Source organism: Carassius auratus, chromosome 23 (genome assembly GCF_003368295.1).
Source record: "Carassius auratus strain Wakin chromosome 23, ASM336829v1, whole genome shotgun sequence".
NCBI classification, from domain to species: Eukaryota; Metazoa; Chordata; class Actinopteri; order Cypriniformes; family Cyprinidae; genus Carassius; species Carassius auratus.
In genome coordinates, this window is record NC_039265.1 from 17,456,764 (window position 1) to 17,568,475 (window position 111,712).

Below are 111,712 nucleotides of genomic sequence, written 5' to 3' on the forward strand. Positions count from 1 at the left end.
TGAATTCCCCGGCCTGCCATCAGTAGTCGGTGACAGACATTCTTTTTGAGAACACATGGCAAAAAAAGAAAAAAAAAGACAAGCTGGTTAATTAATCTTCATCAATTCCAAGTAAGGCTGTATTTTGTTCTAACTCACTTGTTTTTGTAAGTATCTTCCATTAAAAAAACTATAAAAAATAATAAAAGTTGTCATTTCTATGACATAATAAAAAATACATAGAAAAATTAATTTGATGTTGATATATCATGTTTTCTTTGTCATATCAGCCATATTTGAGTCCAAAATGATTTAACTTGTAAATAAATCAATACTTTTAATAATTAAAATCAGCGTATCTGAATGATTTCTTAAGGTGACACGGAAGACTGGAGTAATGGTGCTGTAAATTCAGCTTTTCAGCACAGGAATAAATTACATTGTTAAATATATTAAAATAGGAAACAGTTTTTTTAAATTGCAGTAATATTTCACAATATTACAGATTTTACTGTATTTGTGATTAAATAAATGCAGTCTTCTTGAAGCTTCTTTTAAAAACATTAAACAACAACAAATACAATCTTCATGAGAACTATAATTGTGAGTGTTAACTCGAACAGAAGGAAATAAATGTAGGATATAACCAAATATTAAATACTGGAGGGAAACAAAAATTATTTTGGTTAACTGAAAAACCCATATTGATCATCCGAAAAGGCCTTTAATATCTATGCCGCTTACGGCCCTGTACTTACACAAATCCTAAAACATCTCAACAATAATAGTCCAAGATCCTTTTGAGGACAGTTTAAACCTATAATCTTACAGTTACCAGCCAATATGTTTAACCACAAGAAGACTAAAGAAGCCCCAACACTTTGTTTTAATCCCCATGTCTGCAGCGGTTTCAGAGAAGACTGAAATTTTAATGTCGCTGACGGGCACTGCGCACCTCTGCCTGGTTAAATATCATCGTTAATTAACACGTAAAGGTACGCTGTCAGCAGAATGACAGATGGCCGCAGCGGCGTATAAGAGAAGGTTGATTAATCTATGAATTAAACATTAAATACTGCTGTACATGCAATTTGACTTGAATTAGGCCCAACATTAAGGGTTTTGGGGAGGGTGCATGTGTAATAAGGCCATTCGGACTAATTGAATACAAATAGTAGTATACAAATGTGAGCATGTGCAACATTTGTGTGCTGAGAAGCTATTTTAGGACTTTCAGCGATGATTTGACGGTCTCGAATAATATGAACGTAGCACGGCCATGCATATCTAAGAATCTCATCTCGTCCGCCTTGGCTTAAAGAGCGAGTGTGTTAAGTGCTCTCAGCCCACGGGTGTTATAAATCAGGATCAGCAGTCAGGTTAGAGAGGAGAGGGCTATGGCCTCAGTGAAGCAACACAAAGCCAGACTCTTTGTCTAACTTGGTCTCCCTCGCTGGCAATGCGGTTTGAGCTGCCTTGAACGTTTCACTCCATTACATTTCTGCTGGAAATATCATTTCGTCTTGCCAGTATTAATCTGTTTTTTTTTCCAATACATACAAGTCATACACTTTATTAATAATATTTCCATACTGCAATGAAAGTTGCTTCTATTGTGGGTTAAAATCATACTTAAGTATATAATACTAGGCTAGTATTTTATAGAGTTATTGCCTGGAGTCAAAATAGAGGTAAGAAATAAGTACAACTTCACTAAATTGTAATACACACACACACACACACACACATTTACATGTCAAAGAACACATCGCCCTCTACTGGATCATATGAAAACAGCTGTGTAATGTATGCAGCATGTAGAGCATATATGAACATCTAGGCCCATATATGTTAGGCATGAAGGCATTGAATGATGACAGGTAAAATTAAACCCCACAACAACTATGCTAAATCATTTTTTAAGGACATTTAAATGCAAAATCTGTTTATATGCTTCGGCAGACGTGTTGAAAGTTGGTGGATAGCGCCACCTACTGGTAAGCATGTACATTAACATTCAACATTTTTGGATCAGTACGTTTTTTTTGTTGAAAGAAACTACTTTTATTTAGCGAGGATGCATTGAATTAATCTGAAATCCATAAATGTCTATTTCAAATAAATGCTGTTCTTTGAAAGATGTTGAAAGATGAGTTTCAAATTCTAATTATTTTTAAAATACAGACTTCATAAAAAAAAAAAGAATTTAAAATCTTACCAAACCTACATTTTTGAATGGTAATGTATTTCTAATGGTTTATATTTAATGCATCTGGCAAATGCTTCTATTCAAAAAAGTGTATTCAAGATACACATTTTATCAGCTTACTAGCTGGGTATCAAACCAATAACCTTTTTTAAAAAGTCAGAAAATAGTCTTAGTGTTGATGAAGATCACCATGCTATACCAGTTCATATACAATAAAAGTATAACTAAATACAATTAAGCTTGTTCGGAGTAAAACAGAACCCACTTTTTTTTTTTTTTTTTTTTTTTTATTGTCAACTCGAAGTCCTAGGACTCACTATATGGTGTCTAACAGGATAGAATAAAGCTGACCTGTAGTTCATGTTTGAGAGCAATAAAAAATACCAAACAAATGGATCAAAAATGTTTTTCATTATTTTAAACAATCACAATACAAGTCCTTTTTCTGTATATGCCTAACGGAAGGAACATGCAGGCGTACACGTAAAAATAAAAATACAGTGAATCTGCTCCATCAAGACAGTGGCAGCAGTCTAATCCTACTACGGTTTCTATTTAAATGATCTAAAATGCTGAAAAAATATATCAACTCAAACTTGACTATGTCAGAATCTGTGTTCAAGGACCGAGGTCTACGCGATAAGAAATGTAACGAGACCTCTGTGAAAAACTAGTGGTTTTATATAAACATCTGTCTCTCTATGAACTGTACAACCTGTTAAAAGGTTTTCCTTGTTATTCTGAAACAAGGAACTGAGATGCTTGTGACATACCACTTGACAAAATGTGTCATTCATACGCAAATACTCGATGAAAAGTCAGTGTTCAAGTTGACCGAAAGACCAACTTCCAAAGTTTGACACCATAATATAGATGAAAAAGAGCTCTTCTGTCAATGTAGAATGCATGTTATTCCAGATGTTTCTGCTAAAACTGTAAAGGCCTGTGTAAAGCTGTCGATGGCCATGAGCTGTTATCACAGTATTTAAATGAATAATTGACCCCAAAATGGAAATTTGCTAATAATTTGTTCACCTTCAGGTCATCGAAGATGTGGATGTGTTTCTTTCTTCATCATATAAGATTTGAGGAGATTAAGCATCCCATCACTTGCTCACCAATGGATCCTCTACAGTGAATGGGTGCCGTCAGAATGAGAGTGCAAACATCTGATAAAAACATCACAATAATCCACAAGATTTCAGTTCATGAGATACATTGTGAAGTATAAAAGAAAGAAATTAAGGCATTTTTAACTTTAACCTGGCGCTTTTGACCATAATACGTAACGTTTCCTCCCTCTCCTATTGTCCTCTCATATCAAAATCCACCGACATATTGGTGTTTTGAACTGTTTTGGCTTGTAAACGGTGTTTAATCATTGCATTTTACTCTCCTCATTCAGACAAGATGATTTTTTCACTGGAGAAACCAATATTATGGAAAAACAAGTATTTTAGCCAGAAGCAAAGGCTGTTTGATGTTTTAAAAAGTCTTAGTAATGGATTCATTTATAACAAAAATTCAGATTTTCATTTCACAAGATGTTAGATGATGGACTGGAGTCATATGGATTACTTGTGGATCATTGTGATTTTTTATCAGCTGTTTGGACTCTCATTCTGACGGCACCCATTCACTGCAGAGGATCCATTGGTGAGCAAGTGATGTAATGCTACATTTCTCTTTCTCAGCAAATTTTCTTTATTCAGTGAACTATTTTGGGTTAAGTATTTCTTGAACTTTTCACATAATTGGGAATGATGCATTACTATGCACACTGAGAAACTGTATTGTATCAGAATGTGTCTACAGTCACTACGGCTGACTTGTTTGTAATTCTGTAAATTCAGTGAAATTTTGTGGCGGAAAAGTCCCATTGGCTTTTGTCAACAGTGTAGTGATGCATGTAGCACACGTCACTTTAAAACCAAGCAGCTTTCTCTTGATCTAAGCTGTGAATTTGTGGAACCAACTTAAAAAGAAGCTAAATCTGCTTGTGAAACTTTTTCAGCTTCATGTGAAACTCCCGATTGTGCAGATCCCTAATGAAATGACTGGATTTTTTTTGCAACATTTCGCAGAGCAACAGTAACACTGAGAATCCCAACAATCTACAGTCCTGCATGGGAACTACAAAAGCAAGCATTTCTAAACTAGCAGAAGTCATTACTGACTGGGATGAATGCACAACTAACCCACCTGCTGATCACAGTACCGTCTAAAATACAAAATAAGCTATTTCCCAGAGTCTAAGCAGTATAAAACAGTCCACTGGGGTTGAGCCGACTGAATCAGAGCTGGACGTGTTGGACATCTTTAAACAGTTTTTACAGGCTCAGACCCCCGGTCAGGTCATGTTGGCAAGTCCATTGTGTTTGCTGGGAAGTGGTTTGAACACGATCGGACGGCTGTCACGCCGCCAGCCTGCTGTTGTTTGTCTGCAGTGGGCTCCAGGACGCCGAGTGCTGGGAGGGGTCCTGAGAATAAGACCGTCCCTCACAGCACGGATGGTTCTCCTCTTTAGGGATGCCCACGGCACACAAACGCCGATGTCGTAGTAACCGGTCAGTTCTGGAAAAGTTCTGTGTAATAGAAGACTGAGTTAGCCTCTTTTTTTGACAAGAGAAGATATGCGGTTTAAATGAATTGGCTGTTTTGGACATGCTTTAAATGAACTGATTCACTGATTCCCAGTGTCGAAAGAGTTTCCCAAAAAGCCCCTGCGTGCCATTTAAAGTGTTCTTTTGTAGGAACTATGGTTTTATTGTCTGGCTACACACTTTTGTTATCACTATGTTTTCGAGTATATGAATTACATTGTGTATTTAATGTAAAAATGCACCATTTTTAATGTTAATGTTCAAGGCTGCATTTATTTGATCAGAAATGCTAGCACTTTAAATTAAATTAAATTTATGCATTTAGCAGACGCTTTTATCCAAAGCGACTTACAGTGCATTCAGGCTATCAATTTTTACATATCATGTGTTCCCGGGGAATCGAACCCCCTTCCTTGCGCTTGCTTGCTTTCTAGCTCAGTGCTCTACCAGTTGAGCTATAGGAACACTAAATCTAACTACAAGCTGCCATTACTTTGGTCTTCAGTGTCACATGATCTTTCAGAAATCATTCTGGTATGCTGTTTTGGTGCTCAAGAAACATTTCTCATCTTTATCAATGTTTTAGAAAAACAGCTTAATATTTTTGTGGAAACTGATTTTTTTTTCAGGATTCTTTGATGAATATAAAGAACATTATTTATTTGAAACATTTTTTTTTTGTAATATTATAAATGTTTTTAATGTCAGTTCTGATCAAATAATGCATACTTGCATACACAATGCATGAATAAAAGTATTATTATTGTTTTAATCTGTAGTGAATAGGTCCAGTTTGATATTGCAGACCAAATCAGACTCGGATCATGATTTCTGCCAGCTAAATTGTCCTACCAGCTTAAAAACAATATTGTATACAGTTTTCTGGCATAATTCAGGCATAAGCACTCAAAAGTATATGCAAATATATGTATATGCATTAAAGGGGGGGTGAAATGCTATTTCATGCATACTGAGTTTTTTTACACTGTTAAAGAGTTGGATTCCCATGCTAAACATGGACAAAGTTTCAAAAATTAAGTTGTACGTTTGAAGGAGTATTTTTGTTCCAAAAAAAACTCTTCCGGTTTGTCACAAGTTTTGGAAAGTTTTTTTCGAGTATGGGTCTGTGTGACGTTAAATGGAGCGGAATTGGAGCGAAAAAAATGGGTCCTAAGGCACTTCTGCCGGAAGAGCGCGCGCTCCCGTATAGCACAGCACTGAGAGCACAACAGACATTCACTGATCAGAGCGAGAGCGTCGCGAAAAGTCACAAAAGAAGTGTGTTTTTGGTTGCCAGGTCAAGACAACCCTGCACAGATTACCAAAAGAGAAACAGCATTAAGGGACCAGTGGATGGAGTTTATTTTTACAGAGCATCAACGGAGTTGTGCAAGTGTTTTTGTTTGTTCCCTGCATTTCGAAGATGCTTGTTTTAAGAACAAGACCCAGTTTGACGTCGGATTTGCACATCGTTTATTTCTTAAGGATAATGCAGTCCCAACGAAAAAGGGTCACGATCGTGTGTTGGAACCGCATGCGGTGAGTAAAACTGCTTCAAATGTCTCTGTGTTGTTAACTTAGCTATCGGCGCGTAAGCACATCAAGTAAACAACATGCGATGTTGTCATCAAACTGCACTTTCCACATGTACAGCTTAAAAAAAAAAAAAAAAGACGACAAAGTGGAATTTAGTCATTTTCCAAAACCGCTAAGCAATATATACAGTTTCAGTACATACCACATAGAGACGTCGTTGCTGATGCTGCTCTTGTTAAATTTCAGCCTCTGGATCTGTGTCACAGCTTCCAAACGATCTCAACGCAAAAGCCTACTGGCGCTCGTGATTCTTTAGCTCCGCCCACACATCACGCCTCTAGGCGCTCGTGTTTTTCCGGGAAAAATCGGTACAGACTATCTTTCTCTTATAAATATAATAAAAATAAAGACTTTTTGGAGTTATGAAGGATGCAGTACTACTCTATAGGTACTCAAGATTAACAGGATATTGAGTGAAAACGAGCATTTCACCCCCCCTATAAGATTTTGTTAATAATCTGCTATCACAACGATAAAGGCAAAATCAAAATAAAAGGAAAACGTACCATATTTACTTTCTTAATACACATTTCTAGACTTATGGTGCACAATTTATTATTAATCAGTGTTACAGTCAGTTATTTTAAATAAGAAACTATCTCCAAACTGTCAATCATCTAAATATAATATACTGTTTTTAAGCTAGCATCACCAAGCGGTCTTATTTTTCAACTTCTTCACTTCATTCTAGCAAAATAAAAAATTTTTGTGATGAAATTGATTCCTGATGGATACAATGACACTTTTGCTACTTAGATATCCTGTTTGACTTTTTATAAAGCCACCATTATGTTGTCGGACACTAAAAAGTACTGTAATACTATCATACAGACACACATTTATGCACATAATGGGCAAACAGCAAGGTCCCTGTGTGTCATGTCTCACCTGTTGGCAGCGGTCACACTGATAAGGCTTCTCACCGCTGTGAACACGCTTATGTCTTTCCAGATGATAGCGCTGAATAAACCTCATGTCACACATATCACACGCAAATGGCTTTTCCCCTAGAACACACACAGATGTACACATATTTACTTCATGCATCTCTTTGTATGAATCAGAAGATGACGTGTGAGCAGAAAGGCTTATGGTGTACCTGTATGGGTGAGAATGTGCCGTTTGAGGTGGTAACTACTGCGGAAGGCACTGTAGCAGTGCTCACATATGAAGTTCTTCTGCACTTGAGAGCTGAGTGAGTTATCGTCATTAACGTCAGGAATCTCCACCTTCACGTCACATACAGAAAAAAACAACAGTGTTCAGTCAGGATACAAATACGAGAGGAAGTGTGTAAATGTGATAAACAGGCAAAATCACGGAGCAATACTGCAGACAGACTGAACGCATGCCTGGGGTTTTTCTCTCATTTTGGTGGGAAGTCCAGACTTCCTGTTCTTCTTCTTTGGCTGCACGTTCTGGCTGGCTTGCATGTCTTTTTCATCCAAGAGCCTGGAAGAGTGAAACTCTCCGTCCTTACGGATGAGCTGTTCAGAAACAGAGTATATAAGTCACCGAACTGAATGCAAATGATTTTATACCATATGAAGTTAGAGTAGAAAATAAAAAAGTAGAAAATAATTGCTTTTAATATATTTGTGGAAATAGTGTATTTTAGAATTCTTTGATGAATAGAAAATCTTCTGTAACATTATAAATGTCTTTGCTGTCACCTTTGTTCATTTTAATGCATCCTTGTTGAATTAAAGTGTTACATTTATATGAAGAGATCATCTGCAAAAACAGAAGACTCCATTTTTAAAAGTGTTCAAAATCCTGTTTATTTATTATCCTGCATTCCAATTAATATCATTCAAACTGCAGTTGGATTGTTTTGATTAAATAATAAAAAAAATACAGCTAACTAATACAATAAAAACATAACACAATTAAAAAAATGTTATTGTTTTTTGTGAATAAACTATATACATATACACACAACCTTTTGAATGGTACTGTATATTTATGCATTTGGTAGTTTTTATCCAAACAAAGCAATTCAAATTGCATTAAAATCACTTATTTTATCATTTCATGCATTGCCTGGGAATTGAACCCATGACCTTAGTGTAAGCTGCAGGATTCTGTGGAAGACTTTCAAAATTGAAATGAATAGTTCACCTCAAAAAGTCATTCCAGACCAATATGACTTTCTTTCCTAACACAAATCATGTCTTTTTCCCTTACCAGTGGTGGGCAGCTGACTCCTGAGGGAAGCACCATGTGGCCGTGTTGGCTGTGGGTGTCCTGGTTGTGATTGTTGCTGTGACTGTTTTCTCTCTGTCCCTGGCCCAGATGAGAGCCCATCTTCTTATGGCTGGGCATGGAGCCGGCCTGCATGAGTGCCATGCTGGACAGCACCGCTTCACAGCCAAGCAACCCAGCCTGTGTAGAAATACAACCACAAACATACTAACTAACAACGCTTACCAAGGTCACTAATCTGATGGGTTGGAAATTTAGCTTGAAATCTGACATATGTGACCCAGTTACCACATATTTTTGTTAACATTGTCATAATGATCCTAAAATACACATTTCATATTAGTAGTAGTAGTAATTATAAATTATGTTAAATTATTATTAAAACTATAATTAATATTTTTCCATAAATTATGTATTTTAATATCACTGAGAACAAAACTGTCAAATTAAATATTTATTTATTTATTTGAAATAAATGATGTTGTTATAAGAATTCCCCACAACTATATTATTCACAAAGGTCATTCTCATTATTGCAATATAGTAATTTGTCAGTGTAATGCAGTTAAATAAAATCTATAATCAGGTAAAATTATAGATATTTTAAACACTAAAACAATGTGAAATGTGCTTAATTGTAATTAAAATGTTTTTTAAAAAATCCTAAATGGTCCTAAAAAGGCTTAACTTAATGCAAAAAAATAATTTTGGGAGAAATTTGTCCCAGACATGTTCTTTTGTGAGATCTGCCCAATTACTGGTAAACAAATCTGTGTACGTTTTGTGTCAAGTCACGCTGTGAAAGTGAAGTACAAAGAGTTAATACACAGAAACGCCAAGCAAAAGGAAAATGAAGGCCTTCTTTTTCAAACAAATGTGGACAAATGCAGAAAATGCAAATGAAGAAGAGAAAAAAAACACACTGACCCATTTCATGTGATCTCGCACTGAGCTGTTGGAAAGGTGTGACATCGCAGTGATGAGAGTGGGTGTGTGTGTGTGTGTTGGATTACAGAGAACTTCGCTCGGGGCAGGGAGAGTGTTTAGAGACCACACAAGCCCCAACCATCAGGGGCCCAAGCCTAGAAACAGAAGGGGGGATATAAAGCCAGGGTAATATCCATCTCTGTCTATGATGTTGCCACACATCTAGCCCAACCGTGGACAAATCATGGCTTTTATTCGCTAGAATCAGACATTTTCCATGTCTGCATTGCCAAACCTTTGTTTATGTAGGCTTATAGGGCTGTGTTTTTAAGCCATGAGAGTTTGGCTTCAGATTAGCGTCAAGAGTCCCTAAATGACATCTGGAAACAAACCAGGTCAAAACTAAAACTAAGTGGAGTGGACTCTCATCGGTTCTGTCAAACTCAAATGGAAGGAATACATCCGAGGGTTTATGCCCTGTTGATTTTGGATTTGCTTGGTCGGATTCTGGAACTCACTGGAATAAAAAAACAGATTGATTTCAACCACCCTCTTTCCTTCCATCGCTTATCCCTGTGCAGCAGTCCGACTAACTCACCCTCAAAGATCCAGATAAACACAACTATAAATCATGAATGACCAGAATGAGGCACGGAAGCCACTGGACAATGACAGCAATTGCACAAGACAAAATTAACAAATTATGATTGCAATGACATATAGATCGAGGTGAGTGGGTGAATAATGTGATTTCCATTTATTCGGCTCGTGAAGGGATTTGGCAACCTGCAGGGTCCTGGAGGTTAAATTAATTCCAGGAGATAGAAAATAAAATTGCATCAGTCTAATCCCATGACAAACAGATTGCAATCTATAGCAAATCAAGCCAAAGATAACAAACTTTACAAGAACAACTCTACTGCGTCTATGTAACACACTCTATTATAACTCAATTAGCCTGAAATTATAGGTAATAAATCAAAACTTCTTTGCGGTTTGGTGTGCTTTTATTAGAAACCATGATATATGAATGCAAATTACAGCTTGTATTAAAAGTAACAAAATGCGCAAATTAGGATATTTACAATCTCAATTTCTGAGTGAAATTCATTTTTCTTCAGTCTGAAGTGTAAAGACATTTTTAATGTAAAGTCCTCCATTCATCCTGCAGCACAACAGGGCGCGAGTTTACCGTCTATTTAACTTCATATTTCAGTGGAATTAAAACGTGAATCTTTTTAAAATGTTACTGTAGGTTTAATAAAAGCAGCACCGCAGTCTGCGCGCATTTGTTTTACCTTACTCCTCTTCGTTTACAGTAGCCCAATGTTTTCTTGTCGGACAATCTTTTCAGTTTACAAACACAGAAAACGTTACCGGAAGTGCTCTCTGGGGAGAGCGTCTGTCACGTGATCCCCACACTGGCAACAAATAACAGGCTACTTCCGGTGTAAATAAAGTTCACGAGCGTCAATGAGGGAATTTATTTTATTAAAATGTCAAATGTTGTGGTGCTTGCAAAAAGTAACCTTTATTTGATATTTGGAAACGAGGAAATATAATTATACCCTTTCTAATATAAAGGTTTTAGTGACAAACATTGACGTTTTAATTTACAAATTTCAATAGAAAGTAAAACAAGTGACAACAAATTAAGCTTTCAGCTTCAAGGGACATGTTGAGCCTATGTATATTGACCTATTGTTTGGGTAATTCTCCTTTATAAAGGAGACTAAAGCAAAATTATGCAGACAATGCATTTAATACAATCAAGTCACTATACTATTAACTAACTTATACAATATCCTTATTAAATTATGGACACCAGAAAAAAAAAAATCTTGTGAGTACTTAAATTTAAAGCTATTTTTGAACAGTACACATAAAATCACCTTATTAACAGACATCACTGAAACAAGTGTGCTACAAAAAAATCACTCCTGTTTCTGTGAAAGCCCTTGACTCTGATAGAAAAGAGAGAGAGAAAGAGCGTGTGTGAGAGAGTGAGAGAGAGAGAGAGTAAGGGGAACAGCCCATGCTTTAGCCAATCAGAAACACTTTCCAACTGTGAATCAATCATTTTGCACATTCAGGTTTGCTGACATCACATGTACAGACACAGTGCGTCTCAATCCTGGTTCTGGAGGCCTCTACAGTGCAGATCTTGGATGTCGGCCTTATTTAATACACATGATTTATATAATCAGACTCATTAGTAAAGGCCCTAATAGGCTACCTAAAATTAGGTTTTCTAAATGAAATCAATACTTAGGTCGGCCAGAATCTATGAGATTCATTCACTTCATGACCTCTGTAGATGCATATATTTTTTTGCGAGCTTTCTCATTGAAGTCAGTATTATGTACCGCTTATAAGTCGACATTTTAGCAACCTTTAGAAAATTGCAACTTTAAACATGATAAGTTAAGGGGGGAAATAATGTGACATAGTCTATTGGTAGAGCATAGATATTGAAACAAACTACAGGTCCTTTCCTAGTTCCTCTATCTCATCAAGGAAGAAATCCATGTCCTTGGTGGTCAGCTGAGGAGAAACCACAACCATACGGAAGAAGTTGACGTGTTCATCCATGGGCTGGTATCCCACCATCATCGTGCCACGCTTCATCATTCTCTCTTTGATGACTGGCGCCACCTGATGGCGTACATTAGACATGACATTAGTAGCAATCATTCCGTGCTCAATAATGACATTTTCTGCCACATTATTTGTCATTCTACATTTAAACGAAGCTGACCTTTGATAACCTTTCCTGGTAGTCTGCACTGTTCTCCTTCCCTCTCAGACTGGGTGGAATGAACCAGAAACAAACGTTCACAAAAGGCCCCTATATTGGAAACCACAAACCATATATAAATATATAAACATGCATCATGTTTATGTAAACATTAGTATACTGCTTCGGGTTTGTATACAGTGCAACACTGTACCTTACAAACCAACTTGAAATTGTCCCTCTTCTCCATTTCTTCAACTAAATACCTAGTGCAGACATAAATAATAGATTATTAAAATATATATATATATATATATATATATATATATATATATATATATATATACGTATAAATAAATAAAACATACAGTAATGGTACATTTAGGTTTAAAATATTAAGCACCAAACTGTGTTCAACAATGACAATGATAATAACTGTTTGTGGAAATCAGCATATCTTAATGATATCTGAAGGATCGTGTGACAATGAAGACTGGAATAATGAGGCTGAAAATGCTACTTTGCATTACAGAAATAAATGTAATTTTAAATTATGTTCAAACAGAAAATCTAATAATATACTGCAATGCATTTAAGTAAATAGTGCATTAAGTCAATCGTGTTTAACAAAAAGACTGATGGTGTATTAATCAACAACAACATCTAACATATGCGTCAAATACCTTGCGAGGGCAAAGGCCTTCTCCACTCGCTCTGAAAGACCATGTGTTCCTATTGCCTTCCACATCAACCACAGCTTCAAACAATCCACCTTGCGGCCACACTGGATGGATTTGTCTCCCGTGTCTAGACTTGTATCGTAGAACTTGTCTTGCTGGAATAAGTAGGTTGCCTTGGCACTGTGACAGTGCATTAACAGATTCTACAGATTGAGTGAAGATAAAATTAGGAACAGTGAGTTGCACTTGTGTGCAAGTCAATATGAGTTCACTTCACAAATAAGCAAAAACATTGCATGAATTGACTTGCACGGGGTTAAAAGTAAAAGAAAAGAGAGATGGATTGCTACATAAGTGTTCATACCGTGGTATCTCTGAACAAAACCACAGAGCACTGCAATCCCGCCAGAAGCATTTTGTGAGGGTTCCAAGTCACAGAGTTTGCTCTGAGTGTTAAAAAAACAAACATTAAATGATATAGTCAAAAATGGACTACTTCTCTATCCGAATCACAGTGTTCAAACCTTTCTATTCCTGCAACCAGATGTTTATGTTTTTTGGAAAACAGCACGCTTCCTCCCCAAGCGGCCTGTAAAAAAGAGAGAACCAGACTGTATCAGTTAGAAATGGGTGAAATTCTGCAAACAAGGTGGGGGCCAAATGCATATAGACATGCTGCACAATAGTGTTACATAAGGTAAAAGTGCTGCACTTACATCAACGTGCATCCACATGCCGTTTCTTTCACTTATGTCAGCTATGCGGGTCAGAGGATCAAAGGCACCCTGCACTGTGGTACCCGCTGTGGCATTAACAAAAAATGGGACAGCATCCTAAAGGAGAAGCAGAGACAATGGTTAAACACCATTAACTTTTGACCATTGGACTTTTCATTAAAAAAAGTGATTTGTCACCCTTATGTCTTTCCAAATCTGTATGACCTTTTATTTCCATAGAACACAAAAGGAGATGTTTTGTCTAATGTTCACACACTGCTCTTTTCAATGCATGAAAGCAGACAATCAGATGTCTTTAGAACACTTTCTGGCTTATCTAATGTTGCTTTGTCCAAAAAACAGCTTGAACGTTCTGCAAAATACTTCCTTTTATGTTCCATGAAGGGAAGAAATTCAAATGCATTTGGAATGAGATAATAAATCATAATTTTTAGGTGAACTAAGTTCTCACTTACACAAACTGCTCTAAATTTACCATAAAGTTCATAATAAAATCATAATACTACCATTAAATATGAAACAGGGGTCAGCAGGGATGCCTTGAATTGATCACAAATGAAAGTAAATATTTATAATGTTTTACAACTTTCCTTTCTATTAATTCTGAAAAAACTGTTTTCAGCATGAATGATTTCTGAAACATCATGTGACACTGAAATTTCAGCTTTGCATCACATGAATAAACTTTTTAGTATATTAAAATATATATTTTTTTATTATAATAATATTTCACAATATTATCTTCAAAAATAAAATAAAATAAAATCTGTATTGGTGAGCATAAAAGAATATTTTCAAAAAAAAAAAAAAAAATCATCTTACTGATATAATTTCAATATTTACTTGTGATTTTGCCTGCACGATTTGTGCCTCCAGGTCCTCTGGTATCATGCTGCCACTGTAGGGGCACAAAAAAACATTTGAAACAATTTAAAGTGAAACACTGGTTTTCCAAAATGTGTTAAGAGATAAGTTCCTGTACCTTTCATCCACTTTTACAATGAAAATGTTGTCCGTTCCAATACCAAGGAAAGCAGCTGCTTTTTTCATTGAGTAATGACTCTAAAAAAAAAAAATGTATACAGTTTTAATAATACTGCTTTATTTGCTATTTTAAATCTAAAATTAGAACAAATGGGTCTTGTCTTTTTGCCTGTTGTGATGTAAATATAGCCATTCGTGGTGTGGCCCACAAGCCTTGTGTCTTCACTTGAGGGAAGGCCCAGTACCGTGCAGCGTTCATGGCATACATGTTGGACATTGAACCCCCAGGACAAAATATCCCGTCTCCTTCCGACCAGCCAACCAGAGAGCGAAGCTTGCAGAGCACCTCCTCCTCCATCAGGACAAACACCGGAGCCACTTCATAAGTGTATCTGTGAAAACTTCACACTGAGTATGTTGCAGATTGAGCAGTCATGATATGTATTCATAGTATTTATTAAAGAAATAGATTTGGGGAACTTATTGGAGAAATGTAGCAACATCACTTGCTCACCAGTAGATCCTCTGTTGTGAATGGGTGCCATCACAAAGAAAGTCTGAACATCTGATAAGTAATCCACAATAATCCGGTCCATCAGTGAATGTCTTGTGTAGTGAAAAGCTGCATTGGGTTTGTTTCTTACAAACATGCCGCTTTTCACAACACAAGACATTCATTGATGGACTGGATTCTTGTGATGTTTTTATCAGCTGTTTGGACTATCATTCTGACGGCACCCATTCACTGCAGAGGATCCATTGGTAAGCAAGTGATATAAAGCTACATTTATCTGATAAATAAATCTGTTCTGATGAAAAAATAAACTGACCTACATCTTTGATGGATGAGTAAATTTGAACTATTACTTTAAAAAATGTTATGATGTTTTATTTCTATATTTTCTGTTTTCATTTGTAGCAATTTTATCTCTTAGTTATCATTTATTTTTTAAAATTTATATTGTGCATGTACATTTTCAGTTAATGATAACAACATTCTTTGCATTATCTTAAAATTTCAGATCCTAATTTCATCAATCTCTAATCAACACAGTTTTTAGATAGTGAAACCAGCGGCTCCGTGCTGTTATCAAACGGTGTCATCTGATAGCTTCAAGTGCTCTGATAAGTTACTTATTACTATGACAACAAAGTTTAATGGAAAACTTCAGTGTAACAGCTTACAATTTACTTCAACACTTTTTAACCCCTCAGTTATTAAAACGGCATTCGTTTTTTTCAGCACTCATCTGAGATCTTTAAAAAGGCACATTCATTGTAACACATTAACATGAACAACTGAAAATGTCTATGTGGAAGTTCATTCACACATACTGGCTGGTGTTGAGGGATTCAGTGAGGAGCCGTCCTGTCAATGCATGGTAGTCCACACCAGCAAACAGCTGATTGAAGAACCGAGGATGACCTGTGAACGAAAAAAGGCTCTGGATCAGGATGTAACCGCATATTCAAGATTTAGGAGGAACAAATGTAATAATTTCAGAATATAGGATAACCGCTAATTTGAATAATTAGTGGGATTGGATCGAAGCACGTGCAACATACAGGTTTTAACACTGTATCTGGCCACATCTCGAACCCTCTGCAGTAACTGCTTGTGAGATTCTCCATGCTCTCTGAGATCAAGGTCCAGAAGAGCTCTCAGCTGATCGGGATCTTTCCACTCACACACCTGTGAACGCAAAGCCATGCAGTTGATCTCCCGAGATACAAGATAAGATAGGAAGATGCAGAAGTTGTTAAATGGGATGATAAATTCTTGAAAAACTTAACCTTCTCCTTCAAGTCAGTTCCTTTGTGAAGTATCTCCTCCATAATCACACTGAAAGCCTCAGTAAGAAACAGCTTGCCATCTGACTCATACATGTCCGATTCTTCCAGGTGGACATAGCCATTCATATATTCTGTGAGATACATATACAAGTACATATATTACTAAATAGGAGAATACAATATGATAAAATAAACCAATGTTCAATAAATAATTCATTTTAATTTAGGCTATTAACAGAAACAACTCTTCAGAAACTACTCCACATGATATAGGATTAAAACACAAATAAGCAACAAATATGCGGCTATGCAACACTACCGTTTTTCCCCTATTGTTTTGCATTTTATTTTTTTAGCAAAAAAAAAAAGAAAAAGAAAAAAAGTTTAAATAGGCTACTATTTTTTTTTTTTTTTTACAATTCTGTAAATTATGACAAAATTTACTGAAATACTACGAAAAAACTAAAATTTCTTACTTTTGATTAATTCTGTGAATTGTCTGTGTGTATGTGTCAGCCTCATATCATAATAATATCAACGTCATATCATCTTCACATGGTTTGTTACTGATCTGGTGATCAATGTTGTCCAGAAGCAGCCTGATCAAGATCTCAGAGACTGATCCTAACCCTACCAGCTGTTATTAAAGCTGATCCATCATGTGGACCAGACCGGACCAGCCTAAAACTACTGGACTAAATTATCTATTTCATTTAAAAGACATGGATTTTATGTATAAATTCCATTGCATACTGCATTATAATACATACATATAATTGATATAACTTTAAAAAGCAATCGACCATAAACGCATTCGTTCTACTTCCCCTGATGTCCCACTTTTGATGAACTCTAACTGGCTTTGGTTACCAAGCAGCGCCACTACTCCGTGCATAATACGGAATTCAGCAGATGTGCACATCCAATCAGAAATCATAGTCAGTTTTATAATAAACACTATAAATACCATTGCAACAATCGCGATATTTTATGATGGGAAAACGTCATCAACGCCCCATTTCTTTTTCTTTTTTTATGGAAATATGACACCAAAAAGCAAAATGGCTGTCAGAAAGAATCAAAACCAGAAAGATTTAACTGTAATATGCAACTTTTTGCTTTTGTTAAGAATCAAGCTAATATTTCGTGCAACCTTTTTCTGTTTACTGTTTTTTTTTCACACTTTATTTAGCATCCAAACTTGAGGTAGATGAAAGCTGTGAGGGGTGTCACGTTTCAAGTTCTGCGACTTAGTTTTTATACAATGCATCATTCATCAGCAACTCGAAAAATTGCCATTCCCAACCCCGTATACCTGCAGTTTTTCCTGCTTCTATAAGGCACACAGTTCTCGTACTGTTACAGTATTACATGATCAGACTGAAATGCACGATTTAGTAAAACTATTAAATGAGTGCATTTAAGGGAACTACATGCGTGCAATCAAAAACAAACTTCTCACCTTTAGATGAGCTCATTGTGATGTTTTATGTCCTTTCTGTACTCAGCACATGAAACTCCACTGTAGTATCTGGTGTGGTAAGGATGCCTCGAGACCCTCAGTGGTTCATCGCAAGATCCAGCCTTCATATACGTGGATGCACACGCCCGATTCGTCAAGTGACATCCTATAATTGGATTAGAGTGATATGGGTGTGTCAACAAAAAATCAATCTTTAACTTAAAAAAATACCTTTCTGAAGACCCAGTTGATATGAGGCTGCATGCAACTGTCAAGTACATATTTGAATAACAATATTTCCAGCATTATTTTCTTAAAATGCTGAGAATATCTTACCATTGGATGGTTTTATTTGCTGGGTCCTGCATCTTAGTTGATAAGAGGCAGGTATATTTACTGACTCACACACAAGCAACCAGTGAGAATGATCGATACAATAACTTAACATGTTATATAATGAGACACACACACACACACACACATTCATTTAGGTAATGCATGCTACAAAACTGAGGTACAACGTTCAACATCTTCCTAACTCCGCAGCGTTGTTCTAAGTTCACATTAGACTGTTAGAGTTTGCTGATGAAAGAAAGATATATCCTTCCACGTATGTTTGTCAGATTGCACAACGATCCCAGATCATCCCACACACACTCACAAGAGTGGAATGGAATGTCACAGGGTTCAAATAAAGCCTGGACCGATGCAGGTCAGTTATTTGCATGTTAAGGCATTTTGCTGTCATCCAAAAAAAAAAAAGGAAAAAAAATCATTTGGAACATCCCCCCCCAAAGATTTGGAAATTATATTTTATTCGCAGCTTCATTACAAATTTTTCTTCCTGGATTTTACAATTTCATCGATGTTTGTACATAATAAATCCTTTAGACATGTTCCAGCTTTTCGTTAACCAAAATCGATAAAATATAAAACTAAAAACTGAATCAATATAAAACAAAAAAATGTACATGGCCAACAAATGCAATTTAAAAATAAATTAATAAATAGAGTACAGAGATTCTGATTAACAGTTGATTTGTAGATTTTCCATTCTTCACTATCCCTAACCCTAAAAAAGTTATAAAAAACTCTGCAGGAGCCAGTTATTTATAACTTATACCTATAAAACAATAAAAACATATCTGATAAACATCTAAATTATACAATAAAACAAGCTATAACACAATAAAATATAACCTCAACCTTTTATAATAATGCCAGTAACGATTCATGTAGTTTTTTTTATTTATTTTTATGACTTTTTTTTTTTTTTTTTTTACAAATAACCCATCACCAGAAACATGATCAATTTGCAAAACAGTAATAAGACATAAAACTACATTAAGTAACAAAACAGTGCAAAAAGGTACAAAAAAAGGACAATAACAGGAAAAAAAGTAACATGAAATGCAATTCATGTAAGCATGATAACAAATTTGAAATCACCAGGTTGCAATCTATCAAATAAAACAAGTATTATAATCCCAAAGCAAAAGATTCCATGAAGTCTGGCAAGACTAGATGCTGTTTAATGACAAGCCTGTGCAGTGGAATAGTACAAAGCTCCGCCTTCAATCCTATCACCTGCTTGGCAGGCAAAACAAGGGTGAACAAGGGTGAACAAGGGTGAAACACCAGGGTGAAAAAGCATCAGGGTGAAACAACGTGATATTTGCCGAGAGAGCGAAGGTCGCCGTTATGTTGCCAGATAGCGTTCTCTATTGGAACATAAAACTTTTTAAACTTCCGTCATAAACATGAGTCTCCCTTATCCGTTCATGGAATCAGTTCAAGTTTTAAGACTTTGATAAAAGCTTTCACATTTATTTACTTGTAAAGGAAAACATTATTCTGTAGAATGCATTAAGATGGAATGCTACAATACAAATAATGCAATTTGTACCATCAGAAAGCAAACACAAGCTGAAGTGCAATCTAAAAAAGTAGGAATGGAACTTGATCTCTCAGGAAGAAATAAGCTTAAGAGAAAAACAATCAAGTAATAATGCCATAAAAAAATAAAACATTGGAATAAAACAATGACATGGACAGTTAACTCAGTCTAGAACCTTTTTTGAAAAAAAAAAAGCATTACAAATGTAAATGCATTACATTGTTTTTTAATCTTAGCTTATTTGACAATGATATTTGCAAAAAAAAAAAAAAAAAAAGTTTGCACAGTAAGTTTAAGAAAAATATTTGAAATGCCCACATTTTAGCTAGGTGCGTTTGAAAGTTGCCCTATTATTTCAAGCATGCATCTGACTTATACATAGCATTTACTAAAAGAAAAAAAAAACTATCAAAATATGAAAAAGGTTAATAGAACTGACAAGCAGTTATAGTTCCCTCTAGTGTTACATTTGCATGTCTGCAAGTGCTACATGTATAAAAAGTGCTGCAGCTGTCAACTTCAAAACCCAGAGGACTAATTCACCATGGGTTCCCTTGAGATTTTCATATGGGTTTTTATAACTGGATTTTTAAAGAGATAGTTCGCCTAAAATTCTGTCATAATTTACTCATAAAAGAAGATGTTTTGAAGAATGTTCCCAACCAAAGAGTCGACGGTAGCCATTGACTTCCATAGTATGCAAAAAAACATAATGGAAGTCAATGGCTACCGTCAACTGTCTGGTCACCAAGGTTTGGAACAAGTGGAGGGTGAGTGAATGATCACAGAATTTTCATTTTTTTCATGAATTAGTCTTCTGGGTTTTGATGGCTCCTCTTAGCAGCCTCAGCAGTTTTCCAACAGGAAGTTGAGTTTGAGAGTGTCCAGGCCGTTCTCTTCCTGGGTTAGCAGAGAATGGAGATGAGCTGCCGTGGCTTGTTCCCTCTCACGCATGCTCCATTTTCGCAGCATGGTGAAAACCCGCATTTTGTGTTGGCTGTTGTCCTCCTCGATCTGCTGAAGAGTGGTGGTGTTCATACCCAGTGCCATGATCCCCACCTCCCTCCAGCTGTTCCCGATGCAGCCGGCCACCATCATCATCTCCTTCTCGCTCACCATCCTGGAGTCTGAGAAAAAGCAAAGTTATGTAATGAACCAGCGCTGTCATAAAGCTGCTACTTAAGATGCAAAGCAGAGGTGTGTACTGTATGTGACTCACGCAACGGCTTGTTTTCCACTTCCTGACGTCGTTTTGCTGTCGTCTCTGATAAACCAAAATCATTTACAAATTACAAATAGATTACAGCATGTACTAGAAAGTTTGAAGGCAATGGAGTGAAATAAATAATATATACATATGCAAAGTATACTATTAGGATCTTTTTTTAATATAATAATAAAAAAAAAAAAAAAAGAACACTACAAAACAGTCAAAGAAGCTTTACATTAATAGAACAGGAAAATAACAGTGTTTATATTGCAAAATTCTTCAATTATAAAAACAAATTGCTTTTAAAACAAATTTAAATTAAATGAAAGCAGCTCTACAGATTTTCAGGACAATTAAGCTTGTTATGTCCCACAATTGTCTTTTATTTGAATTCTCATTACTGTAACAATAAAATTGATGTTATCTTTGTCTTCCAGTATTTATACATTATGGTAGCATTTATTGCATGTAATTATTTATAAGTTAAATAATTTGATATATATATATATTATATAATTAACTGTAAGACAGTAAAAAATAACTATTACTGTAATAAAAAAAACAACATTAAAAATTAAAACAAGTTTAAATAATGAGAATAATATTCAAAAGTGTCACAATGCCAAGATTCTAGGGGTGTTAATGGTAGATAATGGAGGATTTACAACGGCTGAGTGTAAGATCATACCTGTGTTTTTTGGTTTCTTGCGTTTGTTGATTTGCAGCTTTTGAAGGAAATGCAGTTTAGGAAATGTCTCTTGCATGTCTTGCGTTTTCAGCAACTTCAGGAAATTCAGAGCAGCCTTGTTGTCTTTGTGAATCACATAATCCAAGATTTCCCGTACCTGTTTTGAACGCATGTTCGTGTCCTTGATGTTGTTGTACTCATTGTTGGACAGTATGCCCCTGGCATGGCAGTGCTGAAGCAGAATATCTGGATCTCCTGTCAGAGCCTCCAGTAGCTCTGTCTTGAGTCTCCGAATGAGCTTGATGCCATCTACAGGCCCATCCATCGCCTCTTGTGCTTGATCAGTGATGTGAAAAACTCGATTTGACACTGGCTTTCAAACTGAAGATTAAGGCTCTAATAAAATCAGAAAATTAAATTGTTTTAAACGCTTGACGACTACAAAACAGCATATAGCATGTACTAAAATACTTCATATTTTGGCTAGAGGCAGCAATATAAAGAACAGATCAACAGATGAGATTGTAGCTGAAGCATCATGGGTGCAGCCGAGATGAAGGAAGTATCTTTTTCATGATCCCTCCCACTGAAGTTGTTTTTAAAAACTGCACATGCTCTTTGTTATCACTTTCGAATTATGAAATATATATAGCGGATAGATTTTAAGCCTATATGCGTATGCTGAGAATGCACAAATTAATTCGTGATTATTTTATTGTTGGTGTATACTAGCGCATCTTTCTTTGAATTATCTGCAAGGGACTTTCCAGTTTAGCGACCCACAACTAGAGATGCGTCATCTTTGTTTACTTTCAATAAACGGCTATGGCGCACATTTGAACACATTTGTACATTGGTTTAGTTTGCTCAGGAATCATAAAATATTCAGCGACAATTACTAGTAGCTATATATTGATTAAAAAACACTGGCATCATTAGAGAGAAGAGCGCGGGAAACTGAAGAGAACAAAGAGATAGTTATTTTCTCAAATGATGCACAACATTCAACACAGGCTTTCATTTCCGAGCCACTTCCGATTTAAAATAAACAGCGTTACTGTTACAAATTAGTAACAATGTTACGGTTCCAAATTCGCGCGCTCTCTTTCCTTTCAAAAATTATTTTTTAGAAACTGAAAGTTTAAAATGTTGAGTTTTTTTTCGCCTGCACAAAGATATAGAAAGTATCAAACGGAAGTACCCTACACACATGAATGAAATCATATTTAATTAAGCACGAAAGTAAATTTAGTTTACCTTAGTTTGGCGGAGAAACGTTTGATGGCTCGTTCACACTTCATCCGCATGTAATGTGATATTGATACAAAAAAACAACTGCTGCTACCGCCCCCTTCTGGACAGGGAGTGTTATTAATCTACCTACAACTGATGCTATTTTTAGTATGAACCTGTACACTTTCACTATCGACAACTCATTTCTAAATGCCACCATCTTTTTATACTAATTAATTCATGCTGAACTTAAAAGAGAGCCTTGATTTGTTATTCATAAGTTACTCTAAAATGAGTCGTGAATGGGAGTGTGATGATGAAACCATAATTCTGCTTTAGGGAAGTGATGAACTGCTGAGACAGAAATAATAAAGCCGCAAACTAGGAAGAAAGTAGCTCTGCGCTGGTCACATCTATCTCTGTCTCATTTTGTTTGTGTCCACCTTCTAACCTGCTTAACAATTGCTAGACATGTCTAAGAAAGAATGATCACCATTTACATTATTTATAATTGATAATAACCATCTTCTTGTCTGGCTCTGACAGGATAAGTATGGCCTGATTGTAGGGATGTGTCTTGCGAGAACGTGACGAGAATACTTTGCAATAACAATTTGCTGTTTACATAGCTGCTAGATTAATAGTTTAAAGATGGCGTTCTCAATTCAAACACCCACGCGATGTTATTCCTGAATGACAACGATTCAGCTAAGTCTATTATGAGTGTCAGTGGAGCGTGAGAAGCACGTTTTGTCACTGCCCATGTTAATTAATCATTCATGCTGCAGCTGATCCAGAAAGAGCAACACAAACAGTATTTTCAACCACACATCATTATTTTTGTGTTAAATACATTTAAGTGACAGAAGTACTGGGATAAAAGCAGTATGGGACAAAAACAATTCTCTTTACAGTAACAATCAAAACGAAAGTATCTTAACATGTGTATGTATTGTAACGCAATATCCTCTTCTGCCGCCAGATGGCGACAAACTGCCGGTTAAAAAAGTATTTGTAATTGAATGGTTGTTTCAAAATATTCCAACTGAGAAACAGGTCATGAATTGAGACACTGACTCCTTCATTCATTTATTTATTTTTTATTTTGTTCAAATGTGTGTGTATATATATATATATATATATATATATATATATATATATATATATATATATATATATATATATATATATATATATATATATATATATATATATATATACTTTTTGAACATTTTTTTTTTCAAAACCACTAGGACATTTTTAGTTATTTTGTTTAGTTTTCTAATCTTTTTTTTTTCTTTAGAATCGTGAGAGAATCGTGATCTCCAATTTATAGGCCTATATATTAAAACAAAACATGATTCTCAATTTATCCAGAATCCTGCAGCTCTAGTTTACATGTTGTTTATTGCTGCATATAATTCATTAAAATAGAAGTTTAGTTTTATAAACTACAAGCTGATTTTAAAACATTTTGCACCAAAGTATTTTGCATTTTGTGTTTTTCAGTTGAATAAAATACTATTTTTTTCTATATATTTGATAATTGAGGATTTCTTCAAAAAAAGTCTGAAAATCTTGTCTGGTCTCGATCTCATGAACACAGTCTCGTGTCTCATCTTGTCTCGTGGGAAAAGTGTATTGTCACACCCAGACCTGATTTTGATTATGAGGAAGTTTCATTTGTGATTAAGTTTGATAAAAAAAACTCCATTTAACAGTTTAGCTTTTTTTGTGTGTCCATTATGTATATTTGAAGAGTTCAGATACAAAAACCTGAAATTGTCCTCTAAAATGAGCATTTTTCTCAGGCTCCTATGCTTATGTTAAGTTATTTCACTTCAATGGCAGTGAAAATAACCTTTTCACTGTCATTTAAGTTAAATTACTGAACCTAAACATATATAGGAGCCTGAAAAAAATGCATAAGAAAATTCATAAGAAAATGTCAAAATTTCATGTATTTCTGTTTTATCGATATCTATTAAAACGTGAATAAATGTGCTCAGTAAAATAAATACAATAATATAGTGAGATAAAACAAATAAAGCATAGCATAATACAAATAATTAAACAACAAAATATTTAACATTATTTGACATTTGAATAGATTTTTTTACATTTATTTATGAAATTAATTAATTTATCCATTTGAAAACATTTTTCTGAAGAAACACACACACACACATATATATATAATGTTCTGTGAGTGGGATAAAAAAAATTTTTTTTTTATTTTATATCAGATGACAATTTAATAAGAATCTCCAATAAAAAAAGTAAATAATATGAAAAAAAATTGTTGCACACAACTTACAATCTGTATTGTCCTACTGAATTTTTCTTTTGATTTAGGAGTGAAATATGAGCCGGATGTGGAGGCGGGACTTTTGCTCACTTCCAGGAATCTTGTGGGATTCCCAGACTGAGTAGAGGCCTTGTTGACTCAGTCTGTCCTGCTGAGAGTCTGATGATGAACTGCTGAGCCCGGAAGTGGGAGGAGCCTTACCTGTTAGGTGCAAAGCAGCTCTCTTCCCATTGGCTGAGAGCAGTCAGTATATTTCCTCACTCACAAACAATGTGAGAGTGAACAGAGGCAGAGTGTTCAGAGCATTTAGAGGCCAAGAAGAAAACTCTCAGCACATCCACTGAAAGAGGAGGCTTGATCGACTGTAAGCTTAAAGTAAGTATGTTTAAATGTGTGTTTCATGGGCCTTTGTTTTGTTGATGAGTTCAGAGGGAACACAAGCTTGTCATGTTTTGATTTTTGAATGCATGCTTCATGGTTTTGTTTGATTGAGCTGCTTCTCACTTTTCAATTTGCTTTCAATAGTCTCACAATCATATGTTTCTTTAAGAGGCCCTGGAGTTGATTTATCTAACTTTCTAAGTGAATTTAAAAGAGATACAATGTACTGAAAAAAGACTTTTTCATAGAGACACTGCATTTTTGTGGAAAACGGGTTAATATGTAGTTTAATGCTAAATGTTATCAACATTATTTGTTATCCACGTTAAATGAGCACATACATTTCAGCATTATTTGTGCATTGCATCAATTGTCATGAAAATTTTGTTGTGTGAATTAAATAACTAAACAACAAAATATTTCAGAATTATTTATATTTATTTATTTAAAATAATCTCAGCAATTTAAAAGGAAATGTACATTAATTTGAAACAAGATTCTGAGGAAACAGAATTGCGTTTTGATACTTTTTGATTTTTTTTTTTAAACCATAATGACTTCTGAGATATTGGAACCCTTCTGATGATATGCTTAAAAGTAAGAGGAAGTCAAACCTCTGGGAATAAAAAAGTGAAGACTTGTCTAAGCATGCTGATGTGATGTGACCTGAGTGTGATATTTCTGCTTCACTGAATTCTTCTGAAGGTTCCCATGTCATTTAAGCAGAAGCCTGTTGTGTAGGCTGGATGGATGAGTGTCTACTTGAAGCAAATCGGCAATTTTGGAAAGCCCTCGACTGTAGTTTGTTGACTTTTAGAAAGTCCTGATTTATGAGCTGAGACGAGAGAGAGTGTCTCATCTGCTGAGTCACATCCTAATGTCTCAATTCAAGAGATCCTTGAGAAAACATAGATAATAAAACTCATTGCTGTGTTTCTTTGATTTGATATTTTCTCAGGCACCAGACTAAATGGCAGATTAAAAGTCTGTTTATGGTTTGATGTAATCTGAGGTAATGATGACTCAGTTGCTGTCAGCAGCGTCAGTGATGTTTTAACTGGGAATCTGCTTCTTCCCAAAAACGAAGCCATTTGCTCAACTGAGAACATGTTTGAACTGATATATTTCTAAAGCTAATGCTGGCTAATTTGAGGAATTAATATTAGCATTATTGAAACCTAATGATGGTTATTTACTGAGAAAATCACTGTGACGAGGGAAATTCCTTTCTGATCCTAATCTTTACATGGATAATTTCCAGCAGTCTCTGTCTATACATGTAAGACTCTCACCTGTGTGTACATGATGAACTCATGGGGAAAGAGAGGGTTGCTCACAGGTGATTGGTTTCCCGTGAATTTTATAAGTATCTTAACAAACATGAGCGCATGTGATAAGAGCATTGCTCCACTATTTCCCGTGACATCAGGCATGAGTCTGAGCATGTATGAATGATCAGGTGAGCAGCTGCAGGTGTTGTGCACTGATGCCGAATGATGACTCATTCAAGAGTGACATGAGAAAAGAGTCATTCATCCCGCTTTTGAATGTCCCGCAGGTGTTTTGGGGATATCATGATACATTTGATTTGTGCAATCACACGGTTGCATAGAATAATTGGATGCCTTTTTTTGCAATGCTTTTTTATTGTTTGATTGTACGGTTTTCAGTTTTCTAATAAAATAAAATTAACCACATTTCTATCTACACTCTGAAAAATATGGGTTTTCACTGTGATGCCGTAGAAGAACCTTTTTTGGTTCCCTAAGGAAACTTTTAACAGTTCTTACAATAACCAATTCTTTTATTCTATAGAACTTTTTTTTCATAGTCTATACTTTTAGAAATAAAAGTTCTTTATTGGCATTTATTATGTCATGAAGAACCTTTAACATCATGGAACCTTTTCAATGCATAAAAGATTCTTTAGGTTTTTTTAAATGCTCTTCACATAAAAAAAAAAAAAAAATAATACAAAAAAAGATTCTTCCAAGAAAGGTTCTTTGAGGAACCAAAATGTTTTTTTCTATGACTTTGCTGTCTTTTCTGAACTTTTTATTTTTAAGAGTTTAAAGAACCTTTTGTGGAAAAGAAAGGTTCATTGATTTTAAAAAGGTTCTTCATGGAACCATCAATGCCAATACATAACCTTTATTTTTAAGAGTGTATTGGAAAAATCATGACTTTATCATATGATATTGTAATAGATTTTAAAAGTTCAATAAGTGGTACTAAAAAATCTAGCTTTTCCATATATATATATACTTTTTTTTTTTTTTACTTTTTTTTTTTTGAGAGTCTATGATTATATAATCATCAAAGGAGCAAGTCATTTTGTCTTCATTTTAATATCTGAAATGCCTGTGTCCTAACAGAAATCCTACTGAAGACATCAGGAAACCAAGATGGCAGTCAGTTCTTTTCATCGTGGGCAATGGGCTTCACAGTCCTTGCGAGTTACGGCAAAGGAGCTCTCCATTGTTGGTGTGCGAGGCAAAAACACAGCCATTGCCGAGCGATTTTCCAAGTAAGCAAATTTCAGGATTTGCATATCTAAAACTAATCTCACTTGTCCTTTTAACCTCTCCAAATTGCTTTCACTTCAGCACTCTTTTAGTGCTCTTTATAGCTTGTTACTAAACCTTTTTACAAGGCACCACTGTTTTAAAAGAAAGCTGCTGTTTTGTTCTGAATTGGTTTATGATGTTCAGACCTCTGCTCCAACATTATCAGGTTCATCAGTAGAAAGTACTGTCAGATCTTCTAGTGATACTGTCAACACCCAGACACATAGTCAATGAGGAAATTGAATACAGTTGAACCTTATTACAAATGATATATTTTACATAATTTACTTGCATACCTATTAGAACTCCCAATACTTATTTATTTCTTGTTTTAAAAATGTTTAAAAAAACGCTTCGGATCGAAGTTCCAAACTGAATTCCTCATTTTCAGTCTGGTCTCAGATATCGGTCTGCTAGCGTATATGTTATCTGCTGAGCGACTCATTAGAAGCAGCTCGGTCAGTGTATTTCCTGTGTGGAGGAATTTCTCAAAGCATCTGGAGTTGTTCCAGTGCATCTCCTGCTAGATTTTCTAATGTCTTTTTCAGCGATCTGCTTTTGGCTTCCTCTCTACACCTACATCAATGACTTCACCATCCCAAGTACTGTAGATTTGCCAGCTGGCTTAGTGAGCATTAAAGTATTCAAAGTGAAGGAGTAAATAGCTTAGAATCTGATTACTGACCCGTGATAGGTGTGGGCACACATAAATCATTTATTTGGTATTCGGCTGTTTTAAACTGTCGCGTTTGTTCAAGCCTGCAGGACTGTGATTATAATCATTTTTTTTCACTCATGTCTTTATCAATGTTTTTCTTTCCAGCGAAATTACATTTAAAACCAAGGGTTAGTTTGAATGGATTTCCTTTGAAAATCAGATGAACTTCCTGCTTTCGGTGCTTGGGAATTTTTTTCAATCCTTCCAACAGATGGTTAGTGTATCTGAAACCTCTTTAGTGCTAGATTTCAAGTTTTGCCATAAAAATAAAACTGGAAGCAAAATCAAGACATTCCAGTTCATCGGTTTGCACTGCCACATGTGACCACTAGGGGCCACCAATGATCAAAAGTGATTTTTATTACTAGGCAGATAAAAGATACATCTCAGAACAGAGAAGGCAAGCTTCTGAGGATTGCTTTATTAACTTCTTCATAGAAACCAGCTATCCTTCATGAGTTTGTGAGTGAACACCGCTTCATTTCTTCTCAGGTACCAGAAGGCAGCAGAAGAAACAAGTTCAGACAAGAAAAAAGTAAGTTCTCACCACTTTGCTATTCATTATCTAGCTCTCTATCTGGAAACTGCACTACTATACTGCTGCTGCTGCTGTTTACACACACATGCATTCAGTGTCCAGTCATCACAATCCCTATTTAGACGTCTTAATCTGGAGGTAATTCCTATGCGCTTTACATAACTGCCCCAGTCAATCTGTGTCTTCTGAATGGTAGTTTCTTCATAAATAAAACACTGCTAGGAGCTTCATTGAGGGGTGTAAGAGTTTGTCAGGAGCTGGAGAAATGAGGAAGAACAGGATGATACCCTTGTGGATGTAGGTATGAACTATGTTATTGTATTTGGAAGAGAATGCAGCTGTTTTGGTATAGGTTAAGGTTTTGTCAAACCTTTTTTTTATTATTATTATTTAAGGTTTTGCTTTCTGTCCAGTGGTTAAACTGAACCTTAAATGTTAACCCCTTACACAACCTGGACATGTGACGAAGCTTGTAATATCTTTCACAAACTTTCTTTTTTTCCCTGTTTCCTGTCACTACTTCCTCTCTTTATGTTCTTCCTGGTTCGTCTGTCCTGTTGTAAGGGGCTTGGCCTAGTTCCCTCATGCAGATAGTTTCGAAAGACTAGCATCTGGTGCTGCATTTTTTTTCTCCCCCTCATTTCCACCAGCACAGTCTGAGGGAGCCACTCCTTCCATTTGCCGGGTTTCTAAAGGTTTTGTAGTCAACCTTTTTTCTAACAAACTAACAATGATTTAGTTTATCCAATCTCTACTAATCTAATATATTGACAAGATCCTCTCAATCATTTTTATCTGCTTACTGCTTTTCCTTAGTCTTTTTCTGTGTCAAAATTGTCATTAAAGCCCTGGAGACTTTCAGATAGTAATGTTTTTTTTTATTATTTTTATCATGAGTGGTGTTTATATAAGTATTTTTAATTTGATCAAAATTTAAGATTGAGATATCTAAATCTGTATATACTGTAACTTTATTTCTTTTTTTTATTATTGTTTAAATTTCAGTTTAGATAGTAATAGAGCAGTTCAGTCAGACTCCATTGTCTTCTGTCGAGATTGGTTTAAAAGTTGAGAAACCCCAGAAGTGAACGCTGTCCTGACAGTCTCTTTGTTCTTTTACAGTCTTTAGAGAAGTCGACTCCTTCCTTGCGCAACGGCAATCTGAGTGTCCTAAAGCAGCTCTGGGAACAACCAGCCGAAACGCCTACATCTCCAGAACCCCAAACACACTCCAGACAGCAGGAGAACCATCAGCGACAGCCTTTAGATCGCAGTCTTAACACCTCACTGGAGTCCACGGACGGCCAACTTGTTGACGGCACAGAGACCCAGTTGTTCAGCGACAGTGACCAGGCGATGGAGAAGTGGACGCAAAGAGATGTGCCCATCGAAAGGCCCACAGTGCCTCTCAACAGTCTGAAGATGATGTTTGAGAAAGGCGAGACCTCTCACAACAATGTAAGTACAAATAATGATCTAAACTGGACTTCTAGGCAGTTTAGTAGATAACAGTACGTGTGTGTGTGTGTGTGTGTGTGTGTGTGTGTGTGTGCGTATGTGTGCAGTTTAAAAGGGCGTGTGCAATTTAAAAGCCTGACCCCTTAACTTTTTTCCTCTATTTTTAACTCTATTTTTTCCATCGCACAAATGTTAACTGAGACATCTTATAATAAATAATCAGTATATTAGAATGATCAGCTTTGATAACAGGAATAAATGAGACTTTAAAATTTAGAAAACTGTTTATAATATTTCAAAATATTACGTTTTTTGATCAATTAATGGCAGCTTTGGTGAGCGTAAGAAACTTGTTTTAAAAATATTACCAACTCCGAACTTCATTTTGAAGGGTTGTATAATTTATGAATGGCCTGTTATTGCAGATTGTTTCACGTTTATAAATGTTCAGGTCGGACTTGGAGGATGTTTTGCATTGTGACTCATGTAGTACAATACAGTAGTATGTCTACACATATGTCCCCTTAAAGGGTTAGTTCACCCAAAAATGAAAATTATGTCATTAAAAACTCACCCTCATGTCGTTCCAAACCACTAAGACCTCCGTTCATCTTCGGAACACAGTTTAAGATATTTTAGGTTTAGTCCAAGAGCTTTCTCTTCCTCCATTGAAAATGTATGTACGGTCTACTGTACTGGTTTGCATCGGTTTTCGGATCACCAGTAGTGATGGGAAGTTCAATTATTTTCTGCGAACCAGTTCTTCTGGAAAACTGTTCACCGGTTCTTATGCGCTCGATGTAATGACGTCATTGGCGATGATTGCCCTTGATTCAAGCCTTTGGTTTACCCACGCTCATAACATTAGCAACAGAATCAGTTCAGAATCAATCACCAAAAGAATCAGTTTGGTTCAGACGCTCTGTTTGTCAGTCTGCTTCACACTGAATCACGCATGCGCAGTATCATCAGCTCCTCGATTCTCGAATCGGACACATTTGACAGAAACGGTTGTCAGTTCAGTGTACTGGTGATCTGAAAACCAATGCAACCGGTTCTTGACTTGAGAACGAGTCAATCTTTCTTTCGTTATCTGGCTCGGCTCGGTGTTCATCTTCAGTTCTCTCTTCACAGCAGTTCAGTCAGTGTACTGTTTGAGTACATGAATTACTCCGGGATATTGGTTTGTTTGAACTCAGAGGAAGTGTCAGCCACATTTAAAAAGTTAACAGCTTAAGTCATTCGTGGATTAATGCGTATTGGAGACGCGAACCGTTTAAAATGATTCAGTTGAACTGGTTCAAGAAGAACCAGTTAAATCGATTGATACGTTCGAGAACCGGACATCATTACACTGCATTGTTGTAAATGCCATCATAACAGACCCGGAAGAGAAGACTATGCTGAATAAAGTTGTAGTTTTTGTTATTTTTTTGACCAAAATTTATTTTCAATTCTTCAACAAACTCTAACTGACCCTGTGATGTCACATGGACTACTTTGATGATGTTTTTCTTACCTTTCTGGACATGGACAGTACACCGTACACACAGCTTCAATGGAGGGACTGAGAGCTCTCGGACTAAATCTAAAATATCTTAAACTGTGTTCCAAAGATAAACTGAGGTCTTACGGGTTTGGAACGACATGAGGGCGAGTCATTAATGCCATAATTTTCACTTTTGGGTGAACTAACCCTTTAAAGTATAGCTGGATATCTGCTTGTATTCAAACCATTCAAGAGACTGGTCATGCTGCGAGTCACATGGTCTGTGATCATGAAGACACCAGTGTGCTTCTCCAGTCTCCCTCTGAGCTCTAAGCTTGTTTCTGTAGGTTCACTGCTCTGAAACAGTCTGTAGGATGACTATTGTTAACTTGTGTTCTGTATCCTTGCATTAAATGTAAGCGCTGCTTGCTAATTCTAGCATTACTTCTCCTATTGTTCATACTTGGAGTTAGAAAACCAAAAAACAAAAGCGTTCTAACGTTGTTGTATTAAATTTTGTCAGAAGATGTGGAAGCCTAGTTATACTAAAGCTACTTTTGAAACAAGATCCACTGATTTGAATTTCTGATCTATTGCTCTCTGCTAGTCTGTGCGCTTGAAGGTGACAGGAACATTCTTGTGGCGTCCTTTTAGTCGTGCCTCGTCATTTTTCTCAAAGGTTATGTGTTCAAAATGTACTGGGATTTCACCGTACACAATGGTGTCTCTTGTTTGTTCCATGGACTGCAAAGGGAGTCATGCCCAACATTTTATCTGCAAAAGAGTTAGCGTGGGTGGAGGGGAGGTTAAGACTGAAACCAAAAGCATTTTTTCCCATTGTAGCATCACCACTGCATCACTACTGGTTCAAAACATCCCAGCAAGCAATGAACTTAGAACTACACCATAGTTAGTGGTTCTTGCAAAGGCAAATATCAATGTGGGTTAGAGACTTTTTCCTTTCCCTAATCCAAAATTTCATTTAGTTATGAAAAGTTGAGTCCAACCCGACATTTCATGGAAACAAAATGACTCAATAGAACACTAGACGCTCATTTGGTTTCGATTTCACTTCAGCTCACACAATGACCTGGAGTTAATTTGCTGTGCTTTTTTTCCCCGACATTTTCAACTTGGTAGTGACACTGATGAATATTTAAAATTCATTCTTTAAGCTAAGCTCCAACTCCTCACCCTCTCAAAAGACATTTCCATCATTAAACAGGGTTGAGGTTGCTGGGGGCTGATGTCCACAAGCTCTCTGCTCCCGTCAAAGCCAAAGCTCTCTCCTCTAACCTGAGGGATGGTCAAGAGGGAGAGACAATGACTGAAATCATTTGAATTCATCATCCAGCTCCTCCAGCAGTTTTTATTTCTTTTTAAATCTGCTGCAGAGATTTTCTTAATGAATGTCGCTGGATATTGAATTTGGGTTACTTTGAGAGCTGAACGGAGTAATGAACCGCTGAGAAACGCAGCTTATTAAAGAGAAGTTCCAGAAATGACTATGTAATGATGTGCAGAGTCTGAAGGGTGGACGCATTTCATAAGAATCTAGACTTTGGCAAATGTTTTACCATCCAGTGTGCATCACTGTACAGTTTTTAATTTCATTATTTTCCTATTTTGTGGGAATAATAATAATGATAATAATAATAAATTAATAATAAATGTGTGTGTGTGTGTGTGTGTGTAATATATATATATATATATATATATATATATATGAGTATTTTTATATACACACACACACACACAGGTGTATATATTAGTTAACTAAACTACATGAACTAAATTAATACTGAAATAAAAACTAGACTAGACTAAAAATGACTAAACCAAAAATGACACAACAAATTAAAAAAACTGAAAATTAGAAATAATTTTTTTTATATATGTATGTATGTATGTGTTTTGTCAATAATAATTATAGATGATGATGATAATAATAATAATACAAAATAACACTAACTAAAACTGAAATTGTATAAAAACTTGACAATAATAAAATTAGTAAAACTTTATCTAAAATTTAAATTGACAATTTTAAATTATATATTTTATACTGATTTTAAATTTATAAAATAAAATAGTATCTTAATTATGCTAGAATAGTAGAATAATAATAATAAAGTAATAATAAAAATCAGTATCTAAATATTGATAAAATATTGCATATTCCTAAAATATTTAAAAATATCTTCCTTTTGCCACTTTATTTCAAGTATTAAATGAAATGAAAGTGTACTGATTTTTTTTTTATTTTTATAATAGATATAGTATGTGCACTGTATATATTTTATCTTGTCAGATTTTATCCTCTGATAACACAAGGACACCCTTCATGTCTGGCAGGCCGCGGCTCAGATGTTCCCATCTTTTGTGTGCTTTGGATTAATAGAGGGTCTTTTGTCTGGGCTGATGCCCCCTATGTCTGCGCTGCCTTTGCCTTTTGTATTGTGTTTATGTCCCGCTCCCCTGGTGTCTGCACACCAGCCTGGAGACGCTGCACTGATGCCTGGCCGGCTGGTTCCCCCACAGCCGTGCTGATGGCTAATCCACAATTGGGGGGTGGGCTGGTCTCAGCCCCCTTGTTGGATTTAGAGGTTGAAGCAGCTGCCTAACCCACCCCACCCTCTCAGCCCTCCCCCTTTCCATCCCTCCCGCTGCTGCCAGCAAAACACTGGCATGCTCACCGTCTCTAATCTGCTCTCAGAGCACTGCCGGGCTTTAGGCAGACAGACTCGGCTCTGGAAATCTTCAGGAATCACGGCGTAGCGTCCGTTGTTGTCTGTCAGATCTTAAAAAGGTAAGAGACGTGGCTTTCAGATCGATACAGTTGTTGTTACATGTGGAAACTCTCTGTTGGGTGGGATGATGTCAGTTTTAGTTCCTGCCGTGCTGCTTTCCTGAGAACAATGACAATGGATCCAGCAGACTTTTTGGAGGATGTGTTTTGTCCTGGGATTGACTGCACTGTTGTAGGACTATATTTGCTAGGCACTTGAAAAGTACATGTTTTTGTGTCATTTTCTGAAACAAAACCTGTAATATCACTATATAAAGAAATACATTTTCCTTCCAATTTAATTGATAGTTTTATTATATAAAATTATTGTAAGCAAGCAGGAACAGATGTCGAACTTTAGAAATGTTGCCTGTGATTTGAATGAATCATTTATGGAAAAGTTTACGGATCAAACATTGTGACAAGCATTTCACCTCGTACAATTCAGCCACATCAACAGGGTCTCAAACTGGGGTTTATGTTGAGGGTTTAGTAACAGGGTCTGTTCTGGTCTCCATGTGTCTCAGTCCGTGGGTGTAGAATTGCATGAGAGCCGTTGTGTGTGTGTGTGTGTGTGTGTGTGTGCTGGTGGTGAAGCCAGACGCTGGTGTCTGTCCACGGCGCTCTCGGAGCTCATTAGAGGATTATTGATGCCAGTGGAGGAGCTGGCCGGCCAGAGGAGGAGACGTGTTTAAACACTGCTGTCATGGCTTTAAATGTCTCTTATCACTTTGCTAATTAGTGCTGTTTGCTAAAGAATTACTTTACCTCACGGGTCGGGGGTTTTCAACAAACCCCTTAAAATGAATGTTAAACTTTGGGGTGTAATTTCATCCTGCACTGAATAATGGGTAGCACTTTATTTTACAGTCCTGTTCCCCATGTAAATACTATGTACTTATTATAGTAATTACAATAACTATGTAATAACTAGGTACTAACCCTGAACCTACCCCTAAACCTAACCCTACCCCGTGTAGTTACTTTGTATTACCAGAACTTTCTTAGATAAATACACTAAGTACATGTAAGTACAATAAAGTGCAACCGAATATTGTCTAATATGAAGATATTTGTATCCATTTATTTTTTGCTGGCCAACATGAAAAAAAAAATCCTAGAGACTTAACTGGAAGGAAGAACTCTGGTGTTGCCAAATCCTCTGTTTCCCTGCAGAACTGGGATACTTTCATAGTGTTGCTCCAGGGCTTTTTTCTGAGTTAAAGTGAAATCATCAACCCGGGGGGTGAATTTCCCAAAAGCATCGTTAGATAAATATAGTTATAAGTTCCTTTGACCTTTATTGGTAACGATGGAGCTTGTGACCGTAAGTGCTTTTGAGAAACGCACACCAGAACATCATTTCTTACGGAGAGGAACCCCCGGCCAGAACACAATTTTGCTAGTCCGTTTTTCCTGAAACAATCATAATGCTGAATCTGCTATATTTGTCTTACAAACAAACTGGACTGGAGAGTAGATTAACATTGGTGGATTTGAACTTGAAAAATGATGTGTATTGACGTCTTTCTGTGGTTTAAACAAGATATCTTCTGATGTTCATTCATGTTTATTTCATGCTATAGTATAAAGGAAGAGATGATCGGCTCACATGCCGCTGGAACTGAGGAGCTACAGCTATCTATTACAATTAAAACATTTAAAAGCCACAATTTTATTTATTGTTTGAATATCTTAAAAAAAATGCAACGTTTGAAAGCCGAGACTTGGTTTCATACCCACAGTACTGTGAGAGTGGCATGGCTTGTCAGACTTTGCAACAGTAATGAAGGGGGGCAGGTCTTTACAAAGGATAAAATGGGTTGGTTTTGTTACACAGACCTGGCAATCCTGAAGGACTCGAGCCATATCTAGATACCAGAATGTCATAGAGATTTAAATGTGGGGTAAAAAAAAAACACCCAGCAACTCTTTACCTTAGCAGCCACTCAGTGACGCCTTTGCAACCATCTGGAAGACCTTAGCAGCCACATACCAACATTCTAAAATCCATTCAGAACACCTTAACCACCACATAAGAAATACCCTAGCAACCATTTTTAGCAAACACCCAGATCACTTAATGAAGTCCTAGCAACTGCAACATGCAACACCTTAGCAACTGCACATTAACATCATGGCAACCACCCAGAATACTCTAACTACCATCTAGCAATGCTTTAGCAACTCTCCAGTCCCTAGCAGCCACGAGGACGTGATAGTAAGAGAAACTGGATATTTGTGAGGAGAGAATGGAAATGAAATCAAATTTGCATCGGGTCTGACTTTAAAGTCTATGAAATGACATTTCATTCTGAACTGCTTCACATTCTAGTTGTAAAATGGGTGTCAAATGGCTAGTCAGATTTACTTGAAGGACTTCTTAATGCTCTCTTTGTCTTTTGTTCTGTGCTTAGCACTCTTCATTAACACAGGTTTCTTTGTCTGTTTAGGTGTCCAGAGAGCCTGGGAAAACAGAAGAGCGTGGATCCGAGAACATGGAAGATAAAGGTACAGAATCAAATGTGGCACTAAATGCACACACCAGTCTTGCACAATATGTTTTCAGTTACATGATCTCACATCTTGAACTTCCCGCTTCCTTTTCGCAATACCATGGAAAATGCTGATGGCAGTTCTGTGGAAATTCCTGTTTCCCATTCCCACTTTGACCTTGTGGCACACATACTTTTTTTACCATTGTATTTCATCGAGTTATCAGAGACCTTACTGACTAATCTGACTCTCTTTCTTCCGTTTTTCACAGAAAGCCTTGACTCTGGAGTCAAAACAGAGTCCACCCCTCTCAGGGACCGCATGGCCATGTACCACGCAGCTGTGACTAAGCACGATTTCCCTTCCTCCCCCACTGTGAGTGACAACCCCTCCACCCCCTTCACCATAAACACTGCCTCCGTTACTATCACTCCGTATGATTTCATCACATGCAAATATTGTCTTTCTGCTGACTTGATACTATTTGCATCTGGTTTGAAGGGATAGTTCCTCCCAAATTGAGAAGTCTGTCATCATTTAATCGTGTTGTTCCAAACCCGTGCTTTTTCCAATTAAAAATGAAACTTTTAAGTCGCTGAAAATCCCCAAGAATCTTGCCCGAGGCCTTAGATCTTTTCGAGTTATCTCCAATTTGTGAATGAAAAGAATGAATCCATTCATAAAACCCACCTTAATGATTAATGCATTGAATCTGGTTTATTCAGACTTCAGGATCATCGAAGAATAATGAAATACATTTTGGCCAGCTGAGTCATATAAGACCATTTTCTAAAGTTTTATGTCTTCGGGCCTCATCCATTGCATTTGCATGAGAAAACAGCAAAAAGCAATCAGTTGAAAAAGTTATTTTGTGTTGCATCTTACAGTTTCGGATTGGAATGCCTTCCGGATCATAAAATGATAATAGAATGGTCATTTTTGTGTGAATTGTTTCTTTAAGGGAGCACATGAACAAAGATAACCTTTTCACTTTTTGTGTTCCTGTTTCAAGCAGAGTGAGCCAGCAGACAATGAAGTCCGCAGTCACAGTGGGAAGCAGAAGGAAAATGTGCCGCCACTGTCTCCTGATGTGGTAAAAACTGATAAAAAGAAATTCTCTGACTGAACAGACCCTGATTGTTTTTGTTAATGTACTGTATGATACTGGCATTAGAGTGTACATGCACATTGTTTGGCTTCTTATTCATTCATCGAACAACTCGCCCCACATCTGACTTTCTTTTTTGGGCTGACATCATGAATCCCTTTGATTTTTTTTCAAAATGACTCCAATCTTCCTCCTGCTTTTCATGATGCAGTCAATTCCGATGCGTTTTATTTTTGTAGAATATCTGGTTTTAGTCAGATGTCACATTATGAAAGCAGAATGGGTTACAAATGAGGTTAACTAATTTTACACAACTGATTATTATTTTTATTATTATTGATTAGTAATGTTTCTGGCACTGTAGACTTACTAGGTCTCTTTCTATCTGCAGGGCTCTGAATCCAACACTTTGAAAAGTCCCAGTTCAGACAGGAATGGTGAGTCTCTTGCAACCATACTAACATACAAATCATGAGCAAATCTACTTATTATTAATCTAAGTTGAACTGTATTGCAAGTATTTTGACACATAGTGAGACTGATAATTTTATGACTAAACTCAGTGTTTTATCAAATAGATGCACTGTTAGTCACTTGGAAGTCAGCGCCCTCTAGAGATAGTTTTGCTGAACCTCTAACTCTCGTCTCTAATTTTACAGGCACCGTTATGAGTCCTGAACAAAACCAACCTAAAACTGTTAGGGTGAGTATTCAAACAATATTAGCTTTTATTTGTATCTTTTAGTTCAGTGACACAGTTTTATCTCTGTATTTTTCCTAAAACATTTGTATGTGTTGTTGTAGATGTTCCGTTTGCCTGTCCGTGAAACCTGCATCATGTGCCTTAAGACTGTGTACCCGCTAGAGAAACTTGTAGCGAATCAGCAGATTTACCACAACAGCTGCTTCCGCTGTGCCTATTGCAACACTAAACTCAGGTGAGGACGAGACTCCACCATGGCCTGGTCCTGTACTGAAACACTTGATGTGGGCAGAAGCAGGCACAAGACTGTAGGGTGTCCTATTCGTCAGTTTATGATCATACGTTTGCTCACCCCATGCATAGCCAGTGTTACTTGTGAAGTTTTTGTCCACTGACAAAAATATTTGCTTAGTCAATATTTTTTTATATATTAGTCATTTTTTAGTTTTTTATTGACATCTAATTTTACTGTTAAGACTTTTATTTTTTTTAAACTACCGCACATAATGTCTTTTGAAATAACAGAGTATACTACTGAGGTTCAATCCATAAAGAATTCACAAGGAATAAGGAAAACTTTTGGAACTATATACTTATATTGGCCACGTCCACCGCAGCAGAATACTTGTCAGTTCTGTATTTGAGTGCTTTATAATAAGTTCACACGTGTCGATTATTTACAATAATACAAACCGTCAATAGTAAAAAAAATAAATAATAATAATAATTCAGTAAAATAGTTTCGCAGCTGAAAAGCTAGATGTATGGAAAATGCAGTGGAAGGTTTATGATGTTTATGAGGAAGAAATGAGTTCAACAAAAGATTTCGGGATGAAAACATGACAAAAAACAATCATTTTAAATGTGGTTTATTGACTGAATAATTATTACGACAGAAAACACTGTAAATGTTTTCACTGATTATGAAATGTGTGTTTGCTGGGGTGGTAACGTTTTATAGGCCTATCAATAAAGAAAGTATTGTTTTGGCTATATCATGATAAGGGGTCACGTTAGGCTAAATCTGGCCCTGGATATAGGCTAAGCCTTTTATCATTTGAAGGTTTCAAATCCATTCAATGTCGACGTCCACAGGAACGGCTCCTGCAAGTTTTGTGATGTGTGTTATATTTATATGATGAATTGAATAGCCAGCTAGAAAAGCGATTCAGTTTATCGCGAGCTGCTCGTGCCAGTTTTTTGTTCTGTGAGTGCGCGGGACTCAACGCTCCGTTTCTTCAGTCAGAACAACAAAACAACAGTCTGTTAATTTAAATTTGACTAAATTCTCATTATGCCAACTGTGATAAACTTTAACAAATAGGCCTACTTATTGATTCTTAGATATTTCATATGGTTACACAGGTGACATTCATGGTTTGCGCAAGAGAATAAAAAGGTTTGGGTTGTTTTGTCACACATTTAGCCAGTATGAATAGATTATTATTATTTTTTTTCTGTTGGAAAATGAGTGCATGTCATGTGGCATTTTTCCTGTTATATTTTCGTACTACCGTCTTGTTTAAAAAAAAATGATCTGGGGTGCTATTTACGACGTGTGTATTTAAATGATGTTAAAGTTAGTTTGTTTCTAATCCCTCATTATGTTTTGCTGCCCTCTTTTGGTCAGTCTGGTGAACTACGCCTCTTTGCACAACAACGTCTACTGCAAGCCGCACTTCTGCCAGCTGTTTAAGGCCAAGGGCAACTATGATGAGGGTTTCGGCCACCGACCCCACAAAGAGCTTTGGGAGGTGCGAGGAGAAGGAGCTGAGGAGCAAATTAAGCTGTCACCCCAAGAAACCACCTCCAGCCCAACTGTAGAGCAGTCTCCGCTGGTAAAAGTTAATGTGCTTGCAGCCACTTTAGAGACCCGAACCCAGGCCAACTCTGAGAGGATGGAGAAGCCAGTGGAGACAGGACGACTCAAGATCTCCTGGCCTCCACAGTCTGAAGGGGATGAGAGCGCAACCCAAGTGTGTGGATCTGCAGACAGCAGTGGCATCAAACCCATCCGCCCGAAATGGCCTCCAGAGGGCGACGCAGTATCAAGCAACTCAGACCAATCTGATCTCCCAAAGATTCGCAGGAGCGTCTCACTCAAGGAGAGAAGCAAGCCGTTTTCCATCTTCAGCTCCCCGCCGGTCACCCAACCCAGCAAGATTAGCCAAAGATCTCCTTCAACTGAGAAGCCAAGCTCGGAGGAGGAAATGTCACCCGTTTCCTCCACCACCGACACGGTGATCTCTTCCGAGGACTTGACCGAACACAACCTATCAGAAGAGGAGGAACAAGGTGAAACCGAAGCCAAGGAGGAACACGATGAGGAAAAGATGGAACAGGAGGAGAACGTGGAAGCACAAGAAGAGGAGCTGTCCTCTCTAAAATGCAGCTCACTAGACAACAGTCCTTCATCGTCGCCCGAGAGCGAGTCTGGGCTGGATCCCGAGGAGAACCAGGCCTCACAAGATGTGGGTTTTTGGGATGGAGAAGAACCCGGAGAAGACAGAGCTGATGTCTCTGTGGAGGACCTCATTAAGAGGAACCGTCATTATTATGATGAGGAAGAGGATGATGTGGTCTGAGTTCTAGATTAGATGTCCATGAACTTTCATTTCCCAGAAGCACCAGCATATTTTCATGTAGTCTCCTGTTCGTGGGTCTTTATCTGTCTTTTGTGCAATTTCATGTTTTCAGCTTCTACATGTGCCTATAAACATAAATGAACTAAACACCCAGTAGTTGGCAGGTTACTCACAAGGTTTCTCTAGTCTAGAAGATACACTAGAGCTCTTACTGTCTCTTCAAGCCTAGTTTTATGACATTTTAATTAGGACTTTTTCTGTTTTATATATCAAAAGGCTGGAATATTTTATTCCGCTGCTGTTCGTTTTCAGAAAAGTTGCATCTTTAAATGAAAAAAAAGAAACTAATAAGGCCAATCTTACGGTTCAATTTAAGCACCCATCTTTTTTTTTTCTCACACAAGTGGTCTATCACTACTGTAATGCACTTGGATGTACTTTAAAGGTTAAACACCCCTGGCTGTATCACATTAAATAGCATTGGCAACCTTTGAATGTTTTAGTTTACTGCAAAATTGTATTATTTAACTATTTTAAATGTCACCTTTTTATCATAGGACCAAAATATCTTGGAATACTTTTGTTTCAAATAAATTTACTATTACAAAATCTGGAGTGAGAGTATCATTTTTCTGCAGATGCACTTATTATATTACACAGAGTGTTTTCCCACTGGACACAATTTGACATCTCAAAATTTTCAGTGATTTGCTATCATTATTAGTATGAACCAAAGCGATCTCATTAACACATAATAATAACAGACGGTCTAAATATTATTTGTATGAATATGGTAGCTGTATCTATTTTGAGCTGAGACAGACATCATCAGTGGGGAAAACCTCAATTTAAATGTCTCTGGTCATGTTTCTTTACACCAAGTAAAAGTGTGCACACAAAGCCAAAACAGTCTCTAATTCATTTCTAGTTGACAATTATGCATAAAATACATCAACTTCTTTATACCCTTCAATCAGCAAGCCTAATTTCAATTACTCATGTAACTGGGAGGATTCAAAGGGTTAATGCTTTTTTTTTTTTTTTTTTTTAAATCGCATCCCTGGAGGTATAAAATGTATGAAAAGGAATTTGACTGCAAGCCCAAGTACAGTTTGTGTGGAAACAACCGTTTCTTTATTATGTACACATTAGCAAAAGAGTGCATGCTACAATTAGAGCAGCACATCAACATCTTCAACACAAGTCTCCATTTAGTAAGACTGTGTGAAAGCAAAACGATCATCGCCCATTTATACGCCAAGCAACCACATTCCAGTGGAGGAATTCAGATGATCTTGGAGAGGACAACCGCTTGGCTTTTTGCATAAGCTTAACTGATAGAGGTATTTGGTTTTGGCTTCCCTGTTCTGTCAATTTATGTCTGGAACACAAGCAATTCTTTATGTTAAATGATCTGATCTGGAATATTCATTTTACCACTAAATGGAAAGGCTTTAGTAGACGGTCCACCCATTCTTCTCTTTATATTGAAAAATGTATTTTCATTTAATGTAGCAAGAAAATAGTCTATGTTAAACAAGAAGGGTGTAATAAATCATTGAGGAACTTTCAGATGAATAAATCGAAGCTCCTTTTTCATTGATGCAGGTGCTTTGAAACCCCATGCATCCTGTCAAATATGACTATGGCTATATTCAGAACAGCATTCTATTCTTACTATTTCTGCAGTATACTGTTCATAGCATTAACATTTATGCATAGAAATGGCAAAATGTGCATAATGCACTAGGATTTCCCACAATGCATTGCACTTAACATAAGAACGGCCAGAATGGCCACCCTAACTTTATACAATTGCACTGCAATTTTAAAACAAGTTATATTTTGATCCAATTTTGTGTAAGAAATAAAAACATAAAAAAACTGAATTTCACTCTCTGCATTCAAGATGTTGAGATAATATAAATTACCATTGCATTTAATATGAAAGTCCGATTCTGCCAAGTGATAAAAAAATAGGATAAAAAAAAATAGTGACTTTTTGTCTCAATATTAGGGAAAAAAAACTTTTCAATGCTGACTTTCTCTTTCAAAAATATTCTGACTTCTCTTAATTATATTTTCCACCATGGAATTAAAATTTGAGGAAGGTAATTGAGATTTTCAATTTCTTTTTTGCTCCTTCCAAAGAATAAAAAATGAATGAGGTCATTTTTTTATCTCACTATTTTTTTTTTTTTTTTTTTTTTAATGTGAGTTTCTATATCGCAACTGACCTGCTATTCTTAAAAAAAAAAAAATCCCAAGTTTTTTTAATCCCATTGTCAAAACAAGCTTCCAATATTTTGGACAATAATTTTTTTTAGACATACAGTATACACTGTGCAGTTTGCAGTAAGCTAGTATCTCATTCTGAACATAACCAACAGATTTAACTTAAGAAACTAAATGATGGCAATATAGAGTAACATTTAATATCATTAAAAGTCTTTGTTTATAAGACATGTTGGAGGAGAAATATTCAACATTTAATTTGGCAAAGTACGTCATATGAAACGGTTTTGTTCCATATGTGATATGTAACAGGACAGAAGAGGAAGTGCATTATTGCATCAGCGAGGTGTTGAGAAGTCTAGAGCGCAGCATCAGTGCCGCTCTCCCGTCGGACTATCCTCTTAAGTTGATACGTCTCTAAAGTGCTTGTAGCATTTGTGAACCAGACCAGCTCACATTACAGTGAACAATTCCTGAATAAACAGCGCTAGGTTTTCTGACTCCCCCTGAAATATCTGAGAAAATGTCCACAAACTGTTGTCAAACTCTACATTTACAGAAAAGACTGAACTAAATAAACATAACTGATTTAAAATGCATTCATCAATTACTCCATGCTATCCACTGACAAACACTTCAACCGCTCAGTTTCAGACAGAAATAATAACAATAAAAAAAATGGCACTTTTTAAATGAAATTCAAAATGAATCACAATAAGAAAAATAACCGTAATATGCTTTCAACACCTTCACAAGTCATTTGTGAGAGGGAGTGCTTGTGGAAAACTGTGAAGTTATTTTTAACATTATTATATGTATTTGTCATTTATTTATAATCATTGACACCCTCATGCCATCTCTTTAAGTTTCTCTAGGGTGTCAAGTTATTAATTAATATCATGATTGATTTTTGCTAAATAAATGTTTGTATAGCAGCCAATACATCAATTTACATATATACATTAAAAATATATAATTTAATATTTCCATACATTATTTTGACGCCCAATATTAACCATTTTCATGCCACAAGCCCCTCTACATGTGGTCTCACAGTACACCGATTGAAGCTGAGGTGATCGCTGTCGAAGAAACATGCACTGGAGTGTTAGACGTGTTAAACTTGCATTTTGAAGTGCCTTGAAATGTACAAAAGATAACTGAAATCTCAGCAGAATTTTTTGGTCTTTCCCATCTGCCCGTAGCTTTATCCGCTGAGAGGATGGAGGTCCACCTTGACCTTTTCTCCGCTGCTGAGCATCCCGATACTGGGGTAAAATCCTCCGTCCGGGACAACCACTTCCCTCCTGCCGATAATCTTGCCGTTCCGGGTGAAGAACACCTAGATGAGCACAGAGGGGCGACAGTGAGTCAGCATTTCCACAGCTGGAGAGGGAAGAGAGTGAGTCAGCATTTCCAAAGCTACAGGGCTGAGACTGGGCGTCTGACGGTCCTGCTACACGCTAGTTCCAAAACTCTTCGGGACACATGATGAGCACAAGAAAACACTTGGCAAACATCTTGTTTTTCTTTTATATTTCAAATTCATCTTGACTGCATCTGGGATATCCTGTACCCTCAAGAAGACGGCTCTTATGAGATATGGAGCTTATTCATATTGTTCATAAGTGTGGAAGCGAGCATCTTAACTCTCGCCCAGTGTGCGAAAACAAACAGCACTGTGGTTAAGCCATCGTGTCGAGTCGACAGTCAGAAACTCGCTGATTACAGAGTCGCGCTTTGCGATTTTTGGCATGGAAGGCTCTTGATAGTATAACATCCCGCTGGGAGACCTCAATGCATTAATCTTCTGCAAGCTTAAAACATTTGACTTGATGAATGACCGACTCCAACCGGCTTAAAAACAACAAATAAGGATGATTCATTTGTTTAGCTGTCAGAACTGAGGCTTTTAGCACTTCAGTAGAAGTAACAAGTCTCCATATTTATTTGATTAAAAACCCAGTGAAAGTAATATAATAACATTTCATGATATATTATTACAATCGAGTGGTTTTCGGTTTCAAAATATTTAAATGTAATTTATTCCTATTATGTTAAATCTGAATCTGCCATTACAATAAATCTAATCGTTTATATAATGAAAACATTTCCAAAAACACTCACCATAACCTTTAGGCCCTCGTGTTCTTGTTCTGGATCATCTCCCTCTTCCTCGTCTTCATCGTTCAAATACAGTAAATTTTCGACACGCCCCTGCTTTGGTTGGACATCAGCAGCATCCCAGTCGTCCATCTCATCTGACAGAGAAACCAGACTGAGCTGGATGCACATCTAAAAACTTGGCCTACAGTCCTGACAAGTATGCTAAATTGATCAAAGTATGTATCTTCAAGTATGCATAGGCAGTTATGTTGTTACCTTCACCGTCCAGCACATAGTCCCGAGGAAACATTATTCCACAGCCCATGATGTCCCCTTCAAAACAGCGAGGGCCAAACTGGTCTCCTACTCCACTTCCATGGAAGATCTTCCCATCATCTATGAGCAGATATGATGGACAGTTCAAATGCAGCTACTTTCATTAATAAACCATGATTTTACATAATAACAGAAAAAAACTGGACTAGTATGTATATTTATTTACACTACCATCCAAAAGTTCGGAGTTGGTAGATTTTTTAAGAAATAAATACTTGTATTCAGGAAAAATGCATTAAATTGCATTAAAGTCCTGGAAAAAAAGTATTATGATTTCTAAAAAAATATGAAGCAGCGCAAACAAAGGTTTTCTGAGCCGCAAATCATAATATTAGAATGATTTTTGAAGGATCGTGTGACACTGAAGACTGGAGTAATGATGCTGAAACTTCAGCTTTGCATTACAGGAATAATCAATGTGCTAAAATATAATAAAATAGAAAACAGTTATTTTAAGTTGTTGTTTCTGTTCTGTTTTCGCTGAGCATAAGTGACTTCTTTAAAAAACATTTCCAAAAATTCTTACCAACCCCAAACCTTTGACAGGTAGTGTACCATGTGTAAAATACAGTTATATTTATCATATTTGGAAAGTATGATAAAAAAGAAACCTATTTTTTCAAATGTAACACATATTAATGAAACAAAAGACATGGCAACAAAAAAACACCATGGTATTACTATTTCTTTTTTTATCTTTTCGTACCTTTCATACAGAAAAGCCCTGGTAAACAGGTATCATTATGGTCACACGTATGTATGGAGGTGCTCTATTAATTTAGGTGCTACCTCCACCTGAGACGTCATCTGCTGGTGTCGCTGTTGGACAGTATCACCACAGGCAAAATGGCTGATTTACTCAGTGTTTGATTTCAGATTTCAGAATATTTGTTTCTGTATATCGTCTCATTATCTTTTTAAAGGCTGGCCCATTTACACTAAATGATGGAGGTGAAAACTAATCATCTGGAGGAATTTTAGGACATAAAGCAGAAATGCTAAAGTTAGCGCTGTCAAGACCTGACGTGAACCTAAGCACTAATGCTGCATTCCTCACACATTTGCTCTTAATGATCCAGAGAAGTCTCGTACTCTTCATCCAGAAACTGACAGGATGAAAGGAGATGTGCTTTCATGCCTCTGTACGACTCTTTCTCCTAAATCGAAGTTCTCCTTATATAAGGAGATAACAAAACCAAGAGAAAACAACAATCAAGAGCAAGTGAAAGAAAAACACGGAAAGGTAGCCTGCAGACAAAAAACCCTCTTGCAGTGTGTGGCTGGTAAATATTTGTGGAGTTGTCATGGGACCCGTTCCCAGCTCAGGATACTGTTTAAACAATCCCTATCTGAACATGCGGAGGGAGACGAAGACACTGTATCATTATGATTCCCATGTGGGCCTCTGTCCCAACACCACACTCTGCAAAACCACGACCGCTGTGGGAGAGGAAGGCGACTAAAAATAAGGTTCGGGCACGCGCTCTCTGAGCCTGCTGGAGAGCTTTTAGGCCCTCTGGCACCCGAACCGACAGGAAACGGTACACCGGAGTGCAGAGAGGGCTTTCCTCGAATGTCAGAGCCGTTCTCTGGAAAAGATTGGGAACGTAGACTCGCTTCCGCAAACAAGAAGGGCACTTTAAGAGCCTGGCGGCTAAGAACGGAAAAGCGATTTGCTCGTTCGTGTCATCAACATTTTCAAGTAAGAGTCACGTACCCCGCTAAAACTAACAAGACTGAAAATAGTGATTTGGGGAGAAGAGACTCCCTGCCAACTATTTCGACCCACTTGGCACGGTCAGCGGATGAATTAAAGCAAGACTGGGGATTTTATGCTTCTTTCAAACTCCAAATAAATTCATCACCCCGACTTCCAGCGTTATTTCTTCATCAACATGAGATACAAATAGCCTGGCTGTCTTTGGCTGTGATGTGTGTGAGGACGCCGACCCCCAGAGCGACAGATCAGTGGCTGTAACGTGTCTCTACGTGATGACTAACAGGATTATGAGTCATAGATGTGGGCCTCTTATAGATCAGGGCAGGACAATGAGTCATGCCCCCCTGATCTGACCCGCTTCTGTGCCAATGCCAGACCTCCATCAGCGGGTGCCGCAATGAGGCGCGGAAAAGACATGCCCCATAAATGCAGCTCCGCAAAATCTGACAAGAGAGCCTGACACTCCTCGAGGTGCCAAAGACAAACTGCATCGCCCTGATGAGAGTGATGATGTGACGGAATTTTTCACACTCGAGAAGAACACAAGGCCTGGGTGAATTCACTAGCAAATAAACAAACTTCCATCACTTCTGGTGGTACACTGGTACGAAAATTTGCTTCAATGCAATAATTACTGTCTTGTTATTATCAGTAACATAATATAAATATATATATTTTGAAATATATAAATTAATAAATTAAAGGCAAAACAAATAGAAATACATACATGAAGAAATGTTAAAATGTTTTATTTACTATGACTAGATATACAATATTATATTTTCTCAATTTACCCATCTAAAAAAATTAAACATATATTTTGAAATACATATAAACTTGTAAAACAAGAGAGAAATGGAATTTTAGTATGAATTAGAATTTGTATACATTTTAAAACAGCAAAGATAAAGATTTAACATGTAACAAACAATAATTAATCAATATTTATTTTTCTCTATATATTTCAATATTTATATGTAATATAGAATAAGCTTTGAAATGTGTATATTTAATTGAAATGTAATATTTATTTTTTCATTCATACACGTACACACACACACACACACTAGGGGTGTAACGGTACGCAAAAATCACGGTTCGGTACGTACCTCAGTTTTAAAATCACGGTTCGGTTCATTTTTGGTACAGTAAGGGAAAGAAATGCAAACATTAAACTGCAGGTTGTTTATTACTATACACTTTTTGTTTTAAATACTTTTTAAGAAAATATATCTAAAATAAAAAAAAAGAATAAGAAATAAAATACTGCTGCAAAGTTCTCCACTAAATAAAATACTCTCAGTCTCAAACCAATATCATATAATAAAATATAATGAAAAATATAAATAAATAACTATGATTAGAGTGCAGCATTACCAATCCCAGCTTGTAGGCCTGCTTCACCAGAATCGTGCCTGACGCACTGCTGCTGCTGTAGGTGACATAGAGGGAGACCGCCGACAGACCAGGCTCTTGTCTTCATGAAAACAACATCTATACTTCATGTTGAACATAAATATAAAGCCTACTGATAAAGGACACCGTCAACAGTATTGACGGCAAAATAGACTATGTTTGACAGGTGCAATATTTGAAAATCGATAGCTCTAACCTGTTAACATGGGAGCCGAATTAAAAACAGACACACCACGCAGCTGAGGCGCTTGCGCCATGCATCCAGTGTGTCGCCGGCAGGCGGCAAGGAAGTCGAACGGAAGTTGAAGTCGGTCATGTGCCGCCATCTTGTAGCAGAACTTCACTTGCGTTAGCATCCCATTGACCTCCCATTAATTTTGGCGTCACTTTGACAGCGAATAACTTTACATCTGAGGCGTTTAAAGACTCTATTTGTCCATTATTTATTTCTAAAGATACACGACAATGTATAAAGGGCTCCATTACCTTCTATGTTACAATATGGACCCGTAGAAACAGTTTTTGTAAAAATAGGCTAACGATTGCGTTTGTTAGCCTTCCAATCAAGCTCGCCGTCTCTGCAAGATTAACGATGGCAGTTTTCACGCACAGCTACTAGAAGATTTACATCTGTCAGACAGGTTGCTGACGTCATCAAGCTTAGTTTGAGTCTGCGCGTAAGAAACGGAAGTGCTAAAAATAGCTAAAAATGGGCTTCAATTGTCTCAATTGAGTTCCAATGGGGTCGCTGTGTCCATTTATTTTACTGTCTATGGTCGCCGGCCGAATCAGCTGCAGGGCGGGATTTGCGCTGAACGAGGAGACTTCCGCCACTTAATATGTTCTTTTGGAAACACGAAAATTTACTTATATTCCGCGCACAAAATATTGAATTCCGTCATTCGGTACACACATGCACCGTACCGAAAGCCCTGTACCGAAACGGTCCGGTACGAATACACGTACCGTTACACCCTCTAACACAAATATTACTTTTTAAATAATTAATTCATTTTAAATGCTAATTTAGGCATCATGACAATGTACACTATAAGAATTATATATCGAGATTTCCAAAAGATTATATTTCACGCTGTTATTAAATTAGTGTTTATAAGATTAAGTATAAAGTGAGTCTTAACACTTGTGCGGTCTTCGGTCATTTCTGACCGGAATATTTTACGTTTTGAAATGTTAAAAAAATCACAGCTTCATCGGAATGATATGAAATACGGTGACCTTCACGCCATTTGGGGTGTGAACACACAAAAAAATTGAGGTCATGATTTGAACAGTCTAAGTGGGCATAAAAAAAAATAGTAACACTCAGGGTCTTCGGTCAAAAATGACCGTCCATAGGAAATGAATGGGAAATAGACAAAAATACAACAATTGAGAGAATATTTGTGTACACAATCTACAAATCGATCACAAAACTGAAAAAAAGGGCAAAGCAGTGAAGGGATGACACTATAAAACATCAAGAGTGTGATATTGACACATCCAATCACACACAGATGCACACACACACACACACACATACTTACACATAGACACCTATGAACTACTGTGTCTGTAACACAGAGCAAAGTTTTGAGAATGTGAAATCCATTCAATAATTCAGTCATAATGCAGAGAAAATCTAACAGCAGTGAAGGTATGACATAATAATCACAAATAATCACATACACACACACACGCGCACACACACACCTATGACCTGCTGTCTGTAAAACAGCGATGAGAAGCAAGCGCTGCCTCTTGGGTTTGTCAGTGCACTTAGAAACTCAGACTCGGTCCTTTGCACCATTCTGAGGATTCTTATTTTTTATTTTTTTGCAGGAGCTCTGTGCCACTGAACAATATGTTCAGGTTTGATTGCAATCATAATGCAAAAACTTGAATGCAAATAATGCATGAAATCATTATTTATAACAGAAGAAATATAAAAAAATATATACAAAAAGTACTCTTTAGAATGTATTAATATATATTCAAGTACACTACTTAATATGAGTAAGCAATTATGTCTAAAAACAATAAGGGAATTCACAAGCCTCTCTATAGATTCCTATACTGGTAATAAGTGGTTGCACCATGCACTTACATGTTTTTCTTTCTTTGCTCTGACCAGGTGGCGCTAAAAAATCTTCAAAAAAATGTATTTGAAAGGCCTAATCTCTGGCCTAGTTTCCTAATTGAAAAATTAGAAAAAAAAATTATGTACTATTTTCTATGAGAAAAATTGTTCATAATTATTGCATAAATATGAATTAATACCTTAAAATTTTCTCAAAATACAAAAGAAAAAATATTATTGAATAAAAATACATTCCACTGATTTTACTGGGGGGCAAAAAAGTTACATTTCAGGTGTCCGGTCACTTTTGACCGTGAAGACCCTGAGTGTGACTCCCAAATGAGGGCCGCACAAGGGTTAAACGACAACAAATGTAATCTAAATGTAAAATTAATAAAGAGATAATAATGTTAGGGTTTCCCCACACATTGATTTATTTGTGGCGGACTGCCACAATGTCAAAACTGACCATCACAAATAGACCAAAATGTCAAAACTGACCACCACAAAAAGGCTTTGACTTAATTGAATAAACATGAGCAGTGCACGTTTCAAAATCAAAAACTGGTGAAAGTGTTTTTATATCACTGTATTTCAGAAGGTAACCTGTCATTTTCCTTTCATCTTGCATGCAATGCCCAATAAAGCAGCGTTTGTGAGCTCAGCGCTGCTTTACAGCCGTTACCGGAGAAACCTCTATCTCTCCCGCTGGCAAAAAATTAATTAAAAAAAAAAAAAAAAAAAAAGGGAAGCAAATACATATACTTTGCAAATACATATACTGTATATGGAGGTGGGGGAGTGCTGCCATAAATAGAGTGCAAGGCTGTGGAAAACACTGAATGTGCAATTACTGAATATAGGTTGATTTAAATAACTAATATGGTACAGGTGTTTATCATGCATATGGTATTATGATGTCCAATTAATGCTCACTTTGAATTGTGCAGTGCTTAAAGTCTGGTAGTCTTTTAGTGGAGTTGGACACTCAGGCCTGCAGATGCATCAAGAAGCATCATGGAAAACACTAATCTATCAATGTCTGGGCTATCAAACAAGATTATTGACAGGACATTTTTATAGCATCTCCACTATTGCAGCTAAAACCCAAATAACCCACTTAAAGTAGTAACAGATGTGTGTGTATATATATATATATATATATATATATATATATATATATATATATATATATATATATATATATATATATATAAAAAATTCACCATCACTGTTTATCTGGCTCACAGGCAAAATCCCTCACCCTTAAACAATAGGCTGTGAGTCACAAAAGGAGCACATTGTTTCATTCAGGATGATACTCAGTGACTAATCTGTTATGTGAAGTGGCATGAAGGCATGACAGGGTTGAGTATAAAGATTGCCATCTTTACATTGAGCAGCAATCTTATCCGATATCAACTTCCTTTGAGCTGCTTTGGAAGATGGAACCTGTGGAGTGAGATAGGGCTATTTATCCTTCTGCCATTTTCAAGAGGATTTGCTTCTAATCAACACACTCATCTCATCTCCACAATCCTCTTATCAGCACCCAGGACCTCCACACACTGTAGAGATGGTGCCCATAGATGTGTAGGCTTGAAAAGAGTAGAGGAGTCAAATAATAAAGCTTAGGAAAAAAAATCACCACCTGCAGGAATTCTGGGTAATCCATGCATGAACTGTGATAGGAATACAACCAGAGATGACAAAACGGAGTAAACAAAACTAACTTTGTGTAAACAGGATCTGAATGTGTGGATATTTAGTATCTGTGTGAATGACACTGTGCACCTTCTATATATTAGTATTTTATTTCACTTGTTTTTTGATGGTGGTAGGTACATCAGTAGGTTGGTATATAATTAAAGTGCAGTGTGTGAATGAAATCATCCTGGAAAGTTTTACATTTGAAACTGCACCGCGTATAAAGTTATAGTCTCTCGAAAGAAAAAGCTGACTCTGAATAATTGAAACGAGTTGTTTTTAAAACAAATCCCAAGCCCTTTCATGTTTACAAAAAAATTAAAACATTTGCATAATGCCCGCCCACTTGTTGGTCTTTTCCATTGGTCTGAATGAAGATGCATATTCATTCTTTGCCACTAGGTGCCGCTCTTGGAGTGGTGAAAATATTCCCCGTTAACGCTGTACACAACAGCGCTCATCAGGCATTACAGGCATGATGAAATTAAAATGAGAATTGGACCAATCACTGCCAATTAGCATCACGCAAAGGAGGTGTTTGGAAAAATGAATCATTGAGCGAATCGTTTGAGAGTCGTAGAGCATTTGAGGTAAAAATAAATGCATATTATGAGTAAATGAATTTTTTTTTTTTTTTTTTTTTTTTTTTACCTTGGATGCATGTCAACCTGTTATTGGGGACTCCCAAAACCAAAATATTAACCTTTCATAACCCATAGTAAGGGCACTTCAAAGGAACACTCCACTTTTTTTTTTTTTGAAAATAGGGTTATTTTCCAACTCTCAAACTAGTTGAGTTTTACCATTTTCGAATCCATTCAGCCGATCTCCAGGTCTGGCAGTAGCACTTTTAGCTTAGCTTGGCACAGACAATTGATTCTGATTAGACCGTTAGCATCTCACTCAAAAGTGACCAAAGAGTTTTCTATGTTTTTCCTATTTAAAACTTGACTCTTCTGTAGTTACATCATGTTCTAAGACAGATGGAAAATGAAAAGATGCAATTTTTTATATGGCTAGGAACTATACTCTCATTCTGGCGTAATAATCAAGGAACTGTGCTGCCGTACCATGGTTGCAGCAGGTGCAATGTTATTACGCAGCACCGGAAAATAGTCCCAGCTAGGCAACTTCCAATAAGCCAATTTTCAGAGTTGGAAAATGTTGGCCTATTTTTTTTTTTTTAAAAGTGGAGTATTCTTTTAACTTTATATATTTTTTCCTGTAAATTTCTGTTCAAACCAGCATCCTGCTACCTAAATTTTACAGTAAAATTCGGAAAAACCACAGCTGTAGAGTATACAAAAGCCTGCTGTAGTTCAAAAAATGATGCATGTAAACATACTGGCTGTTAAAATGACCTATAACAGCTCACCTGCGTGATATGCAACAGAACCTCGACTCCATCCTGGATGCCTGTTCTTTGGGTAATCCTGAAAAAAGAGAGGAAGAATGAATAAACATAAGATACATATTCTAACAATTAGACAAGAAAAACAGTCTGGTTTTACAGATACCGATGGAGGTGATGGATTTACTCTAAACCCAGGGCTCTGAACCGGTTCAAGGAACGAAAGCATAAGTTCGTTTTTTTACAATGCAGCAAACATTTTCAAATATCTTAAAAAAATACTTGATTGTCTTTAAAGCGTTAAAATATTTTTTTCTTTTGTTTAGTAGCCTATAATTTGGCCAGATGGTGATGCTGTATTGGCTATGACTAAGCACAATGGGTTAAGATACCAGATCTCTTCCTGATCTCTTTTTTTTCCCTTTCTTTTTTTGAGTAGAAAATTAGGCTATTGTTATTATTGTCATTATTTGTTTTATTATTATAGGCTATGAAAAAGTATATACAAAAAAAAAAAAAAAAAAAAAAAAAAAAAAAAAAAAAAAAACGCTATTTACCTGTATTTTTTCCTAGGCAAACCGATTTCGGAACGATAATAATACAGAGGTACGCAGGAACAGAAACATTAAAATATCGATTCTGCTCTGAGTGAACCAATTCAATTTTTTGTTTTGTTTTCAAGCCTTGCTCTAAACATGAACTTGCCACACTTTCACTTTTAACAACCTCACTCAACACTTCCATATTAATGTGGTGGAGAGACGACTGAGTTCTATAGCCAGAAAACAATTACAGCATCTCAGCTCATTGTTTTAGGTTTAAGTGCTGCTGTCACATAGCTGCAAAGGTTATGTTTTTTCATATACAGACACACCATGCCAGCAGAAACACAGGGTGCTGCCAATATTTTGATTTTGATTTAGATCTGAGAATGACTAGAGCAAATCAACATGGAAAGATATTTTTGTATTTCTCTGTTGTCATTTAAAGAGACTATGGAAGCCTGTTTACACCAAAATTGTAGCAACAGTTCTCTTGAATCCTGTTTATTTACTACAAAAACACATTCATAACGCATTCATTACACACCATTTTTCTTCAAAAAAATTGTTAACATTTTTAAATGCATTGGGTATCAAATACATAAATGCTTTAAAATGTTAATGCTAATTCATATTTGATAATACATTAATTTAATTAATTTTCACAGCTCAAAATGTATATGTTAAAATGAAAATTAATAAAGATACAATATAGACAAATATATTGTAACAGTATTTTAAATGCTAGTTTATACCCAAGACGTTATATAAACTGAACCTTATTATAAAGTTACAGAAACATATTTTAATTGAATTTTAAGCAAATGTTGCATACAGTAAGTGTTCATTTTGTAACAATTAAACTGTTAGTTGCTGTTAAAATAAAGATCCCATATACATTAGATCAAAAATGTGAGGTTGATAAGATTTTACAAATGTTTTTTTTAAACTAAGTATCTTATGATTACCCAGGGTGAATTTATTTTAGAAAAAAAAAAAAGTAAAATTCTGAAATATTATTAGTTTAAAATAACTGTTTTCCATTTTAATATATATTAAAATGTAATTTATTTGTGTGTTAAAATGTGGAATTTATTAGCATTTAGTATTATCAATGTTGAAAACAGATGTGCTGGTTAATATGTTTTTAGAAACTGTGCTACATCTTTCTGTTTTTCTTTTTATTCTTGGATGAATAGGGTTCACACGAACAGCATTTATTTGAACTGAAATAACTTCACAGTTTACACTCTCACTTTAGAGCAATTAATCAATTCATCCTTGTAGAGAAAGTACTAATTTTTTTTTAAATAAAAGTTATTTCTTTAAAATAAAAAAGAAAGTCTTAATTACATTTTTAAAATAAAAAAATTCTTACTGAGCCCAAAATTTTAAACAGAAGTGTTGGTTGAAAACTAATTGTAGCCATAAAAGTAATTACCAATTTCTAAAATAATTTCTTTCCAAAGATGACAATAAAATAAGTGGAACACAGGTGAAAAGAATGCTAGAATTCCATGTGCTGGCATTCTGTAATCTCGTCTAGAGGATTACAAGGGGATCTGTTTTGGTTAAGGCTGATAGAGGGTTGTGTTATGGTTCAAGTTGAGATCTTTTCATCTGTTTATCTAATGAGGAAACCAGGGGACCAAAAAACCTGTCCTAAAACAGACAGATAATTTAAATGAGTCACAAAGTCCCTTTTTAAGAAAGTAAGATGACTCGTTTAACATCCTTCGGTCCACCGGTGTAGGTGAAGCATGGGACTAGATGATGAAGTTGTGCAACGAAAGCACGGGGGTGATGATGATACCTTAGGCGAATCTGACAAACAGCTCTAAACATGCAGAGACAATGGAGTGGCGTTCTCTGGAACGACACATGACAAAGTAAACTGTTTGCAAACATTACTTAATTTCGAATGAGTTTACATCTGTGCGCCAACACCAGGATAAATGATGGCGCATTCCGTGCATTCGTACGATTACATCTCTATTCCATATCATGTACAGCGTATGAACACACAAGCAAACAGACACTTCAGCATGCCATGCAATGCATACAGCCCATCAATCACCCCGCTCGGCCCTGCAACCCACATAACAGTTTTGTTTTGAATTCGTCAAATGAAATTATATACCGCATTCTCTTGTTTGAGAAGAGGAGCTGTTCATGCATATAGCGTTTTGGCCCCCTGAGGAGACTGCAAAAGCCATTAGAGAGAAGCGTCGAGCTTCCAAGAAACACAAACAGTAGCATGTGTGTCCACGGCAGAGCGCTATAAGATCCACCCGGGGCTTTTATGTGCGATACTCGAGCTGCCTGCATTTCCACACTGTGGCAAAGACAACAAGTAGCGGAGAGGCTGCCGGTGGAGGCAGATGCACATCTCTACATGACATGTAGTGCAGAGATTAGGCCAAGAGGGTACCTGCCCTTAACCACCACAATACGGGTGCTGGGAATGGCATTTGTGCTAGATGCTGTCATCGTGAAACAATAAACTATGAGCACTTTTAGAAAGAGTAAAAGTAAAAGCCTAACCAGGGATACGAGCTATATACTATCTGCTGCTTTTAATTTCACCCCTGACAATGTCCAACAGTGTATGTGTATATAAATCAAAGGAGAATTCTTGTCCATGTTTGTCCAACACTTCAGTTTATGTATTTAATATTGTATGATATATTGTATGATAGAAAGGATGGTGGTGGAAATGATAAAGTATTTTTTGTAATGAAACAACTCCCTTTTCTGTCTTGCTAGCAAGTTTTTATTGCTTCCTAAGTACATAAGATGTCCACAGATTTTACATAATTAGAAAATTATAGCTTGACTGGAAATAAAATGTTCTGTTTACAAATTATATTAATTTGTTTTCTTCTCATCACTAACTTTTGAAAAAACTTAATCAGTGGCAAAATTATACTACAGTTGTGGGACAGTCTCATTTCCAAAAAATAAATAAAATAAAACCAATAACATTTGTAAATATTATTGAGCAGCAAATCAGAATATTAGAATGATTTCTGAAGGATCATGTGACACTGAAGACTGCAGGTAATGATACTGAAAATTCAGCTTTGATCACAGAAATAAATAGAAAATTTAACATATATTCAAATATTAAATTGTAACACGATTTCATAATATTACTGATTTTTATGAAAAAAAATTTTAGCCTTGGGGGGAATAAGAGAATAACTTTCAAAAACTAATTATTTAAAACTGTAATTTATACATAATATGTATACATAATACATAATGAAATGGTTTATTTTTCTATCAGAATTTTTATTTTTATTTTTCTGTTTTAATGGTGGATTTCCACGGTTAAGAGTTAAATACAAGGTTAAAATAATAAAATGTACCCATACTAGACATCTGGAAAGCAGCAAAAATATTTTATAAAAGGAAAAATCTTTCCAAGGCAGTTGTTAATATCTTAAAAGTGGCCAAAGTTGAAGAAACACCCAAAAATACAAATGGCGTGCCAGACGAGGTCAGATGGATTGGTGACAGATGGACTATTGTGTTTCGTGCCGAACACTTCAAAAGTTGATCTGCACTTTGAAATGTGAATGTTTCCAAAATAAATGAGGACACCAGGAACACACACTCCCTCGATTGCTCCATGGGAAGTGCTAGAAAGCTGGTTGAAACCAAAGTCCCACGGAGCCGGATGAGAGCAAAGGAAAGGGTTGGTGCAAGAGGGGAAGGTCAGGAGGTGATATGGGTCCAACCCATTCACGCAGACGTGGCCACCGAGGCTCTGATACGCACCTCCGCCCCTCGTTAGAACCAAGAAAATCTTTGTCTTGCATCCTAGCAACCCAGTGTATATTCCGGATGCATGTGTACGAGCTCGTACGGCTAGCTAAAGTCCCCGTTCACAGGGGGTGAGGGTTCACTGATCGCTGATAAGAGCTCGGCTCTTCCTCCCCACATCCGCCATCATACTCCGACTGAAACTGGGACTGGCAGAGAGCAGACTTGCAATTCGGCCCATCTGATGTTCTCACCGCAGCTGAGATCCTGCCATTACCTAGGCTGGTTGCCATTCCGCGGCTGTTCCTCAAACGGCAGAGGTGATACGTGCACTTGATGTTGTAACAATTAACAACCACATTGTTTGTAAACGTCTCTCCAGACACAGGATGCAGGGAACACGGTACACGTCCAAAGGGAGTAAACAGTAATTAGGCAGCAATGCTTTAACTGATATTTGATACTTAATGAAACGCAGATGCAAAGTTCCAGAAAACGTCAAAATTCGAAAAAACAATAACAAATTGCTCTCCGTTTCTCTGAGCAACCAGCGGCCTCGCACGACTCAACATGACAGTCTTGTTTTCCGTCTGCCGTTTCCAACCTGAGACTAATTACCCTCCCCTTTCCTTATGGTCTTGTACAGGATGTCAGGAAGAGAGAAGAACACAGTGGTCACGTTCCTGTCCCTACCTTAACTATTCCAGATACAACTGAAACCATTAAAAACCTTTGTTAATTGAAATAAAGCTAAACTAAAATATAGATATTAGATGAAATACTATAAACCAAACATTTAAAACATTGCACTAAAATTACAAAATGGAAATAAAGACAAACTAAAACTAGAGCTGAAATTAAAATATATTCAACCTAATTAATAATACAAAAAAACTATACAGAAAATAAAGCTCATAAAAATATATATATTTTTATTTTGGAATAAATGTAAAATGCCAAAAATGTCAATGTAGAAAAATCTTCAGTTGAGGGTAGCCCTAGTAAAAATATAAAAACATTTTTTTTTCATAGTCTAAGTAATGATGAAAGAAAATGTGACTGGGACAAGAATTTACATTTCATTTAAAAATAAAAATAAAGAAAAAATAGAGGACATTGCTTCAGTTTAGAGCACCACTGCACATGTACTTACAATGCATTTAAATAACACTAAACTAAAAAAAGTTCACACTACTCTTTTAAATACAACAAAACGCAATGGCAAAAACTACCATAAATAGTAAATACATTAAAAAGTAGTTGAAGGGCATTATATTCTAAACAGATTTGAAATGTGAGATTTGAAAGCTATGCCCAAGGCAAGGTTTAGTAAATAATTGGCCTTCTTGTACAATGACTGTGTAAGGTAGGGGATGCGAAAACTTTGGCCGATACGATAACCGATAATTATTTATATATGTGAACCTGGACCACAAAACAAGTCTTAAGTCGCTGGGGTATATTTGAGGTAATAGCCAAAAATACACTGTATGGGTCAAAATTATAAATTTTTCTTTTATAACAAAATTAATTAGGACATTGAGTAAAGATCATGTTCCATGAAGATAATGATTCCATGAACTCTCTCTCTCTCTCTCTCTAAAAGCAAGCACATTTAACCTCTGTGGAGAGAGCGTGCGTGCACATGGTTGCCAGGTTGACAAAAACAAGTAACACATTTAGCAGATATTTCCGTATTGGGCAAGTGGGAAGCTGTTTCGGGGATTACATCTCTTTATATCAGGCAACCCCGGTTGTGTTCCTCTGCAGCAAGATTAAACCTTGTTGTAGCTTATATATTTTGCTCTCTTCATAATTTTTTTTTTTTTTTTTTAAACTTGCCTTAGCCTCAACTCCTGAAGTGCTCAATTAACCATCAATTAGCTTAACCAAATGCATTCTATATGCGATAAATCAGAGCTATATGCATAAACATTATTACAACGTACAATTGCACAAAAGGCTACATATGCACAAGCGAACTTAACTGTGCTGGTCATAAAGGTGCAGCTCCATTGTGAATGCGTTCTTCCAATAACAACATGCTTAAACACGGGCGTACAAAGATTCCATAACATCATTTAACAGTGATGTTCTCATTATATTATGACAGACTTGCCCTGCACGTTGCACTTCACTGTATTTTCCTTTTTGAAGGGACTCCAGTAATATTTCAAACAATTAAAAAACATCAAGGCAAACAGTGCACATCTGAAGTATCTCTCCAGGAAATAATGCATTTTTTATTGGCTTTAATATAATATAATAATCAGTTCGATAACGATAACATTAAAATTAACATTTATCGGCCGATATCGATATGGTGGCCGATATATTGTGAATCCATAGTGTAAGGTAAAAAAAAAAAAAAAAAAGCCTTGTAATATTGCATGAGTCATTTTGAACTACTTTTATGAATCTTTTATGATGCATTTTGGAGACTGACAGCCTCTGTACACCATTTGACAGAAGAAATGAAGTCATAGGGGATCGACTTGAAGATGAGTAAATCATGACAGACGAGTGAACTATTTGTTTGAGGTGATTTGCCCAAACCACTGTTCTATTTGCATTCTGCACCTCAGGACATTTTATAATGTCAGACTCTTGAAACTGTTATGAGGACACAGTGTTGTGAAGCCACATTTGCGATCTTGGTGTATATCCAGAGCTTCCTGTACACTTCTCTTCCTGTTCATTCCTTGACCAAAAAACCACTGGGAATTTTTTAATCAAAAGACTACGCTACTGCCAAAAATAAAAAACTAAACTAAATAGCATTTGTAAAGCATTTAACCTCCATAGTGTGACACTGTGGTTCTTTTTATCCATATGTGCATGCACTTCCCTACATTCACTGATTTAGCAGATGCTTTTAAACCAAGTAGCTCATTTATAAATGTGGAAGAATACAGTAAATGACTTACTCTTCTTGCCAGGCCCAGGGCAATGTAGCACTTCTCTCCAGGATCCACAATCTCCACTTCAAAGTAGTGACTTCGTGTCGTGAGGGGCTGCCGGGCCTGAGCCAGACCAACGTCCATGATGCTCTTCCCTTTCCCGACATATTCCAGAAGCTACGGCAGAAAATATCAGACTTAATTTAGATACATTATAGAGCATTACACATCATTATACATGTTTTAATGTTGTGTTTTAACTGTTTGCTCATGTGGAAGGAAACAGGATCTTGTCAGGGGGATTATTTGGTCAGTTTAAGGTTAACTTGGCATAAACCAGATGTATCTATAAAAATAGTCAGCCTGGCTGTGAGCAGGTTTGGGAAATTGGATAGGTTGCACTGCAAACATACCTGGCCAAGCCTCAGTTTTTCAAGGAAAGGAAGATCTTGATTTATGCCAAGCCATCTTGAAACTGGTTTCAGGTTTTGTGTTCAGACACACTACTGCTAAGGTTTTGTTTTTAAAGAAATTAAAACTTTCATTTAATTCGGTAAGGAATGCGTTAAATTCATCAAAAAGTGATAGCAAAGACTTTACATAGTTAAAAAAAAAAGGCTTCTTGAGCAGCGAACCAACATATTTAAAAGATTTCTACATTAGCATGTAACCCTGAAGACATGGGGAAACCGTGGCCTAATGGTTGGAGAGTCGGACTCACAATCGAAAGGTTGTGGGTTCGAGTCTCGGGTCGGCAGGAATGTAGGTGTGGGGAGTGCATGTACAGTTCTCTCTCCACCTTCAATACCATGACTTAGGTGCCCTTAAGCAAGGCACCGAACCCCTAACTGCTCCCCGGGTGCCGCATAAATGGCTGCCCACTGCTCCGGGTGTGTGTTCACAGTGTGTGTGTGTGTGGACTTTGGATGGGTTAAAAGCAGAGCACGAATTCCGAGTATGGGTAACCATACTTGGCTGTAGGTCACGTCACTTTCACTACTGAAAATTCAGTTTTACTATCTCAAGAATACATTCAAATTTAATTTAAAAAATACATGTTTTCTACATTTTATTAATATTTCACTACACAACTGTACTTTTGATCAAATATACACAGCCTTGTTGATCTTAAAGGGTTAGTTTACCCAAAAATGAAAATTAGGCTGTGTTTTACTCACCTCCAAGGCATAAAATGTAATAATCACATGGGGCGCTTTTTATTTCACGTCTTTTGGACTGAAGCAATGCAACACCCGCTGACTACAACGACAGAGCTTGAAAGATCAAAGACAATTTTTAATATAATAGAAGAAAGTCATAATAAACACCTAGGATGCCTCAGGGGTGAGTAAAACGTAGCATTATTGTCATTTTTGGAGGAACTAACCCTTTAAGTCTTACAGAACCTACATTTTTGAACAGCAGTGTGTACATATAAAGAAAAAAATAAGTGCTTAAGGCACTTAGATAAAAATATTTAGAATAATAATCTACATGAAATGAGAGCAAGTATGGGCAAACCCAAGCACACAGAGGTTATGACACATCTTCAGATGGATATTTTCCATCAGGTGTGTTAGCAAAGATGTAATAAGAATATTAGAGAAGACAAAAAAGGTTGACCTGTCTTCAATACGTTCACAGGATAATGAGGGTGGGGCACGGCCTTTCAAATACAGACATGTGAGTGGTATCAACAGCCCCACCTAGCCTTACAAATGAAAAGAAAAAATAACCAATGGAACAATTTTGACATGGCATAAGGTCAAATGTTTCATTCAACAGTGTTGCAAAAAAAGGCATTCATGCAAGTGTGAGCCATCTCCCAAGGACCGTCTTCAATTCATAGGCCAAGTCAACACGTTAGATTAAACTTTGAAATCTGCCCACCTAAGTGACATTTTTACGCATCCTACGTCTGTTCAAGTGAACTAAGGTGAGAAATGTAACCTAATGGACTGCCTTGTATGTACTTTTGAACTGTCAGTTTAAATACCAATACTGAATTGCATATTTGGTTATCATATGCATATTTGAAAAGCATTTTTGGGCATTAAATAAGTGGAAAAAAAAAAAATGCTAAAACTTAATTTCAATTTGAAACCTAGTGAGCTGCCTACCTAGACATCATTAACCTTCAGATCCAATGCTATTTTATGTACTTTCAGGTGCTCAATTTAAACTTAACACCTCGGTTCCCATTCTAGACTGCATTTTTTGTCACGTGTCAATGGTCAAAAAGGAAAAAACTTCTGTATTTCAATTGAGAGTATCTAGTACCTTACAGCATTTCTGGGTATCATAAGCACTTTCAAATGTTTTAAATTTGAACATCAGATTAAAATATTTTTGGCCTTCATTTGACCCTTGAATTATCAAAAAAGACCTTCAAGTTAAAACGTAGTAAGCTGCCTATACAGACAACACTTTTGGGTATCACATGAAACAGTCTTTCTCTCACGTTCTGTTTCTGGCCCAGCACAGTCTCTAAACTCACAACACAGCATGGTGATTACTTTCAGATTTCAACTGGTTGTCATTAATTACTTAGAAATTTCCGTTTGCAACGTCAGAATCAGCACTTTATTGGGGCAGTGGAAAGATTTCGCCAATGCCATCTACAACAACCTTCGGTATCCTTGTTTACGCCGCGAGTCAACTGCGGGTCAGACGGAGAATCTGACAGGGGGCCTTCTACAACCACATGCTGGTAACGACCAGACATTTTGAAAAACACGAAAACGTGCGTGCAAACGGAGCCTTTAAACGGCCATGAACAGATTGCTGTCATTTGTCCAAGAATATCCCCCGCTGACATCAAAACCACTGATCAACTACAGAAAATTAGATGTAAAATCCTGCAAACAATCAGCCGATGCTTTGATCAAAGCAGACTTGATCAATCCAACTAAACATATTGGTGTTCAATATGGAAGAATGCTTGTTTCTGGAACGGAAGGCATTCTCTTCTCATCTCCTGAGGCTCATTGGAGGATGCACCAACAGAGGAACTGATATCCATTTATTGGAATTAAACAGGTTGCTTTTTATAGACGCAAAAGTTTTTTTTTCCTGCCTCTGCCCGATTCTTCTTTTCAACATCAACCTCTTCAAGTTTTCGTGCCAGGACAGTTGCCTGCTCATTTGAGGATGCAGGCAAAATTGCACCTAGTCACACCTTCCTGCCTCCTTGATGCTGAGTAATGGGGAGGTTGTCTAGCTTTATACCAATCATAACGGCTCTCAACAGCTCCCAGCATGCTCGGATGACAGTGCTGACAGACAGTCACCATCCCCAGACCTACGTGGGGGCGGCAGCTTGTTTTGTTGACCCGCTGCCCCGGCAACAGGTGCAACATTGCGAGCAATTCCCACAACTTCCTGTCACAGTGTGGAGAATGTGGAAAAGGTGGAGGACACAAAGAGGGAGACGCCCACAAGTGGAGCTGCTGAGATGTTTGTCTCGCTCATCTTCAGTCTTTAGAACAGGGTCTATGTTTTGACAGCCTCAAACCAAATCTCTGAAGATGATGTTGTTATAAGTCATCTGTTGGCTAGCGGTTACTCGAAAAGTCTGTCTAAATGCAATTTATCCTTGATTCACCTTGTTCTTTAGAGTGTTAAGTACTTGACATTCAGCTGCTCATTTAATTGACAAAATATATTAAAAGCTTCAACATGCAGAATCATCTTGTGAAGCGCTAGGAATTCCTGTCATTCTCCAAGATGGTCCTAAATAAGCAAAACAAAAGGATTTCAAATTATCTATGATAGAAAAGTACTTATGTATGTTTACTTCATGGTATCCCAGTAAAACTTCTAATTGTTTTTAGACAAGATGTGGCAGGAATATCCCCATCCAATAATTTATTTTTTACGAACAATGGGTCATGAGATAATTTTCTAGTTCATTGCACTGTAACAAAACGTAATGATGCGTTCACATTTATCGCTGTTCAGCTAATTTCAAGGCACAAAATTCTGTCATTTCAGGAATCCAAGCGATCAGAAATTTAGTTTCCACAGATTTCCTCAAAGATTTCCACATGAAGACTTGGCAGTGGTTTCAACGGAGTGGCTTGGTTTGAAAGTTACTTCTATGTGCTTCATACATTGCTACACTATTGACAATGGATCTTTTTACCTATAAAATTTTGTTGAAGGAGCCAAAACTATATAAAGCTATTAAAAACTAGTCTTTTCTGCAACATTGCAACACTGAACACATTTCACTGAACACATCAGCACATAATTGCCTCCACCGAAGCACTACTTTCTACTTTTAGATTATCACTTGCCCAGTAGGTGAGGTAATAAAAATGGTGCGGAACAGTCAATGTTCCTGCACACAAAAAGGTACTGCTTGATGTCGTTCACATATGACATGATCATTCATCTCTGTGCCTTGTTTTTAATTTAAAAAAAGTTTCACGTCACGTCCACACTGCTGCATCTAGCAGGAAAAAAAAAAACATCTAAAACTACAGTGTTTTTAATTGTTTTCAGCTAAATGTACACTTGACGGACGTCTTTGACCATTACGGTGAGTCTCGCTTTAAGACCCTGAGACAAGTTAAAAAGATTAAGATAACTGTGCTGCTCCTTACTGTGGAAACTGGCATGACTTTCCGAAGGAGCCCAGCATTAGGAAAAAGAAGCTTAAATGGATACCCAAAAATGAATTTGGAACAGCATGAGGGTGAGCAAATAATGACTGAATTTGGGTAAACTATCACCTTTAATATTATTTAATAAAACGCCTAACTACATTAATGTGGGACTATAAATTAGCTTGACATTGCATCTTAGATTATTTGTGAATCAGGTACATTTGGTGAAGGCATTGCCAAAAAGCTGTTAATCAAAGATGGAGCGGTTTAAAACTATACCCTGCAGCCAAGCCATGAGTAATGTAATGTATCTGTTGATGGCTATTTAATACTTTCGACTAGGGTGCGGTATTAACCTACCTGGGCTAGATCAAACAGCTGGATACAGATTTATAATACCCTTCAAGGTTATTCTGGATTATTATTTTCTCCGTTGTCAGCTTTCATACTGATTTCCTATGCACAGATATTAGCCAATCATAACAGTGTTTGAGAAACTACATGTATAATTCAGTGTAGATAGAGAGAGGGTGAAACATGAATTAATAACAGTGAAAAGTTCAATTTTTATGCACATTCAGGGTGAAGAAGGTGCACTTGAAGCAACATGGAGTCGCAGCGCTAATGCACATCTAGGGTGCAAAATGATGTGCTTGAAGTAACATAAGTGACACAGGGGAAATGAGAGACCAATGAACTTGAGCAAGATGTCATTTTATGCAAATCCCCAGACCTTTATCTACACATCAAGTATTATAATGGGAATATATAATCTTGGAGAGAGAGTTTTACAGTGCTAACTAGTGGTCGACCTATATATTGCCAAGGCCGTCAAAATAAAAGTTGCCTCGAATACATCGGCCAAGCAGAAAAACTTATCGGCCGATGCTGAGGTGACTTTTATTTTGACGGCGCTGAGAGCGGCAGCCCCTGAGCGCACATAGTGCACACACTCTCTTTCTTGTTTGTTGTCGTCATTAACAATTCTGTTTAATACGGATAGAAGTCTGTCTTATAATTAGATAGAATTGTTAAACAAAGGAATTAATGTATACAGAAAGTATTATAATGATTGTCATAACCGAACGTGATGAGCTGTTTGAATGCTGAGTGGAGATTAACTGACAACTGCAGCACATTTCTGTAAAATTAAATTTAACAATGTAAATATAATTCTGTCCCTCACATCAAGATATGGGATGGTTTCAGATGATATAGGCTTTATAGCGCATGAAATGCAAACTGTTACTCTTCTGTGTCTTTCCGTGTATGACTCCCCCTTCTTGCTGTATAAAAAGCACAGTAATCATTGTTTCAGACAACCGTAGTTAGATCAAATAAATCGCGATTAGATGGTTATTTTATTAATCGCAACAGGCCTATTCATGACATTCGTGGTATGCGTCATGCTACTCTCATGAATGGCAGGGGAGACTGACATGAAAGAGAATAATTGTGGAGTAAGGAATATTTTTGTATTCTTTGCGTACAAAAATTATTCTCGTAGCTTCATAAAATTACCAGTGTTAGCCATACACTGATTTATTGGTGGCATATCAAAACTGACCTCCACATATAGATTTTCCAAAAGGCTTTGACTTTGTTGAATAAACATGAGCACTTCATGTTTCAAAATCGAAACCCAGTGAAGGTGTTTTTATATCACTATTTGTGAAGGAAACCGACTGTCTTCATAAAAGATTTTCATTTCCTCTTGCATTTAATGTCTGATAAAGGAGCGTTTGTGAGCAAAGGGCTACTTTACAGCAGTTACCAGGGAAACCTCGAACTCTACCACAAACAAAAGCGCCTCCTGCTGGCAGAGAATGAATTTGCATGTATATGCCACCACAAATAGAGTGCAAGTCTGTGGGAAACATGGAACCACTGATGTCACATGGACAATTTTAACAATGTCCTTACTACCTTTCTGGGCCTTGAATGTGGTAGTTCTGTTAATGTCTATGCAGGGTCAGAAAGCTCACAGATTTCATCAAAAAATATCTTCATTTGTGTTCTGAAGACGAACAAAGTCTAATTGGGTTTGGAAAGACATGAGGGTGAGTTATTAATGACAGATTTTTCAGAATTTTTCTCCAAACTAAGCAAAATATTTTCACCTCATGTATTAATGTATTAACTACAACAAATAAGTCCTTGTTGTAAAACAATATAAAGAGATCATGACTTTTTTTTCTTATCAAAACAAAGATATATACAAATATCTGCAAATATCTATTGATACTTTTTCTATGAAGTGTGATAGAGTTGTGTGACTCTAGTGTAGGTATCTGGCTTATAATCAAAACCGAGACTAATGTATTTCTTCTTCTTCTTCAAAAAAAAAAAAAAAAAAAATAGTGTTCAGCTGGAAAAGAACACTCAATGGTGGCCTGATCTGTGGAGTCTTTCACCACCTTTCAATAGATCCAACTATCACTACCAGTTATTGCTGTAGGAATGACGTTGCCCTATCATAATCACCCACTCCTGCCAAAGGACTGCTGCAACTGATGCTGTCGGACATAGTGTGATAAAAGACATTTGCATATTTAGAGGGCTCTGCAAAAAAGCAGCTGTTATGTTGAAGAACATCAACCACAAACTTTTTTCGTTTTCCCTTTGATTAGTTCATGATGAAATGACAGAGGAGCTAAAAATAATCCACCACATACTTGACCTTTCTGTCAATACCCAAAAACAATGGCTCACTGAAGAAAATTAAAACAAAAAAAAAAAAGGAAAAATTCTCCAGAGCATGTTATTCACTGTTAACCAGATGGTGAGAAACATTCCTAAAAACAAACACAAAAAAAACACTAAAGCTAAACAAGGGACACTGAGGTAAAAAATTATTTCTTTCATTTGAGTTGGTAATACTTTTTCATTAGTTAACATGCATTTACTAATATTACAATATTAATAAGGAGGCTTTGTGTTTTTTTTTCCGGGTATTTGTTTTTGCAACTTTTATGTGATTTCACAACAGAATGGAGCTGAGAACTTTGGGCTAACCTGAGGTTAAATGCCTTGGTTTAAAAAAACAGTGATAATGGATCTCTTGGGTATCAAACCAGCAGGCCTCCGGTTACTAGCCCCGAATGCTAAACGTTCCTGAAGCTGGTTAAAAGACCATAATTGCCAAAAACAGCAAGCTTACAGCTTAACTTCTACCAGATATGCTTAAAAAAACAACCTGAACCAATCAAGGGTCTCTGAAGAGACTTAGCTTGAACTTTAAGCAAAGTTCATAGAGGTGACATGTGTATTACCAAGTAAGTTCACTCTATCTTGGTTACTCCTTGGTAAGCAGCCTTTTTCTAAGATGACATATATATATATATATATAGCTCTTCTCTACTCTAAAATCTCCAAAATATTTAGGCTTCAATAACATTAAATCAAGTGAGAAATAAAGTGATAACAAATGGTACAATAAATAGTGTTTTTTCAGCTCAAATCTGATGCTAAACTGAGGGTCAGGTCATCTCCTTTTTGCCTTACATGTCATTCGACTGCCATATTTTGATTTGATCAAAAAGGACGCAAACGCAAAGGAAGTTACAAGTTAAAGCAGGTTAGCAGCCTCTCCCTGCCACAGATAAGTCATAATTTCCTTTTTCTCACACTCTCAAGTTCCCTTTGAGGGGTGAAGCGATGTTCCAGAGCCCTCACACACACCAAGTTTCAAATGAAAACGTTCTGTTGTGGGAAACAGATGAACTCAGGCTAACCAAAAGTGATATGGACACAAAAGGTTCATCAGATGAACTAGTGCTCCAAACCAAATGGAAATACCGAAAATCATCCAGTTGCGCTGTAGGGATGTTACACAAAAAAGAAGAGCAGAGCAGGAACAGATGTCCCTGGTAGCTTATTCAAGATGAAACTATGAAGACCGTCTGACAGTGGTTAGTGTTACAGTAATACAGTTAAACATGCCATAATGATAATGAATAACGAATTCCCGTCCAGGCTTAATTGTACGAGTGCGGCTCTAAAAGCCTAACCAGGCCAAAAGTCACATCTACAGCGCCAGAAGGCTGAGGATTGTCATCGTTTTCTTGAGTACAGCATTAAGGCTAAATCATTTCTCTGACTGGGATGGGGGAATGTACAGTAATAGGCTGAACCCTTTGAGTCACCCCGTCAGTTTCAGACACTCAGCAACATTGCCAGGCCTGACGAAACCACAAACACTCTGAGCTGAAGTGTTTTAAAAAAAAATCCCTGTTTCTTCACAGACAATGGGCCAAAGAGTTTATGACCATAAATCTTCACTCTAAAGCCAGCATTCTCAGACGTTATCACTCCCAACCAGCTCATAAGCATGCATGTGAGTCAGGGTGAGTGCATGCATGAGTATGAAGCAGTATGTAAGGCTGTGGAAGTGAGTATGTGCATGCCAGCATTGGTGTGGATGTGTGTGAATGGAAGTCCAGGTTGCTGTCTGGCGGCCGCAGAGCCGTAGGGAGATTAGTCGGTGGGCAGAGGCTCTGCTGTAGTAACAGCTAAACTGATCTCTGCCGTGCGCTCGCATAAAACCGCACGTACACAGCAGAGCCAGCCAAATGCCTTCTCAAAACACAAACACACACACACACACACACACACACACACACAAAGACAGGGGTGACCTATGTGTGACAATTCATTGCTCAATTTTGCTCATGCTGTAGATGTTGGCTACATTTATCAGGGTTAGCCTAAAGATTTATGGATCTGAGTAAACCATGCTAATCCACCATTTTCCATATCATTTGATTGCAATTTTCTCTGGCTGATGATGTGACTGCACTTAAGTGATGTTATTTTCATGCATTAATTTTAACCAGAAATGGCGGCAGACATCATACTGTTTAAAGTTGCCAGATCCAGTAAGACTAATGCTAAATATAAAACAGAATTTCCAGAATAACCCAGAAAGACCACTTAAATGAGATGGGAATGGGCTAATTAGTGGCTTTATAACGGGCTAACTGGAAAGAGAAGTGAAGGAGTCAGCAAAGCTTCAGTTTCCCAGAGTTCATCTGTGTAAGGGATCTTCCACCGAAAGTAATAATCTCATCCGGACAGCTGTGATCTACATGATAGCCATGGTTGTACAAAGAATTTTTTTTTTAAATACATAACACAAAATGTGTCTAATATATATATATATATATATATATATATATATATATATATATATATATATATACACATACATACACACACACACACACACACACACAGATATATATATAGTACAGACCAAAAGTGTGGACACACCTTCTCATTCAAAGAGTTTTCTTTATTTTCATAGAGTCACACTGAAGGCATCAAAACTATGAATTAATGTGGAATTTTATATGGAATTATATACATAACAAAAAGTGTGAAACAACTGAAAATATGTCATATTCTAGATTCTTCAAAGTAGCCACCTTTTGCTTTGATTACTGCTTTGCACACTCTTGGCTTTCTCTTGATGAGCTTCAAGAGGTAGTGACCTGAAATGGTCTTCTAACCGTCTTGAAAGAGTTCCCCGAGAGATGCTTAGCACTTGTTGGACCTTTTGCCTTCTGTCTGCGGTCCAGCTCACCCCTAAACCATCTCGATTGGGTTCAGGTCAGGTGACTGTGGAGGCCAGGTCATCTGGCGCAGCACCCCATCACTCTCCTTCTTGATGCCTTCAGTGTGACTCTACAATTTTCATAGTCATGAAAATAAAGAAAACTCTTTGAATGAGAAGGTGTGTCCAAACTTTTGGTCTGTACTGTATATATATAATGCAAAACATTGCTGCATGCGGTGTCAAAGACACATGTGCACTCTATAGGTGGAAACCCTGGTGGGGTCGGGGTTGGGCCCCCCCCATAGAAATATGATGAAAAAAAAAAAATGTGTATTTTAAATAACAGTTTTTACTTTAAATAATTGTGTAAGTAGTAAAAATGCAAACGGACCAAAAATGCATTTTTAAGTTTAGAAACATTGAGTCTCCTCGTCCCTTGCCTCACATTGCTTTGGCCCAAATGCCTGCTTTCTTCTTTTATTACCTACACCAGTCCAGTAAGAGAAACAAAGTCAATAGTTGTGGAACTCAGAGGCTGTCAAGGCTATTTTATTCATTTAAACATCGAATGAAGTGATTATTTTCTCTTTAATACAGAAGATGCCAATGTATTTTTCGATACATTATTTCAATAATAACATTGCCTGCTTGATGGACAGGGTTGCCAGGTTTTCACAACAAAACCCGCCCAAATTGCTATTCAAAACTAGCCCAAACTAACTGTATTTTGAGGGGTCCCCCAGTAAAAATTGCATTCCGGGGGCTGAAATAGACATTATTGGGGTTGCTTTAACCTATTTGAACATGAAAAACAACCCACAGCAACAAAAATGAAGTAGCCCAATTCCACGGGAAAACTCCAGACTTGGCAACACTGTGATGGATATTAATGTCTACAACAGACACGAGTGCTGTAGCCACAACAGCTTGAAGTTGTGCTGCACTAATAGTAGTAAGGCTTTCTTCCGTGTATACATATCCTTACAAGAACAATTTGCACTGTATATTTGTGTCTCCTTCAAAAACTCCTCGAGAAATGTTGTTTATTGCCCCCCACGAACCGTTTTCCTTTTTTTTTTTTTTTTACACCCCTGGTGCACTCTGATGTAAACAAGCAAGGATGAGAAGCACATGGCAGAATGCGTGAGAGACATTCTGGATAAAAGCGCATGTTCACTCAGTGACAGCAGATGGCACTAAACAGCAGGAATGTAGCCGTTACCCCAGAAACCTCATAAACAAAACAGCTGTGCTACTTTCGGTTTCTGAAACGTGTTTAAATGATTTAAACAGCATTCAGATTTGTGTATTCGCTATGGTCTTCATCACTATGCCAAATATGTAAATATTTAAAACCTTTAATTTTCGAAATGTTTTCCATTTTAATCTGGACTACAACATGCCCTAGATATTGTTTGAAAGTGTTTTGATTCTTTATTGTTCGGTCACATTTTTACATTAGGGCTTCATTAGTTGACATTAGTTAGTTAAACTGCCAATGAACATTTTTTTTTAAACATTCATTAGGCCATCTGAGGCAATTCCAATATTTAATAACAAGTTATTCAAATCAAAAGTTGCAAACGGAGTTATGTAATGAGCTAACATAAACTAAGAGTTGTATTTTTTAAACAAACATTAATAACTTCTGTAGCAAATGTAGCTTTCTTGTGAAAAAAGTTATTAACCCTTATGCATAGTTGGGGACGTTTTCGTCCACTAGGGGGTAAAATTGAGTCTTATTTTGGCCACAACTTTCTCTGTGTTTCAGCTAATGGAATGATTTTTAGTGAAATTTTTCAAAAACTCAACGGTACATTGTGGGCAAATTCACTACCCTTTCGGTATACTCGTAGATGAAAACATCCACTAAATTAAACTGCTGTAAAAATGTATCAGATAAATTTTTTTCTTTTTTTTTTTTTGCATAAATCCATTAATCATCCTCAGTCCTGATCAAAACTACCAAATGTTTAAAAAAATTCCAAGATTTTAACTCTTTAATTACCAAGTTCACAAATGATGTCACTGATTTGGGGGAAAAACACATACAATATGACTTCTTTTCAATATAAAAGTAATTGTGGCTGGATTTTTTTTTACCTTTTATCAAAGTCTTGGGCATGTCAAAGATTAGTAACAAGATTGGCTTTGATGCATTGTTAGTTTTTGTGCAGCATTAGATTTAAATTTTTTCTCCCTAATTTTGTTGGTGTTGTTGGTGGCTGTTTTTGCCCCATTGACTTCAATTATAACAACATTTTTTGATTGCAAAGCCATGACACCATATAATCATGCATTCTTGATTGTTTGTGGTTTTCCCTTTTGGGAAGAGGTCAAAAAAAATGCTTCAAAGCCAATGTTGCTACTTATCTTTGACATGCCCAAAACGGTTATAAAAACTAATAAAAAAATCCAGCCACAATTACTTTTATATTGAAAATAAGTCATTTCCCCCAAATCAGTGACATCCTTTATGAAATTGGTAATTAAAGAGTTAAAATATTGTATTTTTAAAAAACATTTGGTAGTTTTGAACAGGACTGAAGTTGATTAACAGATTTATGCAACAACAAAAAAAATGAAAAAAATATTAATCTGATACATTTTTACAGCAGTTTAATTGAGTGGATGTTTTCATCCCGAACATACCGAAAGGGTAGTGAATTTGAACAATCCACAAGGGTTAAACCTGTTATACTGTATTATGAGAAACCTTTTCTCAACTTAATTCCACTATCGTGATAATACCGCATACAATAAATCACAATATCCCTAGTACAGAATTAGAATTTAAATTGAAAAGGAATTCTCAAATAAATTCTCAATAGCACAGCTCTTTGGTTCTAGAATTACTAATTCTGTATACTGTTTAACTTCCATAGTTGTTCTTAGTTCATGGTAATATTACTAAATTAAGAACATTCTTGTATTAATTCCACTTTAATAAATCAACAATATGCTAAATGGTTACTTAGAATTCTGAAACCAATTAGATTTTTTCCATTTTTGATTTCCAAATGGAACTTCACAAGAATCAACATACACACATACATGATGGACAGGGATAGGCCATGGTGAGCTGTTCTAAGTATTGCATAAAAAACATCCATCTCACGCTATCTATTAAAACAGTGAACTGCACTATTAAGCATATCAAAATATTTCCATGTTATCGCACGCATGAACACGGATGACAAAGCATGTGGACAATAAAAAAATAAATAAAACCAAGGAGTATTTGCGATTTCTATGATGACAGCAGTGTGCCAGAATGTTATACTCTCTTTTCTAAACAGGAGTGGATCTCTTATCATGAAGAATGTAAACCTGAACTGAAGTAGAACTGCGTTACAGGGCAAATTTGCTCTATCGTAATCGGATCTGCCAGCACTCCTTCAAGAGCAAGGCACTTAAAGGGATGCTTCACCCATAAATGAAAACACTTTCAGCATTTACTCATACTTGTGCTATTTCAAACCTGTATGAACATTTTTTTCTTCAGGAGAGGTTTCCAGTTTTGCATGTTAAATCTTTTCAAGATTTTCTTTTCAAGGACCAATAGGGTTTGGTGTTACTGACGTCGATCCTACAATGACACGCGAAGTCATCGGACATTGTCACTTTGTCATCACATGTAAGGAGTCTTATGAAAAAAATAATCTTATTTACGTGGTTTACATGGTTTAAGGTAAAAAAAAAACACATTATTTGCCACATACTGTATATATTATTGTTGCACTTCTCTGCCCTGCCTTTCAGTAGAGTTGGGGTACTCGAACTTGGACTCGGACTCGAGTCCGGACTCGAGTCCAATTTTGAATGAACTCGGACTTGTCACGCACTCGGGTGAATTTGTACTCGGACTTGACACGGACTTGAACATTTTGGACTCGGAAAATATTCCGAGTACAGTCGAGTCCACGTCATGTGTAACAATAAAACCAGCATAAAATTGAAATTATAAATTAATGAATGTCTCCCCTTCTGTCATTTTACTGCACAACACCGGCAGGCAGAAGTCTCATGCTTGCAGACGAAACACACGCACCACTCACTGGATATCAGTGTGGATTAGTGATGGGAAGTTCGATTCTTTTCCGCGAACCGGTTCTTTCGGACGGTTTGATTCAATAAACCGCTTGAAAAAAAAAAACAGTTCACCGGATACATAATCCATTGCGATGTATTTGTTATTAAATGAACTTACGTTTCGTCAGATTGCCCTTCATTCAAGCCCTCGGTTTACCCGCACTCATTACATTAGCACAAAATCAGTTCAGAATCAATCACCAAAAGAATCAGTTCGGTTCAGACGCGCTGTGAGTCATTCGGCTTCATGCTGAATCACGAATGCGCAGTATCATCAGCTCCTCGGTTCTCGAATCGGACGCGTCCGGAAGAAACGGTTTTCGGTTCAGTTTACTGATGATCTGAAAACTGATACAACCGGTTCTTGACTCGAGAACGAGAATCGCTCAAAACCCGGGTAGGAAAATCTGATGGTAGGATAAAATGTCAGGACACCGGCACGTGCTGCAGTTCAGTATCATCAGCTGCTCTACTCCTGTTCATGTTCTGTTTACTACAAACTCAGTTTGTGAATCTGTCATCATTAACTATAAATACAGTACAGATATTTCATAAATCATCCCTTATTCATATTAAACATGGAGTCTTTAGAAGTCTTAATTATTGTCCAACTTCCCTGAAAACCCCTTTGGCCCATACATAATCTACAATATACAGATTAGAAACATGTAGCCCCTATCTTAAAAAAAACGTATATATAAAAATATATACATATTTTTTTTAATAGTTTTATCACACTTTCCGATGTTTAACAAAATACTTGAAAAATTACACGCATTCGCAGTATCATCAGTTCATCGGTTCTCAAATCGGACGCCTCCGAAAGAAACGGTTTTCGGTTCAGTGTACTGGTGATCCGAAAACCGATGCAACCGAGTACCAAAGACAGCAGCAGCAGCCAACAAATGCTGCACAGCTCAGCAAGACCAGAACTGACCAAACAAGCAATGCAACTTTATGATGCAAGTTCTCCAAGACAACAAGAAATTCATAATGTCATCATTAAGGATCTCCTCATTGGCTGCACTTTACCTCTGTCAAATGTGGGGGAGAGGCATTAAATAACTGAAATGTCATCTTTAACTGGAGGACAATATAGTGTGATACAATAATAAAATAGGTTCATTTGTATTTTCATGCACTTGTAATACAATAAAACCTTTGAAAACTTTTTTGATAGGAAACTAGTTCTGTTGACATAAAATAAAAATGTTCAATGGAAATGACTAGATGTAACAGTGGTATTTTTTTTATTACATTTTATATTGCCATTGGTTTAAAGGATTGAAAGGTTAAAATATTAATAGAATGTAAAAATGTACAATACCAATTTATAATCTTTTTTAATTTAATTACTTTCTGGACTCGGACGGACTCGACTCGGACTCGGCCTTTAAGAACTCGGACTTGAGTCCAACTCGGCCCCTTTTGGACTCGGACTCGGACTTGGACTCGATGTTTGTGGACTTGGTCTTGACTCGTACTCGACAAAGGTGGACTCGGACCCAACTCTACCTTTCAGCCTTTCATCTTTCTGAAAAGCGCTGTTTTTTATGTGTTTTGATTGGCCAGCTATCCAGTGTGTTATGATTGGCCAAATATCTCAAACATGTGATGGAGATGTTACGCCCCTTTACATATATCGAAACGCACAGCATCTCCACATCATGTCGGTGGCAAAAACACTACAACAAGAATAAAATTTACACCTTCTTGCGCTTGAAGAGCATCAGGAAGAGATAACTCAGGTACGGAACAGAACATCAGAAAGTCATCTTTTAGCTCAAGGTCAAAATGCTGCACTTAGTGATTATTTATGTATACCTTCATCAGTCATGTAATAAATGAACGTAAAAAGTTGAGAATCAAAATACACGTGTACAGTAATTTGGATCCTAGCGGCTCTTAAGGTGACAGCGGGTTATGTTTTATTTTATGTTTGAGGAAGGCGTCATATGCCCCTTTTAAATATGTACATGTGCTTAATTCTTCTTTTGTATTCTACCTTCTCTGTTTCTGCCATGGTATTGGCATCCTGTGGTAACTAGGAATTACACAAACTTCAGTCTGGATCCGACCCTTATAAAGACTTGAGAAGAGAATGCCAACCCCCCAGAGGACCTCAAATGATGCCAACCCTCAGATAACACACAAAACTACCACATTTTGCTATAATGGACATCAACTTGAGATTATCCCCACTGATAAGCTACTACTAAATATAATTTAGAATCTTTAATTTTTTTGGTAAAGCTGCTTTGCAATGATTTGCATCATGAATAGCGCTATACAAATAAACTTTAAATTTAATTGAACTCCAAAATGATTCAATGATGACAGAATGCCTGAGGTTCATCCCCATTAAATTCATTGCGCTGTTCTATGGTGACATCACATAAATGTTGCATAAATCTTCTTTGGCTTGATAAACAAAGATTATTTAAGACCCTGATGTTGATATCTGTATTAATACTGTAATACACTTGTTTTTGCAAGTTACTTACAGAAAGACAGACATTTCTAAATCATTTTACCACAAAATGGAAATGTGTTCCAACCAGCTATCACTAAAAGACTAGAGCTACTCCATAAATGGAGGGAATGACTGCTGGTGTTCTGAAAGCTGCAGACGGTATATTGGATCCATCGGAGACAGGGAACAAAATGGACAGACTGTAAAAGAACACTCTAAGTCTTGGTTTACATTAGATGGTGTCTGAAGAGTAGGAGATAATAATCTTCAAAAGCTGACTGAAGAACCTCACCTATTAAACATACGAAAGAATCATTTTATTATTGGCATGCCGTTGACGGCGTGTGCTTTGCACAAAATCCATCTTCTGGTGAGATTGCTAATTCTGAAAATAAAGAAGCTCAGTGGAAAATAAACCACGGTGCATTCGCAATTGGTTCCATCTAGCAAAGTTTTTGGGTTCTCGTTAAACATGCCCTTATCAGCAGAGTCTTTAAGTCTCGGGACACCCTCTTGCCAAGCCAACGGGACTCACAGAGAAGGCACAGAACTGAGAAAACCACATTTTAGAAAGGCAAAAAGATTCCTTGGCACCTCGTAAGTCCTCTTATTGAGTTTTTACAAGATGATCTGGTGTAATTTCTGGCCTGTGCTGCCCAGTTCATGCCATCAGCCCAGTGAAGCATAACAACTGTGCGGCACATTATGCTGAATGCTTTCATGACCTCAGTAAAGCATTCATAGACCAAAGAAGGTCCAGGGCATCAGATGGGAAGGTGAGCACGATGGGTGCAGATTCTTTTCCCAGAAGAACATCTGCACATATTACACCGAGTCTCACTCTATTGGGAGGTCTCTGCTCTATAACCTATCCAAACACACGACTGCTTGTTCCTTTTAACTTTATCTAAACACTACTCTGAGGAATTATGGTTGAAAAAAACGTTGCCTCCAGCAAGCAATTCCCTCCACTCATTCACAACCACACACGCATTTGGATTCGGCAGACACTACTCTATCACTGTGTTCCTCCAGGTGTTGTTTTTTTTCTTTCTAGGAATGATGATCATTTCAACTTGGTAAATGGCTGACAGGAAGTAAAGCAATGCGTGGTTTTTGGATTTACATCATTCCTGTCATAATTTATTGGGGAAAACCCGTGAGATATGATGGTTCAAAATATTTTAAGCAGGGATTACATCAAAGTAACACTAACAGACTTGGATGTTGGGAACACAGACCTTATTTATTGCAATTATGTTAGAAGGTCTGGGTAAAGCAAGATTTTATTTTTAAAAGGATGCATTATACTGCTCAAAAGTGAGAGTAAAGACAATAAGAATGTTAGAAAAAGCTTCCATCCCCCCCCCCCCCCCCCCCCCCAAAAAAAAACTGCTGTTCTTTTGAACTTTATATTCAAAGAATCCTTAAAAATGTATGATGGTTTCCAAAAAAAAAAAAATTAAGTAGAACGGTTTTCAACATTGATAATGATAAGTACTGTTTTTTTTTAGGCATCAAATCAGCATATCAGTATGAGTTTTGAAGGATCATGTGACTAAATCTGGAGTAATGATGCCGTTAAATTGTAATAACATTTCACTTTTTGACTATTTTTACTCTAGTGATCAAATATAAACTTAAACACAAGAGCCTTCTTTTCAAATTATTACAAATCTTACTGACCCCATACTTTTGAATGGTTTGAATAAAAATAGCAGGATTTGATTTTACAAGTAAAAACAAATGTGGGTGGCAATCAGAATTCTACAGCTATGAAAAACAACCATGATCCTCTCTTACCAGGAAAACATGGTCATGACGCTCTGGTTGACAGCATTGCCATGTAAATATGTGGTTGAGTACAATGCCATGTAACTGGCGCCAAGAAATTCTGAGACATTCTATTAGGAATCGTAAATAGTGTGCAATACCATGGTACTTCCCTGTGCAAAACTGACCACAAAGTGTCTATACATAGCTCATGTTCCTCTTTTAGTACAAACCTCTGAGCCAGTATTCTCATCCACCAGGCAAAAATTGTGCATTCAACTGCTCAGAAATGAGCCGCGAAACGTCATCATTCATGTCCGCCAAGGTTCGTTACAATCCTTATGACTAATAAGGCAACTGGAATATTGATTCTCACCTTAGCAAGCACCAATAATTCCTAAAAAAATATGACTTCTAATTAACCCAGTGTAAAATATGGTTTACTTTACAGTCCTTCACCATGCTGGCACTCAACCCATCACATTTTCCACAGACCTACAGAGGCAAACATGATTATGAAACTCATTGGTTTCACATTTGGTTTGGTTTTCGATGGCCATCCCCCACTCACCGTGCCACTGACTCTGACATCATACAGGCGTGCCCATTCATCCTCATGGCTGTCCACCATCATGACGCTGTCCTCCTCCTCCAAACCCCATTCCGCCTGCAGGTCCAACCGTACCTCCTCGCCGAGGGAGTGCATGCCAATGGCAGGAAAAAGCCCATCTGGAGCCACCGGCACCACCACTGACCCCACCTTCCATTCACACATACACATAAAGAGAGCTCTGTTAAAGCATTCCATAAAGTTAACCACTATTTTACAGCACATTATAACTGAGAATAAAGACTGCTCTTTGAAATTATGTCTGTATCACTCCTGACCCTACTATCTGGCCTGCAGGAAAACCAGTCATCAGAAAACAACCCTCAATTTGAAGACTAGACTATTGTGTGTTCAAAGACTTCATCTCTAGAGATTCTTGTAACCACTGTAATGGAGTAATAAACAAAACCCTTACACACCTTAGACTACAGAACTCATAGTTTGATGCAGATGTTACATGATTAGCTAAAGAATGCTTAAATATATAGCGTCTAATTATTTTACACAAGGTTGGCAAAGTTAACACTTGCAATTAATTAAATGTTTAACACGTTTTTACTTTGCAATTTGGTGTTTTTCTTAATTCTGTAAACACAGAATTTTAGAAGCTTTAAACTTAAGTTTAAGATAAGTCTTCAATTTCTTTTTACCCAAATCATCTATAAATCCCAGTTCATTGGTATATTTTACACAGTCAACATAACTACCATTCAAAAGTTCGGGGTCAGTAAGATTTTTTTTAAAAGAGGTCTCTTTTGCTTACCATGGCTGCATTTATTTGGTCAGTAAAAACATATTGTGAAGTATCATTAACATTTCAAATAACATTTAAAACTGCAATTTTATTAATGCAATGCAAAGCTGAATTTCCAGCTTCATTGCTCCAGTTGATTTGGTCCAAAAGCAACATATCTTCTTCTTATTGTTATTACTGATGTCGAAAACAGTTGTGGTGATACATTTTTTGTTGGAAACTCTGATACTTTTTTTTCCAAGATTCTTTGATGAATAACATTTATCAGCATGACTCCATAATTTTCAACAGCAGTGTTCATCAACAATACACTAAGAAATTGCGTTAGTAAATTGGTGACATGTGCTATGACTTTGGTACCACGGCATGGACTCACTTCTTTGCCATTCTTTGTAAAAAACACAGTGACGAGTCCGGCATCGAAAGTGTCTGCATAAATACCGCAACCGATTCGGTCACCACGGTTACATTTAGGACCAAACTGCTGACCGACGGGGTTGCCGTTGTACAGCCTGTGAACAGGAGAGATAGAGTCATCAATGACTTACAACTGGAAAGGTTCATGGAAAGAAATAGTGATCCTGAATAAAATAAAAAATAAAAAAATACTAGGCAACCAACAAAACAAAGTTGACAAAAAACACATTTTGTTTAAAAGAAATGTTTTATCAATTATCTATTAACATACTGTACCTTTAAGGACAGTTCACCTTCAGTTGCTGGTCCCCATTGACTTGCATAGTGTTTTTTTCAATGGGGACCAGCAACTGAAGGTGAACTTTCCCTTTAAAAATTTAAAGACTAGAAAAAATCTCAAAGAAAACTTACTTTCCATCATCGGCATGGTAAGCTATTGAATGTGGAAGCGAGCCAGGCTGATGGTCAAGTTTATAAAACTGGGGAACCAGCCCGACAGCAATTGTCCCTCTCACTCCAGTATCCATAATGGTCACCTTGACGAAGCATAAAAACCATTAAAAACACATGGCCATCAGTATATGTGTAGCACAACAGTTTTTTTTATGACAGCTTGTTTTGAAATGACTGAAGTGCAAAAGATGGCTTTCAAGGACTTCTAAGCAAATGTCACCGGTAATATACGTCACGAGCGGCACTGATTCCAAAATAACAGACGGTGTTGGAATCAACAGTTAACAAGAAGCATTAGGCTGAGTCACAGGGTGGAAATGTCAGGTAACCTGCTATTAAGAATTTTAACATCTCGGCTACTACTTATCTCTCCCTTTGTATGCAAAGCATCTCGGAACAACTTCCACACCCTCTTAACGGCAACCTCCTCAAAGCTAGTAAATTTCCAACATACTGCTAAGAAATTTGGAAAGTACTGCCAAAGTTAAATTTTCTCATGCTCATAAATCAAGTACTCAGACATACAGAGCGATTAGTTTCATTGAAAATTCAACATGGAATAGGATTTGTTGATCTCGAGAGACCATCATCCAAAAGAGAAAGATTAATCCCACTGCATGTGACTCAATAATTGCAGCCGTACCCTCGGAGGGGGCAAGCATAGACAAATTTACCCAGTTATTGCCCCACAAACTAAACTTAACTCTGCGCCCTCAGCCAAAACCACACACGGGTGTAGAAAAGGGACCCCAATGATTCCCACAGGTTTAAGTCCAAGTCTTCCTTGTTGTCTCTTTCGAGGATTTGCTTTCCAAGCTTTGAGAAGCGACTGTAAATTCTGATAACCTCCATATGAAAGCTTGCTGCTGGTTTTAAAGCCTTTCCTGCTGCGAATACAGCGCACAATGATTAATTTAAGGGCACTCAATTATTTTACCACAGGTCTGACAAAGAACCATGCCATGAACCTTGTGGCTACAAAATTCCACGCCGGAGCTCCAGGGAAAATAATCAATTACACTAATAGAGATATTTCCACTTGACTAAGGACAAAATTGATTTGCACAAGCACACGTGAGCACCCTGAGAAAACAGAGCAGAGGTTAATCACTGTATGGCACTTCAATGTTGAAACAGGCGCTGAAGGTGCAGCAACACAGTCCAATTTTGATGGAGCGTTGACTTCCCTGACCACAGGGGCTGAAATGAAACCCCTGTGAAAACGTAATGAGGAAACATGAGGACGACGCTGACGCATATCCCGACTGGCAGATGACCTTTATGGAGAAGGAAAAAAGTTCCCAGACTTTGCCAATCTGAAGGATTCTGCGTCACCATCAGGTGATGTAGAGTGTATAAGGCAAGAGCGAGCTCTTTATTGATTACTCATAGCTCACTGCTGAAGATGTCACATTCATTGCTACTGGCTGCAGATATTCCCAGGGTGCACAATCATGCACTGAGTTATGCTATTGGTCAACAAGATTGCGATACAGTCCGGAGACATTTGCTTTGAGAAATTTTTACAAGCCTCAGATGATTATTAAATTAGAATAAATGTTAGTGTCTCAGTAATTCCTTAAAAAATGCGCAGAACCAAAACACAGAATCAGATTTTACAGAACACTCCTCAATTTAAGAGACAAGGATGGGCATGCAAAAAAAAAAAATTCTATCATGACAGAATTAATTAATTTAACAAACACTAATGTTCAAAGGTGGGATTGATAAGATAAAAAAAAAATAATTAACACTTTTAAAATGTATGACTATACTAACTAGTCCCTCCAAGATTTTCAAAACTTTTTTCAGATTTTTGTGGCCTAAAATGACTGATTTTGCTGTGGCTTTTCTCAAAATTTGCGGCATTTCTTATTATTTTGCAGTGAAATGTATACCACAGACTTTATTCTTCTAACACTATTATGACTTTTCTGATTTTGAGGAACATTGTAGGTCTCCAGACTAACATTTGAGGAAAACCAGCACAAGTGCCATTAAGATGTATTTTTAAGAGTGCTTGCTCATCTGCAATACATCTCTAAGATGTTTCCTATCAGATGTCTCATAGACATTAATAAACGGAGTACAAAGCATATGTTTCCAAGTTATTTAGCAGATGTCTTACAGATGTACTTGTGCTGTCTAGGTAGTTGAGATTCAGATGAAATGAACTTTTATTACTGTCATTCATAATGTCTAAATATAATTTAATAAAAACACACACACACACACACACACACACACACACACACACACACACACACACATATATATATATATATATATATATTAGGGAGTGGAAATGGCCTATAAGTACATGTCTGCAGTTAACTACTAGTGATAATTTAATATATATATTTATTTATTTTTAAATAAGTGTTTGCTTTTCTACATAATGAAACATTTAGCTTTATAAATGTCGAAGGCAGCCCTAATTATCACAACCTTAGTGATGCAACGACTACAAAAATACGTCGACGTGTGTGAAATGCGTCGACGAGTCACACTGTTTGTTTACATCTCGCGTGATGGCATACTGGGAATAGAGAAAGTTGCATTCTAGCACAAAAACAGAGACCACTGTTATCAAAAATATGGGAATACTTTAAACAGAGGACAAATAAAATGGCCCTTTGTTCCCTTTGCAAAACCGATATGGTGTACCACGGCAGCACAACTGCGATGCGCGAGCACCTCAGAGGAAAACATCTTGGCGCTCTCCGGTGTTACGGTTTAACTGGTTACCGTGTGATCTGGTGACCAACTTCCTGGTTCAGGTCTGATATTCTTGCGCTTGCGGCATTCTGAAAAGTTAAGATCCGGTGCGGACGCGCCTGGAAAAAATGAGCGCGTCGCGACCGAGTCGCTTTCATTATGAACGCGCTTGTCGCACACCTACATTGGAAATAACGAACTTGAGCGCGCAAAAGTCGTGATATGTGAACGGCCCCTTAAAAGACAGCGCGCCGCGAGACAACAATCACAAACCACCGAGCTACCCCGAATCAGCTTTTTTATGGCTACTGTGGTTTAATTATAAACGCTACCATAAGCTCATATTTACCATAGTAAAATAATTTTCTTACAATAAGACAATAAGATTTTACAGAACACTAATAATAACAATAAGAAAAACATGCGGCTTTCAGTCACTACCACAAAACTGCATGCTAAAAATAATGCAACGGTCTCCTAAATGGTCCCAAAAACACAGAAAGGTAATAATCAACTCTGTGGAAGAATACATATGACAGTAACTTCTAAAAAGTAGCTAATACTTTATGTTGATTAAAGTATATTTGGTAGAAGTTTAAATGAATACATGTATCATTAGCTTTTATCATTTAGAATTATATGCATTTAAATTGACTAAAAATGACAAAATACTGACTAAATGTAAAAAAAAAAATTCATCAAAGTACAAAGACGACAAAACCTATGTTTGAAAAACAAAAAACAAAAACCAAACACTGGCTGTCTGTAGGACTTATCCAAGTAACATACAGGGTGTTACTTTCCAGCTCCAATCCCCCAGAGAGGAAGTTCATCACACCAGCTCAATCTGCCAGCAGCAGAAAACCCATCAGAGCTGTCTCCTGCCTCAGATACACATCCAGGCAGAGTCTGCTGCGCTCCATAAATTAAATAACGCTTGCCCTCTCCCAAAGACTAATTTATAGCCCAATCCCTGCGAGTTTTCCGGTACTAAATCACCTGGGAGCGTTTTTCCAAACTGCATTTTATGGCAAAGTTACTAGAGAGGTAACGGTGCTATCTGAGCAGATTAACTCAAAGGGCAGTGTCTACTGTGATGTGCACGGACGCAGGAAGCATTACACATTTTAAAAACAGATTACTAGTAGCTCTTGGAAGTGGTTCCTGACAGCCATAAATTTGCTAGTTATTTCAGCTCAGAATGATTTCAGGACCTGATTTGGACAGAATCAGTCGTTAAAAATGATCAAAACTGTCGTAAAAGATCTTGATTACTATGTTTTTCAAACAGCATTCATTTCTGAAAGCTCATTTTCTTTCCAAAAACATGACATGGTATGTTGATTAATTCAAACTGCTGCGAAATGAATGATAGTCACAGGCAAGACGAAAGTCAAACATTTGCAAAATTAAAAACATTTTTAAAAAAAAGTGTGACTGAAGCACTCAATACAGGAAACCCACAAAATCACACCAAGTTAAAAAAAGTTTAAATCACCTGACTTGATATCTGTGTGCATACAATTACATAAAGTTATTAGTACTTAGGTGACTGGATTTCTTAACAAAGGCAATAGAAAGGGTTTTGAAATGATTCTAATGTTTTTAGCAACCTGAGAACATAGGTGCACTGCTTACCTCGAAGTAACAGTTTCCCTTTGACAAGGGGCGTGGAGCCACGTAGCAGCCAACATCATCAGAGTTCCCTTGGTAACTACAGCAGGGAAGTAATAAAGAGCTTAATCTCTAATAACCAGATCACTGTTGCTATAGGTACATTATTAAAATGTCCAGTGATGTGTGGATTGGCTGTTCAGTTGTGTTTCTACATGTTTCACAATGATACGGCTGAGAGCTACTTTTGGAGCCCTGCGTTTGGAACAGCAGTTTATTTTCTAAGGATTCAAGTCGGAAGTAATCCAGAAAAGATCAAATTGTCAATGCTACTGATCTTCAATAATACTACTTGAACTAAAGACATCATAAAATGTAGAGCAAATGGTATGTAAAGGAAAATCTCAGCCAAATATACTGTTCCCAATTGAATTAAATAATAATAAAAATATCTACACAAACACACACATATACATATATATATATATATATATATATATATTATATATATATATATATATATATATGTGGGTGTGTGTGTGTGTGTGTGTTAGGGGTCAGTAATTTTAGTTTTGAAATAATACTTTTATTCAGCACAGATTTTCATCAAAGTTCTATTAAATGTTCTATACATCAAAGAATCCTGGAAAATGTATCACTGTTTCCTTAGAAATATTCAGATTGTTTCATATTGTTTCTTGAGCAGCAAATTAGCATATTACAAAAAAATTCTGAAGGATCATTTGACTCTAAAGACTGGAGTAATGATGCTGAAAATTTAGCTATGCATCACAGAAATATTAATAATCTTGACATATATTAAAACAAAAACATTTCTTTGAAACTGCAATGATATTTCACAATGTCACTGTTTTACTGACTTTTTGGTCACATTACTGCAGCCTTGGTGAGTATAAGAATCTTCCAAAGCATTAAAAAAAAAATCAATATACATATACAATATTTTTGAGTGAACTATTAATTTGAAGTCAGCAAACACATTTGTTACACTCATTGAATTCTCAAACTGGACAAACAAACTGATACAAATTAATTCTGAAAATGCTGGAGACTTCGCATTTTTAAAAAAAGATGAATTACAACACCACATGTGCAAGGCCTGTTTATTTTTCCAATGGATGGAGTTAGCTTTTCATCCTTATTCTGATCAAATAAAAACAAGTAGCCACTAATGTTCTCTGAAATTATAATTGTTTCAATCAGTGAGGTCAAGTGAGTCAAGGCTGATTACGTCTTTAGGGGCTCAAATACACGCACGAACAATGCTTTATGCTCGCAAGCCCTGCTCACTGATATTGATGGGGGTGGACGGGTGTGCAATTCAAAATATACAAATAAATAAGGATAAATGAAAAGCAGTGCAGAAATTTTCCATAAAAACTAGGGGGGTCAACACAGGCCAGGTGCGGATTTCCAAACACATTGGAAAAAGAACAGAGTGAGGGTCAGTCACTGGGCAAACCTACGTACCTTAGCGTGTCTCCATTCTTCAACATTCGTTTGTATCGCTCTTGATAACGAACAGCACGGACTTCCCTGATTTCTCTGATCCTGCGCCTCCAGTTCAGGAATCTGTAGTGTAAATTGATATCATCCATCTCATAGGTCTGTGAAGTGGAAAACAGATGCACAATTAATTGAAATGAAACTGAAATTGCAACATACATATCTTGACAATTTGCGTTATCAAAATAGGTTCATGTTCAATTCTGATCCTCACAAATCTCTGTATATGCTGTGAGCTTGACATGCGTTTTGTAATGCAATGTGTGCTAGATTAAAGTTATTCACATATTCACATAAATTGCAGCATTTTTGGATCAAAGTTTAAAACCGTTCACCAGTATTTTCCCAAAATAAAAGCTTGAGGTTTTGAAATGTTACAAACTTAATGTTCTAAATGCTTGAAAAGCAAAACATAAATATTAGTATTGTCACTTTTAGTGTAAAAAAAAAAAGTTTGCATAACTGTAAATTCAAGTTTTACTTTACTTTATTTGTTATAATTACAGTTACAACTAATAATAGTACTTGGTAAAACACCAGTGTGAATGTAATTAACAAAAAAGGTTTGAGTTTATTTAAAGTTCAGCTTACTGTTGAAATGTATCAATTGAAATCATCACAATGTATAACAAAAATTATTACAATACCATTTCTGTCGTAAAGCCCAAATCATAAGTAATTTATACATATATATACACACACACATTATATGTCTATATATATATATATATATATATATATATATATATATATATATATATATATATATATATATATATAAACACATCATAAAAAATAAAAATAGCATTAAGTCAAGTTGACCACTAACTTTGGTAAAGAGAAACCATGTACATGTGAATGTGACATTAAATTATAGAAATATTAAAATCTCAGTGAATGGTAAGCAAATATTTAACATCTTAGGTTCTCGGCTGACATAATAAAAAAGTTTGAGATCCGCTGCTCTATAGTGTGCAATGGTTCAGAAATGGGATGCATATCTGTCTCCCCACCTACACCTAAGATTAACATCACTCGGCACTAAATACCTCATTATCTCGAGTTAACTATATAAAGCTCCCTAGCATTTCTCGTTTGCAAAACATTTTACTTCATCACAGAGGCTTAATGTCATATTTGGGCTATACACACATGCAATAAATGAGATGACAAGGAGTTATCTTCGAGTCTAAAAGGCCTCAACAGATGTAAAGTGTCAGCTGTCTGACATATATCCAGGACATGTCAGAAGATTTTTCTAGATTGTCATAATTATCATGTCAATTACATGGTGGCACCTACTACAGCATTTAACAACAGATTTGTTTCTCATACAAAAAATATTGGACGGACAGAAGTCCAGACAAAAGCATCTGGCTATGTAAATACTGACTACATCAATGCTATAACGTTATAGTGTCAACAATAAACTATTATCTCTAACTTCTGTTATAACAGCGTATCGTCAATATTTAAATAATTATTGTATGTTTAAAGAAAAGCTTGTATCACATTTGCCAGAAGGTAAATAATTATTACGTAACAGATGCGATAGCTCGTGCTAGCAGGTTAGTTTCAATCACTGCTAATCACCTTGCATAGCTAACACATCATTAGCTTTTAGGCCTAACTTTACACGAAATAAATACAAAAACTACAGAACCGCTAAATGTCTCCAGTCATTACAATGTTACGTGTCTAAATATTATGTCGTTACGTACGTACCTTATGTACATCAGCGGGTAAGACGTTATAACATTCTAAGGCCACTTATGTTTACTTCCAGCTATCGACTCCATTAGCTAAGCTACCTGACAAACTTCGCAGAAGTGAGCGGCTCTTCCTGGATTGCGTCAGTCGAGGAATGAATGCAGCGCACCAATGAAAAGCGTCATAGAGTTGATTGACAGGCGTTTGACCAATGAGAAACTTCGCAGCGAGTCGGGCTTCAAGCGCTGTGCAGGAGAATGAGCTTTTGGCCAATTTTACAAACAGTACTAAATATAATTTTATAAGCAAAACGTAAATAAATATTTATACACTATACACACACACAGTTGGGTCCTATTTTATAGATTAAAAATATATGTTATTATTGTATAATAATGCGGTTTATTTTTATTAATAAAAATACGATTGTGTCTATATTTAAGTGACAATATGCAGTGAGCTAGTCATCATCGCAAAAATAAATCCAACAGGGTAAATAGGGTTTATTTCGCAGTAATGGCCATCTGACTGCGTATTATCGCTTGAATACTGCCACAATCACATTTTTTAAAGTAAAAACACAATGTACATGATCTCACAGCTAATTAATTAAATAAATGATTTTAAAAAATGATATAAAATATTGATTTTAATTTTTTTTTTTTTACACTTGTAAAGATTAAAGAGAGACATCCACCCAAGAGTTGTCAGATGTACATCATTTTCCTGGTCAACTGTTATTATTCTGAACTATCTGGCCAGTGAATGCCAACAAAGACTTCATTTAATGAACTTCATTTAATGAAGTGACACGAATACTTACATTATTAACAGAAGTGTTGACACAACTATTTCCATTTTTCATTCACTGTGAGAACATATTTTCAAGTCTATTAAAACGGTCTGGCACTCTATTACCTCACACAGCTGAAAAGTGAGTTACAGAACATTTGGCACAATCTCCAGGCCCCTTATAACAGTGACTCATAAAGACTGCAGGAGTTAAATGTACTGTAAGTGTATGGGCCGTAACATCTGAAAGACAGGATGATGCATGCATCTTATTTTTGGTGTAGCTGCACTGAGAAACTGCTGACAAATGGAAGCAGAAAAGTTTAAAAAGAAGCATAAGAGCAATCGAACTCTAGTCAGAGATGAGGAGGTACACCGTGTAATCTGGTGAATCTGGAAACAGAGAGACCCCATCAGTTTGGCATGCTTCTTGGAACATTCTCCAGCCAGAACATGTGGAAACAGAGAACGGGGTCGTGCTGTGGCATGGAGGGGAATGTCAGACGGCAGGTGATTTTTGCCTTCTTTGCCAAGACTAATCAACTCTAATAAGAGAACCTCAGCCAGCCGACTTCTCCCCAAACAAGGAACACTCCAACGTTTTGTGGTTTCAAGAAGTTAAATCACTATAGTAGGCCTGGCCAATCAAATTGGGATTGTTCAATGGTATTCATAATCGATAAACAGATCCATTCTGTGGCACAAACCGAGATTCAAAAGGAAAACATGTTTGTGTAAAAGAGAGCTATGACCACACATGTCAATATCATAAGATAATCATCTAAATCCTGTTTGCCTTCTGCACTCATACCAGCCCACCTTTGACATCTTAACTTCCATCCCGCTTCACGACAACAACAAATAAACACCACTCTGTCCTTATGGGACCCCTTCAGCTGGGTGTGAGACACATCTGCTTGGTGCATCCTGATGGTAAAAATAGTTGGTATAAACCCCTTGGCCACTGTATGGAATTTTCATCGTCTTCAACAAAAGCACTCTGAGACTTCTCGGCACTAAAAGACAACTCATAAACCCTTGATTAATGATATCTGGGCCAATGGACAACTCTGAACTTTATGAAGTCCTCCAAAGAGATCAGATTTATCTGGATGACTAGGCTGATGGATTGCATTATTAGCTGCTGGCATATATCGTCTTGTGTACATTCCAGCGAAAACACTGCCCCAATTATCCACACGGTCCCTTGTCCAAAATAATCTATCAACTGGCAGAATAATCCTTGGTTGAATCACTCCATCATAAAGCAATGTTCTCAATTCAGGTGCTTGTTCAGTCTGTTTGTTAAGTCTGACGTCACGTGTCAATGGGGCCAAACATTATCAGATCCCAAAAGCAAGCAACTTTTTACTGAAAAATCATGATCCTAACCTTTATCTCCAGAAATATCGGATGGTCAGACAGCAACTCCTCTTTTATGAATAGTATGAATACTGATGTCCAGGACACTGTGAGCCCGGAGACTGTAATTTATACCTTTAGTTTTTAAAAGCTTTGTTTAAATGTGTGATGAAATATAGTGTTGAGATCGAATGTTCTCGATTGAAAAGGTAGAGGCTTGGATTCAGAAATTTCTTGGGTCACAACTTAACCTGTTGTTGATATTACCTTGAATGCTTGGTTCACGTATGTGTCATTTTTTAAAATCTTTTTTCTTGGCAATGCCAACCCCAAGCTCATGTTCGTCTACATCCATTTTTTGAGTGCAATGCCCGCATCTCAACATCCAGTCAACTGAACCTCAAACCAGATCTCTGCTCCACATTTGGTCTTTTTCGATGTTCGGAAGTATGTCACAATACGGAAGAAAAGATCCGTCACCACTTCAGTTCCATTGCAACTTTAATAAGTAGTTTTTCTGCATCTGAAAGATCATGAAAAGGATAAAAAAGTAACTAATACTACAATGCAACATAAAAAAGTTAGACTTCTATGAAGTGGGGGATCTTAATAGTATTCTTAGAAGCAACAGGGTTAATAGTGTGACTCTCCCACAAGCAAACTACCGTAGTCGGCAGAGAAATGAAATCCCTCGCCTTCATTGTTACCATGGCAAAGATTACTAGAATGCTCTAACATTTTCACAGATGATTTCTGAAAAAGTAACCATCATAGCCAGAGTAAGTATCCTGGGCAAAGGAATGTTTCCAGATACAATATGGGTGAGGGAAAGCTGGAGCAGTGCTTGATGATTTCTAAAAGGAAAAATAATCTCTCTCTCTCTCTCCTTCTCTCTCTCTCTTTCTTTCCTCCCCCCCTCACACATTCTCTCTCCCTTTCTCTCTCTCTCTCTCTCTCTCTCTCTCTCTCTGTCTGTCTCTCAGTCCCAGCCCCTGAAGGTGTCATAACTGTGCTCTCTCCCTCTCGCTCTCTATCACCGCCTTTCAGATCTTTAAAAGCCGCTGCTTGCCGTTTCTCACTCGTTCTTGGTTTGTATCCTCTGGCACTGCAGGGGACTCCCGGCTCGCAGCCTCACCAAGCTGAAAAGCGAGCAAAGAAACAGAGAGGGGAACGAGAAACAGACTTCCAGAAATAGCATCAGCCACGTACGACAGAACCGAGTATGGAGAACCTGAGACCCGGACGCAAGATGTCTTTCTTTTCCAACTTGACGCCCGTTGTCCTGTTGCTGATCATCTCCAGTGGATCCTGGTCTTTAGCGGGTCGCTTGGGCCCCCACAAAAACTGCATGACCTGCAAAGACGGGCACCCCTCGGGCACGGGCCGGGCCTCCAGGGACCCGGCCGGGGCACCCAGCACCACCGTGTTGGCGTCTGGGGAGCCCTGCGGGGTTTACACCCTGAGCTGCGCCAAGGGGCTTCGCTGCATACCCCCTCCACGTGAACACAGCCCCCTTCAGGCTCTGCTGCAGGGCAGAGGCTTCTGCACCAAACAAAGCAGAACCAGTCCCACCGAGAGGCCCCGCCCCACAGGTAAGAGTTGCAGCCAGCGGATGCCTTTGCGGTCCCTTCCTCCATGCCGTAGCTTCGCCGGCGTCTCGCCGTGCCGCATGCGGTGAGAAAATGCGATGGCTTATCTGCTTTAAGTACCACAGCGAAATAGCTCGAGGATGCATTTCAGGTTCCACGGATGTGCTGGCAAGCCGCTATGCTGCAGTTTCCATATCAGAAGCTTGGTAGGATGACAAAACTGTAACTGAACCAAGGACATGTGCATAAAGTGCCGGGAATAGCTGCTGGTTTGCATGTGATGGCTGTAAAATTCCTGCAGGGTGTAAAGGCATTTCTGTGATTTGAGGCTTTCACACCTCGTAAATACATAAGATGAAGAACACTTGTAATAATGGCCATTTGGATGAATGTTTAAGGGTTGTATACGAGTATAGATGTGTGTGTGTGTGTGTTTTTGTGTGTGTGTGTGTGTGTGAGAGACAGTATGTGCAACTGTTCCATGCATATGGGCATCAGAACTAATCAGGGCAGAATAAAGAGGAGAAAGAGATAAAAAGCAAGAGTAGGGTATGTGTTCTTGGGTGTATATCAGTGTCACCCACATTCCTACAGTGTCAATTCATGTAGCAGGTGAAATGTAGTCATGCGGTCTCCATCTACTGTTAACTTTCAGTCATTACAACTTAAGAGATGTAGCCTATAGTGTCAATTTAAAAGAATGATTTCAGGAACTATTCCTTAAAAATGTGGGTTTGTCCTGATCAAATAACCCAAATCACACAACATACAGTATACTCTTAAATCCCAGCCAAACATATCGCTTTAGTTGAATCACAGGCTTCAATGTCTTTTTCTCAAAAATGCAGAGTCATAATTCAGTATTAATGTCCCTTTTTTCACAGGGCCACATCCTTCAAATAGTGGTGAAATAGACAAGGTGAGTCTATCTTTGGTTTTTGGCTTCTATAATTAATGCTTACAATCTAAGCTTTAGACTAAAATTCTTTGGGCTACATTGTTTTATATCAATTGGTAAATTGATATTAAATGTTAAAGACAGGTCAGATTGTGGCTGTATAATTAAAGTGGAACTCTAGTTTTAAGATCCTGAAAACCTTAGGATTTTATAATAATTACATAACTGTATATACTCATTTTATATTGTTACACCAAATTCATGGCACAGTCAGTGCCAGAAGAGAATGGAATGATCAAAATTCCTCTAAAGCAAATATAAATAATAAATATTCTAAAGCATGACGTGTGGCAACATTTCCTCACCAGGCTCCATGTCGTAAGCTGCTCAACACTGTCTTGCGAGGTCTCGAGCTCACCATTTTCCAGTCCGACCGTGACATCTACATCCCAAACTGTGACACTCGTGGCTTCTACAGGAAAAAGCAGGTAATGCTTAACCAAACCAATATCAACTGGAAATATCGATTTTGAAGATATGCTGATATGCTAAAAGGGCTTTTGTAACATTAACATTTAAAGAAAGCTGATTATATGTAATAACCAGAAGGATTATTTGATCCCCGTTTACTCTTTTTGTTAGTTCTTCTGGTTAAGTAGCATATACCCAACTTCCTTCTGGATGTTCGTTTCAATAAATGAACCGAGGAGGAAGTTTTGATATCTGAAGTTCACCATTATGAGCCATTTTGTATTGCGAATGACGACCTTCGATGTACCAAAGCCAGAACAATCTCCTGTTGTCTTGTAGTGTCGGTCTTCTAAGGGCATGCAGCGCGGCCACTGCTGGTGCGTCGACGAGATGGGCAACACCGTGCCATCACGTGCCGGGGAGGATGGCATTTTACCATGCGATGGAGAGTGAGGGGAGCGACGGCCCCACAGCTCTGAGCCTGGAGGAAGAGGAGGGGTACGGGGAGAGGGGATGACTTCAGCTCGGTGCAAGACACTGCCTGACCAGGACACTCCAGGGATAAACCACTTCACACGGGAACGGGCCCTCACTCAGAACGTCCAGACCACGTTCACTGCCATAAACTCGAATAAACAGCATCAGAACACAGAAATAATGACCACTACACCACATGAGCTTAAGTTGGGATAGGTCAGCTGTTACAGAGAGGTATTTAATTCCTGGCCACAACTCCTATGTTTTTTTCTTAATGGGCTGTTTAACTATTAAGCAGATGGGGTGACGTCCCCTCTCCCCTTCTCCAATGATACACTGACAAAACTATACATAAGAAAACGGAATATACCTTTGCGTCTAATTTATTCTGGAGTATTACTAAATTTCCTTGAAGACTTGCATACTTTTGAATCGTACACATTGTCATGTAACCGACATCTAAACGCTATCATAATGTGCACATTTGGGAAGTACTCCTTTTTCGTTCATCCGACACTGACCGCAAACACACGTCGTGGATTATTTGTACATAAGTGAGGTTATCGTGGTTGGTTGTGTCATGAGGTGGAATATTCTTGAATGCTGATGGCTGTTACCTTTTTCGAGAAGTTGTTAGGCATATTTTTATATATTTCAATATGCTATTTTATATATATAAATATATATAAAATATATATAAATTGTTGATTTATTTAATGAACTACAATGCCATGTATTTTTATATTGTCAGCAGTTTTTTTCATTGTCAAAACAGAGCTTTGTTTATTTGCTAAGAGAGTGAGCGCCATGTGTTGGTGTCACCATAAAAAGGGATAAAAAAAACAAAAATACAACTTAAACACACCCTTAAGAGTATTTACTGCTGTACATGTGTTTTTTATGTAATTTGTATTATTTTATGTCATTATTTATGTCAATATGTTGATCCTTCAGTATTGGAAAGTGTTACTATATCGCGTAATTTTCAATATTTCAGATTGTATTCTGGGTATTTTGTTCAGAACTCTGTGTTTTCTCATTCCCAAAATCCATTGAGAAAAAAAAAAGTGCACAAAATAATGTCTGATCAATGTACCTCACACTGATTTTGTTGTATCAATATATGTGCCAGTAGTTGTGGGCCCTTGAAAAGGATCCATTGCAAAAAAATATATAACGTGTGCAAGAACTATGATACAAAAAAAAAAAAACTAAATAAACATAAACGGATACAGAGAAAAATAAATGCATATGTTAATATAAAGACTGTCTCTTTGCAGAATCTCATTTGGAAACCTACATGCATTAAAAAAATGTATATGATAAATTATGAATACTATTAAACCATGCAAATGCACAACTAAAAAAAAAAAAACAGAAGCTATGAATTAGCAAAAGGCAACAAGAAAGAGCAGATGCTGCTGTTGGCTGCAAAAATACTGCCATATGCTCATACAAATGTCACATACAAATATTACCTTGTGCATACTGAGCTACAGTGACTGTGCATTTTTGCAAGCCCAGAGCAGATTTAGCATACTAAGAATAACTTTATGCTTTATCAGGGTATAATATCTTGTTATATCAGCCAAGCCATTACATATTATGCTATTTATACAATCTTATTCTCATGAATATAAATGAAATATTAAATATTTAGAGTGCTGGAGCTTTTGTGCCAAGACCGATTCATGCACATGTATAATCACACAACAATCCATATGCTTGTTTCCAAGGTAACAACATATAGCAGAATATAGCATATGTCTGTCAGTGCTTTCGTCATGCCCTACTTTGAATCACTGTGACTTGGAGAATTTATTCGCTCTGTAACATAAGATAGATTTTTGTATGCATATATCATTCACTGTGTCGAATTAAGAGAGCCAAAATATAGAATCTACAGAGGAAGATAAAACAAAAAATATATAAAATGTATTTTTACCCACATTTGATATGGCATTTGATCAGTGTTGGGAAGGTTACTTTGGGAATGCAATAGGTTAAAGATTACAAATTAAAATATCTAAAATGTAATAAGTAGTGTCACTATTACTTTATTACTTTATTAAAGTAATGTAACTGATTACATTTGTTTACTTTTCTAAATTTGTAATGTTTACATATGTTATTAATTGAAATCGAAATCCCTCATCACTTTAATTCAGATTATATGAAATTAAATTTAAAGCACGGCCAGTACAAAATCAGATTTATACTTCGAGATCATTCTGAGGTTAAATACAGATTTAAAACCATAACAAGAAAAAGTATAGTAGCTATGATACTGTTTTTGAAATCAAATCTTTGGACGCTATGACAGGAAACACTGGCATCAAACAATGGCTTGGGGGGGGGGCAATCTTTAAAGCATAAAGCATATGCATAAATCCAAATAGGAAACCGTTATAGAATAAGCATGAGTCTTATTCTGTGAACATTGGTGTCTCCCATTTATGAGCAGTCACTGCATTTTATGAAAGACATCAATTCAATCTGTATGTGGGTATTTATGGAAAAAAATCATATGTAATCCCCTTTGTAATTGTTAGAGTGACCCTATTATGGGTTATGAAAGGTTCATATTTTGGTTTTGGTAGCCCCCAACAACAGGTTGACATGCATGCAAGGTCAATAAACACTGTCATTTTCTTATAATATGCATTTATTTTTACCTTACTTGTACAACGACTCCCAAACGATTCGTTTAAAGGTTCATTTTTCCGAACACTTCCTTTGCCTGAAGCTAATCTGCGTGATTGGTCCGACTGCTCTCATTTTCATTCCATCCTGCCTGTAATGCCCGATAAAGCAGCGTTTGTGAGCTCAGTGCTGCTTTGTGTACAGCGTTACCCGTAACCCGCTATTTTTACCGCTCCAAAAGCGCCACCTAGTGGCAAAGAATACCAACTTGTTTCAATTATTAAGAGTCGACTCTTTCTTTTGAGAGACAATAACTTTTTACACAGTGCACTTTCCTGGTAAATAGACTAAATATTGTAATTATATGCAATTAAAGTATTGTCAAAAGCCGACTCCCAAGTCTGTACTGACATTCTGGGGTGTGTTTCCCCCAAAAGTTACGTCGTTACCAATAGAGTTCAATTTAACTTACCGTTAGCTAACGATGCTTTTGGAAAACGCACCCCTGAACTCTAAATAAATGTCCTAAGCTGAACATTTTTCGCATATTTTAATTAGGCAAAATACAACGTGCAGCCTATCAGTGTTGATAAAACTATGTTTTTTGCCTCATCAGTCAGGGCAACCTCAGCTCATGCTGGCGCTAGGACCGATTCCGTCCGAACCGTATTTTTGAACCGGTTCTTTCGAATCATTGAACAGAGATCCACCTCAAAACAACGGTTCGTTCGGACAATGTCAGTCATGTCAACCGCAGGAACTTGTAAGACGAAATATTATAGTTATGATCAGGCTAGTATTAATGTTTTTACGGTCTCATCTCACCTGTACGTTCACAAACCACGTGACGTAGGCTACACTCAGGTGAGAGTCTGACACACATTCTTGCTGTCACAATATATCAAGAGCTGTTCCTCTCCTCTCCACTTGTGTGTGGGAGGAGCATCTGGATGCCACTACAGCAGCCTAGAGTTGTTCACTTCCATGAAGAACCGGTCCATCTGGGCCTGCAAACACAGCGAAAACCGACCCCCGCGGCTTAGCGCTTGTGTTGTTTTCGACCTTTGATTGTCAGCTGGAGGAACCGGAGCCGGAACAGAGGGAGGCGGATCCAAGAGCGAAATAGATCGCTGTGTTTCGGGGATTGACGGTGATGATGGCGTCCCACGGTAACACCGGCAGCGCCTCCAGTCCGATGGTCATGCTCGCCCCCAAAACCAAGACCAAGAAGAAACATTTCGTGCAGCAGAAGGTCAAAGTGTTCCGGGCGAGCGACCCGATGCTCAGCGTGTTCATGTGGGGCGTTAATCATTCGGTAAGGCGGAATAAGATTCACTCAACTTCCTATAGAACACCACTGCCATTTTATGAGCTAACAGTTAGCTGTAAGCACGTATATCGGGGATTTGAGGACTTTAAATGCATGATGTATAGTAATTTTAATCAAATTTGCGCGTACCGTTGTTACATATGGGTTTTATATACATTGTTTGACCGCACGTGCGGGTTTGCAACTGTTGCCAACCGAATCTGCGAACGAATCTTTCGAGTCGAATCTTTGAAATAGATTTGGTTCACAACACATCAGACTGTATCGGTCGAAAGCAGTTCAACCGATTCTAGCCATTATTTTGGTTTTGTTTAATTGACATACATATCATGTTTAAGGTTCAACGACTTCGTTTTAGTAATTTGAATTGCATATGTAATAAATTGAAGTAAAATAATACCCATAGTATATGTACGAAAATAAAACGATTTAAACATAATGTAATATTCCTTTGATTGAACGCTTTAGAAGATATTACATTGACAGGGACCATTTGATGATGTAACGAATCATTGAATTGTTAGTTTAAACGGTTCTGTTCAAAAGAGTCGTTTGGCAAATGAGTCAGATTATTTACGAGGAGCTGAAAATACGTTTTGGAGATATATGCGTTTAGTGTCTTAAATTAGTCTTTTCAATTTATATTTTACTTACAAACATATTTGGTAAATAATTATGCAGATCATAGTGAAATTCCAAAAGGAATCCTGTTTACATTCCTTTAAGATTTCTGGAGGATCCTGGGGGAAGTAACTGCTTTTAGGGTTGTTATATGGATCATTTAGCTGTTTCATAATTGGGAGACTGTGAAATGTTCATGCAATGACGTGTTAGAAGAGAAATCTGCAACTTCAAAGTTTATTTCAGATACAAAAAAATAGTTGTCCACACTGTTTTTCCAGGTAAATGATTTGAATCAAGTTCCAGTGCCCGTAATGCTGCTCCCTGACGACTTCAAAGCCAACACCAAAATCAAAGTGAACAACCATCTCTTCAACAAGTATTTAACAAAAGCACATCATTATTTTACAGATTTTCATTGCACTCTGTGTGTACGTGTGAACTTGAACTTCCAAGCAGGAACATGTTTACCTTCATTCAGACAGTGAAGGAGTGTAATTGGCAGCTTTTTCTGCTGAACAGCCACATCAAAGCAGCATTTTGCCTTCAGATGATTGTGAAATGCAGGTTTCCGATGGAGTTATTAAAATTAAATCATCATTCTGTACCTTACAGAGAGAATCTTCCAGGCCATTTTAAATTTAAGGAGTACTGTCCGCAAGTCTTCAGGAACCTCAGGGAGCGATTTGGAATTGAAGATCTTGACTATCAGGTGACCTGATGTGCATTACATCCATTGATAGAAAGATAGAAAGTATCTTATTTCTTTTGTTCTTGGATATAAGATAATATTACTGCTAAATTGAATCTGAATTTTTGCGCTTGCATCCATGGATGTTTTCCATCAGGTGTCCCTGGCTCGCAGTGCTCCCATGAGAGGCGATGGACATGGAGAAGGGCTTCTCTTCACGTCCTATGACCGTACGCTGATAGTAAAGCAGATCTCAAGTGAAGAAGTAGCTGATATGCATAACATTCTGTCAGAGTATCACCAGGTATGTCACAACACAGTGGTCAGGACATACAGGGTTAATTCAAGCCATATCAAATGTGCCTTCAATGGAATATTTAATCTAAGAGATGGCTGATATCTTTTCAACTGCTGTATCCTTAATGAAAGTCTCTCTCTTATGCACATTGGTATTTACATACATCAAATACGATCTGTTCAACTAGTACAAATAGTTTGGAGGCACCGTCTCATTTAATAAACTTCAGCTTTAAAAGGTTGTAAACAATACGGACACACTGAATGACAAAAGGCATTTGTGTTTTAAATGTTAAGTTTGTTTGCTTAAACATAAAATTACTGTAATTGTGTACGACTTTAGCTTCATTTTACACAAGGTAACATGTGTTGGGGAAATAATCAGACAAAAGATTTCAGACTCCAGCTATTTTTATGTTTAATTACCCTGTTGGGATCCACACGCACTGTTGTTAATTTCCTCTCTACTCTGTCATACAAACTTGTTTAGTCTCTGGAGTTATTTTCATGTTACATTCACACTTCCTGAAGATAGGTACATTTCTCTTTTTATGATTGACGATGAGCTTTTGTTGTTTTGTGTGGTTGTTATAAGGTATAGTAAGTCGTTTATGGTCGATAGAGTGGTAGTCTTAGATTTTATAAACCTATCGGCATGCATATAGCACCATGATCAGGTTTTGTGTTATGATATTCAAAGGTGTTTTTGTCATGAATAGCTCATTTAGGCCACAGCTAAAATTGTCCAAAAATAAGGCACCACTGAGAGAAATATTAGGTCATGGTGGTCACCATAAAGGAGATTTTCCTCATGTCAGATTAACAGCTACACTACAGTTCAAAAGATTGGGGTCAGGTGGATTTTATTTAATTTTAATTTGTTTTGAAAAATAATAATGATAATTTTTTTTATACAGTAAGAAGACAATATATTTATTAAAAGTGACAGTAAAGCCTTTCACAATGTTACAGAACATTTCTATTTCAAATAAATGCTTTTTTACTTGAATTGAAAAAAAAAACAGTTTTCAACATTGATGATTAATATTTAATTTCTAAAAGATCATGTGACGCTGAAGACTGGAGTAATGATGCTAAAAAAAAATCAGCTTTGCATCACAGAAATGAATATCATGCTCAAACATTTTATGATGGAAAACAATTATTTAAATTGTAATAATAATATTACTGTTTTACTGTATTTAACACAGCCTTGGTGAGCATAAGAGACTTTAAAAACATTAAAAGATCCTACTGACCGCAAACTTTTGAGCACATATTAACGTATTATAATTTTTTTTTAGATGTATAATGTTTTAAAACACTTAGCGTAGCGTTTGAGTGCCTGTGGTTTGTTTACAGTGCCGTGAATGCCATGAGATAAATATGTGTGAGTGGCTTTCTCGGTTTCCATTGTAACTGATCTTAATCGAGACTGTGCTTCTGCATTTGCATTGCCTTTACATTCACAACATATCCTGTGTGTGCACTAACACATATACAGGAATCTGGAAATGTCTCATTTCTTACTAAATCTTAAATAATTTTTAAGCTAATATTTGTTTTTAAAGTGCTATTAACATGCATTTTCTTTCATATTTCATGCAGTTTTAGTTTCAATTTAGTCTAGGTGTGCAGTGATGCATACAGGGAAATATTGTAGTTATTAAGCCTGTGGGGTTGTTTGATATTGGATACCATATGCTACTCAAAGTTGGTTAATTGGTTATAAGCTATGTGCCATTGAATGAACATTAAACTTCATGGTTGAAGCTTACTGAATATGATTCCTTGTGTTTTGTGTTGTCTTGCAGCATATAGTGAAGTGTCATGGCAGTACACTCCTCCCTCAGTTTCTGGGCATGTACCGGGTTACGGTGGAGAGTGAGGACACGTACCTGATCGTCATGAGGAACATGTTCAGCCACAGACTCGTAGTCCACCGGAAATACGACCTGAAGGTAGGAACCATTCCTCGCCACTGAGCTGAGATGCTGTTTCTTTAGGATTGTTTGGCTGTGATACTGTGTGCCTGATCTTTTCTTTGTTTTTGCACACATCATTTACTCACGAGCAATAAGAAAACAGCACCTAAATCATGCGACACAACCCCTTAGACATGGTTTAAGAGATTTAAGTGGACATGGAGCAGATTCAGTGAGGACAAGGGTTTTTTCCCATCTTGTAGAATAGGCACATGTCATATTTATGACAGTACACAATTTAAAAAGTGATTTAAGTGAATAAGAATGATTATTATTAGTAGTAGTTGTAGTAATAGTGTGTACAAGTAAGACTATACTAGTAGCATATTTTTTCATATACATATTTACAGTTAATGACTTTCTCAATGTTTTTCAAACAACATGGAAACAATGGCTGTTTGTTGAAATCATTAATGTTATATTATATATTATTAATATATTATTAAGTATTATATATTTGAAAAAAAAAAAAGTAAAGTCTCTCCTGTTCACCAAGACTGCATTTATTTGATGGCAAATACAGTAAAACAGTATTTTTGTGAAATACAAAAAAAATTAAAACTGCTTTACATTTTTATTATATTTTTAAATATTTTATATTCCTTTGATCCAAAGCTGAATTTTCATCAGCCATTACTTTATAAACCATAAGGTTAATCATCTTAATATGCGGATTTGGTGTTGAAACATTAATTATTATTATTGTTTTTGAAAACAGTAGTGCTGTTTAATAATAGTATATTTGTAGAAATCGTGATTTTTTTTTTTTTTCAGGATTCTTTGATGAACGTGAAGTTAATAAGATTTAGTTTGAAACATAAATCTTCAATGCATCTATAAAAATCTAAAAACAAAAACCTTGCAAGTTTTTAACAGTAGTGTATATCATAATTAAAACATTCATCATAATGATTATGATATTATAATTAAATCTATTAGTTATTATGTAAATGGCCAGGGTGTATTTAGATTTGCTTTTGGTGTAAACGGGCCTCGAGGGTGAGTAAAACATGGGTTCGTTTTCATATTTGGGTGAACTATTTATTATTGCTATTTTGATTCTGTGCCACAAGAGGGTGTGATTGCAATGATGTACACAGATCATGTTAGAGCATCCGGTGCTCATACATTTACTGAAAAACACTCTCAAAAAGAGTCTAACATTGTGTTTTCATCAGGGTTCTCTGGTAGATCGTGAGGCCAGTGACAAAGAGAAGGTAAGACGCCAGTCCACATCATTTCAATGATGTAACAAGACACGATTCCGACATTCCTGCTTCTTCTAATGCAGGTGAAAGATCTGCCGACTTTTAAAGACATGGATTTCAGAAATAACATGCAGAAGGTGTACGTGACAGAAGAGCAGAAAGAGAAGATTATGGAGAAGCTAAACCGAGATGTAGAGGTGAAGACTTTAAAAAAATGTCACAATGATGTACTTTTTTTTTTTTTTTTAATCCCTGCTCTTCATGTTCCTGTGATTTTATAGTTCCTGGTGAAGCTGAAGATTATGGACTACAGCCTGTTGTTAGGCATCCATGATGTGGCACGTGGCGAGCGGGAGGACGAGGAGGCCGAGGAGCCCAGCTGTGAAGATGACACTGATCCTGAGAACGGCCTTGCTCCGGCCGCACAGGTGGGCTCGTACGGCACGTCTCCAGAGGGCATCGCCGGTTACATGAACTCCTTCAAACCCCTGGGACCTGGTGAATTTGAACCTTACATTGATGTATACGCTGTCAAAAGCGCCCCAGGTACGTTCTGGCTGCTAAACCGGAGAGGATATAGAAGGGAAGCGGGAAAAGAGGTGGTTGGTGATATGGGTGTTTGTGTTGGATTTCAGGAGCGCCGCAGAGGGAGGTGTATTTCATGGGCCTCATTGACGTGTTGACGCAGTATGACACTAAGAAGAAAGCTGCCCACGCAGCGAAGACCGTTAAACATGGCGTGAGTGGAAAAACGGTTTTAATGCACACTCGTCCAGTGTCATTTGCTTCATTCTGAGTTCTAGGAGGTCATAATAACATGAGTCATCGTGTTCCTTCCTTTCAGGCTGGTGCTGAAATATCTACGGTTCATCCAGAGCAGTACGCCAAACGATTCCGTGAATTCATCTCCAACATTTTTGCGTAACCACTTCTGGGTGTCTTTGGCAAAACTTAGGTCACGATTCACCCCAAAATTAAACGAAAAAAATAATAATAATTATATTTTGCATAAAGAAATTAGGTCTGTTTTTAGGATTTTTCATTGTGACATTTTTATGACAATAAAACACATTTGCCCCATTATTGTAATATGTCCAGATGATTCTCATTGCAATAATACAGTAATTGTTTTAATAAAATTCAATGTTTGTAGACACACACAAACACAATTTATTAATTTTATTTTAAAGTACTGTATTATTGATTGTGAAATTGAAGTATTTCTTATTTTAGATTTTTTGTATTTCATATATTAGGTATATATTGTACTCACAGTAATTTTTTTAATAAAATTAATTTAAAATATTAGGTTATTAATATTTATATAGCAAAAGGAATTTTCTTATTTAAGATTAGATACAGTTGTCTATTGTTTGTGTGTATGTGTGTGTATATTCTATTATTTTTTGTATATGCATATATATATTTTTTTTGAATTATGAGAATTTAGAGGGGAAATGTGTTTTATCATAAAAATAAACTCTGAAGTAAAAAAATCTTAATGGTGTTTAATAGACTTAATTTTTGAAAGCAAAATATAATTTTTTTTTTTTTTTAATCCTACGGTGACATATGCACCATTCTTCCCAGATTTGTCAGATTCACTCAACATGTTTTTAAAATGTCTAATCTACTGCCATCAAATATGTTTTTTTTTTTTTTTTATCTCATATTGTAATGAATTTCCATAATATATTTAAGCATGACATGTTGACATGTCTCATCCACACTACAGCTACATTCATTAAGGGTACATTCACAAATGAATAACACTAGATTCACATGAATCAGCTTGTGGCATAACCTACAAACATGGGAACATTAATCTGTTAATGAGATATCTCCAAACCTGTAGCAATGACAGAATTTGTTCTTTGTGTGTTATCTCTTTTTCTTTGGACTTTGCCTTGGCAAAGAGAGAAACTGTCGCCTTAACCGTTTTGTGGAGAAATAACAGAGTCAAGTTGATGCTTTAAGTGTATGCTAGCTTTATTTAATATATGCAGCATTAGAATGTTGTGAGGAGGATAAGATACTTGTAAAAAAAAAAAAAAAAAAAAAACTGACCAGCCGGTGACCTTAAGTGGACATTAAGTGTCTAGATTAATGTTGTGAATTGAATGCTGACTGTTTATATGGATGGTTGGAGTACACGCTCTTCTTTTGTCTTATTTGAGCTATTTTATGCAGTTAGCCTTGATGCAGAAAAGAGGAAATTTTGTAGTTTGTAGCAGAAATACTTTAGCAACACTGAGCTGATTTAGTATGAAATGCATTATTGTTGCATTTTATTTATTTTGCAAATCAGTGTTTAGACCAAATATATTTTTCAGAGATTTCCAAAAACATGTTTTCAGTTATTTATGCAATTTAGCTTTGTGCAACTACAATTGGCACAATTACAGTATGTCCATAATCACTGTACTTTATATTGTATTTTTAGAGCAGTTTTAACATGTTACATTAAGACACGTTGTTACAATGTAATTTCCTATAATGTGCATTCTTAAGTACAATAAAAACCTTTTTTTTTTTCTTATAACTTGGGTGAAACAGAAATTGAGTCAACATTTACATATAACCTACCTGAAATGTGTATACAGTTTGAGTCAACATTTGGACTTTGAACATTGTCCACATTTCTGAAAAATAGTTCAGAATTAACCCGAAGTCATACAAAATTATAAACTCACAATTAGAAGTATTTCTTTTGTTTTTGTTAATATGATGTGTACGTTACAAACTGTAAAATATTAATTATTAATATATATATATATATATATATATATTAACATTTTTATAATAATTTGAATTATATTTTTTTTATGTGTTAATCATTTCAAATTAAATTGGTATGTATTTGTATAGCACATGACAAGCTGCTATTTTTACTGTAACTGAGGAATCGAGGTCGCTAGTTTAGCCGGGGTCTCCGTGAGGTCTGGAGCCGCACATGAGGAGAGGTCAAGCACAGGATCCACCTAGTCCTTTCCAGGAGCTGGGATTTTGCTGACAAACTCTTTCCTGTTCCACTGACAAAAAGAATTTAACAATGGGGAGCGTGCAGGGAAAAAAAGCTAATATGCTGATGAATTCTTGTAGTTGTAGGAGTAACGTTAGCTGGAACACGGAGTTCAGAGCTTCACATTATTATTCCTCCTCAAGGCTTTTCATACTGTGATGGGTTAAGGTCACTTTTAACCCTCGTTTAAAGAAAACTATCCAGTGTTTTACTCACCCTCGAAGCATCCTAGGTGTATACGACTTTCTTCTTTCAGACGAGTTCATTCGGAGATCGCTAAGACGTGTGACCAACTGGGCGGCAACGTCATCAGAACGCAAAGAATTATGGGTACGTTTGGCCAGTTAACATGGTCTGGCATAGGAGGCTTATGTGTTCTGGCATGAAAATAATGAAAATTAGCGTGAAAAACTGAATATAATCCTGCAAAATGCAGCGGGCTAAAGAAAACATTGTCGGAGCATACCGCCTAAAACAAAGATGAGATATGACGAGAAAATAAAGAGAATCAAAGGACTCGATCCTTACGAGCAGAGCTACTGGTCAAGGTAACACTCTCCAGCCCAAAAGAAGGGCATGTGAAAAATCTGTGTTGTGGTGATTTTGCAGACAGCCTGAAGAGCTTGATGACATGTTTGCTTGCGATAATCAGAAATGTCCTATACAGTGGTTCCGTTTAGACTCAGCAGCGCACCAGCCAGAGAAGAGCCACGTGTCTGTGACTTATCACCCACAACCTACCTCATACATCTCCAGTTTCTCATCATTTTTATCGACTCTTTATAAATGTAAATGTATTCATCTAAATGTATTTACAGTGTTAAATATGTAAGGAAACTGAAATTAAGTTGGTTGTTACTACTATTTAAGTTATGTAATTGTGTTTGCAACCAAAGAACACTGATTTTGCACAATTCTCCCTTAATACAGATAAAGAAGCCAGAATTTCATTCAATCTTTGTGTATTTTATTTACAGACACGACTAAAAAACATAACATGTGAGAAGAGACATTACAAAGTATTTTGGAAAACAAAAAAACATTTACATATTAGATGTGAGCATGGAGTATAATTCTAACATGACGCCCTCACAACAATACTTGGGAGACATTGGTCAAAGCACAGCACACAACCACAATTTTATCCAGCAAAGTCTTCAGCTCAGTCTCATGACCGGTGATGGAGGTGGATTCTCAGGACCTTCCACCTCAGGTGCAGGTGTAGTGTCTGACAGTAACAATATAAAGAAATCATGTCATGTCACAACCTCTATTCCTAAGGAATCCAGATTAGCTATACACAGGGGGCAACATACACTACCATTCAAATGTTTGGGGGTCAGTAAGATTTTTAAATGTTTTTAAAAGAAGCATCTTCTGCTCACCAAGTCTGCATTTATTTGATTAAAAAATAATAATAATAAAAACAGCAATATTGTGAAATATTTAAAAAATTTAAAATGACTTTTCTATTTTACTATATTTTAAACTATCTTATTCCTGTAATCGAAGCAGGATCACACTCCAACATTTCATGGGCAGGTTTGCCTGCAAACACAGTCACCAAATAAATTGCAATGTAGCCTAGATGTACAACATTTAAAACTGATTAACGTTATGCTTTATTACATTGGTAACTTAAGCTAATTTTCTAGCCATGTCATGCTACTTAACATTTACAGAGAGTAATTGTAACTTACCTTTGTGAAAATGCTTTGAACACACCATCATGTGTTTTCTTGGCCTCCTTACCGCTGCTATCCATGCCATTCGGCGCCTTTTTGTCACCTCTGAAACATGGCTTGTACTATTATTTTTCCACGCTGGAATATGATAAAAGTATATTCCGTTCTTAAGCTGTATGCCACTTCTATCGTGAGAACGACTATTGCAGTTTATAACACAGCAGGTAGACGGGATCTTTAACACTACGTTCTTCCCTCCAAGCAAAGAAGTCTGGCGCCTAATGTTTGTGCCGCTGATTCCCAAAATGCTTTGCGTTCACCACTGGGAATACGTCATGATGACGACACATTAGCGATCTCTATTAAAAATTGTCTTTGCTATTCCGTGCTTCATCATTGCAGTCAGGGTGTTTCAGTTGAACAGTCCACAAGCACGCGCATTCATAATAAAACGTGTCTCACATTGCTCCGAGGGGTGAATAAAGGCCTTCCGTAAAAGAATCCATGTGTTTTGTAAGAAAAATGTGCATATTTACAACGTAACAAACACTTTTCTCTCATTCATCTATCTGTCATACACGGAAGCCGTTTTGGGGGGATGACGTAGTACGTCAGCATTTCGTCAGTGACGATGCCGAGAGAGAACAAAACTGCGGTCACAAATTAGAAGTACAAACCGAGGATTTGCAAAGAAAATCTGAAAGAGTATTTCGATATAAACCAAGAGGAGACTGGTTTTACTTTGCTAAAGTAAGGAAAAATATCTTCATTTGCTCTTATAAACAAACTCGCGAGACTAGCATATCTCAGAGGCGCATGCGCTGCGCGTACGTGCTGCATCATCCGCCGGAACAGATCCGCGACGCGTATTCAGACAACTCCATATGAAATATGGATATTTTTCTTACAAAAACGCATGCAGTTGCTACAGAAGGTTACGCTATAATACTACTAATATTTTGTAGTGTATGTGCACTTTCTGGCATCACAAAGTCAGATGACGTACTACATTTTACAAAAGAGCATGTGAGCAAAAGGATTTCCAAATATGATGAATGAACCATAATATCAGCTATGCTTTTTACCACTTTTTAGTGTATTTGATTGGCCTGACAAAAATTAAGACAGATGGATTACAAATGGAATTTTAAAAGTTTCATTAAAACTGTAGGCAACTTACTGAATTAAACCCAACCGCAAGGTCACCTGTATGACGTTAATAGCATATATATATATACATTTATAAATGTTTGAAATGTTAGTTGATGCTTTATGTTTGTAGGAAATAATAGTATGCAGTGTATTGTTTATATTATTCAGTAAGCGGGTATTTAATTCTCAACAGCCATATATACACAGGAGCATATTTATACATTTTTAAATACATACTTAATTGCCCATTGAAGTGATTTGTTTAATGTATAATTCACACAGTAATTTTGTTCTGCTAATATTTCATGAATTATGCCCTTTGTTGCTGACAGATTGCTATACAGTAAATTTGTCATTTTCAATTCTGGTGTGCGGTACTGCTAAGAGGATGTTCAAACAGAAATTAAGCCAAACCAACCACAACATTTCAAACATTTGTTCTTCAGAACCAAAAGCTGAGGCTGAAATGGATGTCTTAAAATCAGATTAGATTAGGGATCAGTTTGTAGCATTCTCAAGTGTGTGCACTTCTGAAGCTGTTGCTGAAATGCTCGTTGGGGTATGCCAGGGGTGTTGTGGGGCGGTTTGATGTACGGCTGGCTTCCTCTTACGTAAGGCAGTCTCTCTTGTTCTGCATGCCACTCACTGCCCCTCCACTACGAAAGTATTTCCTGCTATTGTCCTGCGGGGGGGCTGTGTTTTTTCAGCATATCAGGCACAAACCAGCTCAATATTTTTTTCCCCTTTAGACTTTCAGAACTGTGATAAGGTTCTCTGAATAAAAAAAATAAAAATAATAATAATAAAAATAAAAAACATAAAGGGGCCCCAACAGAGCTCAAGGCCAAAAATATATAGCTTTACTCTTATCATGTTCTGATCAAAGCAGTCAATCCACACACATCTAAATAATTCAGATTTAAGGTGTGGTGAAGCAATT

The 111,712-nt window shown here is 36.8% G+C and overlaps 7 protein-coding genes and 1 long non-coding RNA gene across 10 annotated transcripts; 3 read left to right on the plus strand and 5 right to left on the minus strand.

Moving 5' to 3' along the window:
• Positions 1-2,580: 2,580 nt before the first annotated feature.
• LOC113041587 (zinc finger protein 740-like) lies at positions 2,581-10,935 on the minus strand. 2 transcript variants are annotated; one of them, XM_026200200.1, is made up of 7 exons: positions 10,818-10,935; positions 9,520-9,674; positions 8,575-8,772; positions 7,740-7,874; positions 7,487-7,616; positions 7,276-7,394; positions 2,581-4,773 (listed from the first exon to the last, which is right to left on the minus strand). In XM_026200200.1, the coding sequence occupies exons 2-7, from the start codon at positions 9,562-9,564 to the stop codon at positions 4,603-4,605; spliced, it is 798 nt and encodes a 265-aa protein (XP_026055985.1). In that variant the 5' UTR covers positions 9,565-9,674; positions 10,818-10,935; the 3' UTR covers positions 2,581-4,602. The 2 variants fall into 2 exon arrangements, with proteins under 2 accessions (XP_026055985.1, XP_026055986.1); XM_026200201.1 differs by lacking the exon at positions 9,520-9,674 and having other exon boundaries at positions 10,818-10,895.
• Positions 10,936-10,989: 54 nt separating this feature from the next.
• On the minus strand, positions 10,990-18,067 carry LOC113041586 (cysteine sulfinic acid decarboxylase). Its single transcript, XM_026200199.1, has 14 exons — positions 17,914-18,067; positions 16,452-16,582; positions 16,224-16,350; positions 15,993-16,083; positions 14,827-15,049; positions 14,656-14,735; positions 14,517-14,571; positions 13,653-13,769; positions 13,461-13,525; positions 13,301-13,382; positions 12,940-13,139; positions 12,471-12,522; positions 12,278-12,367; positions 10,990-12,174 (listed from the first exon to the last, which is right to left on the minus strand). Exons 1-14 carry the CDS (start codon positions 17,927-17,929, stop codon positions 12,001-12,003), a joined length of 1,503 nt encoding a protein of 500 aa, XP_026055984.1. The 5' UTR covers positions 17,930-18,067; the 3' UTR covers positions 10,990-12,000.
• A 1,481-nt stretch (positions 18,068-19,548) lies between these two features.
• On the minus strand, positions 19,549-23,084 carry LOC113041588 (uncharacterized). Its single transcript, XM_026200202.1, has 4 exons — positions 22,966-23,084; positions 21,709-22,104; positions 21,030-21,074; positions 19,549-20,937 (listed from the first exon to the last, which is right to left on the minus strand). The coding sequence occupies exons 2-4, from the start codon at positions 22,031-22,033 to the stop codon at positions 20,657-20,659; spliced, it is 651 nt and encodes a 216-aa protein (XP_026055987.1). The 5' UTR covers positions 22,034-22,104; positions 22,966-23,084; the 3' UTR covers positions 19,549-20,656.
• A 2,397-nt stretch (positions 23,085-25,481) lies between these two features.
• LOC113041589 (LIM domain and actin-binding protein 1-like) lies at positions 25,482-42,689 on the plus strand. Of its 2 annotated transcripts, none has more exons than XM_026200203.1 (11): positions 25,482-25,624; positions 28,006-28,157; positions 29,408-29,450; positions 30,576-30,911; positions 37,642-37,699; positions 37,956-38,059; positions 38,697-38,777; positions 39,184-39,229; positions 39,452-39,495; positions 39,597-39,730; positions 41,126-42,689. In XM_026200203.1, exons 2-11 carry the CDS (start codon positions 28,036-28,038, stop codon positions 42,078-42,080), a joined length of 1,923 nt encoding a protein of 640 aa, XP_026055988.1. In that variant the 5' UTR covers positions 25,482-25,624; positions 28,006-28,035; the 3' UTR covers positions 42,081-42,689. The 2 variants fall into 2 exon arrangements, with proteins under 2 accessions (XP_026055988.1, XP_026055989.1); XM_026200204.1 differs by having other exon boundaries at positions 38,700-38,777.
• A 497-nt stretch (positions 42,690-43,186) lies between these two features.
• Positions 43,187-90,697, minus strand: LOC113041591 (SPRY domain-containing protein 3-like). Its single transcript, XM_026200205.1, has 11 exons — positions 90,565-90,697; positions 88,804-88,940; positions 87,337-87,412; positions 82,939-83,063; positions 82,487-82,622; positions 81,318-81,506; positions 62,269-62,418; positions 55,056-55,113; positions 46,698-46,817; positions 46,443-46,576; positions 43,187-45,657 (listed from the first exon to the last, which is right to left on the minus strand). The coding sequence occupies exons 2-11, from the start codon at positions 88,929-88,931 to the stop codon at positions 45,523-45,525; spliced, it is 1,251 nt and encodes a 416-aa protein (XP_026055990.1). The 5' UTR covers positions 88,932-88,940; positions 90,565-90,697; the 3' UTR covers positions 43,187-45,522.
• A 2,991-nt stretch (positions 90,698-93,688) lies between these two features.
• On the plus strand, positions 93,689-97,368 carry LOC113041592 (insulin-like growth factor-binding protein 5). Its single transcript, XM_026200206.1, has 4 exons — positions 93,689-94,295; positions 95,177-95,211; positions 95,559-95,678; positions 96,001-97,368. Exons 1-4 carry the CDS (start codon positions 93,926-93,928, stop codon positions 96,112-96,114), a joined length of 639 nt encoding a protein of 212 aa, XP_026055991.1. The 5' UTR covers positions 93,689-93,925; the 3' UTR covers positions 96,115-97,368.
• A 2,306-nt stretch (positions 97,369-99,674) lies between these two features.
• LOC113041593 (phosphatidylinositol 5-phosphate 4-kinase type-2 gamma) lies at positions 99,675-107,455 on the plus strand. The gene is made up of 10 exons (XM_026200207.1): positions 99,675-100,096; positions 101,014-101,111; positions 101,348-101,444; positions 101,581-101,727; positions 103,535-103,681; positions 104,884-104,922; positions 104,997-105,110; positions 105,195-105,459; positions 105,549-105,652; positions 105,758-107,455. The coding sequence occupies exons 1-10, from the start codon at positions 99,935-99,937 to the stop codon at positions 105,836-105,838; spliced, it is 1,254 nt and encodes a 417-aa protein (XP_026055992.1). The 5' UTR covers positions 99,675-99,934; the 3' UTR covers positions 105,839-107,455.
• Positions 106,550-108,662, minus strand: LOC113041594 (uncharacterized). The gene is made up of 2 exons (XR_003275419.1): positions 108,152-108,662; positions 106,550-107,945 (listed from the first exon to the last, which is right to left on the minus strand). It is a non-coding gene; the product is annotated as an uncharacterized LOC113041594 (long non-coding RNA).
• Between the last annotated feature and the right edge of the window lie 3,050 nt (positions 108,663-111,712).

Excerpts from the sequence above, each read along its gene's own strand:
- LOC113041587 (XM_026200200.1), bottom strand. The coding sequence starts at position 9,564 with ATGTCACACCTTTCCAACAGCTCAGTGCGAGATCACATGAAATGG. Across the intron at positions 8,773-9,519 it reads TGCGAGATCACATGAAATGG|GCTGGGTTGCTTGGCTGTGA; the intron begins GTCAGTGTGTTT and ends ATTTCTACACAG. Across the intron at positions 7,617-7,739 it reads AAATGAGAGAAAAACCCCAG|GTGGAGATTCCTGACGTTAA; the intron begins GCATGCGTTCAG and ends TGTGACGTGAAG.
- LOC113041586 (XM_026200199.1), bottom strand. Across the intron at positions 16,351-16,451 it reads GAACTGACTTGAAGGAGAAG|GTGTGTGAGTGGAAAGATCC; the intron begins GTTAAGTTTTTC and ends TTGCGTTCACAG. Across the intron at positions 13,770-14,516 it reads TCGTGCAGGCAAAATCACAA|GATGCTGTCCCATTTTTTGT; the intron begins GTAAATATTGAA and ends CTTCTCCTTTAG.
- LOC113041588 (XM_026200202.1), bottom strand. The coding sequence starts at position 22,033 with ATGGATGGGCCTGTAGATGGCATCAAGCTCATTCGGAGACTCAAGACA. Across the intron at positions 21,075-21,708 it reads CAAGAAACCAAAAAACACAG|AGACGACAGCAAAACGACGT; the intron begins GTATGATCTTAC and ends TTGGTTTATCAG. Across the intron at positions 20,938-21,029 it reads AGTGGAAAACAAGCCGTTGC|ACTCCAGGATGGTGAGCGAG; the intron begins GTGAGTCACATA and ends GCTTTTTCTCAG.
- LOC113041589 (XM_026200203.1), top strand. The coding sequence starts at position 28,036 with ATGGCAGTCAGTTCTTTTCATCGTGGGCAATGGGCTTCACAGTCCTTG. Across the intron at positions 28,158-29,407 it reads ATTGCCGAGCGATTTTCCAA|GTACCAGAAGGCAGCAGAAG; the intron begins GTAAGCAAATTT and ends ATTTCTTCTCAG. Across the intron at positions 29,451-30,575 it reads CAAGTTCAGACAAGAAAAAA|TCTTTAGAGAAGTCGACTCC; the intron begins GTAAGTTCTCAC and ends GTTCTTTTACAG.
- LOC113041591 (XM_026200205.1), bottom strand. The coding sequence starts at position 88,931 with ATGGATGATATCAATTTACACTACAGATTCCTGAACTGGAGGCGCAGG. Across the intron at positions 83,064-87,336 it reads AGGGAAACTGTTACTTCGAG|GTGACCATTATGGATACTGG; the intron begins GTAAGCAGTGCA and ends TGCTTCGTCAAG. Across the intron at positions 45,658-46,442 it reads ACGAGGGCCTAAAGGTTATG|GTGTTCTTCACCCGGAACGG; the intron begins GTGAGTGTTTTT and ends GTGCTCATCTAG.
- LOC113041592 (XM_026200206.1), top strand. The coding sequence starts at position 93,926 with ATGGAGAACCTGAGACCCGGACGCAAGATGTCTTTCTTTTCCAACTTG. Across the intron at positions 95,212-95,558 it reads ATAGTGGTGAAATAGACAAG|GCTCCATGTCGTAAGCTGCT; the intron begins GTGAGTCTATCT and ends TTTCCTCACCAG. Across the intron at positions 95,679-96,000 it reads GCTTCTACAGGAAAAAGCAG|TGTCGGTCTTCTAAGGGCAT; the intron begins GTAATGCTTAAC and ends GTTGTCTTGTAG.
- LOC113041593 (XM_026200207.1), top strand. The coding sequence starts at position 99,935 with ATGATGGCGTCCCACGGTAACACCGGCAGCGCCTCCAGTCCGATGGTC. Across the intron at positions 100,097-101,013 it reads TGTGGGGCGTTAATCATTCG|GTAAATGATTTGAATCAAGT; the intron begins GTAAGGCGGAAT and ends CTGTTTTTCCAG. Across the intron at positions 104,923-104,996 it reads AGGCCAGTGACAAAGAGAAG|GTGAAAGATCTGCCGACTTT; the intron begins GTAAGACGCCAG and ends CTTCTAATGCAG.